The sequence below is a fragment of the Trachurus japonicus genome, chromosome 10 (genome assembly GCF_045865225.1).
Source record: "Trachurus japonicus isolate A0001 chromosome 10, Traja_1.0".
NCBI classification, from domain to species: domain Eukaryota; kingdom Metazoa; phylum Chordata; class Actinopteri; order Carangiformes; family Carangidae; genus Trachurus; species Trachurus japonicus.
In genome coordinates, this window is record NC_140916.1 from 10,826,471 (window position 1) to 10,950,484 (window position 124,014).

The following is a 124,014-nucleotide window of genomic DNA, read 5'->3' on the forward strand; positions in this document are numbered from 1 at the left end:
TTCTGTAAATACGACTGTGCACCGGGAGCTTTTCAGCTGAGGAGAGGCAGTTTCATTCACCCGGGGAAGTGGATATCTTCTGTTTGCATTGTCACCGGTGGAATCGCGCCCCTGCTGTGTGCACCCCTCTCTTATCCAGACTAACATGTATCCGTTCACATGTGTAACACGCTGCCTGTGCGGGTACAACTCCATTTCAAGCTCGGAGCTTTTATCACCTCGATGGCCCCGTAATTCATTGAGCTGCAGGTGCGAGCTGCTGCAGCATGACAGAACCTGATTCTGCGCCTTTGTGCACAACCGACTTCTACAAGGTTGCTACTCTACTTATTCCTGTTTTTTTTGTGGTGTGTGTTTGTGTTTGTGTGTGTCAAGAAGATTGAGGACATCAATAAGGGTTTCTCAATGAGTCCCTTTGGCCCTCTAATGCATCCATTGAGAATAATGGACATGCCAATTGGACTGACGCTCAGACCCGAGCAGCAAACACCCTACAGGGGCAGATCCATCAAGATTTACCGCCTATACGATAACCTCCAGACTACTATCACCACCAGCAGCCAATACTTCTCTCGCACACACACACACACACACACACACACCTTCCACCCACTGCCCACTCGTTACTCGAGGGCTGACTGACTGGTGGAGAAAATCAGCCATTAGGAAGGAGCCACGCGTTGCTTCTCGGCAGCAAATTAATGGACCGGTGTTCATCGTTTTTCAGCCGGCAGGTAGACCAGAGGGCAAAGCTCTCAAAGAGACATAAACAAAACCAAACAAAGCAACGAGGCTTTGTCGATTCATTGAGCTGCCTCTTAGTTTGTTATGTAATCTGCATCAACTGGTGACTGGGAACATCGTGAAATAAGCAGCATGTGAAAATGCAAAATAGGCCTTTTACTTCTCATGCTCTGTAGGAGTTCATGTAAAAAGAGTACGATGGAGTTTGAGTTCAACCAATCAGACTTTAGTTCACGTTAAAGACCCCACTAATGAGACAGTCCTCACCAGAACAACAAGGCAGAACTTGGATCATAAAATGTCTTCAAGTCTTATTTTAACCTTTCCTGTGTTTTTATTTGAAGTGTTGAACTATAAAAAGATATATTTGTGGTTTGAATAACCAAAAAACATCTCAGTTTAGTTCTACATCTTATTTCTCTGACCTCTCTCTGGAGCTCTAGTAACAACAGGTTAAAGAGCCAATCAGAAGAGAGATTCACAGCCTGCTTTGTAGTGACATCACAACGTTACAGATGTCATGACGGCTCGTTTTAAGGCTCAGTTTCTGAATACGAGCTGTATATTTCTTCGTAGGCTGAAGCTCTCAAATGTAAATATAGAACCTAAAGGTGCTTTATAATAAGTAAAAGTCACAATTTTCACAATACGGGACCTTTAAGGACAGAGGAACAACTCAACAATGAATTCGAGAATGCAACATTCACCTTTTGCATATGTGAAAACAGTCAGTGTGAGAGCAACTTAACTTAACTACTTGTGGTCCAGGACAGGGCTGCAGAATCAAGGTCAGATTTAAAATATGTGCTAAAAATGTGGTGCTTAAATCTGCAGTGGCACGGTTTTATTCACAGATTCAGGTGAAAAATCCATATAAATCCATTACAATAGTGAAAGAATGGAAACAAGCCAATTTGTGCACACCTGCGAGTTAAAAAAAAAAGGCCCAATACAGAACGTAAATGATAAATGACCTCCCTTCTTCGATGCATGAACAGGGCTCATAGCCCTCCACACATAGCACAGGACTCAGATCGCACTACATGCAAACACATAAGAAATACCACATCCTGATTTCTTATCCTAATTAGGATACAATGTTGTACAACAGATCCACAATCCTAAGTTAAATCCTTGAAATATTCTTTTTGTCTTTCTATATCTGGCATCTCGGTGTTGATGAATGTGCGGAGCTTAGCTGAGAATCTGTGTTGCATGCAGAAACATCTTTGCTGTTTAAATCTGAGAAAAGCCAGTGTATCCGACTCTAACATCACATCTGTAATCCCCCTCTTTAGCTGACAAGACATTACAAAGACTCACTTTTATACTGTAACTCGTTCTTATCAGGGTTTTATCCTTATTTTAAAAGCAATGACTCTGAATCTGAGCAGGTATTTATCCCATCCCACGTGATTTTGAAAGTTTGACTGCTCGGCAATGCCAGAACAAAACTTTCTTGGATTCCTAAGCTGCCCGTCCTCCTCCTCTTCCTCCTCTTCCTCCTCCTCCTCTTTACGCTATTTTCATTTGACTGATTTGTTCATCTATTCATCTCCTAAACAGCTCTGCCTTGGCTCTGTCCTTTGATTTGTTATTGTCGGAGCTATGAGTATTCACTGTGGCCAAGTGGTCATTTCAGCTTCAGCATTTAAATGGTTTCCATGAGAACACAAGAGATTGGTGTTGTGAAGATTGTGCCAGGAATGCAGAATTGTCTGTTGTGCTTTCCAAAAAAATGTGATTTACAAGCAACGAAGAGAAGATAAACACTTCCTTTGTTTTGTTTTTTGTTTTTTGCTTTTTCTTTCCATCAGACCAGTTGACAGCTTTAGGGTTTGGTTCAAGAATGTCACCTTCTGTTAATTGATGTGAATCCTCTGCTCCTCGCTCAGCAGGTGTGAAGGTTTCCTGCAAAATGACTGCCTCCTTCCTGGGAGAGCTAAGAAATGATAGATGTCTTCGTGGTGGTAATATGTTCTAATTATAATGGAAGGGGTAATTTCATTGGCACCTCACATAAATTTAGAACTTTCTTTTGTTTTTCCCCAGAAAGGATGAAGTGATTACATTACAGCCTTTTGTGACGCTGTCATTCTTCCAGCGCGGCGGTGTCTCCCTCGTTGGTGAGCAGCCTCTGCTGCTTTGTCATGCCAGAGGACGGCAAAATTATATTGACGTCCTTCCTCTGCTCTTATGTTAATGTATTCAGAATGACTGCGGGATTTCATGGTATTGTGTGAGAGCACCAACCCACCCCATGCTGTCCCATCCTCTCTGCTTCCCCTCATTGTTTCCCCATTATATTTCTCCATCTGCAAAGGCAAATAAAAAACCAAGCGATGTTTGCTGTGTTCTTGGAGCCAAATTCATTTCCAATGTGGACGGGGCTCACAGTAGGATTATGTCATGATTGCTCGAAACAATCAAACCCAGGCCCTGGGACTGCAGACTGAAGTGGGGCTGCACTGAGCATCATCATCATCATAACCTTGAAAGACCTTCACTGGCAGAGGGAAAGGAGTCAAGAGAGCCTCAGAGCCACAGCTGGGCAGAGAGCGCCCCCTGTTGATGGTGTTGGGGAAAACAAGGAAGAGCACCAAAAGTAAATGGGGTTAACTGTGCTCTTATGAAGATTAAAGACATTACATTATAGATCCTATAGTCCTCAGGGAAACAAACCTAAGGAGGGAGGAAAAGAAAAACAGTCCAGTGGAAACTATATTGACAAAATAATTCTGATATATTCCCTTGGTAACGTTAATAACCCTGCTGATGTCCAATAGAGACTCATCCTGATGGTCCCTAGACTCTAATTGAAGTGTATGAGGGACTATGAAATAACCATCACAAAGTCTCATCAATGTGCAAACGTGTAAGATAGAGATAGATAGATAGATAGATAGATAGATAGATAGATAGATAGATAGATAGATAGATAGATAGATAGATAGATAGATAGATAGATAGATAGATAGATAGATAGATAGATAGATAGAAGCCAATGTTTCCTTAGGCTAGAGGAGTAGGCTATCTGATACAGCTCCTTACAGGGTAATTTATACTGCTAATGATGACATTCACAGACACATCCAAGCGACAATTTATAGACATTTCGGTTCCGTAGAATATGTATATTGAATTTTAGATAATGTACATACGGTATATTACAGAATCATGCTCAGTTACCATCTGAACCTCGCCAAAATAATATTCAGTGTATACAGTGATTGTCAACTGACGACTTTTATTTTGAAGGTCCCCCGGGTCCTCCCTACTACTTCCGTGTTTGCGTCCTGTCCTGCGTGCTGCTGCAGACTCCACAGTGTCTTCTTCTGGCTCCTGTTTAAGATAAATAATCATGTCTCTGGAGGTGGAATCCGCAGAGTAAGTGTTCCGGTTACTCAATCGTAAAGCAGAGTTTTATTTTTATGATCACCGGTCTTTATTATAGCTCTTTTTTGGAAGCATTTTGTGTCAATGAGGCCTCTGCTAGCGTTAGCACCCCAAGCTAGGCTAAGCTAAGCTAATTTTACAGTTAACCCCGTGTCTCTGTTGGTGTCGATCCCTCTTTTAAAAGGCAGAAAGGGGGGATTAATTCCAGCTTAAAGTGTCGATGTGTCATTTAGAGCTGAAACTCTTCGTCCTTTGTTATTTCAGTCCTGCACTAACAGCCGAAAGACAAGGAAGTTAGTTTAAATTAGCATTAGCTAAAGCTGCACTGGCAGTTGCTACGGATACTGTAAGTAAATAAATGAGGCGGAAACACCAAGCTGATTATCAGAGCCATTCATCATTATCGTCATAGATGTGGGTTTCAGGTGTAATATCCCAGTTTTATTCCAGTTTTGTTAATTGACTGTTATGTGCTGTTGATGTGCAAATGAGCAAGACACATGACCCACACACGTAGGATTAGTTGATGTCAGATGTTTTAGGTTGACTTCAGTGTGCGAGCTACATCCTGTGACTGTTTTATAAGAATCCCTTGATGCACTGTGTTAGGACATTTAGTGTAGAAAAGTGTATTGTCTCTGTAACATTACAAAAGGTTCCTGCAGCTTTTCTGTGCCTACATTTGGTTTATGCAGCTTCAGCAAAGGTTTAAAATGTTGAAAGTGAAGATATTATCTTTTAAATTAACATTTGGCACAGCTACATCTTTTAGTATAGCACCTGTTAACATTTGTAAACTTAGGCTGATTTGTCTCAGCTGTGTCTTGCTATATTTTCTCATCCAAATGACTTGACATCGCTTGTGTTTCCCCCACAGCGTGATCCGTCTGATCATGCAGTACTTGAAGGAAAACAATCTGCACCGGACTCTGGTCACTCTGCAGGAGGAGACCACAGTGTCTCTGAACACCGTGGACAGTATTGAGAGCTTCGTGGCAGACATCAACAGTGGCCACTGGGACACCGTCCTGCAAGCCATCCAGTCCCTCAAGCTGCCAGATAAGACCCTGGTAGACCTTTATGAACAGGTGAGGTCTCTAAACTTGTTCTTCACGTCTTCCACTTCCACTAATCTTCTTAAAATTCACTTTTATCGTTTGGCTTCCCCCTTCCTATAGTTATTGTCTTTTATTGTAAGATTGTTATTGTTTGCTTTTATTTGTAATAATCCCCAATTTATATGTGAAGCTCTTTGTAATTATAAATACAATCCAATAAGTGTTACAGTTATTGTAAACTAAATTTATCAGATGTTTGGTATGTTAATATTCTACTACTTTGTCATCATTGAAGTCTCTACTTTTGTCATCCACCTGTTTATTTCTGCGGATGTCTTTTCTGATCTTTCTTTAGTTTATTAATCTCACCAGTCGTGCCTTACTATAAATAGTTGAGATCATCTCCTCTGTGTCGTTTCCTCATCAGGTTGTGTTGGAGTTGATCGAGTTGAGAGAGCTGGGAGCTGCTCGTTCACTTCTCAGACAGACCGACCCGATGATCATGCTCAAACAAACCCAACCAGAGAGATACATCCACCTGGAGAACCTGCTGGCCCGCTCCTACTTTGACCCCAGAGAGGTGAGTCCTCACTTCATCCTTGTTGGATCGTTTTAGATCTTTATATGTAACCTGTTATTGTTAGTTTTTGTCTGGAGGATGAATTAGTGATGATCGTGTGTCTTGTCATCCAGGCGTACCCAGACGGCAGCAGTAAGGAGAAGCGCAGAGCAGCCATCGCCCAGGCGCTGGCGGGGGAAGTCAGCGTGGTGCCGCCCTCTCGTCTCATGGCTCTGCTGGGGCAGGTAAGAGCTCCAGAAACCAGGGTTATTATACAGTAGTTACTGGTTCTGGTACTGGTACTGGTAAGACTGGCAGTGAACAAATAATTTAGCACACTGAAAAATGATAAAAAATTGCAACAAAAAAAACGAGAACTATGCAATACAACGCAATACAATATACAATGCAAAACTAACTAAAACTAAACTGAGCTGCAGATGACATCAACTTAGTTGTAGTTTTCTTAGAGATGCTGAAGTTGTAGGAAGAAAACGCCACAGCTCAATATGGGACAACTTGAAGTGCAACCAAAACAGGTAGATAAGAGTGACTGTAACGTGATGAGGACTGATGGGAACATTATGGGATGCAACTAAAAGGGAAAAGTCCCACAAATGTGGAAGTTCATCTTCAGAGGTCTGACACAGGCTTTCTCCTAAAACCTGAAAAACTAAGACTAAATACGTAGAAACTAGTCAACTCCTCAAAAATAAAACTAAACTAAAACTGCTTAATCACTTGTTGAAATAACAAAAACTAAACTGAAATAAAATAGCACACTGAAAAACGAATTTAATAATTACTAATATTAATAAAAACTGATGAAAAGTTTAGAAACATGAGAGTGCATTATGTGTCACGTCTTAAGAACTGACGTTTGTCTCCTCCTCCTCCAGTCGCTGAAGTGGCAGCAGCATCAGGGACTCCTGCCTCCTGGTATGACCATCGACTTGTTCAGAGGTAAAGCTGCCGTCAAGGACGTGGAGGAGGAGCGCTTCCCCACGCAGCTCAGCAGACACATCAAGGTACCAGCACTGGCTTAAAGCACAGACCGTTTCCACCTCTGCGTTCAGCCGAGCTGCCGTCACTGATGATGTTGTTTTGTTTGTTTTCCCTCCCTTCTACAGTTTGGGCAGAAGTCTCACGTTGAGTGTGCGAGATTCTCCCCTGACGGTCAGTACCTGGTCACCGGCTCCGTGGACGGATTCATCGAGGTCTGGAACTTCACCACCGGCAAAATCAGAAAGGTAACTGATGCACAGGAGAAACACACAAGCTGGTGGATTCACCATCTGGTCAAACACAGTCCTACATACACACGTCTCTGCGTTATTGATACAACCTTTTGCACTGTGGCCGACAGGATCTGAAGTACCAGGCTCAGGACAACTTCATGATGATGGACGACGCCGTCTTGTGTATGTGCTTCAGTCGGGACACAGAGATGTTGGCCACTGGGGCACAAGATGGAAAGATCAAGGTAGAGGAGTTTTCCCCTCTCATTTCTCTTATGCGCTTCGTTTTATCCACAAACTGAGATTATTATCCATCAACGATGCCACCATGAAATCCCTTTTTAGCAACTTGACCTCCACTGAATTGAATTTCATGTGCGTGTGTTCAGGTGTGGAAGATCCAGAGCGGTCAGTGTCTGAGGAGGTTTGAACGAGCCCACAGTAAAGGAGTAACATGCGTGAGCTTCTGTAAAGACAGCAGTCAGCTGCTCAGCGCGTCCTTCGACCAGACCATCAGGTGAGCCACCTCCGGCCTCCCTCTCCTAACTGAGCACATCCTATGGATTATATGTTTGTTTGTGACATTCCTGTTTGTTTTCCAAAAGAATCCACGGCCTGAAGTCGGGGAAAACCCTGAAGGAGTTCCGCGGCCACTCCTCGTTCGTCAACGAGGCCACGTTCACTCCAGACGGTCACCACATCATCAGCGCTTCCTCCGACGGTACAGTGAAGGTAAGAGGAGCAGCAGCTGAGAAATAACAAAGCTTAAAGGGATAGTTCAACATTTTGGCAAATTGGCCCATTGCCATAATCCCTATAGTCATAGCAGTAGGTTCGTTACCTTTAATTGTCAGCGCAAGCTATTTTTAGAACAGCGGAGCAGAGCCCCCAGCTGCTCAGAGCTACACTATGGAGGCTAATGGGATTTCTTGGTTTCCCTCATCAAACTCATCAAATACACAATCCAACAACTCCAAAACGCTCTGGTGGACAAGTTGTGACCTGCACATTCACCACGCTATGAGATAATAACAGAACATTACCAGACAGAGTTGTTTTAGAGTCAAATGCAGAGACTGCTTGCGGTTTTGCATGAATTTACCTCTAAAGCCAGGGACACACCGAGCTGACCGTCGGGCGTCTGGCCTCGTCGGACGGCGTCGGCAGCTCGTCTGTTTGGTGTGTTCCTCTCCGTCGGGGAGCCTCGGCTCTTGTCGGATCTCGTCGGGGCCGATTGAACATGCTCAGTTGGGACTCGTCGGCCGTCGGGAGAGTAGACTCGTCGGGTACTCTGATTGGCTGTGTGCTAGCTATGGCGATTCTGATTGGCGGTGCCCTAAGCGAATCAGCGCGGTGTGTGGGAGGGACGGAAGTGACCACAGTAAACAAACGGTGTCCTAGCCTGTCCTACAGTGAAAATGGTATATAAAATAAAAAGAGGAGTAAAGCAATATATTAAGCGGCAATATAAATATATATTTAAACATCAAAGATGTTCAATCAAACCCACATAGTTTGAAACAACGTTCAAAACACACACAGCTCACAACTAAGCATATAAAGCCCGCTAGCTTAATGCTAACGTGTAATGTAAAACACCATAGACGGGCTAACAGAAATTAGCATCGGCATATCGCCAACTCGCGGCAACCGAGCCACAGCAGTAAGCTGCTAAAAACTGTTTTAATTTCGGCTTTAGCGCTGTTAAAACGTGGCTGGTTAAATTATTTTGGGGAGATTAATGTTGTCTCATTGATGAAATTAACTGTGGCAGTGGCATTAGTTTGTTTGAATGAACAGTGAGCAGAGCTGCCCCTGGTCTGTATGGGTCTGTATTTCTATGGGGGAGTCCTCGCCACTCAGTCGCTCTGGTCGGCAGTCGGGGCAGTGTGTTTCACTTTTTCCTTTCTCCCGACGAGAGGCGACAGACTCGTCGGCCAAAGCCGCCGGCGTCGGGACGCGTCGGGAAGCGTCGTGGCGGTGTGTCAGGGGCTTAAAACAACTCTGTCTGGTAACATTCTGTTATTATCTCATAGCGTGGTGAATGTGCAGGTCACAACGACTCCACCAGAGCGTTTTGGAGTTGTTGGATTGTGTATTTGATGAGTTTGATGAGGGAAACCAAGAAATCCCATTAGCCTCCGTAGCGTAGCTCTGAGCAGCTCGTCACTCTGCTCCGCCGTTCTAAAAATAGCTTGCTCCGACAATTAAAGGTAACAAACCTACTGCTATGACTATAGGGATTATTGCAATGGACCAAGTTGCCAAAATGTTGAAATATCCCTTTAAGAGTATCATGTATACTTCATAATGACTAATAACGTCTTTTCTGCTTGTGTTTAACCCGCTCCAGGTGTGGAACATGAAAACCACCGAGTGCTCAAACACCTTCAAACCTCTGGGCACGTCGGCGGGCACAGACATCACCGTCAACAACGTGGCGCTGCTGCCCAAGAACCCCGAGCACTTTGTCGTGTGTAACCGCTCCAACACGGTGGTCATCATGAACATGCAGGGACAGGTCCGTTCATAATTACACTCTTTGAACTCAATTCAATTCAATTCAATTCAACTTTATTTATAAAGCGCATTTCATGCACAAGGCAGACTCAATGTGCTTCACAACAAAAATCAATCAAATTTAAAATCAATTATAAATCACATAGAAAACAAACAAAAAAGATAAAGTGCAAGTGCAAGTAAACAATCATATATAAACAGAGAGAGTGCAAGTGCAAACAATCATATATGTCAATTTCAACCCATACACACTTAGATGCACAAATTCACACCCACTCACCCAATCACATATGCATATCTACACACACATACACACACACACACACACAGGTCAACAGAATGCTGTTGAAAATAGATATGTTTTTAATCTGTTTTTGAAGATGGCTAGTGACGTGGCATGTCTAACTGTGTCGGGCAAGGTGTTCCATTTTCGTGGGGCATATACACTAAAAGCTGCCTCCCCTTCTTTGGATCTGGTGCGAGGAATGAGTAAGTTGCCACTGCCTGATGACCGAAGTGTTCTTGCTGGGGTGTAAGTGGTGAGCATATCTGTGATGTATTGAGGTGCAAGGCCATGTAGTGCTTTGTAAACCAGGAGTAGTATTTTAAAATCGATTCTTGTATTAACAGGTAACCAGTGCAAAGACTTCAGAACGGGTGTGATGTGTTGATATTTCTTGGTACCAGTGAGAACACGTGCAGCTGCATTTTGAATTAATTGTAACCTCTGAATACTTGATTTTGAGAGTCCGGTGAATAAGCCATTACAGTAGTCTAATCTACTTGTTATAAAGGCGTGGATTAATTTTTCTGAGTCCGGTTTTGACAGAAAGCCCCTCAATTTGGAAATATTTTTGAGATGATAGAAAGATGATCTGGTGATGTGATTGATATGACTTCTGAAATTTAGATCGCTGTCGATGATTACACCCAGATTCCTTGCTTCGGTTTTGCTGGTAAGAGAGAGAGAGTTGAGATGTGCTGCAATTTTCTGTCTCTGAGCCTGTGCACCAAAAATGAGTATTTCTGTTTTGTCTTTGTTTAGTTGTAAAAAATTTTCTGACATCCAATGATTAATATCTTTGATACACTGAGTGAGGGATATTATGGGTGATAGGTCATCTGGGTGTAGTGAAATGTAAAGTTGCGAATCATCTGCATAATTATGGTAGCTAAGATTATGTTTGCGTATGACATGTGAGAGTGGAAGCATGTAGAGGTTGAACAGTAGTGGTCCGAGAATTGACCCTTGTGGTACTCCACATGTGATGTCTGTTTTGTTGGAGGTAAATTCTCCAATAGAGACAAAGAACTGCCTATCCTGAAGGTAGGTTCTGAACCAGTTTAGAACTGGACCAGACAAGCCAACCCACCTTTCGAGCCTTTCCAGTAGGATTTTGTGGTCAACAGTATCAAACGCAGAGCTAAGATCAAGTAAAACAAGAATGGAGGTATTTTTGGAGTCTGTGTTCATATGTAGATCATTTAAAACTTTGATGAGTGCCGTTTCTGTGCTATGGTGGGGACGGAAACCTGACTGATATGTATCTAAAAGGCTATTTGATGCAAGATAGTTTTTGAGCTGAATATAGACTGCTTTTTCAAGTATTTTGCTAAGGAATGGCAGATTGGAGATGGGTCTGTAGTTTGCAATGACATTTTGATCCAGATTGTTCTTCTTCAGAAGTGGTTTGATGACAGCAGTTTTTAGTGATGTGGGAAATATACCTGAGAGGAGAGACTGGTTAATGATATGCAGAACCTCTGGTGCTAAGCAGTTAAAAACATTTTTGAAGAAAGCGGTTGGGAGAGGGTCCAGACAACAGGTGGAGGATCTGAGCTGACCAACAATATTGTCAAGCTCTGTCAGATTTAAACAGTTAAAATGAGACATGATGCAGGTGGGGTTTCTGGAGAAAGGAAGGGCAAGTTCAGTTGTAGATTTTAGAGCGGTAATGTTTTGTCTAATAGCAATGATTTTGTTATTGAAGAAGGAAGCAAATTGATCACATTTTTCTGTGGACAACATTTCTGAAGGAATGGTGGATGGTGGGTTAACAAGTCTGTCAACAGTGGAGAATAGTACTTTGCTGTTATTAATATTTTCATTGATGATTTTAGAAAAGAATGATTGTCTAGCTTGTTTGATTGCTTTGTTGTATTCATTCAGTTTATCCTTATAAATGTCATTGTGAACCTGAAGTCTTGTTTTTCTCCACTGCCGCTCTGCCTTGCGACACTTTCTCTTTAAGTATCTAATGTTCACTTCATTTCTCCAGGGGGCCTTTAGCTTTTTTACATATTTAGTTTTGAGTGGTGCAATTTTATCAAATACACTCTGTATTTTTGAGTTGAAGTTGTCCACAAGGTCCCCAGTTGAAGATATTGTGGACAATGACATCTCCTTTACAATTTTTTGAAATCTTTCAACAGTGTTATCATTAATTATGCGTCTTTTAAGTAATCGAGAACTGTTACACTGTACAGGGAAAGCAGACACATCAAAGTAAAGGCAACAGTGATCTGAAAAGGCTACATCCACAACAAGAGGCGTTGTAATGTCAAGTCCTTTTGAGATGACAAGGTCAAGAGTGTGCCCTTTATTGTGGGTGGGTTCATGAACATGTTGAGAGAGGTCAAATGCTTCTAGCAGATTGATAAAGTTTATGGCATCTGGATCAGTTTTAATGTCAATATGAAGATTAAAGTCGCCAGATATAATAAGACAGTCATAATCAGTGGAAATCTGGGATAATAGCTGAGAAAATTCTTCCAGGAAACCAGTTTTGGGTTTTGGTGGACGGTAAACAGTTAATATTAAGATTGTAGTTTTACAGTGTACTGACAGAGCGAGGTATTCAAATGAAATAAATTCACCAAGACGGACTTCCTTACAGTTATAAATGTCAGAGAAGACAGCAGCAATTCCACCACCTCTCCTACTCAGATTGTTATGTGAAGATGAAGTTCTTCTCCGTCTTTTCTCAATGTAGTTTACTCGATAGTTTAACGCAGGTTTGATCGTCATCACAGGCAACAACACACGCAGTCTCGGGAAGCAAATAAAACAAAGTAGATGATAGAGAAAATCAAACAAACCAGCAGGGTCTTAAATGGAAACACATTTTTTAGTTTGATATTATACACTTGAAAGCTATAGCATATAGAAATTAATATGTTTTGATCTCATTAGTTAAGATTTCCCCCTGAAGCGTTGCACAGTAAACACTAAACGGCTGTAAACTGTAATGAACCACCTTCCCTCACATTTCTGCTCTGTGTGTGTTTGAACGTCTCTCTCTCTCTCTGCAGATCGTGAGGAGTTTCAGCTCCGGTAAGAGGGAAGGCGGTGACTTTGTGTGCTGCACGCTGTCGCCCCGCGGCGAGTGGATCTACTGCGTGGGCGAAGACTTTGTGCTCTACTGCTTCAGCACAGTCACGGGCAAACTGGAGAGAACGCTGACGGTACGTTACCGAGCCGAGGGGCCGAGATCAAACACATCACAGCTCACACACACACACTCCTCTGCTGCTGCTGCTGCTGGAAAACTCTGTGAAGTTTAGATCCAAGTGTTGAATGTGGAGCTGCTTTGTCTTCTCCTGACTTGGTAAACAACAAGGAGAGTAAAGAAAGACGGAGGCTGAGAGCTGGGTGACATGTCCCTGTAGTTCACCTGCCGAGGGCTCAGGCCTTGACCCAGTGTGCTGGTTTCAGCCCGACCTCTGACCCCTCTGCTGTGTGTCATTCTCTCTTCAGTCTCTTTCACTTTGACAGCAACAACAAAGAAAGACACTCTGTCTCTTCTAATTTTCTCTCTCTGAGTGTTTATAAGTAAATGCAGCTGAAATCACAACTCAGACTTTGTGTTTCAGGGTATCTTTTTGATTTTCTCTCAGTTATAAAATCAGGATTTCACTGTAAATGTTACAGATATAAACCAGGTTTAGACCATGTCTTGTTTGCAGGACTCCTCTAACTAGTGAGGATATAAAAGCTTGTTTACATCAACAGTTAGAATAGCTAGATGTGCTGCGTTTTCAGTAAAGTTAGTTAATACAGCAAGAATGTTATACTTACACATACCACACTTTGTTTTAGTTTTATATGACGGATTTGGTTCATTCCTGAATTTAAAGTTCAATAAATCTTGAGTTTTACTGGTGACACTTTGTGCCAAAACAAATCATAGTTGGTAACCTCACTGTTAAATACACTTCAGAGGTTTTTACTAACTTTAACAGATATATAATGAACGTTTTAAATGTTTCTCCAGCACATGATCCTTCATTGTGTTTATTGTAGAGCTGCAGCAATTAATCGATTAATCAAACAATAATTAAATCGATCATCTATTTTGATAATTGAATAATCGGTTTGAGTAGGGTTTTTTTAAGAAAAAATAAATAAATTCTCTGATTTCAGCTTCTTAAAAGTGAATATTTCTGGTTTCTTTGTTCCTTTATGACAACAAACTGAGTATCTCTTTGGTTTGTGGACAAAACAAGAGATTTGAGGACATCATCGTGTGGTTTGGGAAACACTGATGATTTTTCAACATTTTTAACATCTTATTAAGCGTTAACATAATCGACAGATAAATCGATAATGAAAATAGTCGTTAGTTGCAGCCTTAGTTCTTTGTGTCTCACTTTTCCCCCTCTCCTCTCCAGGTTCATGAGAAGGACGTGATCGGCATCGCCCACCACCCCCACCAGAACCTGATCGGCACCTACAGCGAGGACGGGCTGCTGAAGCTCTGGAAGCCCTGAGTCGCCGACCCCAAACAGAGACCGGACGTTGTTGCTCGGCAGCTGCTCTCCTCCCTCTGGACACTTCTCTGCCCTTTTTTTGTTTTGTTTTTGTTTGTGTCATTTTACAGCTCCGTGTGGACTCAAAAGGTTTGGACGTACAAGTTTGTGATCTCAGGTTCACCGTCAGCTTTACACATTAAGCTGCATGTTTCACTTTGAAATGGGTTGTGAGTGTGTGTATAGAATAACAATACAGAGTGCACGGGTGTTTTTTTAAGGTGCTTTTTGTGTTATTGAAAACATGCAGCTGAAAGTTGACAGTTGGACACAGGGGAGTTTTCACAGCAGAACCTTATTTACAGCAGACTTCAAAAGTAAAAGTTCTTTTTTTAGATATATGTTCACTTCTTGTCTCAATGTATTTGAAATGCATCATGCAATTTCTAAAATATTAATTTTTTACTCCATAATCTGCCTTTTTCAGTTCAACAGAAATGTTTATTTTTCAAAGCAGCATTTGCTTCACTTGACTTAAATATTTATGAATTTGTAAGATTGAGTGTCACGTTATTCAAGAGCTGGATGTGGTTTTTAAGAAGAATCTTCAAACTGTGAAAAAGACCAACTTCATTATTATTAATATTGTCATAACAACATATTTCTCCAGATAGTCGACTGCAGTCCTACATCACACACTTTCAACTGCTGGTGACATAAATAAGGTTCTGCTGTTGAGCATCACAGACATTTTCATAAGGTGTCACGTTTTTTGGGGTCAGGAGTGTAGATACGATACTTATTTCTTTTTTTTTTTTTTTGATAATTCCATTTTGTGTAAATATATTTTTAATATTTTTTTTCCAAGAAGACCTGGTTAAATAGTTTGTAGTTGTTTGTTTCTTTGTTAAAGCAAATGTTCCCACTGCAACGAAATATTATAATGATTCCTGGAATTATTCTGTTCATCAAACATGAATGATCTAAATGTCATAACCACCTGTTATTTTGTCAGCAGAGATCTCAATGTGAATTCAGGAATATAGAATAACACATTTCAGTTTTACAAGTCATCATATTGTGAGGTATTTTTCTCAATACATGTCATTTGAAATTAGACTTTGTTTTTACTTTGATTACTTTTTTCAGAACATCTTTTTTATCTTCCTATTCCTCGGGCTGAAAAGTCTTGGGTCAAATGCCTCTCGCATCCTGAAGTGCCGGAATGACCAGAAATTCTCACAAATCAAAGGTTCATAACTGATTGGATGTCTAGACATCCCATGTGTAACACCTCATGTCTGTGCCATTAAAGCTGTTTAACCAGATACACATCTAGAAGTTGTGTTGCCCTGTGTTGGTTTGGAAGCACAATATAGACTCATTTTAATCTGGGCTAATATTGTAAGATTATCTAAGAAATTCCAGACTTGGTTTAAGAGGATTAAAGAAATCAGGACAGCAGATGTCACTGTTCAACCATCACTGAGTATCTTTGTTTTCTGGAGTTTTAAGAAAGCGTGGATCAGTCCAGATCGTCCAGCGTTGTCACTGTGCAGCAGAGAGAAGTTTGCAAACTGCTGCTCCATGAAGAGAAGGGTCGACAGGAGTCTGAGCAGAGTTTACTCAGGGATCAAACTTTGTTGGTACAACTCTGCAGAGAAGAGAGTCAAGGCAGCAGCAAAAGAAACTCTGGGGATTTTATTACTCCTTCAAAATAAAAGCATACGCTTATCAGCAGTATCAGTTACTGAGGTTAAATCTCTTTATCTGTTATGACCAATATTTTCAAACTCTTTAAAAGTTGATCAGTATAAAACATCTAATTTGATCATTGACTAGACATCATGCCCTATATATGACTCTTGTTTTGGATTTCACAGATGGCAGTAATGGCACTTGAAGTTGGCCAAAATGACCGGATCGCTCACTTGCTTACACTTGCTGCAACCAACTTTTATTTTCATAACTGATTTTAGGTCCTGATTATTTTCTTTTGCCAACTTAAGTCTCCATTATACTCAAATATTAAAAATATTTTAAAATTACTTGTTTTATTCAACTATCAATAACCTTCTTTGGTTTTAAAAGTAACAAAGAAAAACAACAACATTTTAATTTCAGAACCTGGTACCAGTTAGTTTTGATGACTGAAGTGGCAAATGTTGATTCTGTTGCTGTCTTTTTTCCCCCCTCTGCCTCGCACAGAAAATCATGTCCACCCAGCTTTTATTTTGTAGCTCTGTAACCAGAAATTGTCTTTGCATGTCGGGCGCCTTGACGCTGCAGGTTCAGGAGGGTAGAATGAGAGTGTTTTAGTGTTAGTGGTGTTTCTGCAGGGAAGAGTTACTATGGCAGGAGCTGTGCACCTCACTGTGCTCTGGTTTCTGTGTTACGGGTCATCTGACCTGGTCACAGCTCGACCTCCTGACGACCACACCGACGCTGCTGCTGCTTTTACTACGACTCTGAGCCTTTTTTCTGCAGGGACGACTGCAAACAGCACTGATGCTCCCAGTGCAGGGTTCACAACCAGTTATAGTGAGACAACGACCAAACCTCTGACTAGCAGCAAAACTACTGAACATGTGACTGAGCAAAGTGGGAAAACAGCAGAGAGAGCAGGCAACAGAAAAGACACCAGAGAAGAGGAGGAAGGTCCTCTGGAGTTTGGTGAGTGCATATCAAATATATTGTTTTATTTTTCACTATTTTATTCTGTATCTTGGAAATATTTTTGATTAATCTTAAAATATATTATAACATATTTCTTTAATATTTCATTAAGTCTTTATAGTTTTAAAAATGGAATTTAACATTATAGGAATATTTCATATAAAATATTATATTATCTGCACAATTGCTCTTTTAATGGTAATAGATAAAGTAATTGTACATTTGTCTCATCTGTCTCTTAACTTTCCCTGTAAAGAAAAAATCCAAAACATTAATTTGAAGGGAACACGTTCCGTTTAATGCAAGTTATATGCAACAAAGTGTCTGCAAACTTGGGTTCTGGGAATAAATAAGTTTGTACAAACCTCCATCTGATGATGTTATAAATCCCCTTAAAACATCACCATGTTGATAATGAAACGCCCCAGACTAAACACCCCTCAGGGTTCCTCAAAGCCCCGTAGGTTCTCAGAGTGTAAAACAGTCTCTGTTGGTATTTGCATATCTGCGGTCAGAGAGTCAGTGTCCGAGGGTTGGGGGGAGGATGTCCCACATTCTGGCCATGTGTTTACTATTGATGAAAACCAGATGCTTTTTTTTTTTAAGTGTAAATAAAGCATGATGTGTGGGGAATAATGTGCCTTGAAATTGAGACTGAAATGGAGGAGCAGGGGCAGAACATCTAGACTTTTGAAGTCATAACTTTTTAATGGTTCTATATTTAAATATCTTTTTTTGTTATGTTATTTAACTTCTCTCCCACCATGACTGTTAATTTCATTTTGTTTTAATTGTGCGATACCAGTGACAAACATTAAGCAAGCATGATGAAATGAAAACAAGTTAACACCAGACCCCTCACACTGTAATTCAACTGTGTAGGCTACTCACTGTGGCTGCAGCCAAATTGCTTAAATGTAAATAGATGCAAGCATATAACAGCCAGAAAACTCCAGCACAGTATGAATGGAGCCACAGATTTCTGAATCCTCTGCTGTTACATGAAGCTACAACTCTCCTACTAATCACTTCCTCCAAAAAACAACCTTAATCTGAAGTCAAGTCAAGTTCTACATGCATGTTTCCTGTAGTGCATAAAATGGTTTGCCTTTTTATAGCTAGGAGGTCCATCAGGAGCGTTAACGTACAGAAGAAGAAACCTAAACTGGTCCTGAAGAAAGCCAAAGTCGTCGTCACCAAGAAGCCAAAGGTTGTTAAGAAAACCAAAGCACAGGTCAAAAAAAGCGACAGCCAATCAGAGACAGTCCCACGTATGTATTGGGATTAGCCCTCAGGTATACAGTATGTCGATCAGACAAAGGTCAGATATTAGAAGTGGCAAATAGTTTACCTCAACGGGACAATTCAGGTGGTCTCAGGAGGTCTGAAGCTCAGCTGGGCACTGAATCACCAGTTGAGGCAGAAATAAACTATTTGCCCTTTTTAACACTAAATTCAGAGCCAGATCTAATTCAGACTGATGCAGCACATACTGTATATCTATAGTTTAGACACTAATCCAGTGTGAAGAGCTTCAACCTGTCTCTCTCGTTCTGAAGCTTGTTCTCTTTTTTTTTCTTGTATATAAATGTGCGCCACCAAACTTTTTTCAGTTTGGTTCTTCTGCTCAGTTTCAGCTTTCACAACTGCAACTGTTCCCAGTCTATGTGTTTCTATCTATGTGTTGTAACCCCCAATGCATATATGGGTGTGCTGCACAGGAAGCTAAGCCCACTGTGAAACTGTGTGTGTGTGTGTGTGTGTAACTGTGTATATAGAGAGTCTGTATATACAGTGCAGGATAATGTGTGTATGTGGAGGGAAAGGTTGAAGCTTTGCTTTGTAAGCAACTTGTCATGTCATGTGAAGTCAGAGCTGATCCTCATTAAAATCCATTCAGGCTCGTCAGACGGAGCTGGAGTCAGATTAGCTGAGAGTGATGAGGCCAGACAAGCTGGAAGAGCAAGGACAAGTGTGAAAGAACAGACTAATAATATCACATCCTCCTACTCGGCTTTGTCAGGAGAAACGAAAAGTAGAAAAAGTGCTTTCCTCCCAAGTGTTGCAAGATTTTCACACAATGATGAGCTTTAATGAGTTGAAACCTCTTCAGGTTAATACTTGACATTATAAGAACCAATCCAATTTAAGAGATTAATGTCATCTCTGCTATACCTAACTCCCATGGCCTGCTTCTAAAGATATTTGGAGATGTTTAGTCTAATTTGCGCACACTGCACAAGTGTATCATTGTAGCTCCAATTTCTTTATTAAAAAAACAAGCAATCACTGTTACTAATTCCCACAATGTTAGTGGTTTTAGTAGTTATATATATATAAAAAACTTCTTTACTTCACAGATGCATTTTTAAGCCGTTGAAGGCTAAAACACATTCTTCTAATACAGAAGGTCTTCCAGTTTATCAGAAGAAAACAGTTTTTTCACTTTGGGTCTTTGTTAACTGAGCTCGTTGTTGCCACACAGCAGTTACACAATCACCATTTACCTCCACTAATGAGCCAATTAGTGGAGGTAAATGTCGCATTAGTGGGCAAATTTTGGCAAATATGGAGAAACCATATAGAGAACCTTACAGAAACTGTCTGTCCACCTTGGGCAGCAGCACTACGGTGTACATGTTAGGACATCCTCAGGTGTCAGGCTTCAGACCTTAGATGAAAAGGCATAATATGGTCTCGGGAAAACCTCCGTCAGACGTCACACTAAACGGCCTCGGAAAAAAAGTCATCGGACCAAAAGGCATCAGAAAAAAGACGTAAGACTAAACGGCCTCAGAAAAAAAGACGTCAGACCAAACGGCCTTGGAAAAAAAGACGTCAGACTAAACGACCTCCTTACCTAGCAGAAGCCATTTGAGCCGGAAGCGGTCTAAGTGGGCGGGGCTTCAGGTGAACATGGCCGTTTGTTTGCTCCTCTACATTGAGCTCCAATGGATAGATTGAGGGGACAAATGAATGGGTAAGTGACTCTGGACACAAACATGGACCCATTCTTAGATTTAACACAGTTAATGCTTCAGTACAAAAGCGTAACATTTCCAGAATATTATTGTGTCACCAACAAAAACCTTATGAAATGTGATCAGCAGCAGAAGAAGCTGTGAGGATGTTGAGGAACATGAGGTTCCTGATGATGAAACATCCCATGGCTCCATCCTCCTCCTGCAGATTCATTTAATATGAGAGAAAAAGGGAAAAGGAAATGGTAAAAATGTTTCTAGGGAGCAGATAATAAAACTGAGTTACATCACAGGCTGGAGTTAATGAGCTCCATGTTGTTCCTTTAGACTTTAAGCTATTTCAAATAACAATAGTGGGATAAGATGATACTTCTCTCTCCACAAAACAACATTTGTGTTTGTATTTCAACACCATCAGGCTCTCAGAGGGTTTGCCCCCAAACCAACAAACAATCTGGATTCAGTTTTTCACTCAGTGTAAACTTTATTTACCCACATAATCAGACGGGCTGTGGGCTGCTAATGTTTTTATCTTGTGGGCATCATCATCATCACTTTCCCCCTCAGCATCTCTGGCTCAGATAGAAAGTTGTGGTTTGGCAGGAAGCCTGAGATCGACAGCAACAAAGAGTTTAAAATCTGAGCAACGTTTTGAGTCATGAGGATTTCAACAGAGACCCAGCTGGACTTTAAGGCAGCAGAGGGGATTGGGTCTTTACAGGACATGCCACCTACGTTAAAGCTGCTTCTATACCTCGGCCCCGACACTTCTCCAGCAGCCGGTGAAGCTTCCTGGCAGGAAGAGGCCGCGTGAACCAAGCTGAACCCTCCAGACAATGAGAGTCTGTCTGAGGCTTTAATACGGCAGCAGAGGGGCAGGTTTAAAGAAATGTTACAAGAAAGTTTCCTGTCCTGCCCTTCACTTCTCTAAACTGATCTATAAACATAACAGAAAAATATCTAATCCCTCAATATAGACAATTAAAATATCAAAAAAAAAATGTCTGCTGATTTGAGATCAGCTTACATAATGTTACCTTTTTTCACTCACTCTGGTTCTTTTCCTTCAGCCTGTCATCTTTGGTATCACATTGATAAAATGTGATATGTTCTTGTTAATGTTATATAGCCTAATTAATGTGCATTATATAGGCTAATGTTATTTAAACCTTTTCCCTCCTCTCTCATGAGCTTTTGAGAACTGACCCTGTGATGTTTTAACTCTCAGCTACTCAAACATCAAATCAAGTGTGTGTAGATCCTGTAGGCACATCAGTGTACATGCATTTGTACAGTTACTGCACTGTGCAAATGCATGTACTACAGTGTATACTGTATATAGAGTATAAAGCAAAGTGTGTGGAAGTGAAACCAATTCCATCTTCTTTTTGCTTATGCTTTTGCAGATTTTTTTTTCTCGTCAGTTTTGAATGTGTCAAGGCGTGTTGTTGCAGTCAGAGGTGCAACATCAGCTGTAATCACCACAAAACACAAAACAAAAGTTGTGTAATACATCAATAATTAAAGACAACATGAAGCACTCATCGGGGTTTTAAGAGCTTAAATTATAGATTAACAGCAGCAGCATTTACTGTAAAAGCCATGGTGTCTCATGTTGTGATTTGTTTTACAAAGTCATTGCTCGTTTTATAGAGAGAAGTTAAAGCTCAGCTGCTATCTCAGACTGTAGCTCCCACTTACTTTGCTCCTCTACTGTCACTGAGCGATGATAATCAAATCGTCACTAACTTTATTTCTGTCTGTCGATGGTGTCAGAATGTCCTCCGCTGGGTCTGGAGTCACTGAGGGTCAAAGACACTCAGCTCAGAGCGTCGTCCTACAAACGCAGAGGCCTGGGTCCTCACCGCGGTCGCCTCAACATCCAGGTAACCACATGGTCCAACAGCAGAACAGCTCAACAGCTCAGTTTAAAGGGATACGCCAACATTTTTCCCCCCCCGTATCTTAGTTGCCTCACTCCCGCATGACAAGCAGACACCATCCTTTCAACTGTGCGTGCAGTAACAAGGGAGATACAGGCAGATGCGCACCACTAATTAATTTAGCTTAACTCAAATGCTGGAAGTGTATAGGAAGTGTTAGCCTGCCTCCACCTATAAGTCATCAGAAACTCTTCAGCAACTCTAAACGGACCGATCTTCGTCTCAGAGCTGACAAAACTCTCCGGTAAGGCATCTTGAGCGGTCAAATGCCCGTAACGGGACGAGATCGGTCAAAACGGAGGGTTCAAGCAAAGACGGTTTATTTTGGTTCAAGCTAGCTACATCGAGGGTAGCCTATATGTTAGCTTCCTATTTCCAAGTAAAAGCACAAATTCTGTCGTCATGGTTAGGGCAACGGGTGTTTTATTTTGTGAAAGTAACCGGAAGTGCGTTGGTCACAACGGCTAGCTTGAGTAGCGCGGAATTCGTCTGAACAAAATTGTAAACAGCTGGTATTTAGACAAATTAAAAACACACTGCTGATCTAAACGGCTATTTTCTGGCCTAAAAATGTTTGAAATGTCAATAAAGTGATATATTTACAGAGTTTAGAGCTAAAATGAAATCAGCTTCTGACTGCTGATTTGGGTAGGAGGCAGGCTAACACTACCTATGCACTTCCAGCATTTGAGCTAAGCTAATTAACGGTGCGCCAATTCTGCCCGCATCGCCCTTGTTACTGCACGCACAGTCGAAAGGATGGTGTCTATCTGCTTGTCATGGACTTTGAGGCACACGAAAAAAAAAAGTTGCCGCATCCCTTTAATCAGAGCAACGCTGTCACTGAGTGTCTGTGTGTGTTTCAGTCTGGGATAGAGGACGGAGACATCTACGACGGAGCCTGGTGCGCTCAGTACAGAGACAAGAAACAGTGGTTGGAGGTTGACGCTCGGCGACTCACTCGCTTCACCGGCGTCATCCTGCAGGGTCGCAGCTCCATCTGGAGGTCAGTGCTGAGGGTCAAAGGTCAGACAGAATGATTGGAAGTCCAGTCCTGTAGACAATTGCTTCACCCCAGTTCAATTAAAGGCTTCAGCTTCAATACTGATGATTAATCCTGTAAATATGCAAATGGTTAACAAATTAGGACATTTCTCTCTTTTATTTTGAAATTTAGCTCCTCCACACGTTTCCTCTGTAATCACATATTGACTGTAGACATGTGTCTCTGTCATACACAGTTGGGATGTGGTTCACACCTACAAGGTGCAGTTCAGTAATGACACGTTGGTCTGGAAGCCATCTATGAACGGGACAGAGGAGGCTGTGAGTAAATGTTTCATTCTTTTCCTGAACTCTTATCTCTCTCCTACTTTTTCTATCCTCACATTTTCAGCCAACGACCTTGACAAGGGTTTGGAGGGTTACAACATGAAGCATTTTCTCCCTAACTTAGGTTTTTAGTTTTCTTCTAATGTGCTGGTGCAAACCACAGGCAGATGTTGCCAGTTGTTTTCAATCCAAATGAACAGCTGGCATCTGAAAAATCTGCTGCCTTGCCACCAGCTTCTCAAATAGGAAAATGTACAAGTTTTTTGTGAGAATAAACTCAGTTTTTGGCTCTAAACTGTTGGTCTAATAGAAAAAAGACAATAAACATTGTCACATTAAAGGAAACAATCATCAGACCAGTAATTAAAATAACTGCTTGTTGTTACCTCACTATAAACTCAAACAACAGGGTCTTAAAACCAAATCTTGAGACAGGGATCCTCTATAAGACCAGGATGGACTCTGGGAACACATGATTTCTCCTGGGACGGGGCAAAACTTGTCTGTTGTCTCACTTTTACATGCAGTAATAAACTCGAGCTAAACTCGATCCTCCACAGTCTCAGAGTTGTGTGATACATGTGGTTATTCAGGCAATAAAACAGGTTGGGACACTGTTTTGGTTTTGGTGAGGTTTGTTTATTTCACTGGTTTTCTACCATGTGCACCACAGAGGACCACAAACTGTCCATCAGGCTTTTTTCCAATTTTTTTTTCAATTAAATGTTTCCGTCCTGTTTTCCCCTCTGTCCCATCACCAAATCTATTCATAGTAGCAAATGAAAAAAATTTGTTGACCATAATTTGACCAGAAAATTCTCCATCTCACACAGGAAAATCAAAGAAAGAGTAAATGCTGACATTCGCATTGATGCACCATTTTTTCCTGTTTTTATTTTAAATCACTTGTGCAGAGGAGTCGTAAAATTCACTCGTATGTCATCACTTCTCTTTGTGTTAAAGGTGTTCAAAGGGAACCAGGACGCGGAGACGCCCGTCCTGGCCCTGTTCAACTCCTCCACCGTGGCCCGGTACATCCGCATCAACCCGCAGTCCTGGTATGAGAACGGGACGCAGGGGTCCATCTGCCTCAGAGCTGAGGTGCTGGGCTGCAAGGTGCCAGGTACAGGCTGACAACAGCTGGAAATACAGGCTGACAACAGCTGCAAACAGCTGGAAACAGCTTTTACATGCAGTTTTTCCAGCGCAGTGACTCCCACCTTTCCCTCTCCTAACAGATCCAAATAACATCTACCCCTGGCAGACGGAGCCGCCAGCGTCCAGAGACAAACTGGACTTCAGACACCACAACTACAAGGAGATGAGAAAGGTGGGACAGAGTCTGATCTGCAGGGGATTTGATGCTTCACGTCTTAAAGGAATAGTTCACCAAAAAATGAAATTCACCCTCATGCTGATGAATACTCCGGAGTAGTTTTTTCAAAGTGCATCTGGAGACCCGGGAGGCCAGTTTGTAGTCCAACGAAAACTTTATATGAGAGTAATAGGGCCCAACACAAAAACGTCACATAAAACTACACAAAACCATTTAATATTCCTCCATGCTCCTTGTCCACTGCAATCCAAGTGTCCTGAAGGGATATAGTCCAGAGTTTACTCGAAACAATGTCATTTAGGACAATTTTACAGCCTAAACAGTCCTGTATTGAATTTGCCTTGTGCGCCCTCTCGCGTTCAAGTGGATGTGACCGGACTTTTACGTCGTTTCCAGTAAACTCTGGACTATATCCCTTCAGGACACTTGGATTACAGTGGACAAGCAGTGTGGAGGAATATTAAATGGCTTTTGTGTCGGGCCTATTAATCTCATATAAAGTTTTCGTTGGACTAGGAACCGGCCTCCCGGGTCTCCAGATGCACTTTGAGGAATAAAAAACTACTCCGGAGTATTCATCAGCATGAGGGTGAACTTCATTTTTTGGTGAACTATTCCTTTAATAATATAGTTAAATAACTACAATTTATGGCAACTAATGCAAAAAGTTCATACTTAATTTCAATTAAGTTGATTATTTGTCTTAAAGAAGCTGTGTTGTCAGTTATAAATAAAACTGCAGCACCATGTTGACATAAACACCAGTTTGTGCTTCTCACAGTCACTCTAGAAAGCTCCCAGTGTGTGTGTGTGTGTGTGTGTGTGTGTGTGTGTGGGGGGTCTGGTCTTCGTCTGACCAGAGAGCAAATATTATGGGAGGTTTCACTCCATCGTGGCAGCGTCCTCACTGGGCCGCCACTACCTGTGGTCTGTGTGAAGACGGTCAGAAAACAGCCCACAGAAACAAACACACTGAGTCCACAGTCAGTGAGAGTGATTTTACACATCACACTCAATAAACATATAAATCAATCAACTGATCTCCATCAAGTGTGGTGAGAGTGTGGTTCACACATCTGTTTGGATGAGACACCTTGGTGAATTATTACAATATCACAAAGGAAAGAATGTGAATTTAAAATCTAAAATTGTTTGATTTTGATTTAGAGAAGTTTTCTTCAGCATTTTCTGTTTAAAGGTCCCATAATTTACACAGTTGTAAGTGTTTTATTGGAGGGTTTTGACACAAGGTTTTGTATTGATCTTGCAGCCTCTGTAAAACTTCACCATTATATACAAATGGTGATGGTCAATAAATGCTTAAATGAGCTAAACAGACGATCAAATTCAGACTAAAATACTCCAGCATCCCAGAAAAAAGAAATTGTTCCACTGGTCTCTATTGTATCCTCAATGACATATTTGATGGCAGGAAGACGTCCAATGATTTTTCAGTGTGCACCTTCCCCATGACTGTTTGGTGTTATGTTGTTGCTAAAACTAAAATGATAACAAGCACAAAAAGGGCTGTGTGTACTATGTTGGAGTCATGGCTGTGGGCAGTGATGGCAGGGTTTCATTGTGACATCACAAAGTAACAAAAGCCCTTGATAGCTCATTTTCAAGTGACATATGTGCAAAAATTTTGACACAGAGTATTACAGTAATACAGACCATAATCCTGTTTGATAATCATACATATCATGTAATCAACAGACATCTCAAAAAGGGACCTTTAAATTTGTCTTTTACCTGATCACTTGTATTTATTTATTTATTTATTTATCATATTTTCATGTAGTTGAATCCATAAAATCAAAACATCATTCATAAATTTGACTTTTTTTCCTTCCAGCTGATGAAGTCGGTGAACGAGGCGTGTCCCGACATCACCCGCATCTACAGCATCGGGAAGAGCTACACCGGCCTGAAGCTCTACGTCATGGAGATCTCTGACAACCCCGGGAAACACGAGCTGGGTGAGACACGATGAGGAGACTCAGCTGTAACTATCTGTTTATCTGTTGTCAGTTCATTGATCACTTATACAATTTACAGAGAAGCTGGTGAGATTGTTTCTGTCTGTGGAGCAGCTTCATGCTCTGAACTGATCCGGCTCTGCGATCCCAGAGTGATCAGAGTCAGAGGGGTCAAAGGGTCGTGGTGGGGGGGGGGGTTGGTCGTCGACAGTGGCTGCCACTGTATCCTAAAACTAAAGCACAAACTAAATGCACAGACAGTCCAGCAGTGTGTGAAACATAAACCTGCTCTTCATTTACTCTGAGGTGGACAAATGTTTTCTTTGGCCTCCTCAGCTCAGAGCACATGGCAGAGGAGGAGAGAGAGGTTCCCGCCAAAACACACGGGCAGTGAAGGCAGCACAGAAGGGGATAGATAGATAGATAGATAGATAGATAGATAGATAGATAGATAGATAGATAGATAGATAGATAGATAGATAGATAGATAGATAGATAGATAGATAGATAGATAGATAGATAGACCCTTTGGATATGAAATGTCACAATTTTATTCTTTTAGAGGTTTGTGATATAATTAGTGCATGAATTCTTGAGTTATGGGCAAAAAATTGTTTTTTGGTCGCAGTGACCTTTGACCTTTGATCACCAACTTCTAGTTCTTCCTTGAGTCAATGTGGATGTCACAAGATCCAACTTTAATTGGACTTCCTGTCTTGTATCGACAAATAACCAACAGCCTAAGATCAGTTTTTAATTTCAGTCTCAGACCTGATTCTTCTTCTTCTTCTTCCACCTCAGAGTCTTTTTTTTCTTCCACAGACCAGTGTTGGTTTGGTTCAGTCTCTTGTTCCACTGACCGTTCCTTCAGTTCTTCAGCTCAGTGGTCACAGTAGGAACATGTAGACTGGCTTCTCCGTCGGCCTCGTCACTTTCCACCCATTATGTAACTCATGAGTGTCTGTAGCTCGTTACACACACACACAGTTTGTTGTTATGAAGCTTCCTCAGCTCAGAGTTAAATGTTTATTTGGTTTTCTAGTGATAAGATAAAGAAAATTCCACTTTCTGCTTCATGAGACAATGATGCTAATGTCTTTCAATAACAACCAGCATCAGTTTACACACAACTCTCCTAATTATAAATGATCTGCGATGAAGATTTTCCATCCTGCATATGATGTCGCCGCAAAACAACTAAATACCCTCGGAGGCTCAGACCAAAGCCCACAAGTATCAGAGGGTGAAGTCTCAGAGACGGAGCAAAACTGAAGCTCATTTCACATCAAGTTTTGTTTGATGAAATGATAAGTGATGATAAAAAGTGATGATAAAATGATCTGAGAAGTTTGTCTGAGAATTTTTAGCTCCAGTTTTTAAAGCAAAACACATCTGTATGTGTCAGATCTTAATATACACTACCAGTCAGAAGTTTGGACACATATCATTCAATGGTCTGTCTTTACTTTTATTACTTTCCACATTGTAGATTCATACTTAAAGCATCAAAACTATGAAGGAACACGTGGTGTGTCCAAACTTTTGACTGGTAGTACATACATAAAGAAATGTGGCTGGGGTTATTTCATACATATTATAAAATGATATCAGATCTCTGCATGTAATAATAATGAATTATAAATAATAATAAATAAATCTTATATCTAAATTACAATGATAATCTTATGTATTGAATAAATAATACCAGTTCACAGATTGTACACTCATGAGTTCAGGTGCACTGATCAGAGCCTCAGTGTAGTTAAACTCATCCCTGCGCTCAGTCGGAGCTGAAACTAAACAGTTTTGTGGAGGACGTGTGAGATTTCAGAGCTGCCTGTGACTGTAACGTTACGTATGTGGAGAAAACAGGAAACAGATCCAGGTCTTTCATGTTGCACAAGTGGAGGAGGCAGATCTGTGCAGACTGAGACACTGCAGCTGGATAAAGTTTTTGGGGCTTTGAGGCTCCTGGTTGTTTTGGATTCATGAGCTCATGATGAGCAACAACAGCAGAAGAAGAGCTACACTACATGCATTAAAGAGGCATTACAGTTGTTGTACATTCTCAAAATGGACAAATCTGCAAACCACTTTACAAAATAACTGTATTTCATCACATTGCAAATGTCTCAGTGCATCTTTGCAAATGATTAAGTTCAGGTAGCCTACATTCAGCACAGTTTCCAAATAAAAAGATCTTGTTGATCTAAACTGATGGATTGATTCTCAGTCTAATGGTTGTTCTTGTTCTCTCCAAAACATCTCAGCATCAACTCATTGTAGAAGTCACTTATCACATGCACAATAGTCTCAAAATGTCAAGAACATAATACCATGAATACAGGGGTGCAGATCCGATGCCAGGATTGGGGGGGACACAAAAGTGATTTTTGATTTTTTTTTGCCCATATGCAATTCATACAATGCCGCCATAAATCACAACTCCGCAGAGGCTCGGCATATCATTCAAAAAGTACTGCACAGAGAATCATTTATTGTGCTTACCTTTATTTGTCCTAAACAGCCAACAGCCATATCACTGCTGTTATATTAGTAAATTATAACTTAAATGGTCTCGGACGTTTAATATCTACTCACGTTCTTATCTTTCGCCTCCCACCGACCCTCCCAGATCCCCAGTTCTTCTCACCATCTTCCTTTTCTCCCAGTGTATGGAACTTTCTGCATGATTAATTGATATGGATGAATATCAAAGTATGAAGCCCTAAGATTGAGGGGGTCGTTTTTTTAAAGCCTGCTGATGTCAAGAGACATTCTTATATAGTGGAGGAGACCAGAGATGGAATGTGGAGTCAGAAATATATTTGTCAAACATTATTTGTTCCACCATTTCTTTTTAGATGTGAATCTAAAATGTGAAGAATGTGATGTCTGAAAATACTACATGTGTTCAATTTTGAATTGGGGAGGACAATTCATGTTTTTCAGAAATTGGGATCTGCACCCATGCATGAATACCATATATTTATTTACAGCACTGTATGCTACATAAACATGTCCTTGTTTTTTTGTTAATGTGTGTTTATATTACAGTTGGCAGTATGAGTGCAATGTGTGATGTCAAACCTTGGAGGCTACTATTACCATAAAATCTTTTTTTTTTTTCAGTTTTATACACAATTGTATTCTGTTAGCTGGACAAAAAAAAAAAATAGTGACTAGTTTTTTGTTTTGTTTTGTCAAAGAAGCCCTGGGTTAAGACTGAGAGGTGGACATAAGGGATATTCCAATGCTCCTCTGCCATAGTGGCTAAACATCTCAACATTTTGACTTGCATTTTGACACAACGCCAAAGGGACGATGAGTGAACTGTTTTGGGAGAGATATGAGGTTTTGCAAGTGAGCTATGGTGTTATGCTGAACTCTAAGACTGTTTTACCAAATTATCTTAGAGTTTTGAGAATTAAATTTCTTTTTCAAGAAATAAGAAATGAGTCAAACCAGTTAAGCATGTTTGTCAGTTGTGTTGGAGCCTGTGTGTCTTTGTTGTGGCGCCCCCTGCAGGAGAGCCAGAGTTCAGATACGTCGCAGGGATGCACGGCAACGAGGTGGTGGGCCGGGAGCTGCTGCTCAACCTGATGGAGTACATGTGTCGCGAGTACAGAGAGGGAAACCAGCGCGTCGTCCACCTGGTCAAAGAGACCCGCATCCACCTGCTGCCCTCCATGAACCCCGACGGCTACGAGATCGCCTTCAAGAAGGTGCTTGGCCTGCAGCAGCCGTCGGTCAGAGACACGCTGTCCTGTAGATCAGTGGCTCTCAACGTGGGGTCCAGGGACCCCCAGGGGTCCTTGAGAGGGTTTAAGGGGGTCCCCAATTTTTTCTTGAAATTTTACCACTTTTTTCTAGAATTTATAAAGTTTTTTGAGAAATTTTTTACCACTCTGTTTTAATTATTATTTATTTTTCCCTTTTAAAATAAAGAAAATTTAAAGACATTTTTTACCACTTTTTCTAGAATTTTTTAAAAACCTTTTTTCGAGAATTTATAAAGTTTTTGGAGAAATTTTTTTACCACTCTTTTTTTATTATTATTTATTTTTCCCTTTAAAAAAAAAAGAAAATTTGAAGAAATTTTTACCACTTTTTCTAGAATTTTTTAAAAACTTTTTTTGAGAAATTTTATCCCATTTTTTAGAATTGTTTTTGAATTTTTTTTTTACCACTTCTCTCTGGAAAATTTTGAACTTTTTTTTTTTATATATATCACTTTTTTTCTAGAATTCTTTTTTTTAAATATATTTTTTTCAGAATTTTTACCACTTGTTCTAGAAATGTTTAAATGTTTTTAGAGAAATTGCACCACTTTTTTCCAGAAATTTCTCTATAATATTTCCAAATATTCATGCCATTGGCCCTAATTTGAACGTCGTAACATTCTCTCAGTCTCAGAACAAATATTTGTGTATTTCTGGGATTTGCTCCAAAATTTTGTCCAATGGGGGTCTATGGTCTAATTTGTGTCAATTTAGGGGTCTTTGATGTAAAAACCTTTGAGAACCACTGACTGCTGTAGATGATTATAAAAACCCTTAGACTTCCGTTTCCTTCTCTGACCCTCAGGGCTCGGAGCTGGCCGGCTGGGCGCTGGGACGTTACAGCTACGAAGGCATCGACATGAACCACAACTTCGCTGACATCAACTCAGTGATGTGGAACGCCATCGAGCTGGAGACGGACCGCTCCAAACTCATCAACCACTACTTCCCCATCCCCGAGTACTACACGTCTGAGGACGCCTTTGTAAGTTTTATAGACAGATGAGTAGCTATGATTACAGTAACATAATAATAAATGTGCATTATTCTCCTGTTTGTGCAGTGATTTTAGGGAAATTTGTGTGAATTTGACCATTTTGTTCCTATTTAAGTGCGTGGTTACATCTGTTTGCATCATGTAGCAACAGAGTTTTGTTATTGAATAGGCTGTTAATTTTAGTACCACTTCTGTAGAAACTAATGTGTCTGTCATTATAATCTCATTTGAAACCCCAGTTATTAGCCTGAACTCTGTCTCATGTTTCTACAGACAAAACAAACAAATAAAATCACTTTTAAATCACTTTGGATAAAAGGCATTTTCCATATTTGAATGTAAAGTAAACATATTTATATGAGGATAGATCACATTAACATATATGCACAGTGGTTTAATATAAACAAGATTTGTTCAGTCAAAATTAACATGTGATAAATGATAGAAAAAACTCAATAAAATGGAAAATGTAACATTAATTTCATCTATAGTTTATTAAAGATAATTAATTCTCACCTCACTAATAAGGAGCAAACATTTGTCTGAGAGGCTCAAAAGATGTGTTGACACTGAATGTTCATTTGCTAAATTATTTAACTGTTAGTGTTTTTCAATAGATGCTCATTTATCCAACAAAATAAAATAAAAACATGTTTTAGGTTTTCAGAAATAGAAATAAGAGCTCTATGGTAAAATGTTCCATGGCTAATGGGTCAGAAAGCAGAAATAAAAGAGTTTATCGTCAGTGACTCATTCTCCTCCTCCTCCATCCTCAGGTGGCCTCGGAGACTCGCGCCGTCATCAGCTGGATGCAGAACATCCCGTTCGTCCTCAGCGCCAACCTCCACGGAGGAGAGCTGGTGGTCACCTACCCGTACGACATGACCCGCGACTGGGCGCCCCGAGAGCACACGCCCACCGCCGACGAGAGCTTCTTCCGCTGGCTGGCCACGGCCTACGCCAGCACCAACCGGGTTCCTCCTCCTCCTCCTCCTCCTCCTCCTCCACATCTTCATCTTCCTCTTAGTTTTGAAGATCTCATCTTTAACCTCTTGTTGTCTCTCACGTGACCAGGTGATGTCCAACCCCGACCGACGGCCGTGCCACAACAAGGACTTCCTCAGATACAACAACATCATCAACGGAGCCGACTGGCACAACGTACCAGGAAGTAAGATGTGTGTGTGTGTTAGTTCATTCTGGTGTGGTCCAGCTCAACTCTATTAAACCCCCTTTTGTCCTCCTGGGTCAAGGAAGAAAGGACGAAAGGAAGGAAGGCAGGAAGGACAAAGGGAAAGATAGGAGGAAAGTAGGAAGGAAGGAAGGAAGGGAGGCAAATAGAATTGTGGAAAGAAGGAACGGGAAAAGGAAGGGAAGAAAGATGGAGGGAGGGAACAGATCAGGTCTATTGGATCAAAAGAAGGAAGGGAAGGAAGGAAGGAAAGAAGGGAGGATGGAGGAAGGGAACAGATTGGGTCAATTTGACCTAGAAGGACAACAGGAGGGTTAAACTTCTATATCATGTTTATTTTTCTTTTTATGTGTGACAGAGCCGTTTAACTTTATTAACTCCATCAGTCTCAGTGTTTCAGTTCCTGTCACACTTGACCCCAACTCTGGTGTCTTCCCTGCAGGTATGAACGACTTCAGCTACCTGCACACCAACTGCTTCGAGGTGACGGTGGAGTTGTCCTGTGATAAGTTTCCTCACGCCAGTGAACTTCCCATCGAGTGGGAGAACAACAGAGAGTCTCTGCTGGTTTACATGGAGCAGGTCCAACTCATTTTCATTCTTTAATTCTGGTGTTTTGATGGGAATAAAACAATAAAAAGTTAAAATCTCATCTTATTTGTTGCTGTTTTGTAGCCTCGGCTTCAATAAAACACTGATTGTAGTCTCATTGTTCTGTGTCCAGGTGCATCGTGGGATCAAAGGTGTGGTGCGGGACAAAGACACAGAGGCTGGAATAGCAGACGCCATCATCAAAGTCGAGGACATTGATCATCACATCAGATCAGGTATTGGTTTACATCCCACGCCACATGTTAAATTAAAGAACCATTTCTAATAATAATACAATAATAATAATACTGTATAAGAAAAATGTTAAATAATGACACTTAATTTTCATTGAATCACTCAGTTTTTGAGTCTTTTTTGCTGTTAAAGTGGAATTCTGAGCTTTTAAAACTACACGGAGGAAATGTTATCTTACACTCAATAATTTGTACTTTGCAGTGCATAAAAACCAAGATAAAATAGGTGTATGGAGTAGAATGAAATAAAATAAAAAATAAAGATAAATAGATTGAATAAAATGTATAAATGTATGTGCATAAATACATAAATAATTTAAAGGAATAAAACTTAGTTTAGATCTAGTAAAAAAATAAGAATAAATGGTGCTATAAATCTTAAAATAATAATAATAAAACATGCTACAACACTACTCACCTCCTCCATCTTCCTCCACAGTTGCCGACGGCGACTACTGGCGCCTGCTGAACCCCGGCGAGTACCGAGTGACGGTCAGCGCGGAGGGATACTTCCCCTCCTCCCGCACCTGCCAGGTCATGTACGACCACTACCCGACCATCTGCGACTTCCGCCTCACCAAGATGCCCCGACAGAGGCTGAAGGACATTCTGGCGAAGGGCGGGAAACTCCCCAAAGACCTGCAGCTGCGGCTGCGCCAGCTGCGGCTGCGCAAACTCCGCGTCTCCACCAAGGCCATCAACCAGAGACGTGCCGCCGCCGCCAGACGGGCAAAGAGGGTGTGATGAAGAAGAGGAGGAGAACAAAGCAGGACTTGTTCAGGTCACCATGGCAACTGGACTTCACGCGAGTCTTTAAAGTTTGTTATTTATCCAGGACAAATGTTCAAACACACACCTGATATACGGAGAGTTTCATCTTCTGCTGTGGAGCAGCAGAGTAGTTCACGACCCGAGGATGCGTTCATGGTCTGTCAGAAATCACAGCATCCTCCAGAGCTGCTGTGTTAAGTGTTAATGTTGTGAAAGACGGGGCTGCGTCAGGACGAGGCCGTTCCTTACAGGAGGAGTCAAGTGTGTTTTTCTAGATAAGCTGCCAGTAAACATGAGGAGAGGCTCAACTGTGCTTCAACAGTCGGCCGTTCACAAACACAAATAACTCTTGAACTAAACTGAACTTCAGACTCTCTCCTTCTCTGGAGCAGGACGCACAGATTCACTTTCAGATGATCATGAACGAAGGAGACGAGTGGACGTGAGCTCCACTGAAACCTTTTGTCTTTTTAATGATTTTTCTTTTTTACTTTTTAGCCTCTGCAAGTGTTTGTTCAAGATAAAACCGAGTCACTCTTTCAAAATAAAAGCTTCATGTTCACAAATCTAAGATAACATGATTAAACAAAGATGCACTTAAATGGACAACGAGGAGTTTTGGAAAAGCGAAGCGTTTTCACACTACATTTATGAGCCTCCGCGCGCACCGTAAAATTCTTTGACCGGTACAAGACGGACTCATGTTTTCATTCATCAATAATTAAAGTCAGAGGTTCAAAGAGGTTCAGTTACCGTCGTAGTTCGACCATAAACGGCGATTCGGCTGCGTTATTCTCATGACTCGCTGCAAAACCGAAAGTAAAGAAACGCTGGTCGGCTCGACCAGCATTTCCGCCACCACTAATAATAACAAAATAACGATAGAGACAAAACGATATATTTATCGAAAATGGGCCCATTAACAAGTGTGGGTAACGGAGATTCATCCACATTAACGTGAGACTTTTTTATAACCAAATAGAAACTCATCGTTGTCCCTTTAATGTTAATTCACTGAAGTGTGATGTTTGTGCTGTGAGAAAAAAAAATCTTAATTTCCACAGAGTCTGGTCAGAGGAGACATGAACTGCATCTTTATTTATTACATAATTAACATTTGACTTTACAGGTAAAAACATTAGAAATACAAACTCATCTACTTCAGAAGACTGAGCTTCCACTTGACACCGTTTCTCATCTTCGGTGGCGCCGGGACCTCGACGTCTGTGAAGGAAAAAACAAAACAAAACAGGAAAATCAGTAAAAGAAGAATCAGATGTGTATTAAAAGGATAAAATGAAGTTGTTAAAACAGTGAGCTGTGACTGTCTGTGCCGGCGAACGCTCACTTCTCTGCTGCTGACCTGGTTGTGGAGCTGCAGGTTTCTGCTGCTGCTGCTGCTGGAAAGACGCCATGATGCTGTTGGCTGTAGAGTTTGGCCCCGTGAGCTGAAGAGGGGGAGGAGGAGAGAGGGAGGAATACATAAAAACAAACTCAACAGTTCATAAAAACAAGTCAGAAGTGTGATGACAACACTTCACTGATGTAGGGATGTCAGAATTACTCATGGTATTAAACGCCACAATTAATTAATCGTAAAGATTCCTAAATACCGTCACTTTCCAAAAAAGATTATGTTGGAATCATAATTGGCAGATGTGCGCCAAAGTAAAGGTAAAATGCACAGATACTACTGGTCCATTTACGTAACATTGAATTGGTAGGAATTTAAATGCTAGAGTGTCATTTGTAATTTAAAAAAAAAAGATTAAAATTAACTTAAACATTTTGTATAGATATCAATTAATGACTTGAATATTTCAAACACCTCCCCTGGGGGATTAATAATTGGTCACATTTTAATAAATACTTAAAATATTTTGTGTAAATATTTAGTAATGTAATTACATCTAGACTATATTTGATTTTACACATTAATAGTGTTAATTAATCATGATCATCGTAATACCGTGATTATTTCTCTGACAATAATTGTACCAAGAATCGTGACACCCCTACACTGATGTTATAATGATGAAGTCTGGTGTCAGTTACCGGAGCCTGGTTGCTCTGGAGACCGTCCGGCCACACCTCGGGCACCGACGTCTCCATCAGGTGCAGAGCCTCCTCGTAGGCCAGCTGCAGCTTCTCCGCCTGTTTGTCGAACTGGAACAGCACCAGGGCTTTGAGCAGGCCGTGCACTTCCTCTGTAGGAGGGGAGCGACAACAACCACCACCAGGAATTACAGGTGCATCTTCAAAAGAACATTTTTAATAATGTTGAAACCTGAATTCTGTCCCGGTGGTTCTGTACCTCTCATCTTGTCCACGGTGGTGATGATCTCAGCGAGCGCGTACATCAGCGCTTTGTCCTCCATCGGGCTTCCCTCCTTCAGACTGAGCTTCTTCCGCTCGGCTTTCCGTCGGTTCTTTGACGATCTCCTGCAGCCGGAGCGTCGACGGGAAAAAAACAAACCAATATTAAATCATTTATCACACAGGTTAATATATTAATAGTAATTTCACAGAGAGAACAACTGGTTTTGTCTTACGAGGAGATGCGTGAGTTGCTTTGGGAGTATTTGGAGCCGGTCATCACACTGCTGGCCTCAGAGTAGAGCTCAGCGTCAGGACAGTCTGGACCGTCCTCATCTGACACACACAACACAGGATCAACAAAAAAAATAGGATTCAGATGAAAAACGGAAGTGTCTTTTGTTTATTTGAGTTCCTTTGTCTATCCCCCAACGTCCTCTTGGACCTGCTGGAAGTGAACGTTTGAGCTCTGACTCACCCAGCATGTCCAGTCTGGCCTTCTCCTTCTGCTCTCGGACCACAGCCAGTCTCGTCCTGTGCCGCGTGAACGTCGCCACCTGAGCCTCCAGGAAAACAGTCTGAGTGCCGACGGCTAAAACAAGACGACATCAAAACAAATACATGACAACTTCTGTTAATGTTCTTCAATGCTTTCTATTAACATCTTTGTCATAATTCACCAAAGAAGTGTGATTTAAATGTTAGATTTTGCGGAAACTCTTCAGTTGATATTCTTGCAAGATCATGTGCAATACAGTCAGAGCTAGACGCTAATAAACAGCTTGTGCTTCATTTTAGGTATTTATTCCTCTACTATTTTCTCATCTTAGGAACCCAAACCTTTGATAACTGCAAATATAAAAACAAGTCATCCACATCAGTAAAAGTTTGTTTGAACAAGAGATTTGAAGACAATTTCCGTTTTCAATATTGTAGCATTTGCATTAAATGATTTGTTTGCTGCAGCTGAGATTCTGTTTCTGTTCTGACTAAATTGTAATATAAAGCAGTAAGTGTTATGTTATGTTATATTAATTTATGTTATGCAGGTACCTTTTAAAATGGCGAATATAAGAAATTATCTTAAAACAGAGACAATGCCCTGGACTCTTCTTACCCTCCAGCAGAGCAGGCTTCAGGTTGGTTTCAGTGATGTCTTGTCTGTTGTGCATGAAAATCTGGAGCAAACAATCAAGAAACAAACCATTACACAGGGAAACAACAAACAAACAGAGGAAATGTAAAGCAACAAGTTTTAAATGATTTTAAATCAGACGTTTCTCTCACTGACCAGTCGCAGCGCCTCCTCCCAGACCGCACCAGTGATCAGAGCCAAGATGGCTTCCTCACAGTCCTGTAGGGAGAAACAACACAGACCCAGACAGAAGTTGTGTTTGATTAAGAAGCAGATGTTGACGTGTCACTGTGTCCAGATGTGGAGAGGATCTTACTTTAGCGTACTGGTCCAACAGCAGAGCGGCTTCAGAGAACCGTCTCTGTTCGGTCAGTTTCTCTGAGGGGGAGGAGACGGAAAACCCGTTAGGAACCAGTTACCTGTCTGATTTACTCATCGACGGCCCGTTGCCATGGTTACCTGCCAGGTCCCGGGCCAGCAGCGCCAACTGGTCCGGCGGCAGCGGGATCTGCTGCGCCACACAGATGGCGTTCCTCCAGCTGGAGCTGCCGGCGAACGCCTGCAGGGCGCCGACCGACTCGCCGCATCGCCACAGCAACAGGCCGGCCTGCTCCGCCTGCTGCTGCTCCACCAGGTGCTCGGCGTAGGCGCAGCTCAGAGCCTGGAGGAGTTCAGAGGTCAAAGGTGAGAGTCGGGTTTCACGTGATGTGTATTAGGCCAGGAGCCAGGTCCACCCCTCAGGATGTTTTTTGCTACCTTTTTTTCACTATTATTTCTTGTTATCCCATACATTGGGCCATCACAAGTTGATAACCTCCACCCCCAGCAAGGGGCCGTTTGGCCCCAGGGGCCAAAAAACCCCCTTTTTGGGAAAAGCTTCTGGCGAAATTATGTAATGCCATATATTAGGGTACAGCAACTGCATACATGGTCAGATAACTCTGAAATTTTGCATAGTGTATCCTGACACATAGGGGAAACTATCAGAATAATATTCTGGGGCTTACTGCCTTTCTATTTTCAAATATCACCCTCAGTTTATCCCAAAAGACAAAAAAATGTGTTTCCGCCTGACAAATTGTCATCAAATGTGATCATTTTCAAGCATTTTATTACACATATCACTGCCTTAGATGGATATGAAAAACTTCCCACATTTGTAAGCCTCAATTTAAGCCCAAGATGACCTTTCTATCTCGAAGATTACACCTGCTATGACCAAAGTCTTCCAGTGTCCTACCTCAAATCAGAGAAAACGGAACTTTCAGCATTACCATTCCAAATGGGATTAAGCATGATTTCTTGCACATAAACTGTATCTTAAACAAGATTGGAGACTTAAGTTGTAGGCTACTACTATACCATCTGAAGTTAATTACATGAAAAGTGAATAATGTTACACCCCCAGGTGGAACAGGGTATCAGGGTACAATATAAAAGTAAATGCTAACCGATTTACACACACCAACACACTAACCAACCGACACACTTTAACCAACCAACTAGTCTAATGGGCCAGACCAGATTTTGGTACCACTCAGGGTGGCAAAATCTAGTAACATTTTTTGAAAAGGTACATGTCCATAGATTATATTTTGGTATGATAACCCATCCTAAGTGGTAGCTTTATGACAGTTATCAGCTCATAAAGTTATCAACCCCCTGCAATAAATAGGACTCTGAACGCAGGGGGCATATCTTGTTTTGTGCTCATTTTCAGACCGTTACTCATATGTTATGAGGGCATGTTTGGTAGCATTTTAAGGTGTACAATCCTAGCTTTCATTTAGACCACGTTTTGGGCCTATCTAAAAAAAAAATAAGGTTCACATCCATCTATCAATCTATCTCAACAACTATTTTTCCACTATTTTCGCCTAAACAGTCTTTTTTATAGCACTGTGAAATGTAGGAACAGCACTGACACAAATAACAAAAACTGAAATACTCACAGGACTGTAACAATTCAGGAAATGTATAATCTTCCCATAATTTCCTACTATGAGGGATGATTATGGGTCTTAAAGTGGAACATGGGCCCAGGCGAGAATTGTCAATAACTGCTTATTCCTCTGTATTTCTCAAAGAGTTTTTAAGTTTTCTATATATCTTTGCCCTAATTATCATCGTCATCATGATTATAGTCCAGAGTTAAAGCAGAAGTAAGCGGAATATTTGTGTTAATATAAGTCTTAAATTGTTATATCTTCCGACGGGAATCACTTATATAGAGTGTTTGGTCCGAAACACGGTTCTGTCAGTCACTCTGCTCTGCTGTAAGCCGAGGAGAAAACTTCTTGTATACTTCCCTGTATCCTACAACCTTTATCCAATGAGGAGAGAGAACGGCATGAAGGGCTGTGTGTGCAGCCAAAGGATGCGCGTGAATGTGGTGACGTAGGGACGAGGACCAATAGATCCATGACGAGGGCGGGGACTGCTAACTCCATCGGCTGACAAGAAGTTAGCCAAAGCGACCGGATTGCTTACTTCTGCTTTAAGGCAACTCTTTATCCTCCTCCACCCTCTGATTTGTGCATGTTTGCATATTTCTGCATCTACTCCTCCCAATATTTTGCACGTTCTGGCAGAAACGCCCATATTTGCATATTCATTAAGGCAAACACGCTAAATGGATTGCACGTGCAATTTTGACCGTTTGAGAGATGCAATCCTCAGTGCGCCCGGTTAGTAGATCAGCTTCAGCATCTGTTTGCGCGTGCAATCAAGTTTGCACGCACAAACACGTTTTAATACACACAAACCTTTAGTAGATCCGGCCCATAGTCAGAAGTTAGTGCTTATACAGTAGCTCTGTACACTGAACATAAGAGTGGTTAAGAGCTTTTCAAAGTGACTGACCACAAGTCATTGACCACTGGGGGGGCACACAGGGTGGCCAATCAGATTTTGTGGGGGGACAGGTGCCCCTCCATGCCACCATGGCAGACCCGCCCCTGGGTGAGGCAGGAGAAGTCTGGAAGCCTACAGGTCGTTGTATGTGGTTGAAGGGTCTGATGGCGCTGAGTCCAGGCCAAATTTACCCCCAGGGGACAGTAAAGTATATCTACAGTATCTATCTATCTATCAACCAGGAGTTGTTGAAGGTCAACCAGTGTGGTTGTGTTGGTCACTGTAGCATGTACAGCAACTCCCAAGCTGATCCCACAAGAGTTCAATTGGGTTGAGGTCTGGACGCCAATCAGGTACCAGTCATACACCTGTGACTGAAACACACATGGCAGCACTTGGAGCTCAGTACAAGAGTGAATACCCACAGGAGGATATTGCAGTGGATTTTGGTGTTTTTGGGGGGCGCTACCCACTCATCCTGACATCCCAACTCTTCTTAAAGAATTAACCTCAACCTGCGTGCTTGATCCCATCCCATCTAGCTTCATGAATAACTGTCTCTTTATCATCACTCCTCTCATCACTTCAATTATCAACACCTCCCTCACCTCAGGCTTTGTCCCTCCCTCAATGAAGCTGTTGTCACCCCCATCCTGATGAAACCTGGCCTCAGTCCCAACATCATGAACAATTTCAATCTCAAACCTTCCATTTTTCTCTAAAATACTTGAACGTGTCATTTATGCCCAACTGAAAGCCCATCTCAGCTAACAACCTATTTGAACCATTTCAATTTGGATTCCATAGACAACATACAGGCAGCTCTTTAAAATCACCAATGACATCCTCCTCGCCTCAGACTCCGACCACCTCACCATCCTCATCCTTCTCGACCTCACCGCAGCCTTCGACAGTCACTCCATCCTCCTCTCCAATCTTTCCTCCACCCTAAACATCACTGGAACTGCACTCTCTTGAATTCAGTCATATCTCCTCCTCTACAGGTGTCCCAAGGTGTCCCCCAGAGTTCAGGGTTTGGTCCCCTCCTCTTCATCCTGTACTTGCTAGCATCATCCATCGTCAAGGTCTCTAGTTTCACTGTTGCGCCAATGACATCCAGCTTTACATTTCTACAAAATCCATCACTACTACCAGCCACACCACTCTCATCTCCTGCCTCAACAATATTAAATCATGGATGCAACACTACTTTCTGAAACTTAACTATGACAAATCAGATATTCTTCATTGATCCCAAATCTCTCACTAAATCTACGGACAACTTCACCCTTTCCATTGACAACATCTCCCTAACTCCCTTCCTCCCACATCCAAAACTCATGGCCGCCGCCTTGAGCGCCTTGCCAAGAAAACCGGACTCACTGTTCACCTTCAAATGTACTCGGACCACATCACCTCCTACAAGACTGCTCTAAATGCTGCCAAATCTGCCTTCTACTCCAACATCATCCACCGCGACGGAAACAACACCAGGACTCTTTTCTCCACAGTAAACAAACTTCTCAAGCCCAAAGAAACTGCCACACGCTTCACATCAGCCCTTCAGTGTCAGCAATTCTTGGACTTTATCAATCACAAAGTTTACTCCATACATCACCATCTCACCCCCTGCCTGTCTTCTCAGTCAAACACGCCTTGGCTCAATGCTACTGTCCGGCCCACCACTACCCTGTCTGCCTTCCATCTTCCGTCAAATCAACAGGTATCTCAACTAATCATGTCTTCCAGGTCTGCTACTTCTATACTCGATCCACTTCCTACCACATTGGTCAAGGTCTGTCTCCCCACACTCTCCTCACTCATCACGGAAATTGTGCACTCCTCCCTGTCAAATGGTATTGTTCCCTCCCTACTCAAAACCGCTTCAGTCACACCCATATTAAAGAAACCTGGTTTAGACCCCACTGAATTCAATAACTATCGCCCTATCTCAAACCTCCCATTCATCTCAAAAATCATTGAACGTACAGTAGCCAGCCAACTCCAAGACCATCTATCAAACAATAACCTCTTTGAGCCTTTCCAGTCTGGTTTCCGTCCCAATCACAGCACAGAAACAGCTCTCATTCAAATTACAAACGACCTTCTTTTAGCAGCGGATTCTGGCCTACTCACCATCCTCATACTTTTAGACCTCAGTGCCGCCTTCGACACTATATCTCACACCATCCTCTTAGAGCGTTTGGCCGGCACTGGGGTCTCTGGTATTCCTCTTCAGTGGTTCCATTCCTACCTGTCTGACCGTTCTCAGTTTATTCAAGGAGTAAATTCCAGATCATCACCCTCACCACTCCCCCACGGTGTTCCGCAAGGTTCTGTCCTCGGCCCCCTACTTTTCATCATCTATATCCTCCCTCTTGGCAATATCTTCCGTCACTTTGGTATCCACTTTCACTGCTATGCTGACGACACCCAAATTTACATCACCACCAAACCGGACACTATATCACCACCTACTGCCCTTATCGACTGCCTGCAAACCATCACAAACTGGATGTCAAACAATAAGTTAAAACTCAACGGCAATAAAAGTGAAATTCTCCTCATCGGATCCAAATCATCACTCTCCAAATCACACCCCCCTAGTATTCTCATTGACGGCTGTCTGGTCTCCACTTCAACCGCAGTTAAAAGCCTCGGTGTTATTTTGGACAGTACCCTCTCATACACATCCCATATCAACAACATCTCACGCACAGCCTTTTTCCACCTCCGCAATATCTCCAGACTCCGCCCCTCCCTCACCCAGCACTCCACCGAAATCCTTGTAAATGCCCTGGTCACTTCCCGCTTGGATTATTGCAACTCCCTCCTCACCGGTCTACCACAGAAACTCATCCACCGCCTACAAACTATCCAGAACACCGCCGCCAGAATCATCACCCGTACCAAGTCCTCGGATCATATTACACCAGTCCTCATGCAACTTCACTGGCTCCCTGTTCATCAACGTATACATTACAAGCTCCTTCTGCTAACATTCAAAGCTCTCCATAACCAGGCCCCCCCATATCTCTCTAATTTGCTTCATCCTTATATCCCACCCCGTTCACTCCGCTCCTCATCCGCCGCCCTGCTTTCCACCCCCTCTTTCTCACTTACCACACTTGGTGCTCGGGCTTTTAGCTGTTCTGCACCTAGACTCTGGAATTCACTCCCACTACACATACGCACTCTGGACTCCATCGACACCTTCAAATCCCACCTCAAGACACACCTTTTTAAATTATCCTACTCCCTATAACGCTCTGTCCCCTAACCATTTTATCCACCTTATCTGTGTTTCTAGCCACACTGTATTTTCTTTGTATTCATGTATGTGCTATTGTATTTATACCTGTTTTTGTTTCTTGTTTTTGTCTCATTCTTACATGTAAGGTGACCTTGGGTTCTTGAAAGGCGCCAACAAATAAAATTTATTATTATTATTATTATTATTATCCATTGTTGTCCAACGTTGGAATTTCCTTTGACAGCACCCTCTCCTATGATCGTTACATCACCCAGATAGCCCGGACTGCCTTCTTTCACTTTCAAACATTGCCTGATTTCATCCTTCCCTTCGTCCTAACCGTCTCTGCTGCTGAAACCTGTCACCACCAGACTTGATTACTGCAACAGCATCTTTTATGGCCTCTCATCCAGAACCCTCAATAAACTCCAGTATATCCAGAATTCTGCTGCCTACCTGCTCACTCATACTTGTCCCCATGACCACATCACCCCCGTCCTCCAAAACCTTCACTGGCTTCCTGTTTCTTACCGTATACAGTTTAAAATCCTTCTTCTCACATTTAAAGCACTCCATAGCCTGACTTCCTCCTACATCACTGACCTCCGCTCCTCGACCCCCACTCTCCTAACCGCAGCCTCCACTCCTTCGATGCCAACCTCCTGTACTACGCCCCATGAACTGGAACTCTCTCCCCAAATCCATCTGCAACTGCACCAACCTGTCCACCTTTAAGACCCTTATCAAAGTCTTTGAAGCGCTTTAAAATAAAATGTATTATTATTATTTAGCTGTAATGCTCAATCCCAGTCCAACCTTGTCATAAAGGTGACTTATCAGACTTTCCAACAATAATTGCTTAGATTTATTTATCGCTTTTTGGCACTCAAAGCACTTTTACACAGTAACGGTGGCGATACACTGTAAGCTACAATTGTAGCCACAGCTGTCCTGGGGCAGACTGACAGATGTGTGGCTGCCAATGTGCACCAAACAGCCCCCCTGACCACCACCAAACATGCATACACATCACACGAGGCAAGGTGGATAAGATATCTACGTCTACAACAGCGACTGGGACGGGGCGGAATTCGAACCTCTGGTTATTGGACGACCCACTCTACCTCTTTAGCCACTGTCATCCCAATATAAAATACAACACCAGCTGTATGTGAAATAATTGACAGAAATAACATAATAACAACAATTGTCAAGCTATGTTGTCCCACTATAAGGTTAATTGAGCCACCTAGAAGGAATGAACAAAATTAGCTAAGCAAATAAATTACATTATACTGTATCTGATGGAGACAATCCCAATATGTATTGAAAACAGATATAGCCTATGTCTAGAAAAGGCTATTTATAACTCATTTATCAATTATTATTTAAAGAGCTAGGATGCTCAAACCTACAAAGCTACATACTTTGGACTGATGATGATGATGATGATTAGGGTAAAGATGTAAAGAGAGTGCACAAAAATGTGCAAACTGCAAACATGCACAAATCAGAGGATGGAGGAGGATGAAGAAGTTGCCTTAACTCTGGACTATAATCATGATGACGATGATAATTAGGGCAAAGATATATAGAAAACTTAAAAACTCTTTGAGAAATACAGAGGAATAAGCAGTTATTGACAATTCTCGCCTGGGCCCATGTTCCACTTTAAGACCCATAATCATCCCTCATAGTAGGAAATTATGGGAAGATTATACATTTCCTGAATTGTTACAGTCCTGTGAGTATTTCAGTTTTTGTTATTTGTGTCAGTGCTGTTCCTACATTTCACAGTGCTATAAAAAAGACTGTTTAGGCGAAAATAGTGGAAAAATAGTTGTTGAGATAGATTGATAGATGGATGTGAACCTTATTTTTTTTTTAGATAGGCCCAAAACGTGGTCTAAATGAAAGCTAGGATTGTACACCTTAAAATGCTACCAAACATGCCCTCATAACATATGAGTAACGGTCTGAAAATGAGCACAAAACAAGATATGCCCCCTGCGTTCAGAGTCCTATTTATTGCAGGGGGTTGATAACTTTATGAGCTGATAACTGTCATAAAGCTACCACTTAGGATGGGTTATCATACCAAAATATAATCTATGGACATGTACCTTTTCAAAAAATGTTACTAGATTTTGCCACCCTGAGTGGTACCAAAATCTGGTCTGGCCCATTAGACTAGTTGGTTGGTTAAAGTGTGTCGGTTGGTTAGTGTGTTGGTGTGTGTAAATCGGTTAGCATTTACTTTTATATTGTACCCTGATACCCTGTTCCACCTGGGGGTGTAACATTATTCACTTTTCATGTAATTAACTTCAGATGGTATAGTAGTAGCCTACAACTTAAGTCTCCAATCTTGTTTAAGATACAGTTTATGTGCAAGAAATCATGCTTAATCCCATTTGGAATGGTAATGCTGAAAGTTCCGTTTTCTCTGATTTGAGGTAGGACACTGGAAGACTTTGGTCATAGCAGGTGTAATCTTCGAGATAGAAAGGTCATCTTGGGCTTAAATTGAGGCTTACAAATGTGGGAAGTTTTTCATATCCATCTAAGGCAGTGATATGTGTAATAAAATGCTTGAAAATGATCACATTTGATGACAATTTGTCAGGCGGAAACACATTTTTTTGTCTTTTGGGATAAACTGAGGGTGATATTTGAAAATAGAAAGGCAGTAAGCCCCAGAATATTATTCTGATAGTTTCCCCTATGTGTCAGGATACACTATGCACAATTTCAGAGTTATCTGACCATGTATGCAGTTGCTGTACCCTAATATATGGCATTACATAATTTCGCCAGAAGCTTTTCCCAAAAAGGGGGTTTTTTGGCCCCTGGGGCCAAACGGCCCCTTGCTGGGGGTGGAGGTTATCAACTTGTGATGGCCCAATGTATGGGATAACAAGAAATAATAGTGAAAAAAAGGTAGCAAAAAACATCCTGAGGGGTGGACCTGGCTCCCGGCCTAATGGGTTTTTACGTGGAAACCTGAATGCATCGTTGTGGTGCGTTCGTGTGTCTGCACCTTGTAGTGAACAACGTTTCCTGTGAACAGTCTCAGAGCTTCACTGTAGAGTTTCTGCTCCTTCACCAGCTGCAGAGCTTCAGGGAAATGTTCCTCTCCTGGGCACAAAACATAAAACAACATCATCATCATGTCATCATCAGCTGGGTTTAAAAAGAAAAGAAACTAAAACTGGAAATCTGCCTTTTCTTTTGAAATATGCAAATTAACTGAAATTACTAGATTGCGTCTTCTAAAGGGCATAAACTTTTATAGTAGTTTTCATATATAGAGTGCAGGTTAGTTCAACATTTTGGCAAATTGGCCCATTGCCATAATCCCTATAGTCATAGCAGTAGGTTCGCTATTTTTAGAACGGCGGAGCAGAGCGGCGAGCTGCTCAGAGCTACGCTATGGAGGCCAATGGGATTTCTTGGTTTCCCTCATCAAACTCATAAAATGCACAATCCAACAAATCCAAAACACTCTGGTGGACAAGTTGTGACCTGCACATTCACCACGCTATGAGATAATAACAGAACGTTACCAGACAGAGTTGTTTTAGAGGTAAATACAGAGACTGCTTGCTGAAAAACTGACCTCGACAAGAACGCACATCAGTGGTTTTGCATGAATTTACCTCTAAAACAACTCCGTCTCGTAACATTTCGTTATTATCTCATAGCGTGGTGAATGTTCAAATCTAAGTCTGACAGTCTATATCTTTGAAATTTCCTGGTGCAGTGAACGCCCCATCCCCAAGACATACATGTTTAACTGTTATTGTGATGATTTCTGCTCCGACTTTTCCAGCAACTGCAAATATGTTGTTTTCCTTTCACAGTAACTTCGATTTATGTGCATTAATCTTCATGTGCATCTTTAAATATATAGATAGAATAACTTAGAAACATTTAAACATAACTGAAGGAAAGTTTTCAGATATAAAGACTGGATCACTTGTGGCTAAAATGATAACACACTGTGACTGACCACACTTGCTGAGGTGCAGCAGCGCCTTCCTGTAGCGCTTCAGGTGTCTGTCGATGGTGAAGCGTTGGTAGTTCGGCTCCAGACTCTTCAGCATGTTCAAGAAGGGGAGGTACTCCTTAGGATCCTGCAGAGACACAGACGAAACAACATCAGCAGGCAACACCGCGTCCAGTTCATCGCCACTTAGAGCTCAGTCACAGAGGAGAGTGGTGAAATCAATTCAGTTACAAAAACACAAACTGGAAATAAAGTGGAAATTATAGTAACTTTTTTCTGCTTCACACAAAACTAGTGCATTACAAAAACCTTAATTACCTCTTATTAGAGCTGATTATCTAATTAGATCTTTGTGCACCCTGCAGTGTGACTTCACATATTTAGGATCTTAAATGTCTCATTTCTCCCTCTGGTGCATAAATCTGCATATTAATGAGGAAAAAATGTAAAACTTCTCCCCGTGATGAGAAGGTAAAAGAGAAACTGAAGTATGATGATGAGTCAATCAGCTGCTGATTAATAACGACCTCACTGACACACACTCCTCATGTCTGAGTCGGGTGTTTTCCTCGGTGTCTCGTACCTTCTGGGATTTCTCGGCCACCATGAGCACCAGGTCGAAGTCGTACGTTCCCAGCGAGTGTTCGTACAGGTCGTTGACGTTGACGAGGAAGAGGAGGTACTTCAGCGCCTCCTCAGCGTTCACGGCGCCCGCAGCTGCAGGAGGGTTTTCTATACAAACACACACACATACATACAAACAAACTAATAAATGATGCACTGTTGTCTATGTGTGCGTGAAATGACGTTCGTGTTCTCACCTCGGAGCTCGTGAACTTTCTGCAGAGCGATCTCCAGCTCTGGAACTGTCTTCTTCACGTGAGTCGTCAGGATCGACAGACAGAACCTGGACAAAGAGCATCATCGTCATTTAAATTTGAAACTGTTTAAAAATAAATGCAAAGATTTAATCCTAATGAAATATAGGAATTAAGTAAATGTTGGTAGTTACTAGGGGGTATATGGCACTTTTTTATAACATTTATTATGTTTACACAGGCTAATTGAGAGGAAACAGATTACTTATGTCATGTATTCATTTATGGAGAAGATGTGGGAACGAACAAGTTTTACTTCTACTCACTCCTTTTCGAGTATGAAACTGATTTATTTGTTTTGCATACTTCGTTTGAATATTGTCTGCCATGTTTTTATGGCACGTCCTTGGTTTATTCTATACATTTGTGCTTCGTTCTTGCATATTCGAAATAAACACAAAATAAATGAGTCCTGACATCATGTTGTGTTAACATATATACAGCATATATAACATCACTGACTTGTTTGAATCCATTGTTTCCATGGCGATACGTAGAGCATCACACACCACATCCACCTTCTTCTGGCCGGAGGGGGGGCGGGGCTGGACCGGGCTGCTGTCAGGGCGGGGGTACATGGTGCTGGTGGTGTCCTCCTCCCTGGAGGCAAAACACACACAAACACATGGAATAAAATACAAGATATATTCATTTTAATGTGGAAATCAATTATTCCACTTCTGACTTTAAAGGTCTCACCTGAGCTCAGTGAGGAAGAGGTTGATGTGGTTGATGGAGCCGAGTTGTGTGATGAAGGTCTGAATGTTCTCCAGGAAAACCTGCAGCAGGAGAAGAACAAATTTAGTTTTTATTTAAAGCACTTTGACATGACATGACATACTTTAGAAAAATCCAGTCTGAGTGAATCAGCGTTATTATTCTGTCAAAGCTTTTTAAATGGTTTAAATTTGCTGCTATCAGTTTTATGTTTTGCACTTGTCATTGAATTATTCATCCTGTTTGTTCCTGTGTTTTCTTTATTTTTAATTTTACAGGTCAAATCTAATTTTTCAAAATATCTTTTTTTGGTGTTTAAATATTTACAGGATGTTTTATTAATGTAAGAAAGCAGTGTGTTCCTTTTTGATAATGAACCTGTGAATATTTTATTCGCTTCCTGCTGCAAAAAATATAAGATTTGTTGTTACAAACGTCAGAAGAATAAAAAGTACAAACCTTCGGGTTGTGGTCGTAAATGAGGTTCAGGTTGATCCTCAGCTTCCTCATTGACTCAAAGGATTCTCTGAACTTTAAACTGGTGGAAATACAAGAACAGAAAACAACTTTTTGTCGTGTAGTTGACCAGAGTTGACCTCCAAGGACTGTTTGTTACTGTAAATCAACATATTATTTAGAAACCACATTTGTGATGTGATGGATTCAACTCAAACTCACCTGTCCAGCCACTTCCTGAGCTGAGCCAACACCAGAGCTCTGTGATGAACCGTCTCCAGGTTCCCACGAGGCATCTGGACACAAACACAGACACATGAAACATTCATGAGAGTTTATCAGTTTTAAAATCTGAAAATGTTTATTTAACGCTACTAATCTGCATCTGGATCTTTGATTTGTGTGTGTTTGTCACAGACCTGTAGGATGACTCTGGTGTCCTGCGGCACCACGGTGACGATCCTGGATCCTCTCTCCACCCGACGCAGCGTCTCGTCGTTCTGACCTCCGTCTGTGGCCAAGGCCGCCTGCAGCCCTGCGGGGTCAAAGGTAATTTTAACTCATGTGGACTTAAATACACAACAGCAACGTCGACGAAGAAGAAGCGCTCGTTTCCACTTTACCTTTGACGGTGAGCGCGCTCAGCTGGAGGCAGCGGCAGGTGTGGGAGTGTGTGGTGATGAGGAGGAAGTCGTTGCAGACGGCGAAGGAGGAGACGTTGGAGGCCAGCTGGAGGAGGAGAAGAAGAGGAAAGAGACGTGTTTTCTTCCTGGTTTATGGATAAACGCACTGAGAGAAACCAGAGTGGACAGTTTTACCTCTGTGTCTCCAGCGTACAGGTGAGATCTGTCCGTCAGGCCGAGGAGATGTTCCTGAAGATAAAACAGCAAATCAAACTGAAATATATCCACTTTGTCCTCTATCAATGATTAATGATGTTATTATAAATTAGTATTTGTCTCCCCACCTCCCCACTGATGCTGCAGAGCGCCGTCTGAACACAGGGAACAGGGAAGTTGATTTTACATCCACTGGAGTCGCTCCACTCCTCCACTGATGCTTCAGGACGATCTGATAAGAAACGACCTCAGTGATGAAGACGAGAATCAAACAGAGCTGCTAAATAATGCTGCTTCTGTGGGTGGATGTTTAATTTGGATTCAAACTGACACAGGGAGGGAAATGACACCAACTGAGGCTCAGTTGACAGAATTAATGAAATCTTTAGGTTTGAAAGAACTAGTTTATATTCTTTGTATCAAACTGCAACAGAAGAAATCAATGAAAACGGAATAAGGTACAGGTTTGACCCAACTTTTTATATCATTTGGATTGGCTTACTTTTTCTATTTGACGTTTTAAGTGTTAACTTTTATTTGCTTTTTCCCTTTTTTTATTTGAATCTTATTATTTAATTGATGTCACTTTTTGACCCATCAGTTTCATTATTACTGTTTGCAACCAAGTCTCATAAAGGTAGAAAAAGAAAAGAAATGGAACAAAATGTCAGACTTGTGTCTTTTATCTACAGTGGATAAACATCCTTTTGTTTGTGACTCTACCAGGTGACAGATCTTTGTTCTATACAAGGAGAATAACTTTGACAATGAAGAAAATGCTTTGTTTGTTTGTTTTTAAATAATTTTCCAATCAAACAATCTGTTATGATTCAAAAACCAGAGTTTCAGTGTTGGTGACTGACCCCAGAGTAATTTCCTGATCTGTCCGTCCTCCAGCTGCAGAGCCACAGTCCCAGTCTGAGAGCAGTGAACCACACTGACCACGACCCCGTCCACTTCTAACTCAGACCTGACGAGGAAACAATGACATAAAAAAAATCAGAGGAGTAATTAGTTTCATTATAATTAGTGTCATTAGCTTCATTTATAAGATTCTGCAGGATGAAGACGTAGGAAGCCACAGGAAGCTGCTGACCTGACACTGAGTGAGTCGGTGGAGTCTTGAGTCGGACGCAGCAGCTTCAGGGTGGAGGAGGTCGGCAGCAGACCGGAGGCCACGCCCACAAACAGCTCATCATCGAGCCACAGCAGCTGCCGCAGAGACAGAGGGTCGTCCTGCAGGGACGGGACGCTGCAGCATGAAGAAGAAGAAGAAGAAGAAGAGAGAGGTCTGGGTGAAAGGAGTAAAAAAAACAAATCGACTGGCCGTGATCTGTGGTGAACAGAACAGAAAACATGTCGGTCGTTGTCTCACCTAAAGGTTTTCTGGAGAACCAAGGGACGAGACATGATCCTGAACCCGTCGTCTGATTTGTCAGACTGATCTCCTGAATCTGAATCAACAAGAAAACATGAAGGTTAAAGGGATAGTTCAACAATTTGGCAAACTGGCCCATTGCCATAATTCCTATAGTCATGGCAGTAGGTTTGTTACCTTTAAATGTCGGTGCAAGCTATTTTTAGAACGGTGGAGCAGAGCCGCGAGCTGCTCAGAGCTACGCTACGGAGGCTAAAGGGATTTCTTGGTTTCCCTCATCAAACTCACCAAATACACAATCCAACAACTCCAAAACGCTCTGGTGGACAAGTTGTGACCTGCACATTCACCACACTATGAGATAATAATGGAACGTTACCAGACAGAGTTGTTTTAGAGGTAAATTCATGCAAAAGTCTCTGCATTTACCTCTAAAACAACAAGGGTGCAGCTCTGAGCAGCTAGCGGCTCTGCTCCGCCATTCTAGCTTGCACCAACAATTAAAGGTAACGAACCAACTGCTAAGACTATAGGGCACTAGGGCAAGCACTTTGTGTTGCATATCTATATCTGAAAAGTGCTCTATAAATAAAGTTGATTTGATTTGATTTAGGGATTATGGCGATGGGCCAATTTGCCAAAATGTTGAACTATCCCTTTAAATAAAAAAAACTGCCTGGCCTTCATATTCTTCTGTTCAAACATCATGTCTGTCTTCTTCTACCCATAATCCCTAAATATAAATATCAACATTAATTTTTACCACATTCATTCTGATTATTTTGGGTAGACAGTGTAGTGTGGCCCACCTTGGCTGTAGACTGAGATCTGTCCGTCAGCGGTGAACGCTGCCAGCTGATTGGTCCTCTCAGGTCGGCAGAGGAAGGTCACCTGGTTGACCGGAGATTTCAGCTGCAGCTCAAACGAACACATGGGAGGAGGCACGACACACTGCCTGAAGGTCGTCACCAGGATTTTATCTGAAGGGTTTAAAGATAAATATTAAAACCTGCAGCTCCACTTCCTCCTCCTCCTTTTCCTCCTTTCTCCTCCTCCTCTCATGGGTCCTCACCTCCATCAATCACAGCCACGTTGGCGTGGTCGGCGGCGTCCAGCCCGGGGCTGCGCTCCGTCGTCCAGCCCCAGTCGTAGGTGATGGTGGCCCAGCTGCGTGTCAGCAGGTGGAGCTTCAGGGGGCGTTCAGGGTCCCAGCAGACACCGACCGGAGCTTTCTGAGGGTCTCTGCCGAAGTCCAGGCTCTGCTTCAGATACCAGTGGTAGTTTCCGACGCTCCACAGCTGGACTGAAGAGGAGGATCAACATGAGATCAGCACAGACTGATGAAGAAATCTGACAGTTCCTCATTCAGATGACGACTCATTTATGAATTTATGAAGAAATTAGAGAAAATGTCCCTTTAAATTTACATTTTTGTTTGCTGCATTTAACAGAAAATCAAATATACAGTGTGTTTAAGTTTCCTGGCAATATCCCATTTATGATCATATTCAGGATGCTGCGTTTACATGCACATAGAGAAACCTGGGTATTAATTTCCCTGTTTACATGATGAATACCAGCGTCCTGGTTTCTGATCACAGCACAGGCACCTGCGATGTTTATTTAACACAAAACTTGGTCATTTTGACATCTGCTCTTGCAGGTTTGGTGCTGTTAAACACTCATCGCGTTGCAAATACGGCTCCTTCATTTTATATTTAGCATATTTAAAGGGGAGAGCGACGACGAATGTCCGCCTGTCACTGCCACCGTGTTGGTCGTGGGAGAGGCTGATGGAAATAAGCAGCCGTGATACAGGATCGTGTTAGTGGATTTAAAGGTTTATTGGCAAAATCTGAATATGCTACCCATGAATATATTAGTATAAGTGTCTAATCGCGATAAAATAAAATTTGTTTGGTTTTCGTGGCCTTATAATTATTCTTTTTCGCACACTGGACCTTTAATGGATTATGAATGGAGGGAAAACTTTCAGGGCATCTGTAGTCGACTGTGTGACATACAGTATGTGACATATGACGTGTGTGTTTTTTTCATTGCCCAAACCTGTGCAGATCGTCGCAGCTGTCAGAAACAAAACAGGATACTGTGGCATGTGAACGCCTTATCCCGAATTCTGAGTTCTCCAGGTAGCAAAACCAGGTTTCTGGGATATCCGGGTTTCCAAAATTGGGATATGATGTTTACATGCACAAACACAAATATAGGATACTCAAAAGCCAGATCATAACCGGGATACTCAAGTCCATGTTAACACACTGATAGTCAAACATTAAGCTTAGTTCAGTCTGAATTACAGTGTATGAGGGTTTTAAATTTCATCTGAACACGTACATGTGTGGTGAGATGTTGGACTGTACTGACCCCTGGTGGTGGAAAACAGTAAATGCAGCATCAACTTCAGGCTGAACTTACTGTAAGTGTTGATCTGTCCGTCGTCTCCTGCCGCCATGTCCTCCAACCACACGGCTAAAACGGTGGAGTCACTGTTCCACAGCAGCTCCTTCACCTACAACACACACACACATCAGTCTGATAATCTGCTGCTGCTGCTGATGTTTGATGTTTTATGTTAAAGGTGTACAGAAATGGCCATTTGTCCTGTTTGTCGCGCCGAGTTGTCACAAGCTGCAACACGAGTTTACCCGAGTAAGGAAAACGAATTTGATTGGTCGTTATCGAGCGGGCGGGATATTCAAAGTTTGGGGCGAGACCGAGCTCCGTATGTGTGTGTGTGTCTCAAAGACGCTTGAATGACGGATGACGGATCCAATATCAGTGGCTGGTGAATCGTGTACAGGCTGAGATATAATCCGTGCGCCTGCATTATCCAATGCGGAAAAAAAAATACACATTTTCATCCCGGATTTACTCAAAAATTGAATTTTGCACAAAGTTTGGCCTACATTGTCTGAAAGATGAGTTATTACATGAATTTTATGATCCAGAGTGGGCTTAAATTCAACTTTCTTTTCTGTACACCTTTAATATTTTTCTGGTCAGACCTTGGCCTGGTCTTTGCTGAAGGGCAGCGTGAAGTCTCCGTGCAGTAGTCCGTTCTTCTCCATGAACACCACGCTGTGCTTGTTGGGATGACGCTGGGTGCTGGCGATCAGGCTGCCGGACGGTCTGAAACCCCCGGAGAAGAAGATTCATGAAAGACTCTGGAAGTTTTTTTTTTATAGAAGATAGTTTAACGATTTAACAGAAGCGGTTCTTACTTCCAGCACAGCGCCTGCTCCAGCCCGTTGACCGTCTCGCTCGTGGCCTGCAGGACGCCCTCTCTGTTCCACACCCGCACCTTCCTGGCTCCGGTTTGAGGACAGACGGCGCTGACGGCGAACAGCTGACCGTCACCTCGCCACGTCACCCGCGGCCGCCGGTCGTCCCACGCCGCAGCCGGCTGCACCTCCTGTTTCAGGTTTACATCATCATCATCATCATAAATATCGTTATTATTAAAGAAATCAGTAACTTTTATTCAGACTCTGATGTTTCTGTGTTCGGATCGTGACCTGGATTTTCCTCTGCGCCGCCTGTTTCCCCTCGGAGCCGTGGAACTGAGTCTCCTTCTTCCCCCAGCCCACCGTGATGAACTTTCCTACGAAAACACACAATATTTAAGATTTCATACAGAATTGTTACCATCCAGTCTGAACACAAATATTTCTGCATTCCTTAAATCATCTTGTGACCTGTGGTGGAAATCTCCGATCTAATCTGAGACTGTACCTTCTCCAAAGTCGTCCTGGTGGATTCCCACCTCCGTGATCGGCTCGAAGTCTTTGGTCATCATGATAATCGTTTCCTGACCTGTGACAACAGATTAATTGAAATTGAATTGAATTGAAAGCCTTTATTGTCACTGCACATATAAAATACAATGAGTTTGGGAGGGTTGCTCTACTGTGGTGCATAAAAAAATAAATAAATACGACATAAAATACAACAGAGAACGATAAAAAGACAGTGTCATATCTATTATTTATTCACTAATTGCACAGCTTCTTAATAGGTTAGATCTTGGAGTTAATACTTGATTAACTAATAATTGGTCTATTATTAAAGTTACGCTCTGTCTAAGAAAGAAAGTTTTCCTCTGTAGGACTTATAAAAATATAACAAGGACAAAATAACTCTCATAATAAGTTTAAGAATTTGATAAATAAACTATTTTTCAAAGACTGACCGGTGGTGAGAATGACGAGCTCTTCATCAGGACTCCAGCTCATCGACGTCAGACCGCTGTCCACGCTGCCGACACACTCCAGCTGTGAGACACAATAAAAGACATTGAAATATTTTCTAATTTCATTTCACCTTTATTTATTCAGGGAAGGTCAATTGATAGTCCAGGCAATTTAGCTCATTTTGGACCCAAAAATAGAACTAATTGTCACAGAAGGTTTTTCACCATACATCATTTCTATGAGGTGTCTAGAACAACATACTAAAAGTCCTAAGAAATCCTAGTTGGGGAAATATGTTTAATTTGCATCATTATTTACTGTATAAAGTCTATGGTGCCGACAACAATACACCCCAATGGGGCTATTTGTTTCCTTTACTCCTATCACAATGAAACTTTACACAATGAAAGTAGACATTAAAAGTAACATTTTTTGTATTACAAGTTTCTTGGAAAATGAATTTGAATATGCAAATGAGCCTTACACTAATGGAATATGCCCAAAATACACCCGAATAGGCTTCTTTTCTTCCTTTACTCCTACCACAATCACACTTATAAAACTTACTCACACAATAAAAGTATACATGAAAAGTAACATTTCTGTATTTCAAGTTTCTTGGAAAATTAATTTAAAATATGTAAATGAGATCAACACTAATTGATTTATGGTCAAGTAGCCATAAAGCCGCAAGCAGCAAAAACAGGGGCCAAATAACTTAGTTCTTAGTCCCACTCATATATTGTTGAACATAACAGCATATTTCATATAACATCACACACAGTCGTTGAAACGACTTTGATGAATTCTGACTTTCTCCTGATGTTCTCTGCAAACTGGGAGGAAAGTCGTTAGGTAAGGCTTGTTCGCTAATAAAAAAAAAAAATTTAGAAAGCAAATGGAGACAAGACTGTGCAATTAATTCTTAAGGTCAGTATAGGTCTTTTAAGTGTGGCAAGTGACATGTGTGTATGCATAAGTCAAGTGTGGGAAGTGACAGCACTCAGTGCATAGGTTAACTTATTGAATGGACATGAATGTGTTAGTTATTTGGCCACTGTTGCTGCTTGTGGCTTTATGGCTTCTTGACCATAAATCAATTAGCGTTGAGCTCATTTACATATTTAAAATTAATTTTCCAAGAAACTTGAAATACAGAAATGTTACTTTTCATGTATACTTTTATTGTGTGAAGTGTGATTGTGGTAGGAGTAAAGGAAGAAAATAAGCCTATTCGGGTGTATTTTGGGCATATTCCATTAGTGTATTGCTCATTTGCATATTCAAATTCATTTTCCAAGAAACTTGTAATACAAAAATTTTTACTTTTAATGTCTATTTTCATTGTGTAAAGTTTCATTGTGGTAGGAGTAAAGGAAAAAAAGAAGCCTATTCGGGTGTATTTTGGGCATATTCCATTAGTGTATTGCTCATTTGCATATTCAAATTCATTTTCAAAGAAACTTGTAATACAAAAAATGTTACATTTCATGGATACTTTCATTGTGTAAAGTTTCATTGTGATAGGAGTAAAGGGAAAAATAGCCCCATTGGGGTGTATTGTTGTCGGCACCATAGACTTTAAACAGTAAATAATGATGCAAATTAAACATATTTCCCCAACTAGGATTTCTTAGGACTTTTAGTATGTTGTTCTAGACACCTCATAGAAATGATGTATGGTGAAAAACCTTCTGTGACAATTAGTCTGTCGTAAAACGCTATTTTGCCTGGACTATGAGAGCAATTTGTATACACAAATATACAAATATAATCAAAATCATGATCCACAATTACATACAGACTGCAGAACATTTGACAGTTAGTTCTTAAAGCTATCAAGAGAAATAAGTTGATCATGTTCCAGACAGTTTTGTAAGTTATTCCACTTTTGAGGGGCAGAGAATTGAAAGGCAGTCTTCCCTAATTCTGTCCTGATACTAGGAGTGTAAAACCAAGGTATCCTGTGAACGAGTGTGCAAGTTACAAACTCTAATTGAGATAAAACTGGTAAGATAAACACGTAAATTTTCAAGTAAGGCTTTGCAAATATAAAACATGCAGTGTTGCTCCCTTCTTACACTTAAAGATGGCCATCCAATCTTGTTATAAAAAATGCAGTGATGGGTACGGAAGACATCTCCAGTAATAAATCGAAGAGCAGAATGATAAAGTGCATCAAGGGGCTTCAATTTAGAGAGAGCAGCAATAATGAATATTCCTCGGCTCTTTATCCAAACGTCAACTCAAAACAAACTCTGAACTTGCAGCTAAAACTGATTCTTCACCACCAAACACCTCCGTGAAGAAGTGAGCTTTTGTGCTGCTGACCTGACACGTGTTGAGGTTGAAGAGGACGACGTCACCACCGGCTGTGGCCAGACACGCCGACTCCAGCTCAGCCAGGTCCTGCAGTCCGACCACCAGGCCGCTGCCGTCCTCCGGGAGGAACTCATCCGCTGTCAACGAGGCTTCGCTGACAACCTGCAGAGGAGAAAGGAGGAGAAATGTCAAGAAATGTCACCTCCCATCGTCAACCAGACAGAGAGGCAGGTACGGTATCTCATCAGCAGCTCACCTGGCCGGTCCGGGGGTCGTACTCTGTGATGGAGAACTGGGAGGCGACCAGCATCGAGCCGGTGTCGGCCCGGACGGAGAAACACTGCGGGGAGCCCGGAGCCTGCAGCTCGGAGCTGCACAGGCTCTTCAGCAGCTTCAGGTTCCTCATCTCACCTCAGGACAGACGGAGGAGTCACTGAACCTGAGTCTGGACCCGCGAGCTGCAAAACACCTGAAATATCAACAATTAAACACATTAAGTACTAGAAAACATGAACAGACAGAGCTCAGCAACACAGCAGTCTAACATTAGGAGGGTGATGAAGGACCAGAAATCATCAGGGATATCGTTTTGCATAAAGGAATGAGCTGGTTTTCCTGTTTTGTTTTATTTTACTGTATTTTCTTGATTTTACACAAATAGTGAACCTGCTTGACACTGCAGCCACACATTGCATGAAGAAAATAAAACATCAATGGGACAGTAAACATGAAAACAAACATTTCAGCTGTCATTCAAAGGCTACGGGTATTCAATAAATAGATAAATAAGTAGTTTTCAGACGACTAATTATGTTCTTGAAAGATTTTAACACAACTGCTACATCACATATCCATTATCGGACAACTCTCTCTACCAAACCGGCTTTTAAAAATTAAAGTCGGGATGACAGTGCCCCTGTGTAAACAATCAAAGACTTATAATATATTTTAGTACATGTTTTAAATTACATAGTTATCTCTTTGTTCTTCAAAACGCCACAGTATTAACACTTTCCTCAAACCCTGTGGCAATGCTTTATTCACCACATCAGTACAAAAGCATCACCCCCACACAACAGTTACACAGGTTACACAAACCGAAATCGGTGTCAAATTAGTTTAAGCATCATTTCACGGTGTAAAACACATGGTATTTTGTGATTTACTGTGTAAACTAATCGGATTTTACATGAAAAGTGCGCAGTCTGTCCGAAAATGGAGCTGGAGCTACTAGCTTTACCCATAGGCTTTACCATTAAACTACAAGGAACGGCGCGTTTTTAGCGACGATATCAGAACAAAAGGACAGAAAACTAAAGTTACGACACTTATAAATATCATAATAAGACAATAAAACTCACCGAGAACACACAGCTGGAAGAAAACAAGCCCTTTTAAATGTCCAGCATCAACAACACAACAACACACACGTGGCGCTGTCAGGCTCTCAACCTTTCACCGCTCTGACGAAGTTCCGTGAACTCACCACGGCGTCGCCCCCTGGCGCCTCGGAGGGAAACAGACAACAACAATGGGAGCACATGAAGTTTTTTCAATGAAAAAAACATTGGCTAAAGATTTATTTTCAAAAGTTAAAAATAACAACAAATGTTATATTTGATTTGGATGGTTCTTTACATTTTTTTTTTTTGCAACTTTTACATAGATACTGACAAAATGATTGCACTGGGATGTATATACATTTTTTTTTATTATTCTTATTATTCATTAATCATACTCTATTACAAATACTGCTTTCTTTTTACTGCTATTGCCAGTATTATCTCTGCTATACATTTCTTTGCTGTTGTCTGATGCTGCTGCAACCTCACTAAATTTCCCCACTGTGGGATGAAGAAAGGATTATCTTATCTTATCTTGAACAAAGTTTTTGTTTAAGTAAAAATATTTTTTATCACCACGATGGGTTCAGAGGTCAAATAAACAACTACATGCATGTATACTGATATGGATATTTATGTAGTAGCTATATATATACACACACATATTGACAGCATGTGTTAGAAAGGGGTTGGGGTTTTCTTTTCTTTTTTTAAGTGCATACTTCTTCCTACTCCTTTTTCGAACATGTGATGATACTATTTTTTTTTTCTATTTTAGACACTTTCGAAATGAACTCATTCATTCATACATTCATTAATTCATAAATAAATAAAGACATTTTAAATGTGTTCAAATAAGTACATTTATTTAAATTAATGAATCGTTATATATGAATAAATACATTAATTTGTTTATTAATTTATTTGCGTCATGGTGATCTAATTTCCGACGCCCCGGTCCCTTTGGTTCTAACGAGGTCTTGCGGTACTTGAAGGCAGCATTGGTTCGTCCAATCATGAGCGAGCACAGCGTGACGTAGGCGATGTAAACAAACAGAGGCAGCGCGGCCATTACGCTCATAGAGAAGAGTTGTTGGACTGGGAGAGAGAGTTGCCGTTGGATTCTTCTTGTGTCGTCGAAGAAATCAGCCTGTCAGGTACTTACAGTCATCGAAACACACTGTTTGCTCTCTGAGGGTTGCTGTGGAGCCGTTGTGTGTTTGTTATCGTTGTTTTTATGTCGAAGTAATTGTGTGTTTTCTGGGCGGAGAGGGGGGAAAAGAGAGACTGTGAAAATGGCAGAGTCAGTGAGCGGCAGCGGCCGTTGTTAGCTGCTGCCTGCTATTGTCTGTCTGACAGCGGCCATCACATCGCGGACGGACGGACGGCGTCCAATTAACGCGCAGTGTTTAACAGTTAAAAATACTTCTTTGTTTCTTATTTGTGTAAGTTATTTATTCCTTCCTTCACCTTTGTAGGTTCTTCCACCGGGACCGCAGCGACCGAGAGATGAAAGACCCGAGTCTCAGCAACAACAACAACAACGTCTCAGTCCCGAGCATGACGATCAGCAACGAGGTGATCCTGAGCAGCCAGTTCAGCTCCGACGACAACCCGTTCGCCGAGTACATGTGGATGGAGAACGAGGAGGAGTTCAACAGGCAGGTAAGGCCACGGGGAACCCACGGTACACACACACACACCTGACGAGACGCACAGCCAGGTAGAAGGACACAAGGAGGACCACATTATTTTAGGTAAAATGAATAACAAAAAAAAACAACAACAAAGGACATAAATGCAATAAAAAAACAAACCAGTGACGTCTGAGGCGGGAATCCAGGCCAAGACCTCCTGACCCTGATGACATGGGAGTTAGTCAACGACAACAACAAGAAGCCAGAGGGCGGTGTTGTTGTTGTGGTTTCAAGGTGTGTGTTTATCTCCCATTCAACTAATTACATTTATAATATAGAACAAATACCACCTGTTGGTGTTATAGTCAAGACCAGACCGCCTAACCCAAGACCAAGACACCACAAAACCAATGCAAGACCATTTATTTTCAAGACCATTACTCTATTCAGTGCCAGTACTCATAATAATCATGTGGCTTGATATTTCCATTATTCCTCAGCTAAAAAGAAACTTACTTAGGCCTTTGTGGGCCATTGATGAATTGTTTCCACCCTCGTCTGTCTTGGGCCTTTCTCTCCAGCTGTTTCCACGTCTAAAAAGAAAAGATGATATAAAAATCTAAAGCGTATTTGGATTTAACAGAACAACACAGCAGCACACAACCTGCTGAAGTCTCCTCCCACTGTTGACTCTGGTGCAACCAACTTTTTCACATGGTTGCACACACACAAGCCTATACTTTTGCAGGACGATTTTAATCATTTTAAAGTTATTGAATTACATCATATAAACCAAAGTGAGCAAGTGACAGAGAGACATTTGCAGTTAAAAAACAATAAAGAGAGAGATGTCAATGCAGCTTTGGTCTTGAGAAAAAATCTTGGTCTCGCCCTCCTCAGAGTGTTGTTTTTGTGGCACAAGGGTGAAGTCGTTGTCAACAAACAAACACTAAACCACATTCTTTTAAGTAAAAATGTCAAAGGGGAAAAAATAATTAACTAAAAACAAATCGGTGACGTCTGAGGCCGAGACCTCCTGACCTGATGACATCACCACTCACCAGCTGACAGGTTCAGGATAGTTAACAACGAGAGAGTGGGCGGGCGGTGTTGTTGTTTCAGGGTGTGTTTATCTCCCATTCAACTAATTACATTTATAATATAGAGTAAAAACCACCTGTCCCCTATGACCTTCACATCCAGGTGTTGTCATGACGCATTATAGATCATAACAATGTATCATAAATCCAAACAGGAGTCAGGTGGCAGCACATCTCTGAGCAGCTGTCAGTAACACGACACTGTAACTTATGGATGATCATAGAGATGAGGCAACATCTTCTATTTTTGACCACGTTCTCCTGCGTTATACATTTACAGGACACACACACACACACACACACACACACACACACACACATCTCAGGCCTGGTTTCTCCTCCAGTGAAGGTCACTGTGTGTATTTTCTATAAACAGACGCAGAGCGGCGACGGCGACTCTCCTGACGTCGTCCGCTGCTGCTAAGACACAATCAGCTGAAACTGATCCATTCGTTGTTATTTATACTTGGTGGGTCAGAGTGTCACAGCAACACCGAGACACACACACACACACACACACACTGAACCACAAAGGCACCGTCAGCGTTCAGGTTGTTACAGAGCAGGAGCAAACACTACACAGCTGATAACTATTAGAGTCAGTGACAAATAAAATAAATGTTTTAAATAAATGAAGCATTGTTTTAAAAGCATGCATCAGATTTGTTAAAATGTGTGTAAAATGTTTCTATATGTAAAATGTTTCTATATGTAATTTGATTGCATTTTAGCAGCACTGGGCAGGACACTTTCTAAAAACACCACTTTTTTTCTAAATAGTGACAAATTATGTAAAAATGTGTCAAGAAACATAGTGTTGCATTGCAGAAGTGAATAACATTTATTCCACTTGTGAGTCCAGATTTATTTTCCTGTATTTAGTCAAATTTCTGTGAAAAAAAACACACCACTTGACTTGTTAGTCTCAGTCTGGATCAAACTCAATCACACAAAGGACCAAAGTTTAAAACACTAAGTATGTCGAGGGCCAGACAGTGTTGATCTGAATTGAAAAGACTAAAACTGGCATTGTTTTAATCAGAAATATGAATATCAACAGCCAGCATAGCATACTGTCAATCTTCTCAATGAAAATAAAATAAAATCAGAATATAATGAATGAAAATAAAAATAACTTTGTTTTTCATAAATGGTGCCTTCACACAAAATGGGTGTTCGAACTACCGAGCTGAGTGGAGACTAGATTTGGCCGATTTTGGTGCTTTTCAATCTATTGCTTGGTCACAACAGAATGGTAGCTATTGCAGTGTATTATGGGTTTTGTAGTGTGAGTGGCCTTGAGTTTGACATGTGTGGACTAGATCCTGTGGCGTAGTTTGACTCCAGTGTGCAGGTCTTTGTTTGTCATCACAGATGTTTTCATGTGAAACTCTCTGACCTTACATGGCAGAGTAGAGGACACACCTGTCCTCTCATTCATAATGTATGATTCATACATGATGACAGCTATGTGAGTAAGTCAAGCTGGATGTAACTCAAGGTTTTTCCACAACAATCGCTGACTGACTCACCTCCTCTAAAGGTCACCGAGGTCAGGTGGTGTAAGTAAAAAAAAAACATACAAATATTCAATAGCATTATGTTATAAATGGTATTGAACTGCTCACGAGCTGCTTGGACCCTGATAAAAGCCACTAATGTCTCTCTCTATATGTACGTATACACATATCATCACATATTGATCAGATGGTCCCCTGTGACTCTGAGCTGCTGAGTTGATGTGTTTTCATTTTAAGACTCATATTGATATTGAGTGTAAAAGTTTATCCTTTGTCCTTGAAAACGGCAGTATGAGGTCATCTCATCTCACTCAGCTCTCTGCAGCTTTAACTAGAGCAGAAACAGAAGATTACCAGCAACAGTTTCCTTTAACAATCTCCACATACTGACGATCTTTGGCTTTTTGAATAGTTAAATGGTTAAAACACGTTGGTCGGATGTTGTTGTTGCAGCAGTTTCTCAGCCTGTTCTGTTTGGGTCGAGTGTGTTTTCCGCACGACACACTGAACTCCCACTGCCTCCTCTTCAGCTCATTATAGAGTTTCCTTTAATATAAACACACCGGCGGAGGTTTGTGTTTCCTCTAATCGTCTCCTGCAGCGTCCGTCTGGGACTTCACCCTCAGTCCTGTAGCTCGTGTCTCTGTGGGGATCTGGACTCTAGAGTTCCTGCTGTAGCCTGACCTACTTTCCTCTCCTGCAGACAGTAGTTGTGTTTCCATTAACCCCTATGCAGAATGCGCAAAACCTAAATATCGCAATAAAAAACAGGTAATCAAAACACCTACATTTCGAATAACCTCTCTAAAACATTTTTCAGACGTGTCGATATCAAAGTGTAATGGAAACACTTTTTTTTGCATTTCCACGTCACTCCAGGTCTGATCCCATTTCCCTTCGCTCTCCCTCTCCACCGTCTGTGTTGAGTCGTCACATCGCAGTTGTTAAATCACTAAATGCAAAATGTTTTGAATGTCTTCCTTAAAATTGAGTCTCACGGGTCGTGATTTAAGAGAAGTATCATGGGATGTCGCTGCTAAGTCTGTTCTTCATTCACAGGAAGAGTCGGCTACACACTTGGGGTTATTTTAGTCAAACTTTGACACTGTGGGTTATTTTTCCCACTTTTTTTGTTTGTTTTATTTGTGTTCAGTGTCTGTTGTGTTTTGAGGGTATATGTTTGGATGTTATTTTGGTTCTCTGATTGCTGTGAAAGGCTCATTTTATATGTTGTTAAGCTTGTTTTATTGTGTGTTTTATTTGATTTATTCTGATTTATCCTCTGTGAGGGATCATGAGATGTGGGGGGTTGAGTTCTATGTATGTATACTTCGTAACCTGTTGATCAAAGATGAAAAAATAAATAAATAACTAAATAAAACTGAGGCATGTGAGTTACAATCATTCAAGTCAATACACACAATAACATGTTACAGTTGCGCTGCCATATAACAGGCGAAACACTGAAAATAGTTGATTCTTGGGCACATCAAAGTGAAATTACTGTATTAACTTTACCAATTATCCATCTGATTATCTGTCATGCTGCGAGCGCACAACTTTTCTTTTTTCAGTGTCCTATATAAAAGTAAAATATATATATGAGCTCCTGACACTGGGCTCAACAGCTGAGCAGCGTATTCCCTCAGCTGAACATGTGTAGGCGGAGACGCTCAGAGAGAAAGTCAACAGCAGCGGATCAAATGCTCTATTCTGATCCAACTCTACTGGACTTTAAAAGTAAAGGTGACGCCAGCTGTAAATGAGTTAAATAGCGAAACAGCGGCGCTTTTATAGCCGATTTTAGGATGAAACTCTGAATATAACCTGGGGAGTCGGGACCAGGCTTTGCTTTTTTTCCTCCTTGTGACGCTGTTTTGAAAAGCTGAAAGTCAGAGTGACTTGACTGTAACCCAGTCTAACCTGCAGGACTGCTGTCTATGGAGCGGCTCCAGCGTTACACAACATCATCATCATCACTACTTCAGTGTGTCTGAGTGTTACAGATCCAGTGATCATGGAAACAGTTCAAGTGTTTCCCTGCTTTGTCCGTGGACAGTCGTCTCCTTGTTCTGCAGCTTCATGAAGTAGAAATCTGTCTCCGGTCTAGTTTTTCATGTGACCAACTCTGTGTGTGTGTGTGTGTGTGTGTGCGCAGGTGGAGGAGGAGCTGTGGGAGGAGGAGTTCATCGAGCGTTGTTTCCAGGAGATGCTGGAGGAGGAGGAGCAGTGGGAGTGGTTCATCCCGTCCAGAGACCTCCCCTCTCAGACCATCACCCAGCTGCAGGAGCAGATCGGCCTCATGGTGCTGGACGCGGACGCGGACGACGACGGAGACATGGACGTCGTGGTGAGTTCACTGTCCCTGTCGGAGAGTCGTGAAAAAACTGGACGTTCACATGAAACCACACCCACTTGCCTGTGGTGGTTTGTATCGAGGCTTTAAAGGGATATTTCAACATTTTGGCAAATTGGCCCATTGCCATAATCGCTATAGTCATAGCAGTAGGTTCGTTACCTTTATTTGTCGATGCAGGCTATTTTTAGAACGGCGGAGCAGAGCGGCGAGCTGCTCAGAGCTACACTATGGAGGCAAATGGGATTTCTTGGTTTCCCTCATCAAACTCACCAAATACACAATCCAACAACTCCAAAACGCTCTGGTGGACAATTTGTGATCTGCACATTCACCACGCTATGAGATAATAACAGAACGTTACCAGACAGAGTTGTTTTGGAGGTAAATTCATGCAAAAGCTGCTGATGCGCCTTCCCGTCAGAGGCAGTTTTTAAGCAAGCAGTCTCTGTTACCTCTAAAACAACTCACATCTTGTCCACCAGAGCGTTTTGGAGTTGTTGGATTGTGTATTTGATGATTTTGATGAGGGAAACCAAGAAATCCCATTAGCCTCTGTAGCGTAGCTCTGAGCAGCTCACAGCTCTGCTCCACACGGACAAGGGCGGAGCTTCATCTAAACTGGGTTAGTTAGTTTAGTGAGTTTATTTAGTTTTGGTAAAATAAACGCATATACACATCAATAAACAACATTATATACACATATGTTTTAAACATGAATAAACAACAAACAATAATTCATTTCTTTTTTTCCTTTTAAGTATAAATACAAAACAAAACAACCTTGACCTTGAGGTGTAGGCTGAAGCTTCAGCTTATTTTGCCTACCTTTTTAAATTAACAGTGTCTGTCCTGTTAGACATCTCAAAGAAATTTAAATCGAAAGCAACTGGACTTGGTTATTTGTCTAGGAAGACGTTTCACCTCTAATCCAAGAGGCTTCATCAGTTCATGTTTGCATCTGACCAGGCTGAGACTGACGCAAACATAAGCTGATGAAACGGGATGTGGGCAAAGTCCAGTTGCTTGTTGTCCTATTAGACAGTAACATACATGTAAACTGGGACAGGACAGAAAACCCATTATGGATCCAGGGACCGGACTTTAACCCTTCAGGTCACTGTCGTTCTCCACTGTTTCAACATGTCACGTTCAAGTGCAGCTCGGAAAAGTCTGTGGCGCTCAACAACAACCGGCTGATTTCCTGACCTTGAAGTTGTGTTTGCTTATCAGCGTGATGTGTTGCTGTCCAGCGCCGAGCTGGTGGGAGGAGAGAGAGAGAGAGAGAGAGGAGCTTAAGAGGAAAATGTGTTGCAGATCCGGTTCTGGGTTGGAGCCACATCAAGACAAATAACACACAGAACAGACAAAATAACGTTTCATTCCTTCACTCACTGCTATTTTGCACTGTCATCATGACAACACATCAGTACCTGCCCACACTGGGCTGTCATCACGTGACTGGTCCAGCAGCTCATCGGGCAAACAGTTGTGTCCACTGACAGAGCAGCTGCACCGTTCAGACACCAGGGGGCAGCAGCAGCTACAGCCCCTCAGTGGCTCCCCTCGGGCCCTGAACCATGGATCTATTATAATACATCCATGCACTGAACCCTCACTGACTGACCTGATGTCAGCTGGAAGTGACTGAGTGTGAGAAGAAGCTTCCTCCTCTGTATTCAAACATTACACCCCATCCTGACATACAGCGACGCAAAAGAGCAAGAAAAAGTATTTAGAATGCGTACTTTTCAATCAATCGCTCGCTCTGTCTCTATCTGGACGGCATTTCGCGGCGGTGTCCCGCCCCTAAACACTTCTTATTGGTTGATAAGTACACAGTTCCTGTTGACAAGCAAGTTAGCAGAGAGAGAAATAAAATAAAATAAAAAACTTCAAGATGTGAAAAACAGCAACCAAGAAATGTCAGGAATCTTAAAATAGCTCTATATGTTTGTTTACGTCCCTCGATAATTTGAATGGTTTGGATTCTGAACCAATAGAATATACTGGCGACAAAATCGTCACGCTGTTTATGAGGACACCTTCGCGCGAGATTTCGTCACCCTTTCGGTCGCTCGCTGTATGTCAGGATGCAGTGTTAAATGTTGACTGAGAATGTGACGATTGATGATGGTTTAACGGATGTAATTCAGTCGCAGTGTTCGAGGGACCGACAGTAGTCAGTTGTTGTTACGTTACGTCCATAGACTGTAACATGTAGCAGTGTGGCTCAGTGGTGGGGGGAATGATATCGTTTCACAAAAGATCAATTTTGGGTGTCTACACGAAAACACTGGGGCTGAGTTTTCAGATTTTCCAATCGTGTGGACGAAACACCAAAGCGATAAAAAACCGTAGGCGGTCAGGCATTGAGTCTGTGAGGGGTCGGATTTAACTTCAGCCACTGAAACTGAAAAACACACAAACAGATTCAGAAAACATCTTCACTGGTTTGACGACACACAAGCTGCAAATACACACACAGGAAGTGTTTCCAGGGCGATACTAAGAAGTGATGAACACGTCACCCACTGTTGCCCAGTTGTGACTTTTCTAGTGGTTGAGAAAGAGCCAGATGTTTCCAGCTGTGAGCTAACCCTTCATCATCCTCATCCTCCTGTCCTTGTCTTCCAGATGAACAGCAGTCTCAACCCCAACGCCAAGGAGTTCACCCCGGGCATCCAGAAACACGTCATGTGACCCCGCCCCCCTCCCGTCCACGCCCCCCTTCCCTCCCCCCCTGCTCCAGTCAGCACTGTGACATCGTCAACAAGATGTCTGCCGTATTTTTCAGTCGCCACTCGACCTTCAGCCTGACGTGTTGCCAAAGTTCTGCGCTCGCCTCGCATGTTTTCAAGTTCAGAGTCCAGTTACCGTTAGTTACTGCAACCCTCCACCTCTACGTCTGTCTGTGTGTGTGAGAGCGTATGTATGACCGTGTGTGTGTGTGTGTGTGTGTGTGTGTGGTAAGTGAATGTATTTCAGCTGAGAGGAGTGTTGTGTTGCTGTTGTTGTTGTTGTGTTTGTGTTGGTTCAGATCAAACTGGGTTGTGTTAGATTCGGCTGATGTCTCACTCTCACATTCTTTTATTTTGCACTTTGATGAAACACAAACTCTTTTTATTTCTCAGCTCTTCTGGTTTTTACTGTTTTCCTCTAGACTGGATCCAGATTAGAGTCGGATCCAGCTTCCATCTCATTCTCTTTGTTTTCCTCTTGTTTTCTTTTCTTTCTTTCTTTCTTTTTTAAGTTTCTCTTGCTCTTCTTGATATTTTCCCAGCATCCTCTCTGTTTTTTTCGTCTGTCCCCCTGCTGCTCGGAGCAGCCGGCTCTCTGCTGCCTCATTAACTGATGTTTGTGTTGAGTTTTTTCTAAATGCACAGAAAGTACTGTATAAAAAGTCATATAAAGAAAAACGTTGTAAAAAAAAATCTATTTTTTCTTAAACTACTTGAGAATAAATGTTTATGGAGAAAATCCTTCTGTGTTTGAGCGTGTCATGTCCTGCTAACACACACACTTATGGAAATGAGTTTATTTAAATATTTACATATTTACACAAGTACAGGTTTAAGTTGTGTTGTTCCACATTTACAGAACCTGTAAAATTCCTTTGAAGCAACTTCCTGCTCCACTGTTGAACCTGTAGAATAAAAAGACTTTATACAAAAACACAATCACACCTGTTGACACAGCATAAGCCGCTGAAAATTTAAGTGCTCATAGTTTGTGATCCATGAGTATATAATCCAGTGTTTTCCAACTTTGGGGTCGGGACCCCACATGGGGTCGCCTGGAATTTAAATGGGGTCGCCTAAGAATTACTGATGAAAATAATTATTATTCTTTTTAAAATTATGATTAAAAACACCACACACAAGATTAAACAACTGTATTCTATACTTTCACTTTCTCGAATATAAATCGAGTTCAAATAATATGCAGAATATAAAAATATCTGAGCTGGCACATTTTGATTGACGGGGTCGCCAGGAATTTGTGATGTCAAAATGGGGTCACGAGCCAAAAAAGGTTGGGAACCACTGATATAATCAGTTTAAAGTGTTTATTCTAACAAAACATCAAAAGAGAGCCAACAATACGAGGTGTGTCTCAGTGATAATAAATTAAATAAGGATGATGATGATGATGATGACAGGGCGGTCATCAAAAAATATTTGAGCAACTTAATTTACTCTTGCCACCACCCAGATTACATAAAAGAAAAGAAAATAACCACACCCCTCAACGCAGCCACACAATCATGTCATCACAACACCATGATGTAATAAACACACACACAAAAGAAACAGGCGCTAAATGTATTTCGGCTCCTACACGCCAGTTGAGACACTGACAGAGGAGCAGCTGTCAGTCCTGCTGTCGTCCAGCAGGCGGCGCTGTTCACTGTTGTTTCTCCTCCAGATTGTGTTTCAAATCTAACACTTCACACCAGAGGGAGAGAGAAAAAGACTGACGGAGCGTCACAGCTCCACAGGAACAGGAAGTGTCACATCTGCACAACAACATGACAACACATGTATCACTGCATCTGTGAGGTATTACCAGGTAAGGTACATCACCTTGTACTTTACCTGAGTTACTTTTATCAAGAAACTTTATTTGTCATTTGTACGCACACATGCAGTTCAGGCACATAACAATCCTGTGTGCAAAGCTCCCATAGGTCAAAATGTAAAGTGCAAAAGTAACAACAAGTGAGAAAAATCTAATATTAATTAAACACAAGAAGTTAAAAATAAATTAGTTTAAAGGGGATAGTAAATTAAAAGGAGACTAATTATTCACTTCCTGGTACTTTGAACTTTTCCTCCATCACATGTCAAAGTGAAAAACTTTAGTCATTTTGGTTACAAATGATGCTTTGCTATAGAAATACAGCTGATCAATTTATTAAATTATCAATTAAATGACATAGAATTCATGAGAAACTATTACTATTATTAATAGAAACTGTTTACTAATTCTTTCATTACCACATTTTTGAGAAGCTGATGTTTTTTCTTTTGAATTCTTGTAGTAATTTTGATTTAATTCTAATCATTTGAAATAAAAAAAAATCACAATGAAAGATTTATTTTAGGCTTTTGATGGCATTTATCAGTTTTTAAGTACAAACCAAATATGTTTGTTTTTTTATTCATCAAGAAAATAATCAGTAAATAAAGTAAGAATGTGAAAATACATACGATACATTAGTTGCAGTCAGAAGTATGAGCTGCAGACTGAGCTGAAACAGAAACCAGTCACCACAGTGGACTCGTCCTCTTCCTCTGAGCAGCCGCACGATCCAGATGTGGAGGAGGAAGAAGACAGGTGATGATGTCACATGACTCCACATCTCTATGCTCCACATCTGTACACTGTTACAAACACAGCTGTTCTCCTGCAGTAGATGAGCTCAGTGCTTCATGTTGGTGTCGCTGCACAGGTGCATCTCAATAAATTAGAATATTATGGAAAAGTTTATTTATCATATCAATAATTCAATTCAAAAAGTGAAACTACTACATCATATAGATCCATTACACACAACATGTCTTCATTCATGTAATTTATTTTAATTGTAATGATTATGGCTGACATTCAGTCAGTTTTATTTTTGCTTCTTCACTTTGGACATCTCATCTTCATGTAGCAACTATATGTTCATCCCTGATTAATAATGAAATCCTATCTGATATCTGATCTGTTGGATTGTTTTTGAATCTTTGCATATTTTTTTTGGGGGGGGGGGGCTGTATAAGCCCATATAGGGTTTTTAACCTCTCCCGCACTTACTATTCTTGTTTCATATCTGTTTTTGTAATTGTCCTTGATTTTTATGGTGCCATAGGCCTATAAAACAATTCCTGAAGACCTAAAATTCAGTATTTCAAAACATTTGAATATTACAAAAGCAGTGATTTACAAAAGCACTTTAAATATGGAAATGTTCGCCTTCTGAAAAGTATGTCTATTCATATGCACACCGTAACTTGGTTGGCTCTATCTGACTTTACTGAAATGCACTTTTCCATGATTTTCTAATTCATATGGATGCACCTGTATGTGTTTGTATTTCTGGGCTGCAGCAGCAGAGGGCAGCAGAGTCTGAGCAGCAGGACGGACACAGACAGGACGAGGACAACGTGTCCACAAGTCTCTGAGCTGTGACTGTGAAGTGTTTGGGACTAATTTATCTGAGAGGAAGTTCCTCCTGCTCGTCCTCACGTCTCTTCTTTAGTGTCTCTGTGTCGCCGGCACAAAGGGCGGCGGCCATAGATCAGCTGCTGTCCTCCATTGTCGCCCGGCAGGTCAGATACAGACCAGGACCACAGCCATGCATGTAGATGAGTGTGTGTGTGTGTTTGTGTGTTGGAGAAGGGGGGGGGGGGGGGGGGCGTGGTCTTCGGGGGTGGTGGGGGGGTACAGGTCATACATTCTTGCAGAGAGCTGATTGGACGGAGGACGATGCCAGGGAATGTGCAGCAGCTACAGATGTCTGCTCAGAGCCGCGGGGTCACGACCTCTGTGTCGGTGTCAGCTCCGCCCCCCCGTCCCATCTGCATGTCATCATCATCAACACCACCACCACCACCACCTTCATCACCATCATCCTCATCATCCTCACCGCCATCGTGGTGTGAACGCCTCCACACACACACACACACACAGGCTGCTCTTTGTTTGTCTGTGAGCAGGAGGAGGATTTAAAGCTCCGGCCTCATTACAGAAACCTCACGTGTCGTCTCGTCGGGTCTGAAGATCCAGACCAGACTGTGAGATGTGTCCCGGTCTGGAGTCGAGTCCTCCTCCTCCTCGCTCCTCCTCCTCCTCCTCCTCGCTCCTCTCTCTGTGACACACACACCTGTAGATAACCACAGTGTGTTCATGTCCACGTCCTGTCCTTCAGGCTGCAGCTACAGATGTTACATAAGAGCTGCAGAGCTGCAAAACCAAGAGTTAAAACGCAACAGCTCTCTGAGCACAGAGGCGTTAAAGGGATAGTTCAACATTTTGGTGAATTCACCTACTGCCATAATCCCTATAGTCGTAGCAGTAGGTTCATTTCCTTTAATTATCGGTGCATGTTGTTTTGAGATCGGCGGGGCAGAGACGCGAGCTGCTCAGTGAACACAATGGAGGTGAACGGTACAGGTCCCCTGTCCCTCATCAAACTCATCAAATACACAATCCAACAACTCCAAAACGCTCTGGTGGACAAGTTGTGACCTGCACATTCACCACACTAACCATGTAACATTACAAGACGTAGTTGTTTTAGAGGCAAATGCAGCCGGAACTACTGTACATTCCAGACACGGCTGCTCAGCGGAGTGATTTCAAAAGCGCAAGTATTTGCTTTGTGTGTCGTAATGTTACATAATATTTCATAGTGAATGTGCAGGTCACAACTTGTCCACCAGAGCGTTGTGGAGTTGTTGGATTGTGTATTTGATGAGTTTGATGAGGGACAGGGGACCTGTACCGTTCACCTCCATTGTGTTCACTGAGCAGCTCGCGTCTCTGCCCCGCTGATCTCAAAACAACATGCACCGATAATTAAAGGTGATGAACCTACTGCTGTGACTATATGGATTATGGCGATATTGGATAATTTGCCAAAATGTAGTCACTTTCTACAGTTTCCACAGTTTGTTATTGGTTTAATCTGCAACACACGATGTGCAGCTGAAGACATCGTCTCTCACTGACCTCTGGACGTCTGAAGGCTCCTGGACGTTCCACTGGTGCAAAGAGTATTAAAACAATCCAGCATAACAAACCGTTCATAACAACATCCTCTGCCCTTAAACCCTCACATCCACTCAGGAAAAACTCCTGAAAAAAAAAACGTGAGAAACCTCAGGGTGAGCAACAGAGAAAAGTCTTTTTGTTTCTTTTGCTCCATCCTACAGTGAGGTACAGAACTGACGTTTAAAGACATTGCGTTAACTTATGCCATTTTCAAGTCTGAACAACTTCAAAAGTCAATAAAAAGTCAACATTACTTAAAATAACTCTACTAAATCAATGGCCTGAGATCAACCATCTCCAGTGCCTTGTGTCTTCAGTGTGTAGAAATCACTGAGGTGGTTGTGTGTTTGTAAAAATGTCATGATCGACGTACATTCATTCACCAGTCAGAGATGTTCGACCCCCCACCACCACCTCACCACCCTGAGGCTGTGGCTCCTCTGGTGGAAACGTGAAGGTTCCTGTTCCTCAGGGAAAGTTCCTGTGGTGGAAATGAAGCCTTTGTTGTCGTCTTTTTTCTTTTCCTCCCTCTCTCGTTCTCTCCTTCTCTCTCTCCTCTTTTCTGTTCGTATTAAATCAATTTCTCTTCCCCTTTTTCAACTCTGCTGAAAACATCTCATGGACTAGAGCTGATTAGACTCTTTAACTCTGGAAATGTGTCTATGTTGAAGATCAGATATGTGACTTTTTCATGTATTTGACTGTTTTCATTTCATTTTTTATTTGATCTCATTCTCTCTCTTCAGATTTCTGCAGAAACTGTAAATAAAGTAGAAACTCTGCGTCTCAGCTCTTTCAGAAAGAAACAAAAACAAGAAGCACAAATACCCTCAGACCTGATGATGCAGGGAGGCAGTTTGACCCCCCCTCCCTCCTCCTCCTCCTCCTCTCTGCCCCTCCCTCCAGCCTTCGGCCCTGCAGCTTTCAGATGCAAACGAAGCAGACATATGGAGAGGAGGTCTCTCTGCTGCGACCCTCCTAAAGATTCAGATTGTATGACAAATCACGTCCAGGGCTGCTCAGCCTCCTCTATCCTCTGCCCCCCCTCACCTCCCACCACCTCCTCCTCCATCCTCCTCCTCCTCCTCCACCTCCACCTCCACCGCCCCAGACAACAGCTTCATTAGGCTGAAAGAAGAGAGTTTTCGCAGCTTTGTCGAGTCAAGACTCACAGCTCCTTCTCCCCTTCTCAATTACTCCTTTGTTGCAGCGAATTCAAGTTATTGCACTCCAAACCATATGGCCTCTCTCTCTCTCTCTCTCTCTCTCTCTCTCTCTGAGCTCTACCAGTGCAACCAAACCTCGCACGTCCCCCTCAGACATGTCTGACTTTCAGGAGAAACACTGACTTTGTGATGTTTTCTGCTCAGGTGCATCTGTTTGTTTGTAGTTGGGTGAATAATTCAAGTGGACATTTATGATCTTTACTGTTTTATGTTTGTGTTACATGTTTGTTTTTCTTTACTTTTTCTTAACCTAGAAGAAAACTGCAGTAAAAGCCATTGCATTGTTCACTTATTGATTTTTTTTTCGTCATTAAGTTTTAAAAGAATTTTTGGACGTACATCATCAACAAACTTTAGTTTAAACAATTCAACCATGTTAAAACAATAACACACAGAATGAAAGCAAGCACACAAACATAACGCAGCACATCATTTAATACTAAATACTGCACTTATTGATTATTGAAATGAGTTGATGCAAATTGATCACATGCAAATACATGAGGAAAAACAGCAACAATAGAAAGAGCAACCCTAACTCTCAGCCAATTACAAACCAAAAGGAGGAAAGAGGTTTTGAAAATGTTTCTGTTTTGCTTTTAAAGCCAAATTCACTTGAAAATACCAGAGATTAGCAGCAGGTTGTACAAAGGTTGTAAAAGCCAAACAGAGATCAATAATCAATCATCAGCAGAACAAAAGCAAAGAGTTGAATTTTTGACATTTTGCCCATGAACATTTCTGTCCGTTTCTGTCTCCGACACGTCAGGTTGTTTCTTGACATAATTATCTTTTTGTGTTGGCTCATCCGTTTTTGTTATGTTGCAGAGGTGGTTGGATGTTGTAGCTGGGTGTGAAACATCAGAGGAGGGATTGTCTGAAGCTTAGTGACACCCTGAGGTGCAGTTTGGACGGAGTCGATGTGTTTGAGGCCATCTGTAAAAAACAAGTTGTAGCACCTTTAAGACAAAGAGAGGGGCCACATTGTTGGAGGACATGTAAATGAAACTTAAAGAGGCTGCCAGGGTAAATAAACTTTTATTTTTCATTCATATGTGGAGGTGAAAGTTATAACCGTCCATCATGCTCAGTGCATTAGAAGCTTCGGGTTCACAGTGACAGTGTTGCATCATGGGAAACTCACTAACTCTGGTGAAAATGAGGCAAAACAAAAAAGAAGCCTTTAAAGCGCTCTCTTCCTGAGCAGAAGCGACGCTCTTTGTGTGTGTGAACCCGCGGCAGAAGGTTTGTGTCCGTCTGTCAGTTCGGTCGTAGACGCCGCCGCAGGTTGAAGAGCGATGCTCGGTAAACAGCTCGTCCTCCTTCATCACGTCTCTGCACACAAACACGAGGCGTGATCAAATACAGTGCATTGTCCCGTCTGTCTGCTCTTATGAATATCTTCCCCTCCGCTCACAGCCGACTTGTTGTTCAGGAAGGTTTTAATGTAATGGAACGCCGCTGTGAATCAGCCTGCTGAATGCTGCCGCCGCTGCCGTCACCGCGCGGCCTCAACCCTCCGGCCTCCACCTCCATCAATCTGCTGTTGCATTCTGGGAGCAGCGGTTTCCTATTCACTTGTCTTGCGGGCTGTTTGCTCAGGGTTATAATTTACCTCCGGTTTACCCTGCATTAGCCGTCACAAAGGGGGAACAGTTTGGACCGAGGGGTTTATCTGCGGCCCGGCCGGCGTCATGGCAACGCCACGGCCTGAAAACATGGCACCTGAAAAGACTCATGGATCGCCAGACACCAGAGTGCAGAGTTCAACTTTAATCACTGTGCAAGAGATTGATCAGTTTAAGGTGGAATGATGGAAAATGTGAAAATATGAAACAAACTGTTAAACAACAGCGTCAGTCCGTCTCTAAACTCTAAGCTCGCCGCTCTGGTTCCTCATTGGTTCTGAAGACCAGGCTCTTCATGCAGAGGGAAGAAGAGCTGGTTTCCATTCATTATGAATTTTGTCTGGATTCTGGTTCCACCAAATTCACCAAAATAAAACTTTAAATTCTGGCGCACCATCGATATCCTTTTTGTTTTATTAATTTAAACATGGACGTACAAAAGTCTGTTTTAGAAGAGGTTCTTCAAGAAACTTGTCAGGTACATAAAATAACCTCTTTAAAGCTGCTACAGAAGATTTGTCTTACAAACTTAAAGGGACACTTCACCCAAAATCGATAATTCACCAATTTTCTACTCACCGTCATACCGAGGGAGGGTTTGGAGAACTTTCAGAGTCATCAAAACACTTTTGGAGTTCCAGGGGGGGTCCGGCTGGCAACAGATTTTCATATAATGGCGGCGGAGTTCACTTTTGAATCGTCGACAACACACACTATGAAACATCCAAATACCGCCATACTGCTCGTCCGTACTGACCCAAGTGTCCTGAACCCGCCACATGAAAAAGTTGTTTGGAAAAAAATAATCTGATCTGTTTTGTTGTAGCAATATTTCAGAAATCTTGTGCGTATATTTGCATAATGTTAGTATAATGATACTTTCATAACAAAGTACATGATTAAAATCATGATTTTAAGCTATGCAGTATCTTAACTGCATTTCTGACGTTCATAACAAACCAAACCGTTTGAAAACCTGAGCAAGTTCTGGTTGTTTTATTAGAACATGCACCAGAGGCTTAATGCTCTTAGGGAGCAAGCAGACCGACGCAAGATGGCGTGTAGCGACGTTGTGTTATTGGGCTGCAGCAGCATCAGGTGAGTCATCTAATCTTCTTGGGTTCCCACACATAAAACTGGCTCTGAAGCTCAGCTACTCTCACTTCCTGACTGGGGAAATCTGGATCAGGCCTTAGGCCCCGCCCACACACACATGCCACTGTCTGTCGGCTCCAGGTTCAACAGGTGAAAGAGCGTCAAGATGTTTCGAGGAGTAAACGCTGGGAGAGAGTGGCAGTGTCAGTCGACTCCACGTGAAGCCAAGATGCAGATTTGCAGGAACATTCACCACTGTTACTTATACATTATATGACTGCAGTCTGCAGCCTCAGCCGCAGCCACATTCACCATTCGTAATTGTTCTTGGGGGCCCCCCTGGTGGCCACGGGACCCTAAGCAGGTGCTTCGTTCACTACTGTATGCCTTGGGCTGGCTCTGGTCTGGTCTACGGAGGACCCGTGCTGCAACTTTCCCCTTGCAAACTTGACAACATATAACTTTTTTCCCACAAAAACTTGAAGCTTGTAGTTTCACCATTGTATTCATTAGTTAGTTGTTAAAGGGACAACGAGGAGTTTGTATTTGGTTATAACAGAGTCTCATATTAATGTGGATGAATCCACGTTACCACTTGTTAATGGGTCCATTTTCGATAAATATATCGTTTTGTCTTTATTGTTATTTTGTTTTTATTATTTAGTGTTTGACTCGCCCAGCATTTCCTACTTTCGGTTTTGCAGACGTTGCCCGGCGGGTTATGGGAATAATGCCGCCGGTTGGAACAACATCGGTATCTTATCGTCTTTGAACCTCAGACTTCCATTCTTGTTGAATGAAAACATTCTTGGCAAATGTTTTCACTTTCGTTCGTATTGCGCCGGTCCAAGAATTGCGCTGAAGCTCATGGGAAATGTAGTGTGAAAGCATTTCGCTTGTTGTCCCAACTCCTTGTTGTCCCTTTAAACTGAGCTTGAAACTTATATAACTTATATTTAGAAGTGCCTCTCTGTCCACGCTGCTTTGCACTATGAATCTTGGGATAGGTTGGATCACAAAGGATCAACCCAATCTTCTGTCCTGCTGCTATACAAGTCGGTTATTTATTTAATTTATGGCAGCGAACAGATTCATCTTCTACTTTTGGTTTGGTCTTAATTTCTGTGTAGAACAAGATCTTTTCTTTAAATATGAGAGTTTGTGTTGCTGATTGTCCAAACAAACAAACCGACTGAGATCGTGAGGAACGCTGAACAGCAGAGGAGAAAGACCGGACTGGTGGAGAAAGAAAAGGGAAGAAAAGAAAAGAAGAGAAAGAGGAGGAAAAAAAGCAGAGTGAGAGGTCTGTCCGGGGTGAAGCTCTGACAGGATTAAGTCCCAGCGACACGAGATGTGATTGAATTTCAATGAAGTGAAACACGTGAGAAAATGACACAGAATGAAATGAAGCAAAGACCCCACCACCTCCATCCTGCACCCCCACCCTCCTCCTCCTCCTCCTCCCTTAGACTGAAGAGAAAGAAGCTGGAGGACTCTTCAGGAAAAAGAGGAAACAAAACAAGTGATTGAACTGAAGGAGAGAAAAAAGTCTAATCTGCTCAGACTCTGATTAACAACTGTTTTAATCTTGTAACACAACAACTACACAACCTGAACATCACTTTACATGATGTACGAGAGGAGAAACCTGCTCCTCACACACTGGAGGAGATCGGCACCACGGCACAGACACAGCGTCCTAACACTGAACAACTGGAAAGTTGATCTGATGTGGAAGTGTAACTATTGTATTTGTCGTATGTGGTTGTGTATCAGGTGACTGTGACATCATGACCGTTTTAATACCATAACAAGTGTCCAATGCTGCAGTAACTCACTATAAACTGGTCTAAAACACTGATTTCACGGTCTAAAATAAAGCTTTTAGTCTGAAAAAAAATCATAGGATTTAATCTGATGTGTTTTCTCTGATCAGCTGCTTCGACAACAACATTGACAGAATAATATACATTAAACTGCTGCATGAAATCTGTGTTTTCATTGATTTGAGAGGCAAAAAGAGACTTTTAATGAATTGTATGAGGCAATTTCTTCTTCTAATATATACATTTTTTAGTGTAACGTTTGGGTTTTGAAGTTCAGGCCTAATTGTTATGGATAAGTTTTGTTGAATTTGACTAGGCTATTTGTTAATCTTTTCTGTCTAGAACATGCTATTTTATTGAGTTTTTGGAGAAACTTGGGTACAGCAGCCTCACACATGCAGGCTGTTGATCAGTGGATGGAGACACAGTTCCTGTCCTGTATAGTTTTTCATTAAGAAAAGGCCAATTCTGTGGATATTTTGTGACGCTTGTGGAACAAAGTTTGTTGTTTTTTTTCTTCCAACTTTCCATGGATGTCGAGTGGATTATTACATCGGCTAGACATGTGTATGCCAAGACTACCAGCTAGTTCACATTTTGCAGTGACCCTAAATATAATAGTTACAGACTTGTTACATGAAGATAAAAAAAGTTTTTTACTCTTAAACTATATAAAGATTAATAAAGATGGTTAGAGATTTATAAAAGAGTCAACAAACCAAAGATTATAAGACACACTTTTCTGCTGTTGGATGTTACTGCATTGGTTGTTTCTATGGCAGCATGAGTCTAAGTTAGTCTGGAGATCAAGTGGTTTAGATTTCAGGTTAGAATTAGTCAGTCTAACACTGGACTAGTGATCTACGAGTGACTGAAACAAATCTGAAATATCTCAGTGAGACTGGATCCAGACTAAAGAGCTCCATCAGTGACCGGCAACAAGAGCTGTTCTCAGCACAAAACATGATTGTATGTATTTTTCTTTTTCTTATTCTTATTATTCATTAATCATACTCTATTATAAATACTGCTTTCTTTTTGCTGCTATTGCTATTTACTATTTATTATCTGTGCTATACATTTCTTTGCTGTTGTCTGCTGCTGCAACCTTGTAAATTTCCCCACTGTGGGACAAATAAAGGATTATCTTATCTTATCTTCAGACTGATCCCTGCAGAGCAGCAGCAGGAACTGATATTAGATCTGTGAATGATGCACTGATGTGTTGTGCAGAAGCAGAACCACCTAAAGTCTCTATACATCCTACAACCTGTGATTAAACAGTTCATGCTCAGACCCAGATCCTCCTAGAACCAGGATCTGTAGAAGATGGACGCCTCTGCTCTGCAACACCTGACGTTGCTGCAGCTTCAGACAAACAAGAAGGATTTCCCCCAAAACCATAGAAGCGACAGACGCAGACGGCTCGTCCACACACACACACACACACACACACTTCAGTCCATGTAATGTAAATCTAAATTGTGCCACCCACGTGCCCGTCATGATCTCAGCCAATAAAATCACAGCTGTAAACTGTTTCCCTTCACTTTAACTGCAGCCTGACAAGCTGTGTTATCACTTTGAAGTGATGGAGGTTGTAAAGAGAAACCTGCCTCCACCTTCTTCTGTTTCTGCGGCTGCTGCTCTTAGGGTTTAAACTGCTTCTCCTCCCACACACTCACACCGGGACAGGGACTCTGTGTGTGGTTCATGTGATTGTGACAAAGCAGCTTCATAAAAACTCATTTAACCTGAAGAAGACCATGAGATATGGTTGAGAGTTGCAGAAAAAGTTCTTACAGCTTCTCACATCTGGATGTTTTATCTTGATGTGTGGAAATATACACGTCTGCAGAAACATCTCTTACTGAAAGAAAACACACAAATTCAACATGCGCATCTAATTTTTTTGCACATGTGAAGTTTAACATGTTAAAATCACATTATAATAGTGCCGAATACATGTGTTGATACATGGAAACATCTGGTTTTGGAGCATTTTTGTGGTGAAGCCTGTTGAAACCACATGAATTTCAAATGTGCAGCACATGCCAGACAACAACACCTGTTGTAAATGTAAAGATGAAACATGTTGAACCATGTGACGCGTGATCAAATGCAGGAAACACATGTGGGCCAATCATGGGATTACAGGAGAGACGTCATGTGATCGTTCTGCAACACATTATCTTTCATATGAACTCGTGAAACGAGCTTGTTGTGGGTTTGATGAAGTGACAGACGCAACACAACAATAACAACAACAGTTTCACACAGGCAGCAGCAGGTGACTGAGGCGTTCAGGGTCTTTACTGGTTACTGGTACCCAAATCCAGACTCAATGAACTCATCAGACTCTGAAGGTTCTGCTTCAGACCATGTACTGCTGTCTGCAGCCTGGACCCTGGCTGGTGTCCTGTAGCGCCTCCTGTAGGACGATGGAGGATCCTGAATGTTTGTCAACTATTCTGAAGTTGATAACAAAGATTTTTTGATTTAATCTAATTGATTAAGTTTTATTTTCATATATTTTTAGAGATTCATTTAACCTGGATACAACTTGTTGCTCATCTTCCTTTAAGTCTTCTTTCCTTTCTTTCTTATTCTCCTGATTGGAAAACAAATCATTCCTCTGAGGCTTTTCCTTCGCTCTTATCTATATTTATCTTCCTTTAATCCCTGTTTTAATAAACTTATATCTAATTTAAGTAATAAAATGCTGCTAATGTGTGAAATCAAACATTGTGGAACAGTTTCATGTCTCCTGATGCTGCAGCATTGACCCTGCAGACGTGTGTTTCGCTCTAACCTCGGTATAAATGTAGAAAAACAGGGCTTGTATTTGTATCTGGGTGTGTTTTTTCTTCTTCTTTTTCTTTTTCTTTTTCTTTAAAGTGAGCTTTATCCTCTTTGGGCTGAAATAGGATTTAGGATTTGCAGACTTGTTGTTGGGGGCCTCACAGAGGCTTGTGCCGGCCCTGCAGCCGGGGCAGAGATGATTTGTGTGCAGCCTGGGTTTGGTTTTGTTCCTGCTGAGGCCCATTTGAATAAGAATGATGCCAATAGAGTGGCTGAGGCAGAAAGAAAGCTGCACAAAAGGCCAGAGGAGCTGAATTTGGACGAGGGACAAATCAGGAGAGGAGTGAAAAGAAGTGCAGGGCGGACGGCCACAATGGAACAATTCACCTTATAATCGCTTTGATATATTATACATGCCTGAAGACTCTAAACATTGTGTAATTATTTATAAATGACTGTCCCCCCCCTCTCCTGCAGCAGAAAGACTCTGCAGGTCTCTGCTTCTTCTCCGCTGAGCTGCAAACTGAATAAATGGAATAATTAATGGAAAATTGTATGCCTGTCTCATAAAGATGTCTTTAAAAAACACTTAAAGAAAATTGGCCTGTGTGCGCTCACGCTGGACGGGTTTACTGCTGCCCGAGGAGATGAAAAGACAAACAAAAAGCCAGACTTCATAAAGTGAAACTGTTGAAGCTGAAATTGTTCACGTCGGATAAAAATGACCCGCATCGCTCCGTCTGCAGACTCCAAAGACCAGGGTCACTTTTAATGGGTTTGTCGGATCGTCGGGGTTTGTTGATGGTGGTTTTCGCCTCTGGATCTGGTCTCAACTGGTTCACACCTTATTTATCTTAAAGAGAAACACGTCTGCGATGTTTCACACTGCGGAGAACCTCAGGGCTCTACTGTGGGACCGCTTTTATTCTGAAACTACACACAACCACATTGACGTTTAGAGACACTGAGGTCATGTGTGTAAATCTTTGCAGCAGAATCCAACAATCTCAGAAAGTTTAGATACTCTCCAACCAAACTTTAGTGAGACCAGGAAGAGCTGTAACTTTTTAAATATTTATGTCTGTATCTTTTAAACCAGCACATTCAACATGTAACACAAACTAGTTTCACGTGTCTAAACAGTGTAGTTGTCGTCTCTACATCTGGTTTAGTCTCAAACCCAAGGAGGGAAATGTTGTTGTAACATACACGGGGGTGTATTATGACATCATTATATAAGGATCGTAAGGACAAACCCTTGGTATTGATGCTTTTTAATTCAACACTTAAAGGTGCTGTATGTAAATTTTCTTCGCTGTGACTACAGAGCCGTGATCAGCATGAACTCTTTGTGAGTTCAGCATCAAACATCAGTCCTTTACTCACACAGAAACAATTTGAATATCTGTGTATTATTGTTAAAACTAACCCAGACTCTTACAGCCATGAGCTGGTTTACCTTTTAGTTTATACCATTAGCACCTACAACCAGCAAGACAAACAAAATGCATTTTGTTAATATGTGTTTTATATCTGTGTGCATCACAGGCTCCTTCTTTCTCACAGGTGAATAAAGACTAAAGTTGGCAGGTGCCTAATCAGGTTTTACGTCCATGTCTATGTCTCCACTATTTTAGAGAAACACTTAATCAATTTGAATGTTCTTTTATCATATATAACTCTCTACATCATTACATCATAGTGTGGTGGCAGGTGTGAAACTGAAATGTGTTTTCTTTTATTTCAACGTGTTTTTTTTTTGTTGATGTTTATTAGTGTTTAATTAAATCAGTTGAATTTATGAATTTATTCAAAATGGCCAAAGTGTGTGAATGTAGAAATGCAGAGTATATACTTCTCCAGTTATTGTTATGAACAATTAATGTCCAGAAACATAACTGAAGACATGTCCTCGTGTCCTCATGTGTTTTCATTGAGACTTTTTCTTTGTCTTTTTGATGGAATTTCTCTTTTATGCAGAGGATGTGATCATCTCAGCAGATTACAATTAGAATAAAACAATTTAAGATCATGAATGAATGAATTAAATTTTATTATTGTGTCACGCATACAACCGTATATGCCCAAGACACCGAGAAAAATCACATGAACCAGGACCAGATCAGAAAAAGAAGAAAACAAAAGGGCGAAAATACAATGAAGATCCTCAGGAGAAATCAAATCATCTTCACAATTGGAGTCAAAAACCATTATAGAATAATAAGCTTCAAAGTAGTTGATAGGAGATTACTTGAGGAGTGTCTGATATGTTGAGAAATTCAGTTGTGCATTTTAAAAGTCTTTTATTTTTCCCTTTTAATGATAGATATATTAATCTGTAATTACTTAGTTAACGAATTAAAATCATAATATCTCCACTTTATTGGTTCAAAACAGGATTTCTGAATAGCAACAGCTGTAAGATACAGATGTTTCTTCTATAAACCTGAGCCTCCATCACTCCTTTCGAGACTTTCAGAATAAAGGTCTTTGGTTTTCTGCGTGATGCAGGTTCACCTGTGGAGATGAGAGGTTTTCTGTTGACAGAGGGAGAAACTGCTCTTTGTGTTTCGTCTCTTGTTGCTGTGACTGAAGTGAAGGATGTGAGTTCTTCTCCCGCTGATCGTTTCTCTTCTTTCTCTCTGTGTTTGTGATGTTACCGGAGGATGGATGGATGTGTGTGTGTATGTGTGTGTGTGGATGAATGAATGAATGGATGGAGGGATGGGTGGAAGGATGGGTGAATCCTCCGGAGCGTGTCTCCGCCCGGCAGGGGAGGAGGAGGGGAGGGAGGAGGGAGGAGGGGGGGTCTCCTCCTGACTCTTCTTTCTTCATTCTTTCTCTTTTTTATGTTTTTGGTTTTAACTCTGAATGTGGGTTTGGTCTTTTCTGTCTCTCAGGGAGGGAGGTGAGGGAGAGAGGGAGGGGGGAGGAGGGTGCGGGTCCGTGCGTGTCGCTCGCGTGGCCGGCCGCCGGCTCTGATTGGCTGGCCGTGATTACCGGCACGCTTCCCTGTGCGGGGCGAGCAAACACCGCAGGCGTCATTATGTTAATGAGCAGCTCCCGCGGCACGGGGCAGACCTGCCGCAGCATTCATCCTCCTCATCCTGAGCTCTGCTGCCGGGGGGGGTCACAGGGGGGGACAGGAGCAGGGGGCCGGTCATTGTCCGACCACCGTATATAAGCGGGCTGAGGCCGGTCGTGTGCCAGGCTCACCGGCTCGCACGAGCTGATCCCAGAGCAGAAAGAACCACAGAGGCGCGTGCCGATACCCCCGTGAACCACAACACCTTGTTGGTCCAGTTGGATCCGTCAGAAACTTCATCTCTCTCTCCAGACAACCCGCCTCCTGCTCCGCTATGGACCCCGTCTACTCCGACATCGACAGCAACAGCTGCGACTTCTTCCCTCACACCGACGACGAGGACTCGGCCGGCAGCCTGAGCTCCGCCTCGCCGCTCTGCGCGCCGCGCTCCCCGCAGCCCGAGCAGCAGCAGCAGCAGAAGAAGCGGCGCCGCGGTCGCGGCCGCAGCGACGGCACCGTGCAGGTGGTGAAGAAAACCCGGCGCCTGAAGGCCAACGACCGGGAGAGGAACCGCATGCACAACCTGAACGACGCGCTGGACGAGCTGCGCGGCGTGCTGCCCGCCTTCCCGGACGAGACCAAACTCACCAAGATCGAGACTCTGCGCTTTGCGCACAACTACATCTGGGCGCTGTCAGAGACCATCCGCATCGCCGACCTGCAGGGCGGGAAGCCCGGCGACGCTCCTCTGCTGCTGAGCGCCGCCGCGCGCCTCGGCGAAGCCCCGAGTCCCGGCAGCGACGCCTGCTCCTGGAGCTGCAGCGGCTCCTCGTCCTCCTCCTCCCCGGCCTACAGCGCCTCCAGCCCGGGCAGCCCCGGCGCGCCGGAGGACTGCGGCTACCTGCAGCAGGACGCGCTGTTCGCCTTCCGCAGCCTCGTGCCAGGCATCTACTGAGGAGGGTCCGGCCCCGCGCGCACTCACAGACCACAGCAATGTAGAGACAAGACGGGACAGAGGACAGGGGACAGGGGACAGCCCGCTGGAATAAGACTGAGAATCACTGTTTGCCTTATGAGCTCATTTATCTTCCTCCTCACACATGTCTCTGCTGACGGATTCTAAATGAGAATAACTTAATTTCTTCTTTATTTAGTTCTTTATTGTTATTATTATTATTGTTATTATTATTATTATTATTTCGTGTATTTCTTCCAAAAACCTTTGCACTTTTCCCCCGCCCTCCCTCAGCAGTCTGCAGGGTTTTTTTTACAGTCAGTTTTTTTTTCTATCTCGGGGGTGAAAAGTCAATTTTACAATTTGTAGAGTGATAAAGCAGAAAAGAGCGTGAAAATCGAGTTTCAACGCTCTGACAATAGAGTGAATGGAGCTGCCCTCATTCATTATGTATTCTGCCCCCACCACACACACTCCCCCCAACACACACACACACTGACACACACTGACACTGCCACCATCTCTGTTAGATTATTGTTGTTTTTATTTATTCGACTCGTTTCGTTTTGCTCTCATGAAATTTGTATTTTGTACATAAAGAGATTTTATTCTATTTACTTGGAGCTTTGCCGCCACTTTTCTACAAAATAAAAGTTATAACGTTTCTATGAAAATGAATCTGTGCCTCATCTCCTCTGTGTGTGTGTGTGTGTGTGTGTGTGTGTGTGTGTGTGTGTGTGTGTGTGTGTGTGTGTGTGTGTGTGTGTGTGTGTGTGTGTGTGTGTGTGTGTCCGCAGACAATGGGCTCAGATGCATTAACAGGTTTTTATGATAATTAATATTAATAAGATAACGGCTCGTTGGGAGCAGCAGCAGGTGGAAACAAAGATCGTCCATTGTGAGCTGTGAACTTTATGTGTCATGTTAATGAGGCGACAGCGACAAAGAAATAACACAACAACATTGTAACAGTGTTTTTGTCTGTGCAGCAGCTTTAATGCAAAAAAAGAGGCAGAATTCATTATACAAGATATTTAATCTAAGAAAAATGTAAATTAGGCCTAAAATATAATTTGAACAGTAAAGTTCAGAGAGATTTGTCCCTAATCCCCAGCCCTCCCTCCTCGTGCAGCAGCAGCAGCAGCAGTGGTCTTGTCTGTGCACGTGTTGAGGATGGACAGATAATCAGGGGACACTCGCGTGGGACAGACTCCTGCCAAGAAAAGAACTAAACTGAAAAGAAAAGAGAGAAAAGATGATGATAATCCTCCTGCAGCATTAATCTGGTGCATTTTATTAAGATGGACCGAACAGAAAGACTCTATATTATTATTATTATTATTATTGTAATTATTATTATTATTATTACGATGATGATGATGCCTATATGTTTGTGTTTAATTTAGTAATTTTCGCTTTTTGAATTCGATTTTACATTTGTTTACTTTTTAATTCTTTTCTTTATTTTTGAAGACCAAAAACTTAAATAAGACTTGAAGTTAATTTTGGTTTAGATTTTACAATAGAAATATGAATTTAAGCACGAAAAAGGCAACAAAAGAATATAATTTAGCCTATGGGTTATATTTAATAAATACAATAAAATATATAGCCTAAATTTACCTGCAAACAACCTGTGTTTTTATTAGGCTATTTACATTAAATAGGCAGCACAAGTTTACGGTTTTCACAGCAGCAGGTTTTCTGACCACAGGCCAGTTCTCTGTCACACTAGAAGATAATGAGCATTTATTTTCATATCGGGGAAGATTAATTTAAAAAAAAAAATACTATGTAGGCTAATAATTAACCAAACTATGTAGCCTATTTCATCATTCTCATCTTGATGTTTTTATGAGCAGTGTTTTGGCCCCGAGACTCTGGTTTTAAACCTTCAGCTGATCAGAAACTTTTAAAAACAGAAACACTTTAAACGCGCCGATACTTTATTTCTCTCTCCTCTCTGTGCGCGGGGACGCGTTGATTGCGCGCCCCCGACACTGACTCGGGTGTATTGTCGGTGTGCGCGGGGCCGTGCGCTAATTGAGCGGGATTAACCGCCGCTGGGCTCGCGTGCACCTGCAGACTCATAATGAGGTCCAGTAAGTTTTAATTAGATTTCTATTGTGGCCGCTGAGAGGATGAAGCCAAGTCTGTCAACTGGCACACACACACACACACACACACACACACACACACACACACCTACACACACCATCATGTTCTGACGATCGGTTTGTTTGAATTACGGTAGTTCATCTTTTCTGTTCAATCATCATTTTTCTGACAGCTGGTGGTTTAGGACTGATTTTGAAATAGGACTACAACTACATTACCCATGAGCCTCAGCTGCTGTTGTCACGAGGAAAAGGGCTACAGGGTTAGGGGTTTGGGGTGATCCCAAACTGATCCAGAGTCGGAAAGTGACATGTCTGAAGTTTGATCACGTTTTTTTATAGAATGTGAAGCTGTTTGATTGACTGTGGTGAAATGCATCCTGGGAGTTGTAGTTCTCTCGGCCTCAGACTTTAGCCTACAGAGAAACAGATGGGTCAGGTGCATATCTGTTGGTGTATCTGGTGTTGATCCTAAACTAATTCTGGACTCACTTTAGCCTGGATCAGTTCCACGTAAAAAGTCCAGATTCAAAACCCCCAGGGCATGATGGGAAATTGAGTTCTGTTGAGGTTTTGTAGGTTCGTCCAAAAAAAAAAAAGAAACATTTTGTTCAGTGGAGATGTGTCAGTCAGCTGTGACGAGATCTGGTCTCTGTGGTCTGGATCTGGTGGAGGGTGTGTGTGTGTGTGTGTGTGTGTGTGTGTGTGTGTTTGGGGGGGGGTCACTCAGCTCTCACTGTTTTATCACCTCATTAACTATTGATCAGGACAAGATGGAGGAGACAGCAGGCCGCCGGCCCCCAGCACTCCCTGGAGTGTGTGTGTGTGTGTGTGTGTGTGTGTGTGTGTGTGTGTGTGTGTGCGTGCGTGCGTGTGTTATAAAACAGAGGAGGAAGGGAGAGACAAATATATTGATTATAGACCACATAGATGAATACAGTGACACACTCAGAGCTCGGGGCTCAGCTGGGCCTTCAGGGAGACACCACCCACCTCCTCCATCTTTAACTGGACGCCCAGCAGGAAGTCACTGTAACAGTGGAGCTGCAACAGTCTGACTCAAACTACAGTTAATGGAGAACAGATGGAGGAGGAGGAGGAAGAGGAAGAACCTGAGGTCTAAATGTTTTCACCGACTCATCTCTGATCTGATGAGTAAAACAAACGCCCCTTTAATAATTCATGTTTCATGTATCTGATAATGTTTGATCTGATCACAGTCACTACAGAGACGTGATAGTGTCATAAGAAGATAAATATGACAGGAAGTGAAATTAATCACTTCACTCTGTTCAGGGTTTAAATCCGTTTCTCTTTAAACTCTGCAGGTTTGTTTCTGATCCCAGATCAGAGCCTCCAATCGGCTCGTTGTCGCCCCGAGGCGACAGCAGACACACTTACCCATCAGCGCTGATCCCAGGTCAACGCGAGCAGCCACCTCAAGGTCACACAGTAACCTCTGGACAGTGACCTCTGACCTGTGGATCACAGCAGCTCAGTGTGAGATGTGAGATGTGAGGAGGAGGAGGAGGAGGAGGAGGAGGAGGAGGAGGAGGAGGAGAGCCCCCAGGTGAGGAGTCCACTTTGAACCATTAAAGAACAGAACCAGATCACTGAGGTTCCTCTTGTAAAGACTCAACTGTTCGATGTTCGGATGTTTGTGTTCTCAAATTCCCATGAGCCTCAGCTGGACTCTACCAGACTAAGATGAAGATGTTCGGCACGACACCTGCAAAAGGTCTGACATCATACTCATACCAGCCTTGTTTAGTCCGGTTGAACCGAACCCTGGATCTTTTACGCCCTTGGGTCGGTTCATTTGGGTCGGTGTGGCTTTTAACTCTGTTGTGGACCAAAGAACCACTCTCTGGTCTCGGTCCGCCATTAAGTGAACTCATAGAGTGGTTTATTTCTGGTGTGAACTCCATCCGAAACCAATAACAGGAAGGAAACGCACACGTTTTATACATCATTTCTTTATTGTATTTTATATTTCTCAGTGTTTTATCTGATCTTATGTTTTTCTTATTGCTTTTATATGCTTTTAATTTACTGTATTTTAACTATAACTTTATTTATTTTGACTGTTTTTGTATCTGTTGTGCAGCACTTTGGTAACCTTGTTGTTTTTAAAATGTGCTATACAAATAAAGTGGATTGGATTGGATCATTTCATCCATTCAGTCATGGAGATGCATGGATTCTGTAAACAAGAGCTGCTGTTATGATGAGACAACTTCATCATCTTTACATGTTTGTGATCATGAAATTATTATTGTCCACTGAACTCACTGATCCCGCTTGTACGCTAAAGAAAAAAAGTTGTGGTAGGCTCTGATTACTTCCTGTGGTCTTCTGTGATATGACCGTCTGATTACAGAGCGTCTTAAGCTAAATGTGTGTGTTAATACATTATTTAATGCCCGCAGTCTTACACATAGATCGCCACCAACATGAAAATAAGCAGGCGATGCTCCATGATGTAATTGTGAGGATGTTGTCCTTTGTCGCTTAACCTGTGTGACCATGCATTGCATTGATTTGAATCAGATGACGAACTTTAGGTGTGAACCCGCAATGAGGTTCATCAAGGTTAAAGGGATAGTTCAACATTTTGGCAAATTGGCCCATTGCCATAATCCCTATAGTCATAGCAGTAGGTTTGTTACCTTTAATTGTCGGTGCAAGCTTTTTTTAGAACAGCGGAGCAGAGCCGCGAGCTGCTCAGAGCTACGCTACGGAGGCTCATGGGATTTCTTGGTTTCCCTCATCAAACTCATCAAATACACAATCCAACAACTCCAAAACGCTCTGCTGGACGAGTTGTGACCTTCACATTCACCACGCTATGAGATAATAACAGAACGTATACCAGACAGAGTTGTTTTAGAGGTAAATTCATGCAAAACCACTGATGCACGTTGCCTTCAGGGACAGTTCTTCAGCAAGTAAACTCTGCATTTACAGAGAAACCAACTTCATCTCGTAACGTTCTGTTATTATCTCATAGCGTGGTGAATGCAGGTCACAACAACAGGTCCAGATTCTGAGGTTTATGGTTTGAGGAGTCAGGGTCTCATGTTCAGGGTCTCTTCTTTTCAGGGGCTGGGATTCAGGATCTGAGGTCCAGCCCCTAGGTATCTGGGTCTAAGGTTCAGGATTTGAGGTTCAAGTTAGAGTTGGGGTCAGGGATTCGGGGTCTGTGGTCCGATCGGGTTTCTAGTGTTCAGGGTCTGGGGTCCAGATTCTGAAGTTTAGGGTCTGATGATGATCAAACTCCAACATCTTCTCATTCAGATAACTGAATCTGACCCAGGTGAGTCCAGACCCAGTGCAGCTCTGAGCTAACGAGTTGTTATTGGACATATGTTCTGTTCTTGTCTCAACAACTGTCGTGTGTTTACCTGTTTACCTGTCGCCTGGCCCCGCCCTCCCCCTGCGGTGCCTGTCACTCAAACAGACTGTGATTCTGAGAGGAACCAATTAGACTCAAGTTAATCTCCTATTTTATCAACAAGTCATTATCCAGCAGGAGGACTGAGCCTCAGAGGAACATCTGAGCTGCTGCTGCTGGGTCAGCCCCGGAGGATCTGTTGGCTGGAGTTGTGTGTGTAGAGAGAGAAACACAGTTTGAGCTTCTTCTTTCTCTTTAATTCTTCAAAGTATGAGTTTGATCAACAACCAGACTGTGGAGGTTGTTGATCAATTCAAATATTTGGGCACAATCATTGATCACGCCTTGAGCTTCAATGAGAACTCAGAAAGTGTTTTTAAGAGAGCAAACCAGCAACTGTTTTTAAACAGGAAATTAAAGAGCTTTGGTGTAAGTCAACATATATTGGAAATGACACATAACAGAGGCCTTGTTGAAAGTATTTTTGCAGTTAAATATAGCTGCCTGGTATGGCAATCTAAAGGTGCAGCAAAAAAATAAGCTTTCCTCTATAGTAAATATTGCTGGAAAGCTGGTCGGTAAGCAACAACGTCAACTCGGTGAGCTGTTCAACACCGCAGTTGTCAGACAGATATCTGAGGATGTTACACATCCCTTAAACTCAGACTTTGATTTGCTCCCATCCGGCCGAAGATTCAGAGTTCCCAGGATGAGCTGGGAAATTTTTAAGAAATCCTTTATTCCACAGGCCATACAAGCTCTGAATATGTTATGGTTGTTTGACTGCACCTGGCAACCCCTGTTGTTGTCTATGCCTGTTTTGCACAACATTTCAGTTTTTATGTGTATGCTTGATTAAGGTCTTTCTATTCTATTCTATTCTATTCTATTCTATTCTATTCTATTCTATTCTATTCTATTCTTCTTCTTTGCTAAAATCAAATCTCTACCGTTTGAGTTTTGGATTTTATTTTGAAATCAGGTTCTTCTTCTCTTCAATCAGATCTTTACAGTTCCAGTTTCTTCTTCTCTGCTGATATCAGGTCTAGACAGCTTAACCATCTTCTTCTGTTTCGAGGGTCTTTAACGTTTGAGCCGCTTCTTCTCTTGAAATCACAACTTTTTGTGGTTTGAGTTTCTTCTTTTATTTTGAAATCGGGTTGCTACACCATCAGCTTCTTCTCTTCGAATTAGATCTTTACTAGTTTCTTCTTGTCTGCTAATATCAGATCTATAGAGAGCCTAAGCGGAAGCAGGAAGTAACGGTCGCCATGGGACCTCAACTCGGAAAAAGTCTCCACACAAGTGAGCGGGAGTCAAAGTTTTATTTATGATGGTTGAATTGTGCCATGAGAAATATGACCTCTACCTGTTTAAAACATCACGTTTCACGCCGAGAAATCAGCAGTTTGTTGTAAAACTATTGCAAAATAAAATTCTGAAGAATCCGTAACCAGAAAGACCACAAGTCGCGTAGGTGACGTCACACCAAATGCCGCCCTATCCCGTGTCAGTTGGTGACGTATTTTTTGTGGGACACCAGATCTGTAGTCCGTAGAGCATCGTCACACAAAATACATTCTTCTGTTGCCGTTTTACGACAAACTGTTGATTTCTCGGCATGAAACATGATGTTTTAAACAGGTAGAGGACATATTTTTTTCTCATGGCACAATTCAATCGCATCATGAAATAAAATTTTGACTCCCATTCACTTACATGGAGACTTTTTTCTGAATTGAGGACCCATGGCGGCGTTACTTCCTGCTTCCACTTCGGCTCTCTATATGGAATAACCAATAAGGAGCTGCTTCTTCTCTTGAAATCAAATCTTTACAGTTTGTGTCTTCTTTTATTGAAATCTGCTTGTTGCTTTTTGAGTTTCTTCTTCTCTGACAAGATGAGCTCTTTACACTTTGACCTCCCTCACATTTGATATCAGGTGTTCACAGTTTGAGCCAGGCTTCTTATTCTTTACTTACTGTAATTCGGGTCTTTAAGCTTTTTCTCTTTTGGTCTTTACAGTATGAGTTTCTTCTTTTCTGCTAAAATCAGGTCTCTACAGCTCAGCCTTCTTCTTTACAGTATGAGTTTCTTTCTTAGCAGCTTGAGCTCCTCTTTTGAAATCAGCTCTTTACACTTCGACCTTCTTCACCTTTGAAAATCTGGTGTTTACAGTCTGAGCTCCTTCTTCTTCTCTTTTGAAACCAGCTCATCATCTCTCTACAGTCTGAGCTTCTCCTTCTCCTTCTCCTTCTCTGCTGCAACCAGGCCCTCTCCAGTTTGACCTCCTCTCACAGAAACAACAGTCTGGTTAATGAGCGCCTGCTCCTCTGCAGCACGCTCCCATTCAGCTCATTGTAAATTCCTCCACATTGTTCTCAATTTGTTAACCCACTTTATGCTCTTTGTGTGAGAGGACTAAAGCTCTCTACAGTGTCCTCCTCCTCCTCCTCTTCTTCCTCTCCTCTGACACTGTTTTATGGCAGCCTTCACCTCCTCCTCCTCTTCCTTCTCTCTGCCCTCAAACACTGGAGGAAGGATTCCTGCAGTCAAAAGCCTCGTGGCCTTTTCTCCCTGCTCCACCATGACTTCTCTTCCTCCTCCTCTTCCTCCCTCTCAACATACAACCAGGGAAACTTTCTAATGGAGGTCAAAATGTTTACATTTGTTTCTCCTGGTTTCAGTAACGATCCTTCTGCATCTTCGTGTCATCGTCAGTTTTTTCTTTTCCTGCCTCGATGATTGAAATCAATATCAGTCCTTTTTTTTAGGCCGGGTTAAGTATTTTTTATTTAATCTTATTATTATTATTGTGTTACTTTAATCCTTTAATTAATTATTTTGTTTGTTTTTTTGTCATTACCACAACTAGCCACCTGATGCCTTCATGGTAATAATCTACATTTAATTCATATCACCATAACACTGTTTCCATTCATTCACTTTCTTACTTTCCTCCCAAATAAAACATATTCTGGTGCATCAGAGTCAACATTTCTGGTAGAAAACACAAGTTAAAACTCTCTTTGCACTGACCTGCTGCACAAACCTGAAGGAATGATTCCTACATTCAACTGGGACAACATATTTAGCACGGATCTTCATGCAAAATCTGCTTTTTTGAATAAGAAAAAAGTGAAATCACCATAAAACAATAAATAAATAACATAAACGAGTTCAAGATTCAAGAGTCAAAGTGTTTATTGTCATTTGCACAGTAGGAAACATGATTCCCTGTTCAATGAAATGATTTCTTTGCTGTTCACACGAATGCATAAGCAACATAAAAACACATATAAAAATAGAAAGACAAATCAAGAGCAACAATAAAACTAAACACAGATATAGGTAGCACATTGTAGCAGTAGCAAAAAATGTAGCGGTATGGTTTGATGAAGTCAAGTATTTCAACACATTTTGTTTTGCTTTTTTTAAATATCTAATGAGAAAAAGGTTGCATTTATGTTTAGCAAAAATAAAAAAAACCTTTAAATTCTGATAATGAGGTTATGTCTGCAATCAAAATGCATGAACTTTGAAGCCTAATATCTCAAAAGTCTGTACTCCCAAGGTGACAATAAGTCATCATCAACATGGAGAATTGATACTCGAGAAATCAATATTGGACCTGATCAATGTGACCCTTTTTGTTGTTTTCCAATATGTCATCTCTGAGATGAGGAAGACTCCAAACCATCTTCTTCTTCCTCTTCTTCTTCTTCCCGGCATCAGAGAAACCTGATTCATCTTTATTGAAATGTCAGTGACCGCGTGAAAACAAAGATGGAGGAAGCGGAGCAGAGAGTGAGAGCAGAGCGGACGCTCGGTCGGCCACATGAAGAAGAGTGAGCTGTGACAACAAGAGGAGGAGGAGGAGGAAGAGGAAGAGTTTGTCCTGTTTTCCCCCTTTGTCGTGCGTGTTTCTGCGTGGACGGAGAACTTTTAGAAAACGACAGCACTTCACTTCCACTTGGTTTCTCTTCACTTCCTCCATTCACACTGTCTCCACCCTGAGGCCGACCCGCCCCCCATTCACTCACCTTTCTGTTGTTGTTGGGACGAACCAATCACTGCTCCATACCTGCACACGGCAGAGAGTGTGTGTGTGTGTGCATGTTTGAAATGGAAGATCAGATCATATTATCTGCTCAGGCTGCAGCACAAATGATTCAATCTATTATTATTGTCAGAGAGTTTCCAGCAGCAGCTCCTGCAGCCATGACAGGTGAAGAAGGACCATGATGCATTGCTCTAATTCCTCCTTCAAGTTTCTCAGAAAGTTTCAAACTCAACAGCAGCTCAGGAAAAGCGCTTAAGGCCTTGTCGTCCCATCATTCCTTGCTCCACGGCAAAATTTAGAGACGAACTATGCAGGATTTTCACTTTAACTCTGCTACATTTTTACCTTAATAAAACAGCTCCAGAGTCCTAGTGCTGGTTAAATCAATGACTTGTAACTAGTTCCAGGGAGAATGGAGGCTCTCTGCCTTCCACCTAGCGTCTCTTGGCTGAAAACCAACCTTGTAAGATCAGAGCCTCCGACCCGGTGATGTACGTAACTCGCCCCGTAACCTGTAATCTCTTGTTTATGACAGATAAGACTACACAAATATACAAATGGTAACATGATAGATGATAAATAACGTTATCCACCGCTCCATGGATTGATTTCTCACCGGCTTTGTTGAAAACAAATGCACACGGAGGAGAGGAGGGTTAGCAGTACAGAGGAGGAGAGACCGGACTTGCATAGTTCCCCTTTTAAGCGAAACACCGTTGTAGTTTTACCTCAGTAGATCCTCGTCTGATCAAGTTGGTGGTGTAGAAAAATTTAAAATGCAAGATTACATGATGTCTTATTAAAATGTATAACAATGTTCAGAGACACATACACAGCTAAAACACTACAGATCTGACTATTTGCATCACATTTTTACAGAGAGTCTGATCAATGAGACAACTTGGACAATTGTATCAATTTTGATTTTGAATTAATTTTAAATGACTTTCTTTGGTTAAAAAGTGTTGTTTTCTTCAGGCCAGTTTGAATCTGAGAGACAAGAAGAAAAGAAAAGGAAACGGAAAAGAGCAGAAGAAGAGGAGTGTTGGCCTGAGGCACAGACTCAGTGACTGACCTCCCACAATGTAAAGATATCTTGTCTTCATTTGTAAAGGAAACACACACACAGGCCCATGGTTGAACACACACTCATACAGATCCTCATTCACACCATCGCACACTCGGTGACCCACGCTCGCTCACATAAGAACATACTTAACCGACACAGGAACACACACACACACACACACACACACACACACACACACTAAAAAGAATCAAAATAATTAATTGGAGAAAAAATAATTTGAAGATTATGACGGGTGAGGATGATGATGATTGGTCATGTGACCCACATGTATATATCTATCACATGTGGAGGCTGTATAGGCAAAAACACATGTTCACACCCAATATTACCCAAAATGCACCTGAAGCGATGAAGGGGAGACACTACAGGTGAATATGGTTTTAAAAAAAAAAAAAAAAAAGTTAACCAACAGACCATGAAACTTCTCAAGTTTATCACTTACATTAAGACAAATATTTGTTTTATTACAAGTTTTGTCAAATCTTATGTTTAAATATGCAAATGAGGCAATATCTAATGAAATATGCGCTAATTTGCATACATTTCCAAAACCAAAATCTGAACGATGGAAAAAGCTACTTTCAAAAATTCTTGTTTTATTTTGTTGACATATTAGAGTCAGACGTTTTTACTGAGGAGATTGTGGATATCTATCACTCTGTAAATGAGAAAATACTGTCACCAGCCCCCCCAAAAATAAAATGTTGCCCTGTTTTTAGGAATAAAATGTTGTATAAATCAGGCTTTGAATGATATATCAACAAACCCCTCTGTAAAAACCTTCAGAATATAGACAGGGATCAAACTGTAAGTGCTGCTGAAGTGGAGAGTCTGAGGAAAAACAAATTTTGAGAAAACGGACTTTAAAGACTTGTACTGTAAAGTTCCATAGATTGTTAATGTAAATCGTACTTTTACATTTGGTTGCGGATACGGAGGAAATTACAATTTTTGGACCCTACATAGGCTAATTGTTCAGGAGAGAGAGAGCTTTACAATGATACCTGACATGACATGGGTCAGACAACAGGCACAGCACAGTAGGCTATGTCACAGTAGCTGATAACTTTTTGTAAATTTAGGAGAAATCTACCAACAAAAGAGACAAAATGAAGTAAAATAAAAACATCTTAATGTCGATTTTCTACCATTTCTTTTGATTTTTCTGAAAGGAGACGTGTTAAGGAAAAAAAATAGCCCAAAATCTCAAAATTGAACAGTGCATGAAAAAACTGTGTTTTTGCCTGTAGTGTCTCGACTGAAGGAGATGTGGTCAGCTGTCTTCCTCCGACCTCAGACCACAGGTTCAATTACTTTACAGAGCTGCAACATTTAGTCAGAGCTGATACTGAGATGACATCACGCTGACTCCATGATATCACTGAAGGTTATATACCTGTCCAACATAAGCTGTCGTCCTCCTGAACATCTGGAGAAACACTCACTGAGGAGTTCAGCGCTCCGATCAACCTGCTGTGTGTGTGCGTATGTGTGCGTGTGTGTGTGTGTGTGTGTGCAGCCTCTCATGTCTCCTCTTCACTGCTGTTGATGCTCAGAGGTCAGAGGTCGGCAGGTCGACAGGTAGAAGTGGACGATGAAGGACTCTTACAGCAGAGTGAAGAGAGCATTAATGAAGCACTCTGTCACCTCCAACACACACACTCACAACCACACACACTCACACACACACACACACACACACTGCCCCGGGGCTTGTGGGTGAGTCGTGGGGGTTGGAGGGGGGGTTGTGGTTAGTTTCCCTTTAAAAGCCCACAGAGGCAGAACAGAGTCACAGGAAAGTGTCAATCAAGAGAGCAACCAAGCAGCATGAACACACACATCTGCATGCATACACACACACACACACACACACACACACACACACACTGTGATTTGTTGAGTCTTTTCTTTTAAAAACACCTGAAACTTTAAGTTTTTGTGTCACAGTTTGTCTGTAACAAGCAGCAGCAGAGTGATGGACATTTGTCGTCATATCAACAACATTACAGCAGTGACTTTATAAACACCAGTTTAAAGGTCCAGTGTGTAATATTTGTCAAGGTTTATTGGCAAAACCTGAATTTACTAGCCATGAATACCGTAATTTTTGGACTGAATATAAGCCGCACCAGCTAAATTTTAAAAGAAAATACATTTTGTACACATATATAAGCCACACTTGAATATAAGCCGCAGGTTTTCATGTTGTAACATGAGATATTTACACAGAAAGACAGTAGGGAACTACGCAAGTCTGCTCGCTTTTCCACTGTTTTGGTTACGCTGCTCTCAGCCATGTGCATTTCTTTACAACGAAGTCGGCGAAAAATCAATAAATGCAGCGGTGGATAACCTTACATAACATATACGATGTTACGGCGTGTGCGTTTGTGTAGTCTTAACCGTCATGAACAAAAGATTACGGGTTACGGAGCGCGTTTGTGTTGCGGTGTGCAGAGAGAGAAACGAGAGCTGGGACACCGGGGCGGAGAAAAAAAGTAGCGGCTTATAGTCTGAAAAGTACTGTAATATTTGTATAAGTGTATAATCGCTATAAAATAAAAATTTGTTTGGTTTTCGTAGCCTTATAATTATTCTTTCTTGCTTTAGAAAGCGCCGCCATCATGCGCCGCCATGTTTGTACGGCAGCCCAAATGGAAAATCCAGCCAGCCAGAGAGCTCGTTTCATGTTCAAAAATCATCATCATCATCATCATCATCATCATCATCATCATCATTATCATCATCCTCACTACATCCATTAGTCGTCCTTTCAAAATAAAATGTAACTGTTTTGTCTTTCTGCTTTTGATTTATGTGACTCCAAGTGAGAATCTGACTGAGCTCCGGATTTTAAACAGGATTTTAAAATATTTTTGAAATTTTGGGGTTTGTATTTGTTTGTTTTTTTAATGTACTGTAGGTCTGCTTCATTATTGATTATTGATTGTCAGCTTTTCTGTCAGATCCTTTGTTTTAAAAAAGGAAACTTTCTCTGCAGCTTCTTACGATTTTCCGCTCCTCTCATTCTCACATACAGTCATAACATCTTTGTGTTGAACATTGGAGCTAAACACACACACGTCTGCAGTGTGCTCAGGTGAGGGGGGGGTCAGGTATGAAGACCCCCCTCTCCCTCAGATAGAGATCAGGAAACTGAGCCTCAGAGCTGCTGCTGCTGCTGCTGAGGTTCAGGTAAACAGATGGGAGTTTCTGCCCCGCTCTACAAGATAACCTCTGACTCCCCCTCCTCCCACCTCCTTGTGCCACTGATTGCACCTGTAACCCCCCCCTCACCCTCTTACCCCCCCCCCCCCCCCCCCCTCTTCACCCTGGGGCAGAGTAGAGTTTCATCCTGTTCACCCTCAGCAGACCTCTGTTACTCACTAATTGGTTCATTCATCTCTGCAGGTTGGTGTCAGCAGGTTTTTAATTTCACACCCTGGATCTGGATCTGGATCTGGATCTGGATCTGGATCTGGATCTGGATCTGGATCTGGATCTGGATCTGGATCTGGATTTGGATCTGGATCTGGATCTGCACTTTGGAGTTAAGGATCTGGACTTAGGATCTGAGAGACTTGATGATGATGTCATTAATATTTGCCTCATCACCGTCTTTTTCTCCATTCGGTAATTTATTAAACATCAGCTCTGGAAGAATTTAAAGGGACTACGAGGAGTTTTGGAAGGCAAAGTGTTTTCACACTACATTTCCCATGAGCCTCTGCACGCACGGTGAAATTCTTGGACCGAAAGCGAAAACATTTGCCAAGAATGTTTTCACTGATCAAGAATGAAAGTTGGAGGTTCGATCCGGCGGTGTTATTCCCAGCAGCGTCCAGGAAACCAAAACCAGGAAATGCTGGGCGAGTCGACCACTAAATAATAATATCGAAATAACTATAAAGACAAAACAATATGTTTATCGAAAATGGACCCATTAACAAGTGTTGGTAACGTAGATTCATCCACATTAATATGAGACTCTTTTTATAACCAAAAGCAAACTCCTCGGTGTCTCTTTAAATAAAGAGAAAAACAAAAAATAAGGTAACATGAAAACCTTGTTGGTATTTCAAAAATAAAAGCCTCGCAGCATTAAAGGCCTTGACATTCAGCACAGAGGTCGTTTAGACTCGTCAGGTCATTTTACAGCTGCAGTTACCGATAATGCAGCTGTTACTCTGAGCCCCTTGAGTGATGAATCAACCGATCAACCAACCAATCAATCAATCAATCAATCAATGAGTTGAGTGTTTAATCATTAGTTTGATTGTGATTTTTGCCGATTACTGAACTTCTCTTCATCTCCATCCTCTGTACAGCCTGTGGAGGTGGTGTCGGTGGTTGTGGGGCGGGGGGTGGGGGTCAACAGTTATGAGGTCTTAATCAGGGCTACAGAGGTCATCTACCCCCAACCCCCCCTCGCCCCCCTTGTCTTCCATAATTGCCATGAAATTCTAAATGTCCACATGACTCGCCGCAGCCCCGAGTCATCCAGAGGGCGAGGGGGCTCCTGGCTGTGCACCCCCCACCCCCCCACCCCACCCCAACCATCCCAACCCACCCCAACCCACCCCCCCCCTGCTGCCACAGAGAGTTTCAGGGTTCAGCTCAGCCCGTCGTGTCCTGATTGAACCTCTGACCTCCGACGCTCAGAAAAGACTGGAGCAATTTCCAGAGCAATAAACCGTTTCTACGGCGACCACGGCCGTCGCCCGCACAATGTGACTCCTACAGAGACGAGATGCATCGAAGGGGCTTTTAGGAAAATTAAAAAAGGTTAAAAATTTGAGTGTGTGTGTGCAGGATTTGGACACTTGTGTGAATCAGAACATTTTCATGCAGCGGACGCCGTCGTCTCTTCTCTCCTCCTCGCCCTGTGGGAGCGTCGCTCGGCGGGTCCCGATCCCCCTTCGGTCGCCAACTAAATAATGAGCTCCTTCTATTTTGCGACCCGTATGATAATAAAGCTTTCAGTGGGACTTCTCTTTTAGCAGCAGCAGCAGCAGAAAGAAGAAGGAGAAGAAGGAGGAGGAAAAAAAAGAGAAAGAAAACCTTCAAATTCACCATGAAGAAAAGTATAAATCAGACATTTAAGTCGGCCCGGGCTCGGCGACCGGGCCACAATGGCGGCGAGGAGGGCGCGGACGAGGGGAGCGCCATAATGTAAAATAGTTAAAAGCTTATTAGAAGCTCTGAAAGGCAGAGTGATTTCCACTTTGTTTCGGAACACCCTGAGCTCATCCTTTCAAGTGATTGTGAAGGGGGCAATTCAAATCTCTTTGGGCCCATATGAATGAAGGCCCCTCTTAAAGCTCCTTTATAAGCCGGCAAATTCCCCACAGGCGTATGCCCTTTAGCTCCATTACTGATTTACCCGGAGCATTCATCTGCAGCCTTCTGCTGCCATTGTTCTGCAGCAGCCACCCCTGCACCTGACAACACCAGCTACGACTGCAGCCCGACACACTCACACGATAAAACTTTCTTTTTTTTTAAATGTGCAAAATAAAAAGCGGAAAAATTCACAACTTGTTTTGGGTAACACTTTAGATTAGGGAACACATATTCACCATTAACTAGGTGCTTATTAATATGAATATAAGTAGTTTACTAGCTACACACCTTATTCTACATAGCCTTATTCTACCTCTATTACACCATGAATTAAGATTTTTCCTGACATTAACTCCTAATTATCGCTTATTCATTGTAAATTAATGCATTAATGCTACACTAATTCAGAGTGATAAAGGAAGAATTACTGTTCTTGTGCTACTGCCCCTGTACAACAATAACCCACTGGTTATTCACATCATTACTCAGAAACAACAATGCATTCATTTACAATGAATAAGCAATAATTAAGAGTTAATATCAGGAAAAATCTTAATTCATGGTGTAATAGAATAGGGCTATGTAGAATAAGGTGTTAGTACGTGCTTAATAATTACTAATAAGGAGTTAGTAAGCTACTTATATGCATATTAATAAGCACCTTAATGGTGAATATGTGTTCCCTAATCTAAAGTGTTACCTTGTTTGTTTGTTTTTTTCGTTTTGTTTTTTTCTTTCTGTGCTCAAAGGTGAAGCTGAAGTGAGTGTGAAGCTGCAGGGCGGAGAGAGAGAGAGAGAGAGAGAGAGAGAGAGAGAGAGAGAGAGAGAGAGAGAGAGAGAGAGAGAGAGGCCCAAAATAAAGGAGGTGAAATCACAGTGATTGATTCCAGTGGGGGGGCTGCTGCTGTTAAACATGGAGGGGCTGAATGAGGCGGGTCCCTGGATAGAAAAGGTGGAGGCCTGATCCCCTCTCTCTTTTCTTTCTTTTCCTTTCTTTCTCTTTTTCTTTATTTTCTCCCTCCTCCTCCTCCTCCCTCCTCCCTCCACCCCCTCCTCCCATTCAGATAAAGGGGGTGAAAAAAATTCCAAGTGGGCCTATTGGTGCTGTACTTAGATTAATTAGGCTCTCCTTCAGAGCCCATTCAGCCCCTCTCTCAAACGGGGGTCCCACTCCCACTCCCTCTGCCTCTCCCTCCTCTCCTTCTCCTTCTCTCTCTCTCTATTCTGTGTAAAGTTTTCGGATCCATTTGCATTTGTTTGTGTGGTTTGGTGCTGCAGTGAGGCGGAGGAGAGGCCACACAAAAGGAGAGCAGGGAAAATATTCTTTTAATGGCTTTTTCACTGCTTTACGCTGTTTTCTTTGCGCTCCTTTCACGGCTAACAGCTCTCCACAACACGAGAGCCCCCGGAGAAAGAAATACAGAAAAAGTTGTCAGAGACGAGAGGTTTGAAATCAGATCCGATGTTCACAAAGACACCAGAGTTTGTGTGTATCAGTGTGTGTGTGAGTGTGTGTGATTGGGGGGTGTCGGTGGTGAATGCCTGTGCATGTGCGCTCATGCATTAACAGCATCTCAGTAGCCGCTGATGCAGCTTCTCAATGTTTGTGTCCGTGTTTGATTGAAGAAAAATAAAGAAAACAGTAAAAGAAGAAGCTTTGTGGCTCTTCATGCAGCAGAAACATTGTCAGACTCCACAGTTGTGTTTTTATCATGTGTTTATTTTGTTATCTTGAATAATTTGCATATGTTTCTGTTATTTTTCCCTCATGCAATACTTTGCAGTCTCTGATTTTGATGCTCTATGAATGAAAAAAAATCAAAAATCCTATTTATCATTGTGCATTTTCCCTCTGGGTCTCTGGAAACAAGGCCTAGATCCAGGGGTGACTGCACCTTTTTAGCTGTGGCCCCTAAACTGTGGAATAAGCTGCATCCTCACAGGAAAACGGCCCCCGACCTGGAAGCTGTTAAATCGTATCTTCAGGCTTTTAACCCTCATGAGAGTCGTGTGGACGACCAACCTGTCTGCTTTTCTTTAATTGTTTGGTGACTCTCTGTTTTTTATGTGGGTTTTTAATTGTGCTTTCTTTGTGCATTTGTTATTTATTTTATTGTGTGTTTTTATGTATTTTATATGTGTTTTTTTTATTTCCTGTGTGCAGCACAACTTGTTTGTAAAAATGTTCTTTATAAATTAATTGGCTTGGACTGAATCATTTAATCAGGTTCATGAATCACATTAGGATCAAGAAAAAACACAGGAAAGAGAAATGGGTAACACTTTATAATAAGTACACACTATTAAGCATTAGTTAAGCATTAATAAATACTGAATTCATTATTTATAATATGGGTTATAAATGAAGAATTCAGTATTTATTAATGCTTAGACATGTTAATGGCAGAAAAACTACATTTAAATATAAATCAAGATATGCATTAAAATAAACAAGCAAATAAGTGTGTTTAAATATATTTAAATACACATTCACACAGAGCTGCACAAACAGGAAAATAATTGGAAGTCAAATGTTGAAGTGGCCCTTCACAGCCACCGTAGATCATGAACAACTTCATTCAGATAAATGGAAAATAGAAATAGAAATAGAAAATGGAAAACAGAAAATAGAAAATAAATCTGGTTTAGTCAGACATCTAACCACATACTCAGCGTTGATCGAAAAAAAAAAGCAAAATGATGAGCAAATTTGATTTTAAATGCATCTTTTGATGAGAAGATTTAATTGTATTCTCCTGCATTTATGAAAGAAACAGATGAAACAGGTTTAATTTGATGCAAACAGAGATAAACAGAGAATCAGCAAAAGGTCAGAGGTCAGAGAGGCTCCTCAGAGGATGAACCCTGAGTCCCTCGACGGCGCCACCACATGGACGAGACCACGGAGGACGAGGACACACACACACATACAGAAACCAAGTGTGTCTGCAGCTCTCATGCACGCCCCCACTACCCACAGCGCACGTGACATGACAACAGATTCAACTGGCTGCAGATTCAAAGGGAGGCGGGGGGGGTCTAATCCTCTCACAGGGTTTGGAGTGTGGACCCCTCATCCCAAATCCTAAATCCAGACCCCCCCCCCGCAGCCCCCTCCCACACACACACACACACACACTTCTCAGTTGTCGAATCACAGCTCAGATTAAAAGTTTTAAATAGCAACAACACCAGATTCAGCAGGTAACCGTGACAACAGGACAATGCCCTTCCAGCATCAGCACTCTTAAAAATCAATTTATTATATCAAATCATCAGAAAATCAATAGATAATATTGATCGACTGTTTCTGTTAAATGTGATTAAAGAAACTCATTGTAGTCATGAACATCTTTTTTACATTTTGACCCTCATCAGTTCCTGTAGCAAAAACACGCTTAATCAAATAGACTTATCTTTAGCTACATTATAATCTGAATGAAAGGGTTCAGTTCAGTTGTTTTACATAATAATGCTATAATGCTTAAGGAGCCTTTTAAGGTGGAAATGAAAGTTAACTCTGCGTTGACTCAACAAATCAAACAGGTCGTGTTGTTCAACTGATGTGAAGTAAAAGTTCAAAGATATGACTGAAGACACCTGCCCTGCATATTGATCTCTCTTTCACACACACACACAGATAGACAGACACACACGCAGAAAGACACACACACACACACACACACACACACACACATACACACAGGTGTGTAACGGGCAGGTAGAGCAGGAGACACATCCATCAGCTCATGAAGCTGCTCTCAGGTCAGTTTATCTTATTTACACCCAGATAAAACTGTGCAGCACCTGCTGAAGCTGCAGCATCAGTCAAGAGCAGCTGACAGCTCAATGTGTGTGTGTGTGTGTGTGTGTGTGTGTGTGTGTGTGTGTGTGTGTGTAACTCCAGATGGGTGATCTGACATGAAACTTCACTGGAGTTGATTTTTACAGTTACACACAAGTTTATTACAGTTTTTCTCGATTGCTAAGACACATTTCTCGAAAGCTTCTCTCATTTTCTCTAAACTGTGAACACAAACCCCAATTTTCAAGCTACATTCACAAAACCTCAGACTCTTCTTGCAAAACCAAACTTTCACCTCAAAACAGTTCAATCTGTGCCCAAAACTGAACTGTGTTGTCAAATCGTGCCCCGAGTCAATCAAAATTAAAAACACTACTGAGCAGCCACTAAACACTACATAGAAAAATAGAAAACACAACGCTCAGCACATGAAGCTGTAGAAATAAATGTTTATCGTTCACTGTAGGCTAAATGCATGTTGCAAAACAAAAAACCTGTGCATTTACACTGTAGCACTTCTCTCCTTCCCTTTCTTTCACCCTCCTCCTTCCCTCTCCACATCCATTTCCCATCCATCCATTTCATCCCTTTTCCTTCCTTCTTATTTTTTCTTCCCAGTTCATCCCTCCCTCCCTCCCTCCCTCATCCTTTCTTCCTTCACCCTGTCGTCTCTCATATTCTCCTCTTGCAAAACAAAAAACCTGTGCATTTAGCACTTGTACATAGTACTGTAAAAAAGAAAAAAGAAAAAAAGAAGTACAAAAACCAGAAATCTTGTGCATTTACACGTAGCACTTGTATAGTACAAAGACAAACAGAAATCTTGTGCATTTAGCACTTGTATGCAGTAAGCCTACGTAAAAATAAAGTACAAAAAAATAGAAATGAGAAGTGCATAACTCAGCCACAGCGTAATTTCTCTGTACTGGATCAGGCCACAGGACTTCATCCTGAACTGGCTTACAGTATACTGTATGTGCCCTCACATCATTGGACATAAGTGTTATCAATTTTGAGTTGTTGTGTTCAACCGGTGAAACTTGTGCTTTACTTGTGTTTGACTTTTGCCACCTGTGCTCAGCATTTTGCAACACAGGTGCATCACAATGAAAATGTGTTGGTAAGATGTGTCTAAACAGGTGAAAAGTGCTGATGGTTTTGCCAAAAGAGTGACTGATTCAATCAGTGGGTTCAGGCAACTGAGAATTTGGTTCAGACAACAGGGTTTAGTGTTTTAGCAACTGAGAAAAACTGTAAAACATAAAAACACAACTTCAGATAGATAGATAGATAGATAGATAGATAGATAGATAGATAGATAGATAGATAGATAGATAGATAGATAGATAGATAGATAGATAGATAGATAGATAGATAGATAGATAGATAGATAGACAGACATTAGGATTGAAGACTGATCTCACATCAGTGCCCACTGTGCCACACACTCTTTTCTTTTTGTTCTCCTTCTATTCCGCTATAAAAGGCAGCAGCTACAAAGTGGCCTGGAGGTCGGGGTGAGGAGGAGGAGGAGGAGGAGGAGGAGGAGGAGGAGGGGAGGGGGGGGTCAGAGAATAGACACAGTGTAGTGGAGGTCTAAAGATGCAGAGGTCGCCTGTGGACATCAAACCCTTCAAAAAAAAAAAATTCACCTCAACCTTCTGACAGGACGTCTCCCTCCTCCTCCTCCTCCTCCCCCCCCCCCCTCGCTCCTCAGGGAGCTGGCGGTCGTGGACGTTTGAACCCCGTGCAGTCACTTCCTGCCGAGCGTGTCCTGCTGCAGGTCAGAGGTCAGAGTTTCAGGTACCTGAAGGCAGCACAGACTCGGCTCTGACTGACGGCCGACGCTCCGACTCACCTGAGGACACTTCAGGTGTAACGGGATTATAAACGGGATTATAACCGGATCACCTGCACATCATCATCATCATCATCGCCGGCCACTTCATTTCATCTGGACACTTCACTCTGATACAACCAACGTCGCATCAACATGAGATCGTCTCACCTGTCACAACCACACAGTTTAAACCAGACAAGAAGAATAAAGTGTGTGTAAAGTTGATATAATTTCCACATTTCATGAATAAAATTCTTTTTTTTTTACCAGAAAAAAAGAAAATAAGTGAATCTGTTCTTATGGCAATCAATAATAACATAGGCTATTTCTTTCAAAATAAAACAACTTGATTTTGATATATTATGATTTTTTTCCCCTTGTGAAAATTATTGAGTTCATTAAATAACTTGTGACTCTGCTCTGATAATATTTTGCAGATTCCTTTCCCCTTTTTTATAAAATGACCTTAATTATAATATTTTGTTTCTTATTTCTTTGAAATATTAATACTTTTTCAACAAACAATCGGACTTTCTTTCCACACATTCCACCTGTGAGAGAGTGTTGCGTTTTAAATAATAAATAAGGTTATAGGTGGAAATTATGTCTGATATATTAAGTTTCAACATATATGGAGGTCTAGTATATAGGCTAAGCATATAAACAAACAAATACATATTTTACTGAGCTACACATGTATGTAAATGTTGGTCTACTCGTAGGTTTTATATATATTTTTAATGTACATACGTATATGTTTTACTTCATATGTATAGGGGAAATTCAATATATATGTACATGTACATATATGTACACACATAATATATAAAACAGGAAGTCAAAGCTGAACTCAGACAGTTTTACTGACCAATCACTGCTGAAGTGCCTCTGAGCAAACCTGAACCCTCTCAGACAAAAGCTGTGTGTCCATCCAGGCAGTAAACTGTATGTGCTTCTCCAACAAAAGGAGAGTCCTGCCCCCCTCCTCTCCTCCTCCTATCCTCCTCCTCCTCCTCCTCACCCCTCCTCCCCTATCCATCCATCCATCCCTCCCTCCAGAGGTCGGAGGTCAACTCAACAACTGGCAGCGGTCGTGCTCCTCTGACCTGCAGCTACTGCAGCGAGGATCGTCTTACCCCCGAGAGTCCGGCTGCAGCTGGGACAAGAGCTGCAGCCTCAGTCCTGCTCCGCTCACAGACCAGGTCCCAGATCCCAGATCCCAGATCCCAGATCCCAGACCTGGAGCTGGTTTTCAGACTTCAGTCCCGGTGTCTCCTCCTCAGCTGATCGTCAGGACTTTATCACACACAGAAACATCCTCCAGTCTCAAAACTGTCGAAGGAAACTCGAGCTGAAATCTCTACATAGATCCACAGACACCTGAAACCTCTAATGACTTTTATTGATCCACAACGAGCAGCAGGCCTGATCCACGTCGACTGGACTCTACTGAGCTCTGAGGAGAAAACAATAGAAACTGAAGTGTGTCTGTGTGTGTCCTGCAGATCTACACAACTGCAGCACTCAGTCACTTCAAAGACAAGAAACAAGTTTTTACGACTATGAATGATCTTCTTATAGACGCTAATGACAGTTGCTGTTACTTGTAGTATGACTTTTCTGTGTGTATTCACACAGAAAAGGGTGCTACTTTCAAATGAAAAGCATAACTCTACTGTGCAAACTCTCAAATTCAAATCTGAAATAGCTCATAAATTACACACTTATGTACTGAACTCTTCCTGAAAGCAGCTGCTCTGCTCCTGTGATAATATTATGCAAATTAGTGTAATTTGCTCGTTTTCTTGTTGCTGCTGCCTCTTTTCATTTCATGTGTGGACTTATTTTCCACATGACTGTCCATGTGTGTAACGCTGCAACATCACAACTGATCTCAGAGCAGTAGAGGGTGAGTCAAAGCTTGATAACACATATGAGACAAAAGCCAGACAATACTTAGCCTTCAATGAATTTTATGAGTGTGAGTTTGACACTTGATAGTCGTTCTTTCATGTGCTAAAGTCTCTTAGATATTATCAATAATAACTGGTGAATGTTATACGTCTATGTCTTTTTGATTTATATTAGGCAAGGCAAGGCATCTTTATTTATATAGCACATTTCATACCAAGGCAACTCAATGTGCTTATTAGAAGAGCAACTCAGTATTAGAGGTGAATGATCTGCGATTTTCGATTTATTTGTTTTATTTTCTTGTGCTTTATCCTTTATTGCAGTGACCATCAGTTTGGATTCGACCTGTGGTCATCCCCTCTGATTCTTCCTCTCCTGTCCAAAATATAACTTAAATAAAACTAATATTCTAATTTTGGTGAAACTGGTCCCAGATTGTAAAACAGAGCAAAACGTAGCAGGTTCAGGTGAAGCTCCAGGTTTCAGGTCATTAAGCACCAACTCTGTGATTCATTAACCTAAGAAGAAGAAGAACCAGGTTTATCTCGTCCGTCCATCAGAGCAGAGCAGGACCAGAAGAACCTGATCCTCCGGCTCCACATCCACAGATGTTCTGCTGACTTCTCCCTTATGTTCCTCAGTTCCCCTTTCAAAGCCGCTGAGGACGGACAGGTGGAGGTGATCGAGACTTTGACGACTAACACCGTCCTGCTGTCACGGTAACAGTGACTCCATCCGTCAGACGTAAAGTGGAGCGTCTCTAAAACTGGAACCGCAGCAGGTGACTCAGATCTGACCACAGATCAGCTCAGAGTCTGCATCACCTGAGGGTCTCACCTCTGACACCTGCCTCATCTGCTGCCTTTAGTCCAGCAGGGAGGAGGGGTGGATGGGGGGGGGGGGGGGGGGGTTATCACTAGTGATGGGTGGGTCTGGAGGGGGGTGACATGAGGCCAACAGGGGGCCGAAGTGTGCCGCCTGGCAGCCAAAAGGCTGATCCTGAATGGGCAGGCAGGAGATCTGGCAAAGCTCCTTGGAAAATCCCATTAGGTCCCCCCCCCACCCTCCCCAAAAAAACCCCAAAAAAGGCACTTGTTGCCTTGACTGAGCCCCCCCGCCCCTCCTTACCACCACCACCACCACCACCCGTCCACCCCCTGCGCCCCCGGCTACATCTCTGTCTCTTTGTCCACCGTGTCTTTTTCTAAGATTTTATCACATTAGTTCCACTGGGAGCTGGAAATCGGCTGTAATTGCGAGTTCTGTGATGCCGACAGGGCGGAGAGAGGAGTGGAGGAGTGGTGGGGTGTAGAGGGGGGCGTAAAAGGCTAAAGAAGGGGAAAAGTGAGGGGAAGAAGGGGGGAGACAGAGGGGGAGACAGAAAGAAGAGTTTAGACTTTGATGAGGATGAAAAAAACGACAAGGAGATGTGTGGTTTTAAGAGACGATGAAAGTGAAAACTGCACAGTCATTGTTCACTCTGTGTGTGTGTGTGTGTGTGTGTGTGTGTGTGTGTGTGTGTGTGTGTGTGTGTTCAGGTCAGGTGAGGTCGGACTACACCACCTGTCTGACTTCAGGAGACTGTAAATAAAGATTGGACATAGCCTCTCAGACTGATCTGCTCCACCGTTGCCATCTTGGTAGTGTCTGACTGCGCCCCTTTACAGGTGTCATAAAGAAGGAAGTTATGCTGCGTTCGATTGCACTCGGAACTCAGAAAGATCCAACCTCAGAATCGGAAAAATGCAATAGAACGGCCCTTGAAGTCGGGACTCGGGTAGGATCCAAGCAGCCGGAGTCGGTCGGAATTACGTCAAAGCAAAATGGCGTTGCACACCGTGAGAGGTATTTATTTATTTAGGCTATTTATTTTCCAACCTAGACATTTAAGCAAGGGAGAAGTTATGGAAAAGGGAATATAGCCTCGTTCCACGCGTACTGCAGCAAGTTGACATCTGCACTATGACACATGCAGGATTCCCCTCGCTGGTGCGTTCAAGACTGTGTGTTGAAGAAGTGGCGTTTCTCTTTCTCTCTCTCCCCCAAGCAGCTAAATGTTCTTCCCCAGCAGTACTTTCTGATGCTTGAAAGACATCAGCTTACTGTGGCCAGCCATGTTTTCCGAGGTTGCGCAATGAAACACATTTAAGTCGGAATTTCCGACCCGGATTTTTCCGAGTTCCGAGTGCAATTTTACCAACTTTAAAAAAAGAAAATTTTTATGGCTTTTTTCTAGAATTGTTTAAAGGTTTTTGAGAAATTGTACCAGTTTTTTCCCATAATTTCTCTACAATATTTCCAAAAAATCATGCCATTGACCCTAATTTGAACGTACATTGAGTAAAAAAAGTAACATTATTCAGTCTCAGAACAAATTTTTGTGTATTTCGGGTGTTTGCTTCAAATTTTGTCCAGTGGGGGGTCAATTTGTGTCAATTTGGGGATCCTTGATGTAAAAAAGTTTGAGAAACATTGATTTAGAGACCTAGAGCATCCTCTGGCTGCTGCTCAGGTGAGATCAGTTCTACCTGATGACCTTTTGACCCCGCCCTCAGATTCCTGCAGTGGGGGGGGGGGGCTTGTGTTTTTATGGCTGGTCAGTTATTAGGTTGTCATGGAGACGACCACAACAACAATAACAACTCTCTCTCTCTCTTTACAATCATTGTGAGGCTGCAGGAATATTTCTTCCTGTTGTCAGGCCGTGTGACCTCTGACCTCTGACCGCTCCTCTGTTGGTGGCCTTGTGTTCGTCTCATTTTACTGTTTAAGGATGTGACCGTGTGGTCAGACCGTACATATCTAATAATAACTGGAGTGTGTGTGTGTGTGTGTGTGTGTGTGTGTCATTATGAGTCCTCAGCGGAAACACAAAGAAATAAAACTCTTCAGTTTCTTGTGTTGAACTGTTGAACCTCTTTGTTCTCAACAATCAGAATAAATCAGTCACTGCTTTTTGTTGAGTGTGAAAGACTTTGCTAAACTCTGACACACAGGGCTGTAAAAGCGCACACACACACACACACATTGTTTGACACACTTTGAGGAGGAGAGTCTGTCCTGATGTGGACCTCATAGTTTCAGAGCACTTGAAAACAAGATTTTTATAAACTCTACCTATTGTTTCAGTTTGAAAACTCTTATTGTTTGTACAGGTGAAACTAAAGAGACACCTTTGAAAATGATGGAGTTGACACACGTGATCAGTTTTTTGTCTTGGGCATGGACATGGAGAATGAAAGTTGTGTACCATACTTTATCAACGTCACTGCAGCTGTGGTCCAGTTTAACTCTGCAGATTTTTGCTGTTCCTTATTGCAATATCTGCAGAGATGATCTGCTTCCTGTTTACAACGACTTGTGCTTCAAGTGTTTCACTGTGGATACAGATAGTTTCTTATGCAGCTAAAACACTCTAGGCAGTATTTTAAAATGAAGAGGTTAATTATTTCAACCAGGGCAACAATGATGATGAGAAATTAAAAGACAACTTACCTGTCATTCTGATTTAATAGTTCTCCACTATGCCTCATGAAACTTTTGGTTTTCTTATTTCTAATGTCAAACCAGGCCTGTGAAAACGTAGTGTAGCACAACAGTAGGGTGAGCATTTTCATTTTCAATACAGGACGATCTCATACGATACAAGATCATCTGGTATTATTATCAGTTTATTCATCATGTGCAATCGTGTTTTAGGCAATTCCTGTGTAATTACTGTGTTATGTCGGTGTAATAACAAATGCGCGTGGCTGCGCTCCGAGGGAGGCTGGATGGCTGCAATAAATAAAACGTGGTTATCTTTAAGAAGACACCACTGCAAGACGTTTTATATAATCTTTTATCATTTTTTATATATATATATATATAATCTCTTTTATATAATCTCAGTCTAACTTTTCCATGGTAAGAAGGGAGGAACTTTTATGATGTGGGGGTGAGGAGAGAGGTTGACTGTTTTCAAAACTTATAACTCATAATAAATGTGTCTCAGTCACCTCTGTTGTGTTGTTAGTACACGGAGCTAATGTGTTGTTAAACTGTTGAAGATATTTCATTCATTTCTTTGTGTTGTGTCAGTTTTCATGTCTTAAAGGGGGGTTGTATCACTTACATTAAGACAAATATTTTTTGTATTACAAGTTTTGTCAAATGTTATGTTTAAATATGTAAATGAGGCAATATCTATACATGTCCAGAACAGAAATCTGAACAATGGATAAAGCCCCTTTCAAAATCTTTGTTTTATTTTGTTGACACATTAGAGTCAGAAGTTTTTACAGAGGGGGATTTTGGATATCTCTTTTTATCACTCTGTAAATAAGAAAATACTGTCACTAGCCCCAAAAAATCAAATGTTGCCCTGTTTTTAGGAATAAAACGTTGTATAAAAGCTTTGAATGATATATCAACAATCTCTTCTGTAAAAACCTTCAGAATATAGACAGGAATAAAACTGGAAGGTTTGGTGTCTGTAAGTGCTGCTGAATTGAAGATTTCGGGCTCAGAGTCTGAGGAACAACTCATTTGAGAAAACGGCCTTTAAAGACTTGTACTGCAAAATTCCATAGATTGTTAATGTAAATCGTACTTTTACGATTGGTTGTGGATACGGAGGAAATGACAGTTTATGGATCCCGCATCGTTGTTCAGGAGAGAGAGAGCTTTACAACGATACCTGACATGCCATGGATCAGACAACAGGCACAGCACAGTATGTCACAGTAGCTGTTAACTTTTGGTGAATTTATTATAAATCTACTGACGAAAGAGACAAAATGAAGTAAAATGAAAACCTTAATGTGGATTTTCTACCATTTCTCTCAACTTTTCTGAAAGGAGACATGTTAAGGAAGAAAAATAGCCCAAAATGTCAAAATTGATCAGTGCATGAAAAAACAGTGTTTTTGCCTGTAGTGTCTCTCAGGGCCACCGTAGCGCATGTTCTGGGATGGAAACAGTCCAGTTTAAGGACAGAAGGTGTGTGACCAGACTTTACTTTCATTTAGCTGCTTCCTCTGTTGTGTTTCATTGTCCTTTTCACTATATAATTTAACATCTGGTCGAGATGATGCAGCGTTGTTGTGACGTTGCCGACGCTGAACGCCACCGTCTCTGCAGGATAAAGAGCTAAAACAAAAGCGACCTGGCAGCAGCGTCGTGTTTAGATGGTTTTTTTATTATTATTTGCAGGTTCCTGCCGCCCGTCTCAGAGCCGCTGTCACTAATTGGTCCTGTGAAAACACACATACAATGAGGAGCGGTATCCTGAAGCGTCCTGCGAGGCGACCCCCATTCAGCCCAGATATGTAACTCGAGCCCGCCGTATTATTATTAGACCCAGAGAGCTCCAACCGCTAGTTAGAGCCCGGCCTCTGCGGTGCCACCTTCCAACCAGCTCCATTGTGTGGACGCTCCAAGGCTGAGATTATGTGGTCGGGTTAAAAAACAAGAGAAAGACCCTGAGCCACCACCCCCAGCCCCCACCACCACCACCTCCAAGACCCCCACCACCCCCTGGCTCTCTGGGAACCTGTTTTAAATGGGCTCTATACAACGACGGGAGATGGTTTTACACATTAGGGAGCAGCTCAGTGAGCTGGTCAGGTTGCTGTGGTCACCTGGAGCCGGTGCCACCCAGCAGGACTCGCCCTTTCATCCTTTGTACCACAGAGCAGGAAGGGGAGGGGCTTTTATTTTTGCCATGCAGCTGGTATAGACGCTCCGTTCCCAGCTACACCCCCCCACTACCACCACCACCACCACCTCCACCTCCACCGCTCAGGATTACACCCACAACAACAAACCCAGGACTCACCTTCAGGTCTGGACCTCCCCCTGCAGTTCAACCCTAACCTTCATCATCATCATCATGTGTCTAGGTTGTTGCTTCCTTGCTTCCTCCCTGTCTCCTTCCTTTGTCCCTTTCATCCTTACCTCTCCCCTGTCGTACCTCCTCTTTTCATCCACTTCACCCCGACCATCTTTCCCTCTTATCTCCTCTACCTCCTACATACTATATTTCCTTCACGTCTTCTTTGCATCCTCTTTTTGCCAATCTTCTAGTTCATTATCTTTTTCAGATACTTTTGCAGTGGAAGTATGACAGAAAATGTGCAGAGAGAATGGGGGAAACGTCACATGACACTTGAAAAAAACAAATTATTGCCTTAATCCGACTATAACTGGACAACTGAAGTGCATGTAAAGGCGTTAGTCCGACTATAATATTGGAGTTCTCCAACTATGATTAAGACACCCAGATTGGAAATCGATTTTCTTCAGCATGTATTCGCCTTAATCAGAATGAAACTAGACAATGCATGTCCGCATGCTCCACAACAGTAGAGACGACACAAATTGGAGCAGAGAAGCCGCCCAAACCCAGCCACATAAAGAAAAAAACAACGGCGTCAGCACCAATTAATTGCATTGAAAAAGAGAGAGAGAGAGAGAGGAAGCCGGTGGACCGTCATTTGTATCCTATATTCTCAGCCTGAACCCGGCCCACACCGGCGGGTCTGGTTGGGGACTGTAGTTGAGAATCTATTAAGCTTATTAAGTTGTTTATATTCAGTTTTTTACTCAGTGACAGAAAAGCCAACAGGACAGGGGGCCGTATTGACCTGCTGAAACGACGCATATCGCCGCCTGAGGAGGAGACACCGTCGGTTATTCGATTTTCTCTGTTGCATGTAAACTGGGACAAGGACAGAAGTCCGATCGAGCGTTGCTGTGCATGTAAAAGAGTAAATGACTGTCCTGGTTTCAACCTAACCTACAGTACAACATCACTGTCTACCTGCCAACCAGTCGTCATCTTCATGAGCTGCAGCGATGACTTCAGGGCCCAATGCTGCTACCGCTGCACTGCACATCCTGGTTCCATGGTTTTACTCATCAATGGCATCTTTTGTTTTCTGTCATTTGAAACAGTGCAGTGGAATTTGTGGAGTTTGTCATTAAACCATCTTAAATAGTCACAACCGGCGATCTCCTGCACAACCAGAGCTCCCCGACCTCCTTTTCTCCTCCTCACCTGGATCTGCTAGTACTTTTACACACTATACTGCGACACGATTGGCCGATTCAATATGCAATATGCACAACAAGTGTCTCTGATGAACACCGATGGTTCAGGTGAGGACTGGGCTCAGATCCATGAGTTCCTTCTTCTGCTCCTTCGCTGCTCCTGGTTCTGTAACAGTCACTTAAAAGGCTTCGACACACTTGAAGCTTCTCAGTGTCCTTAGTGAGGAGTTAACAAGCTGACCCCCCTCCACCAACACCACCACCAGCGCCCCCCACCACCACACACACCCTGCCCCCTCTTGGTCTGAATGGATGGGAGTCTGTCGGTTGGAGTGCTCCCTCTTTATCCTCCGTCCTTCCACTGATCAGTGGAGTGTGATGTCGGCAGGACGCCGCCCGCTCTGATTGTGTGGGACACTTTTTTTTATTGGATAAGTGGAGCAGCTTCCTTTGTGCCTTTGAGCCCGAGGTGGCCTGTCGGGCTCTTAATCACCGGCCCCTGTGAGGTGCGCCGCGTTCAGGGGGCAGCGGATAAAGGAGCGCCGCCTCATTCAGGCCGAGCTGTTGTTGCACCACCTCATTGTCCCTCTCCTCCGCACCTCGGCCGAGCAAGGTAAACAAATGGCAAACAAAAGGCGGAGCTTCAGAGCCGAGCCGACGCCGTGGGGGGGCTGCCCCTGAAACGTGACCACTGCCCCCCCCACCTCCCCAACACCTCAAATACTCCTCTAATACCTCCACAACCCAGCACTTTTTCATTACATCTATTTGATGTTTCTGCTTGGAAAGAGGGGACGACGAGCTCGGCCTTGTTGAAGCGTAGTTGGGTTTGTGTGAGTCGGTCACTGTCAGTGTGTTACCTGCAGCACATTCAAAACAGATTTTGTTTTGTGTAGCTAGACGTCTTTTAAAAGTGTAGATGTCATTGATAAAAAAAAAAAAACAAGAACAGAGGATAGTTGAGATGTGAACTCTTATTGATGCTCGCCATGGGGAAAAAAACGACAGAGAGTAATTTTGTATCATGGACACCAAGTATTGATCTTTTATTTTGGAAATTGCAACTATGATTTTACGGTTTTGGTGCGAGACCACTAGAGTACTTTTTCTGACCGTGTTGGCCAGTCTGTCTAGTGACGATCCCAATTTTGCAAGACTAAAAGTGAGGAGATGAACAGACTGAGAACTTAATGGAAAAACTATTGTTGAGAAAGTTTTCCTTTCAAGACATCATTTACATTTGCAAAAGGTCATAAATCTCAATGTACGTATGTTATTGCACTACTCAGAATATCTTAAAATGTTGTAAATCATAATAATATCTTATTGTGTCCTAAATATTCTGATAGCCCTAGGTTGTGACATGGACACAGGACAATGAGGGTTGAAGGAGCATGTAGTCGAACTTGGCAAATTCAAGGCTGCAAGATGGTGCATCAGAAAGTTGTAATGAACTCTACAAAGATCTGAGACCTTTGAAGTCATATAATCTGAATTTAGCTTCAAACATGTTTTACAGTCATATCACTCCATCCAAATCTACAGCAGGTAACACACCGACTGTAATCGACTACCTCACAGCACCCTGCATCCAACCCTTTAATGGTGATGTTTCCTTCAGCCCACTTTCTTTTCTGGAGTTTAAACAGACATGAGAATGAAAAGGTTTGTGGAGCTCTAGAGGTCACAGCAGGTGAGAAGAGGAGTGTTCAAACACAAAACCGATGTATTCATAAAAATATTCAACCTGTATTTTGTCAGGTGCAGAACTCAGACAGAGCCAGGATCATTTCTACAAATCAAACTGTACTGAGTGAATCCAGATCGACCTTCGGCGTTTGGACCTGACTCCTCAGAAACAGACAGGGTCCTGGATTATTTCTAATATCTGAATGTTGACGTTTGACCTAAATAATGGAAAGATTCAACTCATCAGTTTGTAGTTTTTTCTTTTCATCATCATTTGACCCCTTAGATTTATCCTGGGGCCTCTTGGGGGGTCCTGACCCCCAGGTTGGGAATCACCAACCTAAAGACTTTCAGAGGATTTACTCAATCCCAGGAAGACTTTCTTCTCTTCTTTCTTTTCCTTTCTCTTTCAATCTTTGTTTCTTTCTTTCATTTTTAATCTTATCCTTTCTCTTTCTTTTTCCTTCTTTTGTATCCTTCATTTAACAAAAAATAAAAATAAATTGAAAACCAAACCCAGATGTCTCTCCCTATTTTTTTACCTTGAAAATAACCTTCACCTTTTCTTTTTCCCAAACTAAACTCCAGATCAAGAAACACTTTCTTCTTCTTCTTCTTCTTCTTCTTCTTCTTCTTCTTCTTCTTCTTCTTCTTCTTCTTCTTCTTCTTCTTCTTCTTCTAAAACTTTTACATCTTCCCAAACTTTCCCAGACTCACATTTCTTTTTCATTCTGCGTATTTAAAAATCAGATTTACACCCCCCACACACACACACACACTCACCCCGACACAGCCCTAATCCCTGCTCTGTTGTCCCCTCTTCACTCTCTCTCTCTGTCCTCACTTCTATTCTCCCTCAACCTCGCTCGCTCTCTGGGGATCAGCTCAGATTTGGGGTGATGAGCCGTCGCTGCATCGTGTGACCAAACTGCAGCTTCACTGCTGGATCGTGTGTGTGTGTTTAAACTGTGTGTTCAGTGAGGATCAAGTCACATGAGGCGACGACACCGACTCAACAAGTCACACTCCTACATGTAAATGTCAGCTCAGATTTTCTGTCTCCAGATCTTCACCTCTCATTCGTCCAAAGCGATGCAACTTTGAGTCCTGGTGGAAAATCCAATGTTATTTAAAAGGATAGTTCAACATTTTGGCAAATTGGCCCATTGCCCATTGCCCATTTAGCAGTAGGTTTGTTACCTTAATTTGTCGGTGCAAGCTATTTTTAGAACGGTGGAGCAGAGCCGTAAGCTGCTCAGAGCTACACTACAGAGGCTAATGGGATTTCTTGGTTTCCCTCATCAAACTCATCAAATACACAATCCAACAACTCCAAAACGCTCTGGTGGACAAGTTGTGACCTGCACATTCACCACGCTATGAGATAATAACAGAACGTTACGAAACTGAGTTGTTTTCGAGGTAAATACAGAGACTGCTGAAAAAATGCCCCCGACGGGAACGCTCATCAGCGGTTTTGCATCAATTTACCTCTAAAACGACTCTGTCTCGTAACGTTCTGTTATTATCTCATAGCGTGGTGAATGTGCAGGTCACAACTTGTCCACCAGAGCGTTTTGGAGTTGTTGGATTGTGTATTTGATGAGTTTGATGAGGGAAACCAAGAAATCCCATTAGCCTCCGTAGCGTAGCTCTGAGCAGCTCACGGCTCTGCTCTGCCGTTCTAAAAATTGCTTGCACCAACACATAAAGGTAACGAACCTACTGCTATGACTATAGGGATTATGGCAATGGGCCCATTTGCCAAAATGTTGAACTATCCCTTTAAAGGAATTTGTGTTTTTCAGAAAGTTTGAAATTTTCATGTTGAGGTGGAAGAAGTAATTAACTCATTTACTTTAGTAAAACTGTTAAAATCATAAATAAAGATATGAAACCATTTAAATTGGAATAACACTGATAAAAAAAAAGTCAAATATCTCACAGTAAAAGTGCTTCAGTGTGCAGTGAACTGTCTCCTGTGACAGATTCTGATTTAGTTTTAGTTTTGTTTGGTTCAGTTTCTTTCTTTGGCTAATAAATGGTAGAGGACCATGAAGGGAGCCCTGTGGGACGCCTGTAGCTCTTACTGCTAAACAAAAGTCAGTCACACCTGCATGAAACTTCACTCTGTCTCTTACAAAAACAAAAACAAACATGTCACATGCCTGTAACACAAATCACTGCTGCTCAGTCCTTGATGCAGATGTCCCAGAAGCATGTTCACTCACATCTAGTTACACATGTTGAGGTTGTTCCATCATCCATGAACTGTTAAAGTAGCAGATGTATTCATGTGCATCGAGTCTGAATAAAACATGAAATGATAAAGTGGCAAGTCTCCGAGAGAGCGATGAGCAGCGAGCGTGTTTCGGTCAAAAGATTTAACCAGAGCATTAACACAACAAATGAACAAATGGATACAACACACACACACACAGAAACACACACGCACACAGATACAAGTCTGACCTGCAATACACCATGAAGACAAACTGCACACAGCCATCTGTTGTTCACATACATCAGCACGGTTTCCAAAGGCTGGTGTGAGGACCACAGGGGGCCCGGCCCGGAGCTGCCAGGGTCCAACAAAACACTTCGAAACTGAGACTGATGAAGACCACGACTGATGCGACTTCATCATCCTGATAACACAAATTATGTCACATATATAAAACCTGTAAGGTAAAGGAACAAGATGTAACGTAAGCTGAGAAAATGTATTGTAAGTACATAATGTTGAAGTTTTTTTTCTTGTATTTTTGCTTCTGTTCATGTAAAATATTTTCCCCTGATCATGTAAGATGATGGCGATCATGACATAACTGTTGCAACTGTGTGTGTTTAATAAAGTTTGAGCTGCAGCAGCGACACCGTCAGCGCATTCCTGACTGTCTGAGCAGCGTCTCAATGAGATTTAGATATCGAGGAAGTTTTAAAAAGCTAGTTAAGTGCTATTCAGCTGCTCTGAAAGGCGAAGCATTGAAAAAGCCAAAATGAGAGTATGAAGAGCGTCACGGCGGGGGTCCGCAGAGAGGCGAAACATCGGCATTATGGCACGGATGCCATCTCTTCACGCGGACAGAAAGCCCTCCCCAGATGGCAGCGCGGAGTTAGTCGGCTGAAGGCTTTCACTCTGGGACAAAAGATATCTAATTGAGAACAAACTGTCAGTGAAAGAGACGAGACCGTGACTGGAGAAAGGGGGCCGCTCCGGGCCGCGGGCCAGCTCCGTGGCCCTGGGCTCAGGTCTCTCTCAGCCCGGCCCCTCTGGCCCCTCCGGCCCCTCCGGGCTCCTCAGACCTCTTGTGACTGACACAAGAGGCCACGGAGGATAACACGCGCAGCCGAGCGACACAAAGGCCTTTCACAGCAGACACAGTCCGAACTCAGCCGACTGTCAAGTGTGAAGGAGAGAGAGAGAGTGAAAGGACAGAGAGACAGATAAGTGTGAGGTCTGAGGAGGAGGAGGAGGAGGAGGTGCAGTGCTGCAGGCTGATCTGAGCACAGTTCAGACTGCTGCATCTGCAGGTTCATCTCCGATCAAAGAGAAACACAGCAGACTGAGAACACACTGCTTCTTTCTCTCCTCTGACTCGTCGGATCAATAAACGTATTGATGCATCAGTTCCAGAAAGAAACTGGACGTAACGCCAGGGACTTTGGATCGGGAGGTTTGAGGTTTGATCACAAAGTATGTGACTGTTTGATCAACAAGATCTGTAGAAGAAGAGCCTGTTTGATGTAAACACAATGACTTGTGTTCTGTGTCATTATCACTAAGTGTGATGTAAGATAAAAAGATGGTGGAGCTGAGGGCTGATACATCCAGATGGGCGTCTCTTTGGATAATGCCAGTGACTTTATGGGTCCAGACCCTACTGATGGGTGGTGTGATACTACAACAACAACAACAACAACAAGCAGCCTCCCTCAGAGAGCGCTGGGGCCGTGTGGCCTTGGGCTCGGCCCACACATGCAGGCCAAGCCCAAGGCCAATAGATGCACAGTAATTACGCACAATAATTACACAGGAGTTGGCCTAAAGCATGATTTCACATAATAAACTGATAATAATATAGGATCATCCTGTATAATACAAGATCGTCCTGTATTGAACAATAAAATACACTACAGGACGCTCACCTTGCTCTAACACTACACCTCATATGACTTTAGAACCAAGGAAACCAAATGTTTCATGAGACATAGTGTAGAAGTATTAAATCAGAATTACAGGTAAGTTGTCTGTTGCCGTCACTCACCATCATCGTCACCTGGTTGAAATAAATAAAAAATTATAATACATAACCCTAACCCCAACCCACTACAGTATTTTTTCAGACAGCTCAGCCAATGTACGTAATGTAGACTATGTTTTTAGTTTTACGTGATTATAGGATCTGAATTTCTATGCAGAATCGTAAACTGCAAAAAAGGATTTTTCAGTTCAACAGGTGAGTTTTAAATGCGGCGTTGACACTTGTGTCTCGTGTACATGAGGCCGTCGCCGTGTCTCTTCATGCTCTTATGTGTGTATTTTTGTGCAGGATCTTCTCCGGCCTCACGCTCGACTGCTGCAATGTTTGGAGTGAGAGATGAAAAGCAGCTCTACCACCAACAGAGCTGAATGGTCATTGTGCGGCTGACAAAGGCGGCTGCAGGAGAACACAGGACTCACTCGTCTCAATGGTTCACTTTGGGAGAGCGCGGACAAAGGCGTAAAAACACAGATAGAGGCTCCACAAGAGAAGCACCACTCGAGTCTGAGGGACTCATCGGGGATTGTGTTCTCTGTTAAAGACGCCATCAATCACCCCATCAGTCCTGCTCCAGCTGACCTGATTTACATGTTGGCACAGGAGCATCAATCATCCACAACCTGCAGGAATGTGCTGCAGGCGCTGCTCCTCCTCGTCAGCTGACTGCAGGCGTTTGGGTTCGAACCCTGACTTTTATCAGCTGTGTCCTGAGACTGAAGG

At 42.1% G+C, this 124,014-nt stretch overlaps 5 protein-coding genes across 8 annotated transcripts; 4 read left to right on the plus strand and 1 right to left on the minus strand.

The window, feature by feature from the left end:
- The first annotated feature begins 4,023 nt into the window (after positions 1–4,023).
- On the plus strand, positions 4,024–15,592 carry smu1a (SMU1 DNA replication regulator and spliceosomal factor a). The gene is made up of 12 exons (XM_085789241.1): positions 4,024–4,131; positions 5,018–5,228; positions 5,626–5,778; positions 5,892–6,002; positions 6,657–6,785; positions 6,888–7,007; positions 7,124–7,240; positions 7,385–7,512; positions 7,601–7,727; positions 9,349–9,516; positions 12,828–12,980; positions 14,187–15,592. Exons 1-12 carry the CDS (start codon positions 4,106–4,108, stop codon positions 14,283–14,285), a joined length of 1,542 nt encoding a protein of 513 aa, XP_085645367.1. The 5' UTR covers positions 4,024–4,105; the 3' UTR covers positions 14,286–15,592.
- A 951-nt stretch (positions 15,593–16,543) lies between these two features.
- LOC146979400 (putative carboxypeptidase X1) lies at positions 16,544–34,656 on the plus strand. Its single transcript, XM_085789246.1, has 14 exons — positions 16,544–16,937; positions 21,698–21,807; positions 22,731–22,870; positions 23,106–23,190; positions 24,160–24,319; positions 24,435–24,526; positions 26,388–26,511; positions 30,040–30,236; positions 31,099–31,278; positions 32,067–32,264; positions 32,365–32,461; positions 32,925–33,064; positions 33,207–33,309; positions 33,767–34,656. The coding sequence occupies exons 1-14, from the start codon at positions 16,616–16,618 to the stop codon at positions 34,069–34,071; spliced, it is 2,253 nt and encodes a 750-aa protein (XP_085645372.1). The 5' UTR covers positions 16,544–16,615; the 3' UTR covers positions 34,072–34,656.
- Positions 34,657–35,176: 520 nt separating this feature from the next.
- Positions 35,177–59,929, minus strand: elp1 (elongator acetyltransferase complex subunit 1). Of its 4 annotated transcripts, none has more exons than XM_085789244.1 (36): positions 59,838–59,929; positions 58,722–58,934; positions 58,475–58,627; positions 56,143–56,224; positions 55,686–55,766; positions 55,469–55,554; positions 55,175–55,365; positions 54,959–55,082; positions 54,369–54,462; positions 53,005–53,235; positions 52,742–52,912; positions 51,930–52,008; positions 51,651–51,806; positions 51,418–51,524; positions 50,683–50,786; positions 50,534–50,587; positions 50,339–50,444; positions 50,135–50,250; positions 49,938–50,011; positions 49,719–49,797; positions 49,242–49,321; positions 49,005–49,142; positions 48,486–48,571; positions 48,248–48,396; positions 47,668–47,791; positions 46,696–46,793; positions 38,009–38,210; positions 37,866–37,927; positions 37,706–37,768; positions 37,532–37,592; positions 36,893–37,006; positions 36,651–36,750; positions 36,413–36,540; positions 36,154–36,305; positions 35,447–35,546; positions 35,177–35,322 (listed from the first exon to the last, which is right to left on the minus strand). In XM_085789244.1, exons 2-36 carry the CDS (start codon positions 58,869–58,871, stop codon positions 35,255–35,257), a joined length of 3,963 nt encoding a protein of 1,320 aa, XP_085645370.1. In that variant the 5' UTR covers positions 58,872–58,934; positions 59,838–59,929; the 3' UTR covers positions 35,177–35,254. The 4 variants fall into 4 exon arrangements, with proteins under 4 accessions (XP_085645370.1, XP_085645369.1, XP_085645371.1 ...); XM_085789243.1 differs by having other exon boundaries at positions 58,722–58,923; positions 59,827–59,929; XM_085789245.1 differs by having other exon boundaries at positions 35,462–35,546; positions 59,827–59,929.
- Positions 59,930–60,855: 926 nt separating this feature from the next.
- LOC146979402 (polyadenylate-binding protein-interacting protein 2-like) lies at positions 60,856–69,904 on the plus strand. Its single transcript, XM_085789247.1, has 4 exons — positions 60,856–60,965; positions 61,287–61,473; positions 66,224–66,415; positions 69,059–69,904. The coding sequence occupies exons 2-4, from the start codon at positions 61,318–61,320 to the stop codon at positions 69,122–69,124; spliced, it is 414 nt and encodes a 137-aa protein (XP_085645373.1). The 5' UTR covers positions 60,856–60,965; positions 61,287–61,317; the 3' UTR covers positions 69,125–69,904.
- Positions 69,905–85,993: 16,089 nt separating this feature from the next.
- neurog1 (neurogenin 1) lies at positions 85,994–86,956 on the plus strand. The gene has a single exon (XM_085788703.1). The coding sequence runs from the start codon at positions 86,122–86,124 to the stop codon at positions 86,740–86,742; it is 621 nt and encodes a 206-aa protein (XP_085644829.1). The 5' UTR covers positions 85,994–86,121; the 3' UTR covers positions 86,743–86,956.
- The last annotated feature ends 37,058 nt before the right edge of the window (positions 86,957–124,014 follow it).

Coding starts and splice junctions, on each gene's coding strand:
- smu1a (XM_085789241.1), top strand. CDS start 4,106: ATGTCTCTGGAGGTGGAATCCGCAGA. Junction 5,779..5,891: donor CCTACTTTGACCCCAGAGAG/GTGAGTCCTCAC, acceptor CTTGTCATCCAG/GCGTACCCAGACGGCAGCAG. Junction 7,008..7,123: donor CCACCGGCAAAATCAGAAAG/GTAACTGATGCA, acceptor TGTGGCCGACAG/GATCTGAAGTACCAGGCTCA.
- LOC146979400 (XM_085789246.1), top strand. CDS start 16,616: ATGGCAGGAGCTGTGCACCTCACTGTGCTCTGGTTTCTGTGTTACGGG. Junction 31,279..32,066: donor ACACGTCTGAGGACGCCTTT/GTAAGTTTTATA, acceptor CTCCATCCTCAG/GTGGCCTCGGAGACTCGCGC. Junction 32,265..32,364: donor CCTACGCCAGCACCAACCGG/GTTCCTCCTCCT, acceptor TCACGTGACCAG/GTGATGTCCAACCCCGACCG.
- elp1 (XM_085789244.1), bottom strand. CDS start 58,871: ATGAGGAACCTGAAGCTGCTGAAGAGCCTGTGCAGCTCCGAGCTGCAG. Junction 50,588..50,682: donor TCTGCAGCATCAGTGGGGAG/GTGGGGAGACAA, acceptor TTTTATCTTCAG/GAACATCTCCTCGGCCTGAC. Junction 50,012..50,134: donor ACACCAGAGTCATCCTACAG/GTCTGTGACAAA, acceptor GTTTGTGTCCAG/ATGCCTCGTGGGAACCTGGA.
- LOC146979402 (XM_085789247.1), top strand. CDS start 61,318: ATGAAAGACCCGAGTCTCAGCAACAACAACAACAACGTCTCAGTCCCG. Junction 61,474..66,223: donor AGGAGGAGTTCAACAGGCAG/GTAAGGCCACGG, acceptor GTGTGTGCGCAG/GTGGAGGAGGAGCTGTGGGA. Junction 66,416..69,058: donor ACGGAGACATGGACGTCGTG/GTGAGTTCACTG, acceptor CTTGTCTTCCAG/ATGAACAGCAGTCTCAACCC.
- neurog1 (XM_085788703.1), top strand. CDS start 86,122: ATGGACCCCGTCTACTCCGACATCGACAGCAACAGCTGCGACTTCTTC.